This window comes from Oryctolagus cuniculus, chromosome 5 (assembly GCF_051225735.1).
Source record: "Oryctolagus cuniculus isolate XC-2025 breed Fujian yellow rabbit chromosome 5, ASM5122573v1, whole genome shotgun sequence".
Classification (NCBI taxonomy): domain Eukaryota; kingdom Metazoa; phylum Chordata; class Mammalia; order Lagomorpha; family Leporidae; genus Oryctolagus; species Oryctolagus cuniculus.
In genome coordinates, this window is record NC_142871.1 from 72,623,984 (window position 1) to 72,768,162 (window position 144,179).

A 144,179-nucleotide genomic window follows, 5' to 3' on the forward strand; every position below is an offset into this window, starting at 1 on the left:
TCTTTATGGAGCAGTAAAGGGAAGAATTTAGGAGATGCTTCTGAGTACTAGTAATTTTTTTTTATCTCTGGAAAATACATGTTTGTGTTCACTTTTCGTCAAACTCTAACTCACATTTTGTGTCCTTTCCTGAATATATTTATTATTTCAATGAAAAGGTTACTCTAGAGATTATGTTGAGGTAGGTGTTGGGCAGAGTAGTTAAGATGCTGCTTGGGATGCCTACATTCCATATCATGGTGCCTGGGTTCAAGTCCGGCTGTGCTACTATTTCTAGTTTATGCCAGTGTGCACTTTGGGGCGCAGTGGGTGATGGTTCAAGTGCTTGGGTCCTTGCCATTCATATAGGAAACCTGCATTGAGTTCTGAGCTCCTGGCTTCAGCCTGGCTCAGCCCTGGCTATTGTGTGTAAGTTTTATTTACTTTTAATAAATTATTGGAGTGGCACAGTGGTGTAGTGGGCTAAAGCCTCTGCCTGCAGTGCCAGCATCCCATATAGGCACCAGTTCAAGTCCTGGCTGCTCCTCTTCAGATCCAGCTCTCTGCTATGGCCTAGGAGAGCAGTGGAAGATGGCCCAAGTGCTTGGGCCTCTGCACACACATGGGAAACCCAGAAAAAGCACCTGGCTCCTGGCTTCGGATCAGCTCAGCTCTGGCAGCTGCGGCCCTTTGGGGAGTGAACCAGTGGATGGAAGACCTCTCTGTCTCTCCATATCTGTAGCTCTACCTCTCTAAATAAATAAAATATTTAACAAAAAAATTATTATTTGAGGAGCCGGTGCTGTGGTGTAGTAGGTTAAGCCTCCAGTTGTGGTGCTGGTATCTCCTATAGGCACGAGTTCTAGTCCCAGCTGCTCCACTTCCAATCCAGCTCTCTGCTAATAGCCTGAGAAAGCAGTAGAAGATGGCTCAAGTGCTTGGACTCCTGTACCCATGCAAGAGACCTGGAAGAAGCTCCTGGCTCTTGGTTTTGGATCAGCCCAGCTCTGGCCATTGCGGCCATTTGGGGAGTGAACCAGCAAATGGAAGCTCTCTCTCTCTCTCTCTCTCTGTTTCTCCCTCTCTCTGTCTGTAACCCTGCCTCTCAAATAACTAAATAAATCTTAAAATAATAATTATTTGAATCCACTTAGTTTTCTAATAGATTCAGATTTACAGATTTTTAGATATTTAGAAGTGTTGCAATGACAGTACTGTTTCCCCTTGCTGTTAACATATTTTTTTTGTATCCCTTTAATTTCTTTTTCTTGCCTAATAGCTCTGGCTAAAGCTTCCAGAACTATATTGAATAGCAGTGGTGAGAGTGGGCATCCCTGTCTGGTACCAGATCTCAGTGGAAATGCTTCCAACTTTTCCCCATTCAATGGGATGCTGGCCTTGGGTTTTTCATAAATTGCTTTGATTGTATTGAGGAATGTTCCTTCCATACCCAGTTTGCTTAGAGTTTTCATCATGAAAGGGTGTTGTATTTTATCAAATGCTTTCTCTGTGTCTATTGAGATAATCATATGGTTTTTCTTCTGCAGTCTGTTAATGTGGTATATCACATTGATTGTTTTGCGCACATTGAACCATCCCTGCATACCAGGGATAAATCCCACTTGGTCTGGGTGGATGATCTTTCTGATGTGTTGTTGCATTCTATTGGCGAGAATTTTATTGAGGATTTTTGCATCTATGTTCATCAGGGATATTGGTCTGTAATTTTCTTTCAATGCTGCATTTTTTTCCGGCTTAGGAATTAAGGTGATGTGGGCTTCATAGAAAGAATTAACATCTTAAATTACAATAGCACATTTATTACAACTAATATTGGTACATTACTATTAATTAAAATATTCTTACTCTGATTTCACTAAAGTCCTTTTTCTGTTCCAGGATCTCATTCAAAATACCATGTTATATTCAGTCATCTTGTCTCTAGGAGCAATTTGTTTTTCCTCCTTTTCTTTTGTTTCGTTAACCTGAAAGTTTTCAGGTGTTCTGTGGAACACCTGCGTTTTCTGGTGCTTTCTTAAGGTTAGACAGGGTTTATGGGTTTTGAGGAAGAATACTGCAGAGACAAAGTGTTCCTCTCACCACACCACATCAGGGTACACACTGCGGACTTATCACATATGGCCAGAGTAATGCTTTTCCAAAATTTACTTTTCTCTCCTTTCCAATACTCTATTCTTTAGAAGCAAGTCAGAAATTGGTGGTGACATAAACAAGAATAGTGTCTGCAAATACTAGCTGATAGAATAAAAAAGGGAGAGAATGGTCCAACATGGGAAGCGAGATGCACAGCAGACCCATAGAATGGCAAATGTCCTAACAGCACTCTGGCCTCATAATCAGCCCTTAAGGCATGCGGATCCGGCTGAAATGCCCATGAGAGTATTTCAGGCATGGAAAGCCAAGACACTCTGGGGGAAAAAAAAAACCTAAATGAAAGATCTCCATGAGTGAGATCCCAATGGAAAGAACGGGTCATCAAAGAAGGAGGTACCTTTCTCTGAAGGGAGGAGAGAACTTCCACTTTGACCATGGCCTTGTCTAAATATGATCAGAGTCAGTGAACTCAGGGGGCTTCCATAGTCTTGGCAGCTCATGACAAGAGCCTAGGGTGATTACTGATGCCATAAACAAGAGTGTCAAATTGTTAAGTCAACAACAGGAGTCACTGTGCACTTACTCCTCATGTAGGATCTTTGTCCTTAGTGTGCTGTACATTGAGATTGAATGCTATAACTAGTACTCAAACAGTATTTTTCACTTTATGTTTCTGTGTGGGAGCAAACTGTTGAAATCTTTACTTAATGTATGCTAAACTGATCTTCTGTATATAAAGAGAATCGAAAATGAATCCTGATGTGAATGGAAGGGGAGAGGGAGTGGATAAGGGGAGGGTGGCGGGTTGGAGGGACGTTATGGGGGGGAAGCCATTGTAATCAATATTCTGTACTTTGGAAATTTATATTCATTAAATAAAAGTTAAAAAAAAGAAATTGGTGGTGACATTCATGGCTGGGGGTGTGTGGTTTAAGCTTCAATTTATTTTTTAAGCAGCCACTTTTATATATATTTCTTACAACAAATCATACATTGGTTTCTTTCACATATAGAACTTACACATAAATATCCTTAGTATTTTGCCTCTTGAGGAATAATCAGACAGCAGCAAATAATGTGTTCAACATTTCATTATTAAATGTTTTTCCACCTTCATAGAAATCGGCCCAACAAGATAAATATCATATGATATCTACTGAAAATAAATCAAAATGACTAAGGGAGACCACGAGAGCATCTTCTTCATGAGACGTGTGGTCTCGGATTCCAAATATTGGACTGGAAATCAACCTGCAGGAAAGACTTGTATGAGGGGAAGAAGAGGTTTGTAGACTTGATGAATTATGCTTCCAGAGCGCCCATAACAAGTATTCCACTTCCTCTGCGGAACAGCACCTGCTGTCATACCTAGGCATCATCGGGCCCGCAAACTCTGGATTGAACCCTTAGCACCACTGCAGTACACACGGCGGCCGGCTGATGCCCCGAAAGGGACTGTTGTGGCAGAGGACCTGCAACCCTCGTCCTCTGCATAGGAGCTGGGCCATTTATAGGGTACCCCCAGGCCGGGAAACTCCTCCCACGGGCGGTCCGGACTCGCCGAGCACCTCAGGCAGGCGCGGCGCCCCGCCTCCCGGGGCCCCGGGGCCTCCTCCCCGTCCCGCCTCTCGGTCTCCCCTGGGCTCCGCCTCCCCAGGCCCCGCCTCCTCCCCGCCCCTCCTCGTAGCCTGCGCGTCTTCCTTCCGGGTCGCGCTGGGCCGGGCTCGCCGCTGTGTTGCCGCAGCTCCAGAGTCTGGGAGTCGCCCCCGCGCCAGGGCCTTTCCGCGCCGCCTGGTCGCTGCTGAGGCCCGCGGCGCGCGCCTCTCCCGGACCCTACAGGGTACGGCCCTTCCTTTACTTCCCCCTCCTGCGGGTCTTTGGCTTCCTCTTTTCGGCCCTGGGGCGGGGCCCGGGCAGCGCGCCGGGCTTTGGGGAGCCTGGGCGCCGGGCGGAGGCCCCGGCCATCCGCTCCTGCCCGGGCGGCCGTGCTGGCAGAGTTTGCTGGGGACCCTCAAACTGCTAGGTGCCTTGGGCGCTGCTGCTCTGCGCCGGTGTAGCTAAAGGGCGCGCGGGCGTGCGCGCAGCACAGGTTGTTTACGCTGCGGGGTCTGTGGCCACCGCGCCCTGCGCAGTGGCGGCCTGGCCGCCGCCTGTCGGCTACTTGCCCTCCTGTGCCTGCTGCCTTGATTTCCCTCTGACCTCTGATGGGTTTTGCTTTCCTGGGCCCATGTCATCTTTGCTCAGCATTGTACTAGATTCCCAGCTGCAGCCTGCTTCTGTGTGTAGGGGTACCTCTCTAGAAGGTGATGGTGACCATGCACTTGGTCTCCTTGTCAACATGTTTGCAAGTGGGGGTGGTTTGGGGTTTCTTTGGTTTCCCAGTGCTCATTGCCACAAAACGTCGGTATGCATCCATAAGTTGAAATATGCAAATACTTAGAAAGTTATGATGATGGAAACCTGTATCAGGTCGTTGCGTTGGTGGAATACCGCGGCTGGATGGATGCCCCGGAGGGTTCACTACCACCAAGTACAGGGATCTCTGCGTGTTCTGGGCTGTTGGAAGACATAAGTTGCGTTTTCTGCTTCCTGTGTTCACTGGCTGCTTACGTTCAGCATATAGATTCTTTTTTTCCCCCCTCAAGCTCGCCTCAAGCTTCTCTGTTGTGTCCTACATGTTGCACCTGTTGGTTGGGTAGTGAGCTTGCTGGACATATCAAGGCATCAGTCGTCATAGCACATACTTGTAAGTTCTTGGGTGAAAAGGGCCAGTGTACTTGTCTTCCCAGTAGGAACATACATCGCCTTACAGTGCGCACTCCAAGTGTTCGCTGTATTACCGTCTTTCCAGAACTCCTTTCAGAGCACTGCTTCAGAAAGAATTGCTCCACATTTGGGCTTTTCTGAATCTTGAATTTTAATACCCTTCCCTCTGTTGCTGACTTCAAAATCAGAGGCCACCTCTATATAAGGTTGCTGTTTTTTTTTTTTTTTTTTTTTTTTTTTAACTAAATGCAGTGATGCAGTAATGCAATTGTAGTACTTTGCACAGTGCTATCTTAAAGTACCCTCAACTGGTCATCTGTTACTTCCACGGATGAGTAGGGTCAGTTGACAGAAGCTGCTCCTTCTATGCAGTGTTGTTGTTACTGCCTCATCCTCTTATTTTGTTGGGGCCAACATTCTTCATCTTCATGGAGTTAATTTTTAGAAAGGACTCCTGACACATGAATTGTGTATAAACATCCTCTTCTGTTCTAGTTCTTCCAGTGCTATAATAATGCTCTTGTATTGTATTGCTGTGAGACAGGAATTATGGCTCTATTTTTTGTTTTGTTAGCCAGTGGCCCGTCATCATTTGTTGAAGTCTATCCCTAGCCCCAGTGCTATGTGCTCATATATCACAGGCCCTAATTCCTGTATATGCTTGAGAACTCTTTCTGAACTGTTGTGCAGTGATCACTGACTTCCTTGTGATAATGCCCTGCAGCTCTTACTCCTGTAGCTTTATAATGTGTTTTAACGTGTAGTGGTTCAAATAATGGCGAGGATAATGTAGATATCACTAAAATGTCTTTGGAATAAACAGTAGGGACGAGTTGATTCCTTTTGTTTATGCCTTGCCTCTCCCCTCTCCCCATCCTGACCCTTTAAATTTCTTACCTATTGACATTAATATTTTTAGCTGGCTTTGCCAGGGTTAGTTGAATCATCAGCTGTTAAATTAATTCCGTCTGTTACTCATTTTTCTTGAGTTGTGTATAGAGAAACAGCCTGCCTCAAAATCTGCATGTCTTTTGACTTTGCATTTTGCCTTCCAAAGTGTGGTATCTTTCCACTTCAGTTGTGAATCACGACATTCTGTATCTGACTTCAGCAGTCCTGAGATACAAATTCCTAGGAAAGTGATCCCTCAGTCTTGTATTTACTGAATCTATCAAATGTGCATTTTCAAGTTTCGTGTAATAAACACTTTAAAACTTACTAGATCATAAAATAAACGAATACTTTTTTTAAAAAATAAAAAGCAACAGATAGCCAAAGGAGAAAATGAAAGTGTTGTATGCTCACCCACTCAGTAACCCTGTTCCACAAAGATCATCACTCTTTCATGATTTGTTTCTCTCCTTCCAGATATAAAAACATGTAAGTCTACGTTAGTTTCATAAATGGTGATGTATCATTTATAATTTTCTGTTGCTGCCACTTAGTCCTCATTGATGAATGTCTCTCTATAGCTGTGCATGTAGCATCTTTTTAAAAGTCTTTTTAGTATTTCATTGCAGGAATGGCCCAGGATTTATTTAACCAATTCCCAAATTTATTTCTATTACAAATAAATCTATAAGACCATTTTTGTATGTGCCATATCCCCTGCCCCCATCCATGGGTTCACTTTTTATGGTTTGTTACTTGCAATCAATCTTGGTCTAAAAATATTAAACCAAAAAGTCCATAAGTAAACAATTCATAAATTTGAATTATACAGAATTCAGAGTAATGTGATAAAATCTTGTGCTGTCCCCACACGGGACACAAATCATCTCATTGCTCAATGTAAGCAGACGGAATGCTGGTATGGTACTTGCTTGGTAATCACTTGGTAGCTGACTTGGTTATCAGGTCAGCTGTTACAAGGCTTGCATTTAGGTAACTTTTATTTTACTTAATGGCCCCAAAGTGCAAGGTTGCAAATTCTGGCAATTCATGTTTGCTAAAGGAAGTTGTAAAATGTTTCCTTTAAGTAAAAAGGAAAAAAAATATGTAAGTAAACACACACACACCCACACACACACACACTTTATTTTTTTTTTTTTTTTTTTTTTTTGACAGGCAGAGTGGACAGTGAGAGAGAGAGACAGAGAGAAAGGTCTTCCTTTTGCCGTTGGATCACCCTCCAATGGCCGCCGCTGCAGCCGGCGCACCGCGCTGATCCGATGGCAGGAGCCAGGAGCCAGGTGCTTTTCCTGGTCTCCCATGGGGTGCAGGGCCCAAGCACCTGGGCCATCCTCCACTGCACTCCCTGGCCATAGCAGAGAGCTGGCCTGGAAGAGGGGCAACCGGGACAGAATCCGGCGCCCCAACCGGGACTAGAACCCGGTGTGCCGGCGCCGCAAGGTGGAGGATTAGCCTATTGAGCCACGGCGCCGGCTACACACACACACTTTATATAAGTGATTTCATACTCTCAGAAGTAAAAGTATCCAATGGGGGTCTTGGAATGTGTCTCCCATAGCTAAGGGGGACTACTGTATGAGTATGTATTTGCAAGCTTATTTCCTTAGGGTACATACTTGAGATGTGGAATTGGTGGGTTAAAATTTATATGTATATTTTAAGTTGGGAGATCTACCATATTGCTCTTCAGAAAAGGTTGTTTGTAGGAGTAAATATATTCAATTGATAAGAGTGCTGCTTTTGCCATATGATTGCCAAAGATTGTCAAGTGTCAGATTATACCCTATTGCAAGAATGGATATTGCCAGAAGATGGAAAACTCCTGATCAGCGACAGAGCACAGCAATAACTGTAGCTAAAGTATCATCTTCTTGTGTTGATTGTCAGAGCCCCAGTTCCATAGGGTGATGTGGCAAGGACCATAGGACACCAGCACTTGTAATAGGGGATGTTACTGAAGAAGAATCCTGAGTTCAGGGAACCTAAATCTTTTATAGTGGGCCTCAAGTAAACCTGCCTGATCTTTGCCTTACAGGGAGACATTGTGTTTATTTTCCTGTGTAGAAAACAAAACTGCCCTATGCCTTAGAGGGAATCTTGTTTTTGTCTTTGCCATTTGCTATATAAACACGATTGAAAAGATAATTATGAAGAAGACTTCTTAAAAGACATGCAGAATCTGAGTATTGTCTCAAAAATAATCATTGCTAATATGATTAGTCATTTTTATGGGTAAAAAATGCTATTTTAATACTTCATTTCTTTGCATACTGATGGAGTTGGTTATCTGCATATGTCTGTCAGTCATTTGAATTTCTTTTGTTACATGATCATATCCTTTGCTTATTTTCCTTGGCTATTAATGACTTAGTTTGCCATTTGCTAGTACTGTCTCACAGTCTAAATCTTTTAATTTTTTTTTTTGGAAAACTTTTATTATGCAGAACTATTAAATGTTGCCATTTCATTATTTCTCCTTATGGGCTTTGGGTTTCCTCCCCAAAATTATGAAAATGCACAGTTAAGTCAGATGACTAGCTTTTCAATTACCTTTGTATTTGGAGCACTATCTTCATGAAATGTACAGGCATTACATGTTAATCTAAAATTATAAATAATAGAATTATTTTTAAAAGAATAAATGTAAGTGGAAGAATTGTACAAAAAATCTTTTAAAAACTCATCAGATTGTACACATAAATTGGGGTGCCTTTTGTGAATGCAAATTTTACCAAGTGTTAGTTCAACAATGTTATATCATTTTAGTTACTTGTTTTTCTGCTATAATGGTTAGTTGTTGCAGGCTTATGATATTGTTCTTGGATTTTTATTAGGCAGGATAACAATCTGTTTCGGCTCTGAATATCTGTAGGTTCCACATTTGTGGATTCAACTAACCACAGATCCAAAGTAATCTGAAAAAAAATTGCATCTGTGCTGAACATGCACAGATTTTTTTCTTGTCATTATCCCTGAAGAGTACAGTGCAAAAACTATTTACAAAGCATTTACATTGTATTAGGTAGCATAAATAATCCACAGATGATTTAAATAAACAAGTAGATGTGAATTATATGTAAATACTACCCTATATTATACAAGGGACTTCTGCATCATTAGATTTTTGTGTCTACAAAGGGTCCTGGAACCAATCCCGCACACATACCAAGGGACAACGATATATTTTTATCAGATACAATGTTCTTTGGGTTAATCTATAGCTAGTGTTTGACAAAAGTAAGTTCACATGATTAGTGTACATTTATTAGAGATTCCATTTTTTTCTCTCCATTAAAATTTTCCTCAACCAGATAATATTCATTCTGCATTTGCTGAAGGTTTATGGTTATTCTAAATCCACAATTAAATTCCTAATTAAAAGGTTTTAACTGGAGAAGAATTTACTGAGAAGTCTTAAGATAACATGCCTGCTAGTCTTCTTACATTTAAAAAGAATGTTAGTTTTAAGCATATATAGTAAAATTGGAATGTGCTAAGGTTTGGGTGTGCTGGAGGCTTGGTTATCAGTGTAGCAATGCTGTGGTGGTAGGGCATTGTGGGAGGTGGGTGAAGTTATGGGGCGCTGCCCTTGGCGGGGATAAATGCTGGGTTTATGGATTGGATTTGTTCTTGTGCAAATGGGTTGTCTGGCAGCAAGTTGGCCGTCTTGGCGCTCTTCTTGCATGTGCCTCACCATGTGAAACAATCCACCATGAGGCCTCACCAGAGCTGAGCAGGTGTTGATGCCATGCTTTTGAACCACTGCAATTGTGAATTAAATCAACTGTTTCTCTTTATAAAGTACTCAGCCTCAGCTGCTGTGTTATAGCAACACAAAAGAGAGGAAAGATTGAATGAAATTACTACGATGAAGAAAAAGGGGTGTTTGCTAGCACCTGGACTTTATTCTCCATAGCATATCTAATATCAAAGTAATGTTAACCTTTTTATCCTTGCTCTTATGTTATTGACTCAGTGGTCTCTCTGGTTTCTTAGCAGTTTCATTAACTTGTTTAAAAAATTAACAATAATTGTATACATTTGTGGGCTATAGAGTGATATTTCAATACATGTATACAGTGCACATTTCCCCTTTGATATTAATTTATGTTTGGAAGCTTGGAGCTTCTTCCTTCTATTGGTTCAGACGATATATATTAGGTTATCATGACCTGTAATCTCCCCACTATGCTGTATAACATTAGGAATTGACTGCTGCGATCTAAGGTTGATTTGGTACACATTATCCAAACTTCAGTTACCACTCTTAGCCTCTAGCAGTGACTGATCTGGGTTCAGCTTTTTATGTTTTAGCTTCCATATATGAGAAAGAACATGTGACATAGGTCTTTTCTGTGTCAGAGTTACTTTACGTGATCTCTTCCACTTCCATGCATTTTGTTGAAAGTGACAGGATTTCATTCATTTTCATGGCTGACTAGTATTCCATTGTGTATATATAATACATTTTCTATCTATTCATCTGATGATGCACACCTTGGTTAATTTCATATCTTTGCTGTTATGAGCAGTACTGCTATAAAAATGATAGAATGGTTGTCTGATAAACTGAGTTAATACCTTTTGGTTACATTCCCAGTAGTAGAGTTGCTAAATCATACAGCAGCTCTATATCTAGTTTTTAAAGAAATTTCTGAACTGTTTCCCTAGGGGCTACACTAGTTTATACTCCTACCAACAGTGTATATGAGTTCTGCTTTCTCCATATCATTGTCAGCATTTGTTACTGTCTTTTTGGCAGTGGCCATTGTAACAGAGATTGTCAGGAACCACCTGCATGGCCTGAATTCTGCTGAAAGCATGCTTGGCCGAGTTGCAGTGGTGACCGGTCAAATTGTGTTACTGGTAGTGGTCAGTTGACCTGATGCCAAAACAGCTAAGGAAATGTTGTGGGCTCCTCTGCTAAACAGCAAGTGGAACGTTAGCTGCTATTAATAATTTGGTCCCCTCAAGGTTCTTCCACATTGTGATTGTTCTCTTAATCCTAGTTTCTAAGCAAAGGGGTCTTTCAAGGAAACACTGAAACTCTCCATTGTTCCCTGTTTTACTATGTTTGAACTCTCTCATCATAAAACCCTATTTTCATGAAACTGCACATTTTTTATGATTAATCAGTCACATCAGCATTGATAATAAAATCTTGGGGTAACCAGATATTGAGGCCTCTGCTCTGCCTCCACTTTTGGCAGTAGACACTATCTTCTGGTTTCCTCACAACAAAATCTTTAATCAGAGTCTGCTGCTTTTTCTTATGCTAAACTGTTCCTCTTTCAGGTTAACCTGACACCCTGCAGTGCTTGACTCAGCAATAAGGTGATATCTGTGGATTTCATTTGCATTTCCCAGACATCTAGTGATATTAAGAATTTTTTTCACATATTAATTGGCCAATTGTATTCTTTTGAGAACTATCTGTTCAGGTCCTCTACTCATTTGTTAACCAATAATAGTTGGTTTTGTATTGTTAAGTGTTTGAGGTACTGATATATTCTGAATATGTTGGATAAATAGCTCACAGATATTTTCATCATTCTGTTGGGTGACTTCACTGTGTTGTTTCTTTTGCTGTGTGGAAGCTTCTGATTAATAGAATCCCATTTGTCCAATTTTGCCCTATACCAGTGTCTTGTAGTGTTTCCCTGATGGCAATTTCATAGTTTCAGGTCTTACATTTGGGTCTTTGATCCATCTTCAGTTGATTTTTCTATATAGTGAGAGATAGCAATTTAATTTCATTCTTCTACAAACATCTATCCAGTTTTGTCAGCACCATTTATTGAAAAAACTGTTCCTTTCTCCAATGTATGTTCTTGGTACTTTAGTCAAAAATCAGTTGGCTGTATGTATGTGGATTAATTTCTGGATTCTCTATTCTGTCCCATTGATCTATGTGTAGATATTTATGCCAGTACCATTCCATTTTAATTACTATAGCTTTGTAGTCTTTTTTGAAATCTGGTATTGTTATGCCTCCAGTTTGATTTTTCCCCCTCCTCTGGATTACTTTGGCTATTCTGGGTCTTTTGTGGTTCCCTATGAATTTTAAGTTTGGTTTTTCTCATTGTATAAAGAATGTCTTTGATATTTTCATAGGAATTGCACTGAAAACTGTAGATTGGTTCGGAAGTATGGACATTTTAATAATATTCTTCCAATCCATGAACAAGGAACATCTTCCATTCTTTTATGTGTGTCATTGATGATTTCTTTCATCTCTGTTTTATAATTTTCATTATGGAGATATTTCATTTTTTATTAAATTTATTGCTAAGTATTTGATTTTTTATAGCTATTATGAATAGAATTTCTTGATTTCTCTTTCCACATGATCATTATTGTTGTATACAAGTGCTACTGCTTTTTGTATGTTAATTTTGTATCTTGAAACTTTACTGAATTGGTTTATCAATACTAGCAGCTTTATGAAGGTGTGTGTATGTTTTCCATGAACAAAATCATGTCATCTTCCAACGTGGATATTTGTACTTCCTCTGTTCCAATTTCCTTTATTTTTTTTTCTATTTTCTAGTTATTCTTGCTAACACTTCTGAAAGTGGTGAAGGTAGAATCTTTTATTGGTCCTGTTCTGTTCTGATATTCCTTATCAGTTGATACGGTATTGGCTGTGGATTTGTCATATGTAACCTTTATAATTTGAGATGTATTCCTTGTATACCTAATTTGTTGAGCATTTTTATCATGAATCTTATAAAATTTTTTGCATCTATTGAGATGATCATATGCTTTTTGTTCTTCATTGTGTTCATGTGATTTATTATATTTATTGATTTGCAAATGTTGAAACATCATTGCATCCTTGGGATAAATCACATTTGGTTGTGATACGTGATCTTTTTGATGTAATGTTGGATTCAGTTCGCTAATATTTTGTTGAAACATTTTACATCTGTTTTTATCAAGGATATTGTTCCTTGCTTTTCTTTTTGTGTTGCATCTTTGAATTTGGTCTAAGAGTAATGCTAACCTCTTAAAAAGTTTGACAGAGTTCCATTCTTTTCAGTATTTTGGAATACTTTGAAAATACTGGCGTTCCCCTTTAAATGTTTTGTAGAATCCAGTTTTGAAGTTGTTAAGTCCTAAATTTTTGTTTGTTGGGAGACTTTTAATTACGCTTTAATTTGTTACTCGTTACCGGTCTGTTTAGATTTTCTGTATCTTCTGATTTTACATTGGCAAGTCGTGTATGTGCATGAATTTACCCATTTCTTGGAGTTTTTTCAATTTGTTAGAATATAGCTGTTTATGGCAGTTTCAGATAGTCCTTTGTATTTCTCTGATATCAGTTATAATGTCTTCCTTTCCATCTCTAATTTTCTTTGAGTTTTTCTTTTTCTTTGGTGAAAAGTTTGTTTTGCTTATCTTTTCAAAAAAGCAGCTTTTAATTTTTTGATCTTTTGTATGGTTTTAGATTCTATTCTATTTATTTCTGTGCTGAACCTTATTATTTTTGGGCTCCTGCTAATTTGGGGTTAGGTTCTTGTTTATTTAAGTCTATGAGGTGCATCATTAGATTGTTTACTAGAAACTTTTTTACGTTTTTAAAGTATTCAATTATTTGCCATAAACTTACATCTTAATATGGCTTTTGCTGTGTCCCATTTATTTTGATATATTATGTTTTCCTTTTCATTTGTTTCAGAAATTTTTTCTTTTTTAATTTCTTCGGTGATCCATTGGGCACTCAGCAGTATGGTATTTACTTTCAGGTATTTGGCAATTTTCTGTTGTTGTTCTTGTTGATTTCTAGTTTTATTCATTTGTGGTTTGAGAAGACATGTGATATGATTTCCTTTTTTTTTTTTTTTTTTTTTTTAACTTAACAGAGTCTTGATTTTAGCCTGGTATGTGCTCTGTCTTAGAAAATGTTCCATGTGCTGATGATAAGAATGTGTATTGTTCAACTATTGGATGCAATTTTCTGGGGCCAGTGCTGTGGCACAGTAGGTTAATCCTCTGCCTGCAGTGCCAGCATCCCATAGGGGTACTAGTTCTAGTCCTGGCTGTTCCTCTTCCAATCTAGCTCTCTGCTAAGTCCTGGGAAAGCAGTAAAAGCTGGCCCAAGTGCTTGGGCCCCTGCACCCAAATGGGAGACCTGGAAGAAGCTCCTTGCTCCTGGCTACAAATTGGCACAGTTTCAGCCATTGCAACCATTTGGGAAGGGAACCAGTGAATGGAAGACCTTTTTCTCTGTCTCTCCCTCTCACTGTCCGTAACTCTACTTCTTAAATAAACAAATAAAATATTTAAAATAAGTAAATAAATGTTTTATAAATGTCTGTCAGATCCATTTGCTGTTTCCTGTGTTTTAACTCTGATACATCTTTGTCTTTTCTATCTGGATAATTGGTCTATTAATGACTGTGGGTGTTGAGGCTCCCTACTATTATTGTATTGTAGTCTATCTCTCCCCTTAGGTCTACTAATATTAAATTTATATATTTGGGTGGTCTTATGTTATTTGCATATATATTTATGATCATTATATCTTTCTGCTAAATTGATCCTCTTAATGTACAATGTCCTGGGGCCAGCACTGTGGTATAGCAGTTGAAGCCACTGCCCATGGTGTCCGCATCCTATGTGGATGCCTATTCGAGTCCCAGCTGCTCTACTTCCAATCCAGCTCCCTGCTGGTGCACCTGGGAGAGCATCAGAGGATAGACTGAGTGCTTGGGCCCCTGCACCCACATGGGGGACCTGAGAGAAGCTACTGGCTCCTGCCTTTGGATTGGTCCAGCTCCAGCCATTGCAGCCATTTGGGGAGTAAACCAGTGGATGGAAGATCTCTCTATCTCTCCCTTTCTCGCTCTGTGACTCTGTCTTTCAAATAAATAAATCTTTAACAAAAACCCCAGTATTCTTTATCTGCTTTTATAGTTTTGTATTTAAGGTCTGTTTTGTAAGATATGGGTATAGCTACTCTAGCTTCTTTTTGTTGTTATTGCCATTTGTGTGGTATCTCTTTCCAACCTTTTACTTTCGGTCTGTGTGCATTTTTCCTGTGAAGTGAGTTTTTTGTAGGTAACCTAGAGTTGAGTTTTGGTTTTTTGGGGGATAGATAGAACCCTTCGGGTCCCACTTTATAGGCCCCAAATAAGAGCAAGTGCAAGTTATTCAGGGATTATAGGATAAACAGTCATAGTTCCAGAGCTGCAGGATACAGAAGTGACTGTCTTTAGTTCACACAGGGCATTCAAGGGTGATGTCGGGGTTTGTGCCCTGGCCACCCAGCACACTGTGCTAAGAGATGCCAAAGTGGACTTCCTGAGGTCTGATCCTTTGTCTCATATACTGGCTGTGGCTGCAACAGGCACCAGGTCCCAAGAAGCAGAGGGAGACTTCCCGGGATTGTGCAGAGTGAGTAAGTGTGGCTCACAGCTCAAAAATAGCCTACAGCTGCAGAATGCAGAGAGTCCCTTGAAATACCATGGCTCTGACTGTGGGGGCTTCTGATAGCGAAAGTGCTGCTTGCTGTCCCCTAAGACAGAATGGAATTCAGCAGTGGACTGCACTGCAACAGGTTGGGTCTGGGGCTTTGGTGACAAGCAGACAATGTGGGTTCTTTTTTTGGAAAGAAGCCATCACTCAGACCCCAGTTTTCTAAACTGGATTTAAATCCAGTGAAGACTATAGACTAATCCTGTACTTGGGGCTCCTGAGATGTGGTGATGGAGAAGGATGCAGAGTTTTCTGCTTATCTTTCTCAGGGAGCCAGATTAGAAGTTTCAGTGTACTTTGTACCGATCTTTCTGTTGGGTTTCATAGTCACTGTGCTGTGTAGAGCTCCTGGAAACAGTCTTTCCTTCCTTGCTCTGGTTCTTTTTGTTGGAAGTGAGTGCAGGGTTTCCCTACTCAGCCATCTTGGATCTCCAGTTATCTGTTTTTTGTTTGTGTGTGTGTGTGTGTATGTGTTTTTTTAAAGAATTTTTTTATCCAAAGCTTTCTCAGGTCTCCATAATCAGCCTATGGTTTTAACATAGATTTGGAGTGCTACAAAAAGGCATTGTATTTGAGAAAATAGCTTTCTTTTACCTGTCCAATCATCTCTTTCATGAATCTTTCTTTAATGTCAATCAGTTTCTTTGTGGCCAGAGTCAAATCTCTTTTTATGTATTCAGGGGCTGCTTTTGTACTAACAGAAGTTACCACTTTTTATGTTCTCTTTGAACAGTAAAATTTCAATATGTATAATATTCCTTCTTGGATAGCTTCAAAGAAGTTCATACCTTTGAGTCTTACCTATTGTGTTTCATTTTTTAGTATCCATTTCCTCCTCTTTTTCTCTATATCAAGATATGGAATTTTTTGTTTCATTTTGTTATTTACATAATGCTTGGATTGAAGAGCTCCTGGTTTCTTTTCTGTTTATTTTTCAACTTGTTTAATTCTCTCATGCCATCTACTCTGCTGTCATCCATGAAACAACAAATATTTATGAGCATATATTGGCTTGTGGTAGACCCTATGGGTATTATTTTTAAAAGACATGCTCTTTGAACTTGAGAAATTTGTGGTCTGTTGGGAGAGAGAAATATCTCAGGATATAAGAAATAACAAATAATATATACTGTATAAAAGAAAGGAAAGACTTGTGGTGGGTAGTCAGCACTGGACCCTGAATGTAAAAAGGTGCCAAGCAGAGGAAGAGAGAGGCCATTCCGAAACTACCCAGCCTTGGTGGAAGACTCGAGAAGGCTGAGGCGTGAAAGTACATGTGCTGTTGAGGGCATGGTGAGTGTTCTGGTGGATCCACAGCAAGGATGGTGGATGTGTGGACATGAAAGGGAGGAGGGGAAGACAGGTCTCAAGGCAGGTGGAATGTTCTTGTATGACTTGGTGTAAAAGAGACAGTCTTACTTTTATGGTACCTGGATATATCTGTAGAAGAATGAGGTGGGGGAGAAGTTATCAGAGAGGCAAAGAGGATAAAGCAGCAAGTGTTGGCACAGAAGCCTAGAGGGGCAGTCCCAGAAAGAGGACTGATGATGAGTGTTGGATGTGTATCAAATTAAAATATAGTTCCATTCTTTTCTTGGTTGATATTTTCTTTCTTATCTTTAATTTTTTGATTTGTAGATCCAACCAGAAGTCATTTCCTCAAAAAAGTATCTCTTGGTCAGTTTCCTCAGGGTTCAGAAATGGTAAACATTTAAGGTTTGGGCTGCTTCCTTGATTTATGACCACATGATGCATTCTGTTGCATTTTTGGTTCTATGCCACAAAGCTGTCTAAATGCTCTTTTATTTTTTTCTGTCACTTCATCGACATGTCCCTGTGGGCTGTTTCACAAGTAAGTGTTGTGCTGTGGCTTGCCTCAGTAAGCGCCTAGGCCTTACCTGTCATGTTTGTCTTTTTCCATGTCTTTCCACTTTGATGTAAGTTGAGAATCCTCTTTTGAGTTTTAAGCTTCTTTTCCAAGTTCTTTCATCGCACTGTAAACTTAGTTGTGTTACCTGGCTGTAGTTCATTCTAATTGTCTCTTTTTGTTTGCTTATGAAGAATCGTTTTCCTTCTTTTTTTTCTCTCTGCCGAAACACAGGCTTTTCTCTGCAGTTCCTGCCATCCTGTTTCTCTCCGCCTCATCGACTCCCCATCTCACTTCAAATCTCAGTAGTAAACATATGTTCTCTCTTGTCTATACCTCTTAATTTCTCCTTTCCACTGTTAATGCTTTCCCTGTAATTGTATTATTTAACTTCGTTAAGCATTTTATAATATGGAAAATGCTGTTGAAAATAAAGTTGTATTATAATAAAATCATGTTGTATAAAGCAAGTTGTTTCCCAAGGAATATGGAAGTCTCAAGATACAAGTTAAAGTGGCTGCTGTTTTGTATTCTTGATTGTACTAGTATAAAAATTCAGTGCGTTGTAGAGAATTTCTCACTTCATAATCATAGTTGATAAGTGATTTGATTAAACAACAAATGAAGCTGACCCTATTTGTAATTCTGTCTCCTTGTTAAACTTCTCGATAAATGAAAAATAATGTGTTATATGTTGTGAGCCTTTACAATTAAAGTCACTTTTTGGATGAACTAGAAAAGAAAATGTCTTCAACATGTATATTTTGTAATCACTTTTTTGGACAAATTTAGTGTTTCAGACCAATATTTATTTATTTGCCCCAGTTGGGAAAAAAATCACCTGTTTTTGCGTCCCATTTTCCTCATAAAATAGAGTTATCGTATCTTTCATACTTGGTCATTGCCCATTGGGATATGCATCGGTTATTGCAGATTGTCTGTATGCCTTGGCAAAAGTCCAGACAGTACATGGAAAAGCTGGACTTCTGTGCTGGTCTTTGCTACCCACATGAGTCCTCAGACAATGGTTTTCTTTCCTTTTGCAGCTTCATTTCTCAAGGAGAGGTAGTGGGAGATATCTTTTCTTCTTCATCTATTGTTCCCTACTCCTATAACACTGTTATGTGTCGTCTTACTAGATTAGAATGGAGTTCAAAATTAATGAAGAGTGTTAGCAATGGGTTTGCAAATTGTATTTTTATTTGCATTCTTTGTTTATTTTTGAAAACAAGTTTTAACTTCTGTAACATTTTCAGAATAACTTTGCTGAAAAAAAAATGTATTTTCCTTTTCAGTGTGCCATATATTATTTTTCCATCTTTCAGAAATTTCTTTTGTCATTTTTAGCTTTATTTTCCAAAAATCTCTAAAGATTATCCATAGTTGGAAACAAAGCATTCATTTTACTTTTCTATACTAAAAAGTTTGAGCATATAGTACATGTATTTTCAGTTTATAACCCACTTTTTACATATGTTGTGTGAGTGCAAAGTTGCTTAAAAATGATATTGTCCATATGACATTCTTACTAGTTTTGATATTGTCATGTGATCTGCAGTGGTAAAGCTAGCTGGGAAACAGTTGTAAAATCTGTGGCTTGATATGGCAAACAAAATTTGACTTTCCGTCTTCATCTTGCTAAGAATTATTGCATAAGTTCATGTGAATGATGATATTTTATTTTGCAGATATTTCTTTGATTTTATAAAACTGTTTTAACTTCTGATAAGCAGTTTTGTAAAGCAAGTAGAAGGAGCTTATTTAAAGCAATTTATAGACTGTAGTGAGAAGTAATGTCCAAAGATAGTGTGGGGATATTTTTAAAAAGTTCGTTGGAGGTGAGAAGGCAGTGTTGTGGCTTAGCGGGTAAAGCTGCTGCCTGCGATGCTGGCAACCCATATGGGCACCAGTTCAAGTCCCAGCTGCTCTACTTTCAGTCCAGCTCCCTGCTAATGGCCTGGGAAAAGCCGCGGATGATGGCCCAAGTGCTTGGACCCCTGCCATCATGTGGGAGACTGGTCCAGCACTGGCCACTGTGGCCATCTGAGGAGTGAGCCAGCAGATGGAAGATCTCTGTGTCTCCATCTCTTTCTGTAACTGTGACTTTCCAAATAAATAAAAGAAACTTTAAAAAAAAAAACTTGTATTTTTTAAAGCAGTTCATGGAAAGTGGAGTGAAAAGACAAATTTATTTTGATCCAAAAAAATGGATATGAATACATGTGAATATATTAAAAAATTCATAGAAAATGTATACTAACAAAGTAACTATGCATGAATTTCATAGTATATATTAAGGATTTCAGATTTCTGTAGGTGTAAGATTCTTTTTGACAGATTTACACTTGTCCTGCATGAAATGTTTTAATAAAGAAGTAATATGGCTAGGTGGTTATTTCCCACACACACATACGTTTTATTGTATGGCCTGTATTTCATCATCTGCTGTTTTTGTCCTGAGGTGAATCTGATTCATTGACTCATGATACATCCTAGAAATACTATAGAACAGAAGAGAGCCACAGAAACTATTTATTTTAATAAATGCCTTGTTATCTTTCTCCAGAAAAAGTCTTGTTCCAGTTGTTAAAGTCCTTCTTGCTCTTAGGGTTTCCCCCCTTGGCTGAATCTGCTGACTGTCCTTCATTGCGGTTCATTTTCTATTGTGAGCCGATACATCTTTAGTGAGGGTTTAGTCTTTTCAGTGTGAAAATGTCCCACAAAGAGGTTGCAGATTTACACCTGCCAGATGATGAAGTCTGACCAGTTTGGGACTGCTTTTTCTTGTTTTTCTATTTTAGCCTGGGAATGGAGTGGGATTTCATCTATGGAGGTTGGTCTATACTCCATGCATGGTATATTCTTTGAGATTTTTTCTGATTTTTCCACATTGCCTCAGTTAATGTCATACCTACTTGGGTTTCCTGGCCTCTGCTCTATGTTTTAATACTCAAGCTTTTTATTGTTTGTTTGGTTGGTTTTTTTTTTTTTTTTTTTTTTTTTTTTTTTTTTTTTTGACAGGCAGAGTGGATAGTGAGAGAGAGAGAGACAGAGAGAAAGGAAGGTCTTCCTTTTTGCCATTGGTTCACCCTCCAGTGGCCACCATGGCTGGCGCGCTGCGGCCGGTGCACCGTGCTGATCTGAAGGCAGGAGCCAGGTGCTTCTCCTGGTCTCCTATGGGGTGCAGGGCCCAAGTACTTGGGCCGTCCTCCACTGCACTCCCTGGCCACAGCAGAGAGCTGGCCTGGAAGAGGGGCAACCGGGACAGAATCCGGCGCCCCGACCGGGACTAGAACCCGGTGTGCCGGCGCCGCTAGGTGGAGGATTAGCCTATTGAGCCATAGCGCCGGCCCAATACTCAAGCTTTTGTAGATTAGGTGATCCCGTCCAAGTTTTGGCTTTAGGAAGTTTCTTCTGAATGTACAGACAAGAACCTGTCTTTGAACAGCCAAGAGCTTACATCCCTGAGGCCAAGGGGCTGGACCTATGTTGTCAGTGACTGGCAACAAAGGTGGCCATCTAGAGAGTGCTGGACTCTCGATTGTTAGAAAATAAACCAATTTTTTTAAAAACAACACTGTTCAGCTACAGTAAAATGTGTCTACAGGAATAGTTTGAAATGAAAATTAGGGGTTTGTGATTTCTGTGTAGATAAGACTCAATATATTTTTATTGCACTCATAAAATTTTTAGAATATTTTTCAAATATGCACAAAATGTAGACAAATTTAACCTTAATTTTAAAGTTTTGTGTCTAATAAGTGGCTTTTAGCCTATAATAATAATAATCTTTTGGGAGCAGTTCAACTTCTGGAATTAGAAATAAAAAGTATTTTTCCAAAACTGTTCTGTTACAGGTAAAAGGATGTTATGCTTCAGCATTTTCACCTGAAATCGGCCTGTAGATTTCAGGCCACATGGATGGTTGCCAACTTTTGCATTTCCCAAGTGCGTCCTGTGACCATTCTCTCTGGGGTGAGTGATTTCTAAGAGAAGCTGGCAACAAACCAGACGCCAGGCATCCATGGACTTCCCTGACAAATAATGCTAAGGGTTATAAATTAAACACTGTCTGGTGATCTGTGATATGTTAGGCAGTTAATTTACGTGGTCTGGATTATCTGTCAGCTCCAAAAAAACTATATTCCCATAATGTGAAATCTGCACTTAACGTGTTTGGAAGAGTGTTGTAATTGACAATAGGGAATCATATGTTAAAAAATGAAATTACAACAATGCCTGTGTTTTTTTGGGATTTATCTTAGATAATCCATGATTCAACATACGTTTTAAATAATTTAAAAATTTCAAGGACTTATTGTTTCTGGAGTGATGGCTATAATGTATAAAAATGGGTTTTTTGGATCATACATTTTTCATTGCCTTGTATCAGTTTTGTTTTTCATAAAGCATAAAATTCTATACATTTATAATACTTAGATTATTTAAAATAATGTTAAGCAGATTGTTTATACTAGAGGTTTACATTTACAATTTAAAATGTATTTTTTTCTTTCTGGAATATTACATTTGGGGTAAAGCTGTTTGTTATCTTATCCATGCATTTTCTGCTTATTTAAATTATTTCACTTCACCAAGCCATTCATTTTTTAGAACATCCTTCAAAGAGTTCATGCGTCTTACAGAGGACACCTGACCTTTTGAAGCTTCATAATTCACATCTTTGATGTCACCAGTCTTTCCCATGTTAACAGTTCTGACTATGTTTTATTATCTATGCCTTCGGCGCCGAGCCAGGACAGCTACAAGAGGGGAAATGATGAACAGCCATAGAACTATAGCATCAAACAGCCGGACTTCACCTCTCAACGCAGAGGTGGTCCAATATGCCAAAGAAGTAGTGGACTTCAGTTCCCATTATGGAAGTGAGAATAGTATGTCCTATACCATGTGGAATTTGGCAGGCGTTCCAAATGTATTCCCAAGTTCTGGTGACTTTACTCAGACAGCTGTGTTTCGAACATACGGAACTTGGTGGGACCAGTGTCCCAGTGCTTCCTTGCCATTCAAGAGGACACCACCTAATTTTCAGAGCCAGGACTATGTGGAACTAACTTTTGAACAGCAGGTGTATCCTACGGCTGTTCATGTTCTGGAAACCTATCATCCTGGAGCAGTCATTAGAATTCTGGCTTGTTCTGCAAATCCCTATTCCCCAAGTCCACCAGCTGAAGTAAGGTAAGATTCATTTTTTAGTGGACTAAGTTAAATGGCCATAAAGTTTTGGTTGTTGTACTACTGCAGGTTTTTCTTTTTTCTTTTTTAATTGGAAGCATTCTTTCAGATAATTTAAACAAATTTTATTTGAAAATATTCCTTCATTTTCTGAGGAGAAATCACACATGTGTACATGTAATGCATGCTTTAAATTTGTGACACTTCATCCTATCATTATTCATAGATTGTGGTATTTGTCACATAATTTAGCATAAATTAAAAGCACAATTTGAACTAATAAGGACATGGGCTAAACTGAGAAGTTAGTAGGAAATAGGACTTTTAAAATATTTTCATGGAGGCATTATGTTATTGCTCGTATATACTTAGAACAACTCAAAATAGGCTTGCAGACTAAAACTTTAGGGGACATCCTTAGGGGATATGTTAGGTGGGTGTTTTTGTATAAAGTATATTCACTGAAAAGTAAATGATGCTTTAAGTTGTTCCTGCATCTCCCTATAGGCTGATTTACATCATTAATTTGCTTAAAAACTCCTCTCTCTTGCTTTTGTAGTTTGGCCTCCTGACTTTTAAACATATAATGATTTGATTAGGTGATATAATCACATAGGTTAGTAATCTAAAAAGATCAAAATGGTGTATTGCATGTACCCTAATCTCCATGTGCCTACATCTCATCCTTTCCCCTTTGTTAATCAACTTCCTTTGTAGAGTTTTAGAGTGTCTATGCAGATGCAAATAAATATAATACAGGCATTCATTTTATTTACTTCATACTCAAAAGTGACCATAACTTTCACATTTTTCTGCACCTTGCTGGTTTATTTCACTTCATAGTATATATTGGATTTTTTCTTATAATCCCAAGGAGAGCATCTGCCTTCTTTCCTACAACCTGGTTTGTATGTACCCCAACTTATTAGCCAGTTCCCCATTAATGAGAACTTCGTTGTTTCCAGTCTTTTGCTTTTATAAACATGAATGCATGGAGTAACCTTATCGTAAGTTGCTTCACTGTACACACATGTATCTGTGGAATAAGACCTGAGGAAGTGACCCAGCCAAGACCCGAGAGTTGAGTGAGTGGAAAGGCAGGTGGTGTGAGGACCGCATATGTGGAGATGAGATGCTGAGGTGAGAGAATGCTATCTGAAGGAATGGGAGAAGTCCAAGAGGGTAGAGAACAAGTTATTTGAGGGCTGCAAGCATGTCAGTGACATTCCTGAGTTCTAAACTAACTAGTGTTTTTAGACTTTGAGATTTCCTAGATGTCAGGGATGTAATTTCCCAGAGTTCATATAAGCGGAAGTGCTCTAGGAGAAAGCGGTAAGGGAGTGAGAAAGCATGGTAGGGAAGGTAAAGAAGCTATGCAGAGATGAAATTTCTTGTAAATTCCCAGTCTGCTGGGAAGCAGTTGCTAGGGAGCTGGGCTCTTCTACTCCTAAACCCATCTTTGGCTGTTGGCTGGAGGAGTTAGAAAGGGGACTGAAAATATCTTCCAGGCACATGCCAGTGTTTGGGTAGAAGGGCTCAGGGAGCCCAAGGTAGTTCTGTATAGAAGGTTGCAGACATAAGCCTTTAGGAGCCAGGCAAGCCCATTTGGAGGACTGGTCTGCAGATCTAAGTGACACAGGTGGGAGGAGTAAACTGTGTTAACTAGTGAGCAAAATAATGATTATAAACGCTGAGGAACTCCAATGGAGTTATCAGTTTATTTACTTTGCTAAATAAGCATACACTTCGAAAATGTAACACCAACATCATTTATCACTATCTTTTCATAAAAGAACCCCAGTTTATATCAGGAAATTAATAAAATCAGATTCTTGAATAAAGAACTGTTGGGAATTTTGCAGGAACACATAATATGTGTGCATGTGTTTCTATGAACCAGTACACATTCCTTTTCCTGTTTAATTACGGAAGACCACCATGCACCTTTGGGAACCACTGGGCTACCCAGCCTATTGTTTATGTCCACTTAGAAGTTAGGAATACAGAGTACGTTGGAGTAGCTCAAGAATTTGTTTTCAGAAAATGAACTTCCTATAGCACGAGGGTATTCAAAATTATTTTAAAGATTTATTTTATTTATTTGAAAGGCAGAGTTAGAGAGATACATCTTTCGCTGGTACACTCCCCAAAAGCCAGGAGCCAGGAGCTTCTTCTGGGTCTTCCATGTGGGTGCAGGGACCCAAGGACTTGGACTATCTTCTGCTGCTTTCCCAGGCACATTTGCAGGTAACTGGGTTGGAAGTGTAGCAGCCAGGGCTTGATGCCGCATCGCAGGCTGTGGCTTTACCCACTACTCAACAACGTTGGCCCCAATATTCTGAATTTAAAAGCTATTTTTTATTGTTTCATTAGCTTGCATTTCTTTGTTCAGTAAATGAAGTAGAAAAGATACAGGTAATTCTACCAGATGTCAAAGTCTTTTGGCTTCTTGCCTGGTGCTTTGTGTGTAGTAGAAAAAGGCAATAATGGAGTGTCCTGATCCTGAAAATAAGATCTTAATGGATGCCTCTGTGGGCGTTAGAAAATAGGCTAATTCAGTGTTACAATTTGGAATAGAGAGGATAAAATGACAAATTGAGATCACAGTAAAAAAAAAAACAAACCTGATTGTTGTGGTTTTTTTGGTTTTATTTATTTATTTATTTTGATTGTTGAAAGCACTTTAACTATATTGAACTTGAGGAAGCAGGGAATAAGAAAGGCTGTCACAGAAAATTTGCTGCCAAAGGGAGTTGGGTAGGCAGTGACTACACAAATTTGTCATTGATGTTGTGGCCAAGAAACATAGTTTTGGAGTTTTAAGTCAGAATTGAACAGCTCCTTCATAGGCTAATTTTTTAAAAAGCAGATTGCCAGTTTGTATCTGATTTTGGATGGGCTGGGAAATAAGGAGGAGCAGGTACATCTGTCGGCAGACTTGTTTCTTGTACTCGTATTTGTTTTCCTGTACTATCCCTTCAATTTCAGCTAGTGAGATTGAGCAGGTTGGAAGGGGAACTTTCTTTGTGCTGGCTACTAGATTTGATTATCAATCAGGAGAAATTTGGTTTACAGGAATGCTTTTTGCACCTTGGTACCTGGCTTGAAACCTGAATACAAGTTAAGATATTTGTTTCCCCCGGTTTCCATTAATGAAACATTTCTCTTCCTCTCTTGTCTTCCTGTTGCTTCCTGGTTGCCTAGAGAGTTTCTCAGTGGTAGAACAGCAAGTCAACAATCACAGAAAGAGGAAGAGAGTGATTTGTTGATTATTTTCAGGCACAGGACACATAGTAAGCACTCGGGACCATCAACTGAAAGATCATTAAGTTAGGTTTAGGAAGAGAGTGCTGTTGGTTACCATCCCAGAATTGAATGCTCCACAGGTGGACTCAAACATAGTCTGAGAAGGACTCCAGGCACACGTGGTACCCTAGACTTCAGAGCCTTAAATAGATTTGTCCAGAAGATAAGAATGATAATAAACGCGTAAATGTACAGAATACAGAGGTTGTTACTTAAAGCAGTTCAATCACAGCGTCACTGCCTGGGTCCAGATGAGGATGGAAAGAGTTGGGGCTCTCTCCAGAAGTGTGTGTGGATGTGTTTCTGAATGCATGGTCAGGTACACATGTTTCCATTTAGTTGCTTGTTTTCACTGGTCAGTTTTTAAGATTCTGGCTTTAGTTGTATGGAATAAAAGAAACTGGTATAGTCTCTTCTTGGGTATAATAGGTACTTTTCTAACTTTGAAATGATACATTCTGATTTTAAAAAGGAATTTGACACAAAAATTCACTTTAAAGTAGGTACCAGAAAATCAATTTATGTTAGTCTCCTAGTTAATGTTAAGTATTCATATACCCGTAATATTTTAGTACTTTTTCTTAAGAAAAAATTTAAAATATGTGAATAAACTAATGATTCCCTTGGAAAATATTTTATATTTAGACATTTTAAAACCTTTCGATTAATATAATAGAGGAGATTCCAGTATTTCATAGGTATAGTTCTAAGAAGGTAACCATACTTAATTTAAAAAAAAATTAAAAATAAATTTAAAAAAGAATTTCAGGTGTAAAAATGATAGGTGTTATAAGTATACACACTAATATGGAATTCTGTATTAATAGAAAAATCATAAATCCAAAGTAACCTTTTGTGGTGTAAATTTTAGCAATCACATGATGTTTATCTCTTTGGTAATCTCATTTATTTGAACAATCACCCTTAAATTTTATTTTTATAACACTTTTTACAGAATTCACAGAAAATATTTTTATTAATGCCCCAAAAAATCTTTCTAAAAACTATTAAGATCCTGTTTTTTCTGCTTTAAGTATGCTATCATTTTTATATCATCTGATGTATGTTTGACTAGATACGTAATGTTCATTCTTCATAGAAGTCTTGAGCAAAAATGATGTTAAAATACCATTAATCCTGATATGTTTAAGCGTGTAGAAATGTTAAGGGAGTCAGTTTAGAGCATCATCTTCACCTTGTCTCTTTTGCATATTCTGCAAAGGAAATGGAGAGGTCTTTGGTAGATTAATGCATTATTAAAATAGAATATTTATTCTCTAATCAGTGCCTTTCTTTAAGCTTATATTTGTAATTTTATAATTTAATTTACATTATAATGTATTTCAAATTATACATGAGGAACATGTATTGTCTGCATATTTATTTATTGCAAAGTCTCTGGTGGAGGTGATTTCTGTATTACATTCTCAAGGTTTCTCTTAAGTATCACAAAACTCTTCCTTGAAGCCAAACAATAAAAATAAGCTGGTTTATTCCACATGTGTTGTGAACTCCATAGGCAGTTATTTCACAGGATCCTGAGTAGTCCATTTTTCTTGGGCATGAGGAATTCCTCCAATATCATCTGGTAATGTCATTTTGCAATAGCAACAAGAGGAGGAATAAAATCAAGGTTTGAATTTTTTTTTATACATTCTACAGTTTACTCCATGATTCTTGGAAATAGGTGTTCCAAAATCAGGCATGCATTTGCCCACCAACATCAATCCATCCATTCCTACTTTTATGCTGTCAAGGATGCAAATACTCAAAAACTGTTTATGTTTGGTGGCTTTTGTTCCTAATTTTCAGGAGAGAATCAGTAGAAACATCAATTATGTGGAGATTATAAAAGTACTAGAAACTGTAAAAGTTCCTACTGTTACAGTTTCCTGTTCTGTGGTTCCAGATTCCATTGATGATATGTTGGCTGGAATCCCCTCTGTGTTTTTTGCCTTGATGCTTTTGTTCCTAAAGGTAGAAAGTTTCATACTTTCCTTCTCCATTCTTCTGAAATTAGCGCTACCTACCTTCTTGGCCCCCAGACTATTAGGATGTCTGTTTATTGATGGCCTCTATAGTTTTGGCTCAGATTTCTCCCTCATGTTTCACACTCTTGCATATTTTAGCTTTCTATGCATCTTGGCATAGTTAATCAGTTTTTACTTAGATCTCAGTAGGTCAAGGGGCCAAAGAAATGAAACAATAGTTTATTGACAAGGAGTAGGGGAAGCCTCATGATGAATGAACATACAGAAACATCTTAAGTGTTATTAGTAACTAGTGAATTATAAATTACATCATAAGGAGATGTGACTGCCTGTGAAATTAGGAGGTAATTTGAAAAATAGATGACGTTTTCAGTGCTTCATTTTGTATACTATAGACATAAATTTTTTAAAGCAGTTTGTAAAAATTTGGAAGCATACCAGGGGATTCCAATTCAATCCCATCGAGGTGGCATGTACCAATGCCATCTCACTGTTCCAGGTGATCAGTTTCAGTTCACAGTTGGTCATGGTGAAAGGACTGGGAGTCAAAGGGAGCACATAGACAAGTCTAGTACCTGCTAATGCTAACTGATGGAGTAAATAAAGGGGAGAGTGATCCAACATGGGAAGTGAGATACTCAGCAGACTCATAGAATGGCAGATGTCCTAAATAGCACTCTGGCCTCAGAATCAGCCCTAAAGGCATTCGGAGCTGGCTGAAAAGCTCATGAGAGTATTTCAGGCATGGAAAGCCAAGACACTCTGGCAAAAGATCTCTGCGAGTGAGATCCCAGTGGAAAGAACAGGTCATCAAAGAAGGAGGTACCTTTCTCTGAAGGGAGGAGAGAACCTCCACTTTGACTATGACCTTGTCTAAACAAGATAAGAGTCGGTGAACTCAAAAGGCTTCCATAGCCTTGGAAACTCATGACTGGTGCATAGGGAGATTACTGATGCCATAGACAGGAGTGTCAATTTGTAAAGTCAACAACAGGAGTCGCTGTGCACTTACTCCTCATGTAGGATCTCTATCCTTAATGTGCTGTACATTGAGATTTAATGCTATAACGAGTACTCAAACAATATATTTCACTTTGTGTTTCTATGGGGGTGCAAACTGTTGAAATCCTTACTTAATGCATACTAAACGGATCCTCTGTAAAAAAAAAAAAAAAAAAAGAAATTATCAATTCCCAACTTGACTCTCACTGGGATTAAACATGACAATAGGTCTGATCTGATTTCATCATCATTTAAAAAAATCATCTATTATTTTTCACTTTATGTTTCTGTGTGGGAGCAAACTGTTGAAATCCATACTTAATGTATACTAAGCTGATCTTCTGTATATTAAGATAATCGAAAATGAATCTTGATGTGAATGGAAGGGGAGAGGGAGTGGGAAAGGGGAGGGTTGTGGGTGGGAGGGACGGTATGGGGGGGAAGCCATTGTAATCCATAAGTCGTACTTTGGAAAATTATATGCATTAAATAAAAGTTTAAAAAAAAATTTATCTTTTGACATAAAATATTTACTTAAAAATCCCAATAGTAGAATAAATTATGAGAAATAGAAGAAAGACGTTTATTGAAGGATTTTTATCTGTTTCTAATTTTTTGTTTATTAGGAAATAATATTAGAAAAATAGTAATTATGACATACATGAGAGTGTTAGCTATCTAATGATACCATATTGTAAAGAATCTTTAATCTTGAGAAACAGTTTTATAAGAACACTTACATAGAGTTGGGACTGGAAAAATTAGATGGGCAGGTCTTAGTAGGTTGGCCATTTCATTGTGAGAGGACAACATGAACAAAGACACAAAAGTGGAATTGAGTTTATTGTATGATTAATGATTAAAGTGATGATTAATCTGGCTGGGGAGTGAGGGTTCATTTGGAGAGACAGGGAGAGTGCTATTCACCTGTTACTAGGTACTGGGGACATAAGGATGACTAAAAGATGACAAAAATGAAAATTCAGGAGAAGTCAGATATGAGGCAGTCTCCTGAAAAATCTGACAAAACTTAATGATATGATGAAAGAGAAAGTTAAAAAGAATATATGGAAGTTTTGAGTTTGTATGAAGCCAGTAACAGTCATAGAAAAACTTGAGAAGGAAACCTTCATGAGGCAAGATGATGGGTTTTGTTCTACAGTTGGTTTAGGATGCACACACAGAAAAGACGTTTGTCTTGTGTTCTGTCTTTTTAAGGTTAACTTATTCTATAAAACTGGATGTTTTTCAGATCTCTCTGACCAGCTATTCTAGTATTTAAACTGACCATTGTGAAGTCTGCAAAAACCAACCAACACACCAAATAAACACACAAACAAACAAACAAAAAAACAGGGTTTTGGGAGGGCTTGTTAAAAATAACAATAAATTCAGTAACTAGGCCTACGTGGTTTTATTTATAAAAATTTCCTATGTCCTGTAAGCAGTATGTATATTTGATTCTATTCCCTTTTTTTGATGCCTTTGTTTCACACTGTAACATATTGGGGATGGGGCCATAACCTTAAGGAACCAATAGATCTCATTCTAAACTGTATTATAGGGAAGTTTCTTTCTTTGGCAGATGGGAGATTCTTTGGTCAGAGAAACCTACGAAGGTGAATGCTTCCCAGGCTCGCCAGTTTAAACCTTGTATTAAGCAGATAAATTTTCCCACAAATCTTATCCGACTGGAAGTAAATAGTTCTCTTCTGGATTATTACACTGAATTAGATGCAGTTGTGCTACATGGTCTGAAGGACAAGCCAATGCTGTCTCTCAAGACTTCACTTATTGACATGAATGATCTAGAGGATGAAGACTATCCTGAAGAGGCTGGTTGTGGAATGGACAATCTTAACAAAAAATTTAGCAGTGTTGCCCTCAAGGAAGGGCCAAATAATGGATATTTTGATAAACTACCATATGAGGTAAGCCAAAAATATACAGTAGTAATATTGGATATATCAGTGTAGACTTTTCAGTGTTTTGATATTTATGTTTATTTTGCTAGATATCAGAGGAATAAAGGCATTGATAAGGTTTACATAATTTGATATGTTGTGTATTTTGATTTTGGAAAAAGTATACAAAATTATGTTAAGTAATTTCATTGCTTTTGTTTTAGATTAACTTTAGTGATTCTAGATAAATAAATTATATCACTGTTTAACAGGAACCAAATACATAAGCTAATAATAAATTTCAGCCTACTTTAATTCATAATTATACTATGTAAGTATGGGCAATATGTGATTATAAAGTCATGTCAAATATAATTTGCTGTTAATTATAAAAGAGTAAAAAGATTGTGAGATGAATGCTTATTTCATTTAGAAGTCCACAGTTTCTCTGAGTGTTATTTCTTCTTCTTTTCAAATTCTATTCTGTGTTCTTCAACCTACAATTTTAGGCCTAGGTAGGTTCAGAGAGACCACCAGGAAATACTTTTTTATGTGTCTAGACTGATCCTGTATTCAGGATGTGTGGTTGTACAGGAACACCCCTGCAGTATATTTCACATTCTTGGCTATCAGGCATCAAGTGCCAGTAGCATTCTAAAGCCATGTGACACCAAAACCTCTCCTCACTTATTTCCAGATATCACGTGGGGTGGGAGCAGTGCTAGACGTTTCTGTCTCCTGCTGAAAACTACTGTGCGCAGTTAAAAATAGCACCAGCTTTCTTTTTAAGAAAAATTTATACTCCTTTCTTTTCTTTCTGTTTTTTTTTTTTTTTTTTTTTTTTTGTTTGTTTGATTTATTTATTTGACAGAATTACAGACAGTGAAAGAGACAGAGAAAGGTCTTCCTTCCATTGGTTCACTCCCCAACTGGCCGCTACGGCCGGCGCCAGGTGCTTCTTCCTGGTCTCCCATGTGGTTGCAGGGGTCCAAGCACTTGGGCCATCTTCCACTGCTATCCCAGGCCAAACCAGAAAGCTGGACTTCTAGAAGAGGAGCAGCCGGGACTAGAACTGGCACCCATATGGGATGCCGATGCTGCAGACAGAGGATTAACCCACTGTGCCATGGCACTGGCCCCGATACACCTTTCTTTAGAGATTTATTTATTTATTTTGAAAGTCAGAGTTACAGAGAGAGAGGGAGAGACAGAGACAGAGAGAGAGGGATCTTCCATCTACTGGTTCACTCAGATGCCACCATGGCTGGGACTGGGCCAGGCTGAAGCCAGGAGCTTCTAGGTCTCCCACATGGGAGCAAGGGTCCAAGCATTTGGGCCATCCTCCACTGTTTTCCCCAAGCCATTAGCAGGGAGCTGGATTGGAAGTGGAGCAGTTGAGACAGAAGCAGGTTCCCATATGAGAAGATGGCGGCTTTACCTGTTATGCCACAGTGTCGACCCCAATGCTCAACTTTAAACAAACTTAAATTACCCTCCTTTCAAACTGGTGGTTATTTCCAGTTTCATTGTAATAACTAATTTAACGTACAGGGAACAATATGACAGCCTCTTAAATGCCTGATAGTGACTATAATACCTGGTCATCATTTTACAGCTAAAATGCTGTGGTTTATCCTGTGAATAGCTAAAGTTGCCACATAAAGATGAATTGAAGGAATATATGGTAGGTGGTTTACTCAGAAAGGCATGGGACCAGGACCCCACCCAGGCCTTCTGAATCAGTTCCTGAGGTATGAAGAGGAAGCATCATTGACAGAATGGACAAATCGTCTGTTCTTAATGGGATGAGGGATAAGTTGGTGAGAGACGAGCAGGAGACAGTGACACAGTGGCTCCTTGGTGCTTTAAGGAGGGTATGTTCTCACAGTCGTGAGTGGGGGCACTGCCTTAGGACAGTGGGTCACTTCTTGGATTCATACCCATTCTCACAACTAGAAATTTAACTTCAGTGAACATATTTTAAACAATTTATAGAATTTTAACCATACCTATTAAAAATGCTTGACACATAAAATTCAAGTGAATAACTGAGGGGAATCTAGGCAAAGGAAAGAGAGTGTACAGAGGCAAAAGTAAATGAAACCGTGTCTGCCTCTAGTATTTCAGTATGGCTGAAATAATAAAGTTATCTTTTAATCCCATTTCACCGCAAAAGTTAAAAAAAATCAACTTACTCTTTTATCCATTCAAGGTAGAGTATAAAATTATTACAGGTATGATGTCTTATAACTTACCTTCTAAAGGATAAAAAGATAAGGGTAGTGCTAGAGGATGCCACAGAGTGGAAAAGTTTCTGTTTGTGATGAAGGTTGGGAGAGATTTCAGCATGTTTATATGCTGAAGGGGAGAAACCTGTCGAGACAAAAACCTTCAAGTACATGCAAGCAGTTTAGTCAGTACAACAAAGTCCTGTAGAAGAAACCAGGAGTTGGGATCAGTTCTGGAGGGACGTTCGTTGGCCTTGGTGAAAGAAGTGTACCATGTAAGGAGTAATACTGTGAAACATTGAATGATCTCACAGTGAGTAAAAAGAGAAATACTTAAAAAGTGTTATTTTGAAAGTAACACATTATTTCAAGGGGAAATTAAACCATATTTAAATATGTCCAATGATACCGTGTTCTCATAGTTTAAATCATTGTATTGAATAGAATTAATTTTGAGGATAGATAGATCAGGGTATCTCTTTGTACTAACTGCTTAGAAATTATATTGAAATAACTGAATATTAAACAAAATTTTAATTCTGAAAATAGTTGGAGAAGTGCCCCAACTATTGCCAAGTTCAGATGATTCATGGATTCTTGCTAGTATCTAAACTTTCATAGAATAAAAAAGTTTTTAATTTCTTGTGAAACTAGTGTTATGCTGATTAAGATAGTATGCCAAAAACTACAGAACAGTTTTATATATGTAAACAATTTAAATATAGCATATTGGATGATTTTAAAAGGGTATTATAAGAAATCATTCAGCATTTCTGGAATTCAAGGGTGTTTGCATATCAGAGAATGTACACAATAATAACGGTACAGGCCAACAAGAAGAAAATCCTGTGATCATCTCAGCAGGTGGCAAAACTGCTTAACAAGTGATAGCTATATAGATATCAAATTGTATTCAGTTCTTTTAAAAAGGAAATACTTTATTAATCTACTAATTGGCTGTTTTCAGATATAATAGCCAAGTTATCATATTTAATTATCAAACACTAGGAGTACATTGTTGGATATGATAATCACAAGTCATATATATTGTTAAGCACCTGAAACATGGCTAGTCTGAACTGAGATATGCTGAAAAAGCAAAATATACACAAGATTTCAAAGACATTTCAAAAAATGTAAAATATCTCAGTAATTTTATACTGATTACATGTTGAAATGATCACTTTTAATTGCATATGCTAAAAACTAACTCCATCTGTTTCTTTTTGCTTTTAGAAATGTAGTTACTAAAAATTTTGAAATTACATATATATGTTTTCTCCTGTTTATGGGACACATTGGAATTAAAAGCAAGAATAAGACAACAATGTTATTTTGAATTGTTCTGGATGTGTAAACCAATGCTAGTAAACACAAGAAAGAAGGAGAATGCATAATTTTTGGATAGGAGGCTGTAAAAGTTATCATTTGCAGACAATATCATTATAGCTGAGAATTCTTAGGAACATAAACCAAAAACAATAAGTAAATTGGCAGGTTACAAAGTTAATAGACAAAATCATAGTTTTAGAAACGTAAAAGATCATTAAATGATAAATCCTACCATACCTTTGAGAAGGAGCACAGAATATAGTGTCAGTTTTCCCCAATCTATTAACTTCAAAAAGTTCATGGAAAATGTGTTATGAAAAAAAATCTATGCATAGATTTAAAATATTTTTGAACCAGAATAAGCATTGTTTAATTCCAGTTTTCCATGAAAACTTTCTGGTACCCATGCATTCAATGAAGTCCCAATTAAAATGCAACCAGAATTTTTTTACTGAAAAGTTCACCTTAAGAAGAAATGAAAATACCAGGAAAATTTTGGAAGAGTGATGGGTGGGCATTTAGCTTTATTCTCATTTGTAACCAAACCAGTGCATTCCAACACATATACCTTAAAAATTTTTAAAAAACTTATTTTACCTAGCGGGCTATTAATATCAGAGAAATTATGGTAAGATGTAACAAAAAGAATTCAGGAGCAGAGCAAATGGGAAGAAAACATTGGCAGCTTTATTAGCAAAGGGTTAAATTTCTGTAATTAAAAGACATAGAGAACTGCAAATAAAAGCAGTCCCATACTTTTTTCTTTTTAATTTTTTCCCCTTCTGAATGACAAAATTTAAAACTTTGATGCCAGTTCTGTTTAGGATACAGGTGAATTGGTGCTTTTATACACTATGGATATATAATTTGACATGAATATTCTTCAGGGCAATTCAGCACTATATCAAAACTTTTAAATGCATATAATTAACTCCAAGGATATATTTGCAAAGTTTGCCAGAATGAACGTACATATATATTACATCCACATGATACTGCGGTATTATTTCTAGTAGGAAATAAAATGGAGATACATCAGTGGGAAACTAGTTGGATTATTATGCTATGTCTTTGAAATGCAATGAGATGGATTTATATTAACAGATATAGAGAGACCTACAGTATACTATCAGTAAGAACAGCAAGTTGCTGAATAGTGTATATAGTAGTAATATTTTAAGAATATTAAAAGAAAAGTATTTCATAAACATTTATTTAGTAGAGGTAAGAAAACCTGTTAAGAGTGCTTATCTCCATGGAGAAGGATTATTAGAATTGAGGGTAGAGAGTAAGAAAATTCTCTTTTTTCTACCTTTATTTAGTGTTTGGGTTTTCTAAATTTTTATCTAATTTTTTTTTGTTTGTATATTTTATATGCCAACAGATTTGTCTGGATGATGGAACTTGTTTTAAAAATTATTAAATTGCAGTATGTATCAGGACTGCTGCAATGAGATTTTTTTTAAAGATTCATTTTATGTATTTGAAATACAGAGTTACAGAGGTAGGTAGAGACAGAGAGAGAGAGGTCTTCCATCTGCTGGCTCACTCCCCAGATGGCTGCAACGGCAGGAACTGCGCCGATCCAAAGGCACGAGCCAGGAGCTTCCTCTGGGTCTCCCACGTGGGTACAGGGGCCCAAGGATTTGGGCCATCTTCCGCTGTTCTCCCAGGCCATAGCAGAGAGCTGGATTGGAAGAGGAATAACCAGGACTAGAACCGGCGCTCATATGGGATGCTGGCGCATCAGGCCAGGTCTTTAACCTGCTGTGCCACAGCGTCGGCCCCTGCAATGAGATTTTGCAGTAGGGGAGAGATATTGGGCTTGACTCTGAACATAGTGTGGGCAAGTAGAAATTTGTAGCCAAGGAGAACACTGAGGTTAAGTGGGTGGAAAATTACTGAAAGGAAGCATCGAGAGTAAGTAAGATTCTGGTGAAATCTAACCAACAGGATTCTTACTTACATGATTGGACATCACATGGGTGGCCCCCACTGGAGGGTTTGTAGAGGATTTGCTAAACTGACTTTTACAAGAAGATGCATAGATGAGCCTAGACGAAGAAAGTTCAGGTTGACTGTTTTGGTCAAGCAGAAAACCTTTGTCAGATTTGAGACTTTTAATTTCCTTGTTTTCAAAACACATACCTGATGTTAGTTTTTTTTAAAGATTTATTTATTTGAAAGGCAGAGTGACAGAGAGAGGGAGAGTCAAGAGAGATGTCTTCCATTTGCTGGTTTGCTCCCTCCCCAAATGGCTGCAACAACCAGATCTGGGCCAGGCCAAAGCCAGGAGCAAGGAACTCCCTCTAGGTCTCCCACATGTGTGCCCGGGGGCCCAAATACTTGGGACATGTTCTTCTTCTTTCAAGGTCCATTCACAGGGAGCTGGATCAGAAGAGGTGCAATGCCAGCCTCACAATGTTTACCAGTAAGAAAAATAAGGGGCCAGCATTGTGGCATAAAGAATCAAGCCGCCCCCTGCAATGCCAGCATCTCATATTGGCACAGATTAGAGTCCTAACTGCTGCAAGTTTAATCCAGCTTCCTGCTAATGCACCTGGGAAAGCAGCTGAAGATGGCCCAAGTGGTTGGGCCCCTGCATACACAGGGGAGACCTGGATGATGCCCCTGGCTCCTGGCTTTGGCTGTTAAGGGAGTGAACCAGTGGATGAAAGATCTTTTTCTGTCTCTCCCTCTGTATAACCATGACTCTTAAATAAATAAATAAATAAATAAATAAATAAATAAATAAATAAATGTTTAAAAAGAAGGAAGAATAAGTGGACTAGGGAGACAGCTTTAAATAGAGGTAAGCATCTTTTTGATGTCACCTTCTTAATTTTTGAATCTGTTAACTACTCTGTCATCACTGCCAGCTGCCTTAAGCAGGCCCCTTCTCTCTTCTGGAATTCTGCACTAACCCCTGTCTAGTTTCCATTCTTGCCCCCTTCAGTAGCACCACCTGCAGTGATCTTCCTAAAACACAAATCCAGACCATGTCTCTGGGCAGTTTAAATCCCTTTGATATTCCTCATTGCTTTCAGGATGAATCCAAATTCCTTGTGAGGGTCTTTGTTACCCAGTCCTCACCATTAGACTCTGTTCACTTACTTTACCCTTTATCTTTTAAAGATGTCTTCCTGGCATGAGCACATTTTGGCCTTGGAGTTAGACTTGTATGTTGTGTTAGACTCTAGTGTCATCCTATGCTGCTTCTGTTCAGGCTTTTAAAATATATCTCCGTACTTATTGATTATCCCCACTGCACTGTAAGCACTCTGTGAGGAGGAACTGTTTCTAGAGTTTGGCAGGTAATAGGTATTCAGTAAGTGTTGAGTCTATGAAAAATTGTTTTATTAACAGATTATCAAAGTATACCAATGTATCCTAAGAAAGTGAGTAGTCAACATGAGCTGAGTATACTTTTGAACAGTTTTGAAATATAATGTAGCCTCAAATAGGTTTTCTCCCCAATTTGGATAATTCTGTTGGTTTATTTGCTATATGAAAATACTGTTATAAAATATGTAACACTATTGTTCTTTACTAGGCCACATGCTTAATAAAGTGATACTGGTTTTCACTTTTAATGATCTTGGTTTCTCTGTTTTATGTAGCTCATTCAACTGATTCTGAATCATCTTACCCTACCAGACCTGTGTAGATTAGCACAGACTTGCAAACTACTGAACCAGCATTGCTGTGATCCTCTGCAGTACATCCACCTCAATCTGCAACCATACTGGGCAAAAGTAAATGACACCTCTTTAGAATTTCTACAGGCTCGTTGCACTCTCGTCCAGTGGCTTAATTTATCTTGGACTGGCAATAGAGGCTTCATTTCTGTTGCAGGATTTAGCAGGTTAGTGCAAAGCCTTGTTGAGGTTTTTTTTTTTTTTTTTTATCAGCATGCTGTACTTACTCTTCAGTAGTTTTTATAATAAAAGTTCGAAATTACGTATCATGAATCTCACAGAAATATAAAAGAGATACATTTAGTATATTATATCATCATATGTTCAGAATGCTGCTGCTTATAAAAATATTTGAGTTTTACTATTCTCTTCAGCTAAAGTTCCTAATAATATGGAAGTGAACTATACCTTTATTTTATATTTTTAAAATCCCAAGTGACTTTCAACAGTGCTCCTTTTTTTCTTTCTCATATTTTCTCATACTTTCAGCACAGATGATTAACACATTTTGAAAACTATTTCCAAATCAAAATCTACCTCTTTAATGTGATTTGTCATAAATGGAAAACAATTTATTATAGAACATTTTTAATTAAATCTTAATTACATGTGCAATACATCACCCGGATTTAGAAGCTCATTTAAACTAATTATGTTGAAAATGCAATTGCAAGCTAAATAGACGACCACACTTGCAGACCTGCCCAGGTGTTTCTGCTCCTTTCTATTTCAGCATTTAGTTTTCTTGCTATTAAATGTCACCTGTTAAACATTTGAAAGCTTGCACAAGTGCATGTTTATTTAGTAATGCCAAAGTAATTTTTTCTTATGATACAAACAGGTGTTTTATCTTAACTTTGATGATGATTGTTTTCATTATATGTTACATATAATCCCATTATTTCCACGAAGTTAAATAATGAAGGAGTAGAAACTTTGGTGAAATTACCTATTCTTTTTAATTTTCTTGCTTTTAAAGACCAAAAATAAATGCTGGCTACCTTTATACATATCCGCAGTGGATATATTTTTGAACAGTAGTTTATGAATTAGAGATGTGTATATGGAGCCTTGTTCCCTTGTTATAAAAATATGCAATTCCAGAAGTAAGTGTTTGATATTTGGTATTAGATTTGGATGAAGTCATGTTTGAAACAGTAACAGTGTATTCAGAATGCCAACACTGGTAGTTTATGCATCAAGGTAAAAAATAAACAAGCATTAATGGCCCACAGCACATGTTGAAATTGTATATGCACTGAGTTTTTTTTCTGCCAGAAATTGAGTCAGGGGAAGGGGTTCACTGCTAGACATTTGACAGCTGTCCAGTGGAACACAGTGTAGGAGCACAAAGGGCATGATTCCTTTCTTCCCATCATAAAGGTCATGGCTGATACCCCTATAATTAAAGACAAATTAACAAGAGATGAGTGTAAGAAATTTATTTAATCACAGTTTTATATGACACAGCAGACCTAAGAACGAAGGTTCAAAGATACTGGAAAACTGTTGGAGTTTATACTGTAGTTCAGTGAAGCAGGGACAGCAGTTCAGAAATGCAATTGGATAAAAAAGAGTGTGCTCTATTAGTAATAGGCAAAGTGGGAAAACAAGACCTCCTTGTTGAGACTCTTGTCTCTGTAGTAGCATATTTTGCTCCTGGGTATGGTTCAAGACACTTCTGGAATGAAAGTCTTAGGAAGATCTTATGATGTCCTTTTGGACAAGGGTTGGTCAAGGAACTTCTTTTTGGGCAGCTCCTAGACAGATAGATAAAGGAAAGTTAGAGTAAATGCTGTATGACTTGTTTGGAGGTAAAGGGGTTCTAGTACCCCTTACCTGACTTGGAGAAGCAGAATTCTGGCTTCTGTAGCTCACTTCAGAGAAGAATGAGGGCCAAGAGCCAGGAAGGCAGAAGATTGTCTGAGAGACATTGGTTCTGCTTCTGCTTCCACCATCTAGTTCAGTGTCCTCAGCATGCCAAAGTGCCTTATGTGGGGCCTTGTTTATTTTTTTTCAACATATTTATTTTGTTTATTTGAAAGAGTAACAGAGAGGAGGAGAGACAAAAGAGAAAGACATCTTCCATCTGCTGGTTCATTCCCCTAATGGCTGCAACAGCCAGGACTGGGTCAGGCTGATGCTGGGAGCCTGAAACTACATCTGGTTCTTCTATGTGGGTGGCAGGAATCCAAGGACTTGGCTATCCTCTACGGCTTTTCCAGGAGCAATTGCAGGGAGTTTGATTGGAAGCGGAGTATCTGGGACTCGAACTGGCACTTTGACATGGGATGCTGATACCTCAAGTGGTGGTTTAACTTGCTGCACACCAAGCTGGCACCTGGGTATTGTTTTCTGAGCCCCAACCACAACTTAGTCCTCCCTATTGCTCCTTGCCCCAGACATACCCATTTCATCTGCAAATTTTATTCTCTGCTGATAGGATCAAGAACAGAAGCTAATGATCACTATTTAGAGCATATACTATCAATCAGGAACAAAGCTAACTGAATTTGAGAGCAGATTGAATGAGTGGTGTCGATAAGCATTATTTTACATTGCAAGGACCTTTAGGATGTTTTAGTTACCCTCATAGCTATTTCCCTAATGTTTTCCACTATTAGGAATGCATTGTTTTCACCTTTTGTATGCAAGAAATCATAGTGAGTGTTGTTGACAACTTCAAATAATAAAGTTCCTACTTTCAGCTATATAGAGAGAAGATAATGATATAAGGGTATATATTAACATATCCTTTTTATATAATTTTATATATTTTAAGACTTATTTATTTGAAAGTCAGCGTTAAGAGGGAGAGGGAGAAAGAGGGTATGTGTGTGTGTGTGTGTGTATGAGAGAGAGAGAGAGAGAGAGAGATCTTCTATTCACTGTTTCATTTCCCAAGTGGCCAAAATGGCCAGGGCTGGGGCCAAATCAAAGTCAGGAGCCAGGAGCCTTATCCAGGTCTCCCACATGGGTGGAAGGGGCCCAAAAGGCCATCTTCTACTGCTCTTCCCAGGCCATTAGCAGGGAGCTGGATCAGAAGTAGAGCATCCAGGACATGAACCAGTGCTGATATGGGATGCCATTGTCACAGGTGGCTGGTTTAGCCACTATGCCACAATACCAGTCCTATCTTTTATGTATTTTTATAAATAAAATAACTGAATAGCAATACTTTTATACATTGAAGAAAACATTGGAAATAAACAGCGGAAATCTAATTTCTTCTTAGTCCTTCAAACGACTATGGTAATGATGAGTATTTTAAAAGATTTTTTATTTGAAAGACCAAGTGTCTGCCAATAGTAGTAGAATTAAAAAAGAGACAATGATCCAACATGGGAAGCAGGCCACATAGCAGACTCATAGAATGACAAATGCCCTAAACAGCACTCCGACCTCAGAATCAACCCTTAAGGCATTCGGATCTGGCTAAAAAGCCCATGAGAGTTTTTCAGGCATAGAAAGCCAAGACATTGTGGCAAAAAATGGCCTACGTGAAAGATCTCTGTGAGTGAGATCTGGTGGAAAGAAGGGGCCATCAAAGAAGGAGGTAACTTTCTCAGAAAGGGAGAAAAGAACTTCTACTTTGATTATGGCCTTGTCTAAATAATGTCAGAGTTTGTGGACTCAAAAGGCTTCCATAGCCTTGGCAGCTCATGGCAAGAGCCATGGCTGATCACTGACATCATAAATAAGAGTGTCAATTGTGTTATACTATGTTATACTATGAGAATTAATGGTAAAAACTAGTCTCCAAACAGTACTTTATACTTTGTGTGTCTGTGTAGGTGCAAACTGTTGAAATCATTACTTAGTATAGAGTTGATCTTCTGTATATAAAGATAATTAAAAGTGAATCTTAGTGAAGAATGGGATGGGAGAGGGAGTAGGAGGTGGGATGGTTTGGGGATGATAGGATGAGTGTGGGGGGAAGAACTGCTCTAATCCAAAAGTTGTGCTTATGAAATTTATATTTATTAAATAAAAGCTTTCTATAAAATTGTTTTTTATTTGAAAGTCAGAGTTACAGAGAAAGAGGGAGAGAACAGAAAGAGATCTTCCATCCTCTGGTTCACTCCCCAAGTGGCTGCAACAGCAACCACTGGGTCAGACCAAAGACAGGAGCCAGGAGCTTCCTCCAAGTCTCCCATGTAGGTGCACAGGCCCAAACACTTGGGCCATCTTCTGGTGCTTTTCCAAGGCCATTATCAGGGAGCTGGATCAGAAGTAGAGCAACCAAGACACGAACTGGCAACCATATGAGATGCTGGCTTTTCAGGCAGTGGCTTAATGTGCTAATACTCAGCACTGGCCTCTAAATCAGTGTTTAAAAACTCTATGACTTATTCTGGTACATGAGGAAAGAACTTAGCAATGATAATTTTAAATTTTAGACTGGTAATGAATAAGGATCTGCTTTTGCAAAACTCTAATCTACTTTCTCACCAGCAGTTTCTCTTCTATTTTCAGTTTACCCAGGTTAGTTGCTGTGGGGATGTTTGAATAATCACAGACGTGCATACATAATTTTCAATTCTCCATATTCTACTTCAGTATTTGAGCCAGTGAAACCATAAATCTTGATAGCATACCTTTAAGCATAGTCACTGTTCCTGTTGAGAAAATAAAAAGTTTTAAGTCACAGGGAGAGAGAATCTCTTTGAGCAGGAGCATGTTGGAGTTTTGCCTGCTGATTGCTGTTGGCCCCCTTGACTTGACTGCTGAATTGATAGTCATTATGGCTTGTAGGCAGCCTTCCCAGAATAAACAATAAATATTCATGGCTTGATTATTAATGAATAATCTATGAATAACTAGGGTCTATTTATGCTCATTACTGTGAAGAAGACTTATTTATAATACTTTAAAGAAGAAAAGTTTATTTTAAAACTAGACACCAATGATATGAGCTGCTTTTTGAGCAAGTTCATGGGGAAGTTTGATGTAGCTTAATTTTTTTCCCTTAAAATCCTTATTCTTCCAAGTAAGAACTGTTTAACTGGATTTTAAATAACTTTTTTGAATTTGTATTACTTAGAGAGGATGAGAAATAGGTTAGATGGGAATAAAGAGAACTTAAAACTTTTAATCAGTTATTAAAAATCCCACTCTAGCTACAGATTTGTGATTTGCAACTTTGAGTACTGTTCATGCATATCATTACTCATTAAAATCACATCTAATACAATTATGCTTTTATGACACAGTTCCCTAAAGTCTTGGATATTCTTTGGCCTCCCTTTTCCTATTTGTGCTTCAGAGCTTAATCAGATCTCTCCTTTCAAACAGCCTTAAGTTCATTTTTCTACACCCATTTTTCTTCAATTATTTAGTGACTCACCCTGACCTCTCCCTCATATAAGGGTGGGTTTTTACCCCATCCCTTCTACTTGTTTTAAGTAGTGTATAGTCATTCCTTCAGGGAGTGTTACTGCATAGTTTCTAGATTCGAAAACTTTATTAGATATTGTGACACAGAGCTACAAATTTATGAAATAAAAAGCTTATTGCCCATTCAGATATTTATCCAGTTGCTGGGATAGATTTTATATAGCTGTCTATTTTAGACTGTCAAATCCTAGAGAGCAGAGACAGCTTTAAGACTTTCCTTTTCCCTCTTTGTACTGTTGGTGGATAGTACCATACACAGCTTAGTGGAAAGTTTGTTTTTATTGTTTTATTTTGGATCACATACATTAAGTAATGTTCCAAGTTACTTGAGGTTAAAAATATCTTATATTAATATACTGCTTTGTAAAACTTGAGGATCAGCTAACAAAATGTAAGATTAGGGATCATATGCTATTGATATTATATCTAATGCTCCCCATACCTTTATACTTCAGGGAGGTTGTGAGGATTATTGCCTGTTATTTTGTGATGAGTAAACTTAGAATAAATTGTTCATTCGTGTGATTTTAATTATTTAGGGTACTAGTTACCACTTAGTAAATTACTTCTTATGTATTAGTATTACTTTGGACAAATTAATTCACCTCATAAGGATAAGCAATTTATTTCTCTCTCCAGAGATGGCTTTCCTCATAGCAGGGGACCTAGTTCAGGATTGTTTATATGAACTTAGGTTTTTTCAGAAAACTCTCAGTATAAAGCATGAATAGGCTACAGGAAGCAAATGAACTGTAGTTCTTCTTTCAGGGGACCAGTGTCATAGTTATGAGGAATAAATAGTTGATCAAGATAAAAACATGTATGTAATTATGTGTTAAAAAAATTTACATGAGGAGCATCAGGGAAAGAAGTAAGTGGTGTTCAGCTAATTAAGTCTGTTGCTATTTTCACCTCTTGGGAAGGAGATATTATGAAATGGTAGATGGTACAGACCTTGTCAACTGGAAAAAGAGAATATGGCAGTATTGTCCAAATATTCGGCCCAAGTAAAAATATGCAGTATTGGAATCTTAGAGAATAAGGAAGAAAGTATATATATGTGTGTATGTATATATATATATATATATATATAGAGAGAGAGAGAGAGAGAGAGAGAGTCATTTTCTTTATTTTGCTTTTAAATTATTTCATTCATTAAGTCAACTTGGAAAGTTCGTCTGCTGTTTATGAACAGTTGGATTCCTAATCTGCTTGATAGCATTCTGTAGATTCTTTGGAGGGGAAGTGTTGAGTCATGGGAGTGAAAAGAACAAGGAAATCAAACCATTCTAAATCAAATAAGTAAAAGAAGTGTAGAACTAAGGACTTTGTCAAATGATGAACTTTAAGAAATAAGATGCCTAAAACTTAATTCTGATTTAATATGCCCACTACGTTTTGTAATCTGCAAATAATTTTAGACTTATACAATCAAAATAGGGTATTCTTTTTTTTCTTTCTTTTTCTTTTTTTTTTTTTTTTGACAGGCAGAGTGGACAGTGAGAGAGAGAGACAGAGAGAAAGGTCTTCCTTTGCCGTTGGTTCACCCTCCAATGGCCACCGCAGCCAGCACGCTGTGGCCTGTGCACTGCGCTGATCCAAAGGCAGGAGCCAGGTGCTTCTGGTCTCCCATGGGGTGCAGGGCCCAAGCACTTGGGCCATCCTTCACTGCCTTCCTGGGCCACAGCAGAGAGCTGGCCTGGAAGAGGGGCAACCAGGACAGAATCCAGCGCCCCGACAGAGACTAGAACCTGGTGTGCCGGCACCGCAGGCAGAGGATTAGCCTATTGAGCTGCAGCGCCAGCCAAAATAGGGTATTCTTTACTTCTCTTATATTTCACATATATTTCTAGATTGTTAGTTTATGAATAATGAAAAAATTTCCCATAACTATGGTATATACTTAAAGTAAAATTTAATTTCATTATATTTCTTGGGAATAGTCTGACCCTATTAAGAGAAAAATATCTTTAGTCACTAGAAATTATTTTTATTTTTTTTTATTTTTTTTTTTATTTTTTATTTTTTTTTTTTATTTTTTTGACAGGCAGAGTGGACAGTGAGAGAGAGAGACAGAGAGAAAGGTCTTCCTTTGCCGTTGGTTCACCCTCCAATGGCCGCCGCGGCTGGCGCGCTGCGGCCGGCGCACCGCGCTGATCCGATGGCAGGAGCCAGGAGCCAGGTGCTTTTCCTGGTCTCCCATGGGGTGCAGGGCCCAAGCACCTGGGCCATCCTCCACTGCACTCTCTGGCCACAGCAGAGAGCTGGCCTGGAAGAGGGGCAACCGGGACAGAATCCGGAGCCCCGACCGGGACTAGAACCCGGTGTGCCGGCGCTGCTAGGTGGAGGATTAGCCTAGTGAGCCGCGGCGCCGGCCCTAGTCACTAGAAATTAGTTTGTTCATGACTAGAGGAGTATTAAACTTATCAGGTGAGTTTTCAAACCCAAGAGATTCACGCAACTAATTCACATCACAGGTTTTTTTATGTACCTGACATGTGCTAAGTGCTGGGTTCACCAAGGATCTGTTTTGATTGCCAAAGAATTTGAAACGGGTTATGAAAATCAGTATAAAAATTAGTGAGGAAGGAAATTGTGATTAACAGACATGATGAGTGGGACATAGATGATAGCAGAGTTTGATTCTATATATAGGAGGTATCATAATTTAGTATATGTTGTCTACCTTTGGAGTAGATGCAGAATCTGAGGGTGTATCACAACATCAACACTATTACCTGGAGCCAGGTATTCTCTGAATGCTACAAGATGTGGGAGTGGTCCCCCTGTTTGTGGTCCATTCATCTTCAGTCTGTTCCTCCACACAAAAACCAGAGTGATCCAAGCAAAATACGAGTAGGTTGTGGGGAATTCCATCTCCCTCAAAAGCCAAGGTCTTTGTCATAGCACTGTCATATGAACTGTTCTCTCACTGCATTGCCTTCTTCTCCCTCCCTGACTTTGTGCCTCCTGAATTAGCTTCCAAACTGTGCCCTGCTCTGCCTGTTATCCTGCCTTAGAGCCATTGTACATGCCCTTCCCTTTGCCTGGAACACTTTTCCTCCAGATGAGTGTTTGCTCACCCTCTCCCTTCCTTTAGTTCGTTCTTACCACCTCATTAGGCCTTCTCTGACCACTCTCTCCATCCTTGACACCTCCTATTGCCCTTTCCTGCTTTGTAAGGGTAATTTTAAAATGTCATGGAAAAGGAGAATTGAAAGTTATGTTGTTGAGGTTCATCCCTGGCCCATCACTGGCCATTGAGGACATGTGGAGAGTGAACCTGTGGATAGAGATTGTCTCCCTCTCTCTCTCTCTCTCTCTCTGTGTGTGTGTGTGTGTCTGACACTTAAATAAATATTTTTTTAAAAAAATAGCTAATATGGGGTAGGCATTTGGTATAGCACTTAAGACCCTGTCTGGAATGCCTGCATCCCCCACCAGAGGGCCTGGTTGAATGCTTAACTTATGATCCAACTTCCTGCTAATGTGCCTCGGTGGGCAGTGGGAGATTTGAGTTGGATTCCTAGCTCCTGGCTTCAGCCTGACCTAACCTTGACTTTTGAGAGCATTTGGGAGGGGAACCAGCATGCGGAAGACCTCCCTTCTCTCCCTCCTTCCCTCCCTCCCTCTCTGCTTCTCCCCCCCCCCCCCGCCTTTCAAATAAAATGAAAAATAAAATCAGCTAACTCAACTAGCAAAGGAAACTAATGAGATGGGCTGGAAGACATCCCAAAGAGGGATTCACATGAGGAGCTTCCCTTTTAAAGGAAGAGTGGACGGTTGTGTGAAATGTCACAAATAAGTGACATGATACAAGTACTGAGAGGGCATTGAATCTAGCACTTGAAAAGGAAGGATGCTGTTAGAAAGCGGAACACCTGCTGCAATGGACTAGGGACAAATGGATGTTCAGCTATAAATCAGATGTGTAGGTTACTGGGTTATTTGCAACAAGAAGATACTTCAGAAACTTTGTACAAAATGGAATTGAGAGATAGGTTTGGATGCAAAAATTTTTTGAAATCCATACATAGTTTTTTTATAATATGGAATTTCCCATAACTTTGTGAAGACCCCTTTTATGCATGGATTTCAAAAATGTTGCACTAAAATAAACATCTTTTAATTCCATTTTCCACAAACTTTTTGAGATATCTATGTATTTAAAGTAAATTTGCAGCAACCAAATTCTGTTGTTTAAGTGTGAATTGGCCAATATTCAATTCACATGTTAATATTGGTGGGGATGCTCTGAGCTTTACAAACTGCCTTCATGTATTATTTGGTGTTCAGAACGGCAAGGCAGTGTGGTAAGTACTGTTATGTATTCAAGTCCGCCTGCTATTGCTGAGGAAATGCTGCGATTTGAGTGAATGCCTCTTCCTAGGTCACTGCTAGGAAGCATCAGAACAGGGTAAAAATTCATCTTTTGACTGGTACTACAGTGTTACTTCCTTCATTTACACATGTGGTTCAATTTTGTTTTGTATATTGATTTGTAAGCTTGTAAAATCATTTTGGAAAAAAAAACTGGCATAAATTAACTAACTATATTACTGATAAGAACAGATACTACACTTGATCTTAGCCAAAAGGCCGAGAAGCGGTAACTAACTATATTACTAATGGGACCCTGATGGTCAAAATTTTGAAAAGAGACTTGGACAAAATTAATTGATGTAATATTTAAGGATTCCATTTGCTTAGTTGTTAAAATTCCAGATTGAAACACTCCTAGATGCACATTTCCTTGTAGATTATTTTGTGACTAAGATAAACACAATGATTTCTACTCTCATAAAGCATTTTGTATCTTTCCCCTTGGATTATCTTCATGTTTTTATATTAGGCTGTGGTGAATATTTTCTAATAATTTCCGTATCAAGCAGTCAGCCTTCTAAATAGTAACAGCTACAAGGACTATATCACAAAAATGCAGTTAAACCAACCTAACATTTTTTCTTAGAGGAATCTTGTCTAATTTCTGAGGTCACTTAATAAAAGCTGTCCTTTTGTGTGTAGTGTTCAAGATATATTATCCAGCTACTTGGGAGCATAATATATTATTCAGCTACTTGCACAAAGAGTTTAGAGCTTTGCTATGTTTTGTTTATTGATTTTATCAACTCATATGTGAATTAACAGGTAAGGAGAAAAGTACTCTCTGCTTTGTTTGTTTTTCACTTCGATTAGCTGATATTTTATATGATGTCAATCTATTCTATTAGGTTAATTTATTTTACCCAAACTGTGCATATTTCAGTATGCAGTAGATGAGAATTTAAGCAAAACAAATTTTGTATATTCTGTAATAGAAATCTATTCTTCTGAGTGTGTTTACTTAGAGTTGATATAATTCCAAAGTTCTAATGGAAAATATCCTATAATTTTATAAAATTCACATTGAATTTTTTTTTTGTTTTTACAGGTTTCTGAAGGTTTGTGGATCTGAATTAGTACGCCTTGAATTATCTTGTAGTCACTTCCTGAATGAAACTTGCTTGGAGGTTATTTCTGAGATGTGTCCAAATCTGCAGGAATTAAACCTCTCATCCTGTGATAAACTACCACCTCAAGCTTTCAACCACATTGCCAAATTATGCAGCCTTAAACGACTCATTCTTTATCGAACAAAGGTGGAGGTAAGAATAACTCATTTGCATATCTGCTACTGTAGTAGCCAATGGAATATTTAGTTGCCTATTAATTACTCAATATAATGTGATTTCTAACTTTTAAACAAAGTCTATGATGCCATCTGATTATGTAATGTATATGAGTGAAATTGACATTTTGAGATTTGGTTCTTGTTTATAACCCTGTCTATTCTCTTGAGGAGCAGTGGTTTCTCTTTTTTTTTTTTTTTAACTTTTATTTAATGAATATAAATTTCCAAAGTACAGCTTATGGATTACAATGGCTTCCCCCCATAACGTCCTTCCCACCCGCAACCCTCCCCTTTCCCACTCCCTCTCCCCTTCCATTCACATCAAGATTCATTTTCGATTCTCTTTATATACAGAAGATCAGTTTAGCATACATTAAGTAAAGATTTCAACAGTTTGCTCCCACACAGAAACATAAAGTGAAAAATACTGTTTGAGTACCTGTTATAGCATTAAATCTCAATGTACAGCACACTAAGGACAAAGATCCTACATGAGGAGTAAGTGCACAGTGACTCCTGTTGTTGACTTAACAAATTGACACTCTTGTTTATGGCATCAGTAATCACCCTAGGCTCTACTTACTATTTGTTGAATTATTTATTTAGTGGAGGGTTAAGCTTGGGATTATAAAATAAAGCAAAAATTTGTCATTGCATATATTAAAAGAAAAATATGATCACTTTAACACTTAATCCTATCTGTAAGTTCTAATATGATCACTTTAACAATTAAGGTGGCATTTTTACCATCAAACTTAATGGAATTTGGAGTTCCATGGTAAGTTTTTAAACTGTACTCTAAGAAGGAAGTCCATAGGAATGTATGCAGAACTATACAGTTACAAAGTTACAGCTTTACAGTTACAAAATTCCTCCTCCCTCTCTTATTCTCACTCTTATTTTTTAACTAAGATCTATTTTCCATTGACTTTATACACATACTATTAACTCTATGTTAAGTAAAGAGTTCAAAAATAGTATCAAGAAAAAAAAACAAAACAAAAAAAAAAGAAACTGTTCCTTGAGAGTCAATACAAGGGCAGCTCAAGTCATCCCTTCTCAAAGTGACAATTTCATTTCTACAGATTTCATTTTAGGTGTTCTGTAAGTTCTCATTGATCAGGGAGAACATATGGTATTTGTCCCTTTGGGACTGGCTTATTTCACTAAGTGTTGTGTTTTCCAGATTCATCCATTTTGTTGCAAAAGCCTGGATTTCTTTTTTTTAACTGCTGTGTAGTATTCCATAGTGTACATATCCAATAATTTCTTTATCCAGTCCTAAATTTATAGGCATTTTTAAGCTTTTATTTAATGAATGCAAATTTAGGTACAACTTTAGGAATATAGTGGCTCTTTCCCCCTACCTACCCTCTCACCCCAACTCGCATCCCACTTCCTACTCCCTCTCTCATTCCCTTCTTAATTATGGTTCATTTTTAGTTTAATTTTATATAAAGAGGACCAAATCTATGTTAAGTACAGATTTAAATGGTTTGCACCCACACACACACACACAACATATAGAGTACAGTTTGAGAACAAGTTTTGCAGTTAATTCTCATAGTACAACTCAATAAGGACAGAGGTTCTACATGGGGAGTAAGTGCACAGTGACTTCTGTTGTTCCTTTAACAATTAACACTCTTATTTATGATGTCAATGATCACCCGAGGTTCTTGCCATGGGCTGCCAAGGCTATGGAAGCCTTTTGTGACCATAGATTTCATCAGTATTTGGATACAGCCATAAGCAAAGTAGAAATTCTCTCCTCCCTTCAGAGAAAAGTACATCCTTCTGTGATGGCCCCTGCTTTCCACTGAGATCTCACAGAGCTTCTTTGTATAGGATATTTTTTGCCACAGGGTCTTGGCTTTCCCAGTTGATGGGCATTTAGGTTGATTCTGTTTCTTAGCTACTGTGATTTGAGTTGCAATAAACATGGACATGCAGGTAACTCTTTTGCTTACTGATTTAAATGTTAAAGTGATCATGTAAATAGAATCAAGTGCCTGGTAATAATAATAGATAGAATTAAAAAGGAGAGAATGTTCCAATATGGGAAACAGTCCACACAGCAGACTTATAAAATGATAATCATTTTAAATAACACTCTGACCTCAGAATCAGCCCTCAAGTTTTCCTGGTCTGGCTGAAAACCCATGAGAGCATTTCAGGCATGGAAAGCCAAGACACTGTGGCAAAAAAATGTTTTATATGAAGGTTCTCTCTGAGTAAGACCCCAGCAGAAAGAAGTGGCCATCAAAAAAAGGATGTATTCTTTTTTTTAAAGGGAGGAGAGAACTTCCACTTTGCTATGGCCTTGTCCAAATATTGATGGAGTTCGTGGTCACAAAAGACTTCCATAGCTTTTGACAGCTCATGACAAGAACCTCGGGTGATCACTGACATCATAAATGTGGGGAACAATCCGGACTAGACTGAGTTACTGGAATTAAGACTTATTCTATGCATCTGCTCTCCCACAATATGGCGCTGGGAGAGGAGAAAACAGCTTCTACGCAGCTGCCTCCAGTTCAGCCAATAAACTGTAGGACTTGCTCCTGATTGGAGAGCAGCGTACTCGGCGTGTGGGCAGCCGAGTTAGGATTGGCAGAGGAGGACTATAAAGGAGGAGAGAGACGGCATGCACCAGGAACATCTAAGGGGAACATCTAGCTGAAGGAACACCTGTGCAGCCCCCGAGAAGAGCCGGCCGGCGGTGTGCCGCTCCCCTGTGGAAGTGGGGAATGTGGCCAGGGGGAACTGCCCTTCCACGGAGGTGGAAGGGATAGTAGCCAACCCGGGAAGAACCAGCAGCAAACCCGGGGAGGGCCGAGCAGACGAAAGAACAGCGCAGGGTCCTGTGTCGTTCCTCCACGAAGAGGGGGAGCGACAATAAATAATAGTGTTAATTGTTAAATTAACAACAGAAGTCACTGTGCACTTACTCCCCATGTAGGACCTTGGTTCTTATTGAATTGTATTATGAGAATTAACTGCAATACTTGTTCTCAAGCAATACTGTATACATTGTGTGTGTGTATGTGTGTGTGTGTATGTGTGGGTAGGTGCAAACTGTTGAAATCTTTTCTTAGTATAGAGTTGGTCTTCTGTATATAAAGTTAAGTTTGTGGACTCAAAAGGCTTCCATAGCCTAGGCAGCTCATGTCAAGAACCCCAGGTTGCCAGCGCCGCAGCTCACTAGGCTAATCCTCTGCCTTGCGGCGCTGGCACACCAGGTTCTAGTCCTGGTCGGGGCACCGGATTCCGTCCCGGTTGCCCCTCTTCCAGGCCAGCTCTCTGCTGTGGCCAGGGAGTGCAGTGGAGGATGGCCCAGGTGCTTGGGCCCTGCACCCCATGGGAGACCAGGATAAGTACCTGGCTCCTGCCATTGGATCAGCTCGGTGCGCCGGCCGCAGCGCACTGGCCGCGGCGGCCATTGGAGGGTGAACCAATGGCAAAGGAAGACCTTTCTCTCTGTCTCTCTCTCTCTCACTGTTCACTCTGCCTGTCAAAAACAAACAAAAAAGAACCCCAGGTGGTCACTGACATAAGAATGTTAATTGTTAAATTAACAACAGGAGTCACTTGCATGAACTCCCCATGCAAGATCTTTGTCCTCCATGAGTTTTATTATGAGAGTTTACTGTAAAACTAGTTCTCAGTTTGTGTGTATGTGTGTGTGTGTGTACACAAATTGTTGAATTCTTGACTTAGTATAGAGTTGGTCTTCTGTGTACAATGTTAATTCAAAATGAATCTTAATGGAAAATGGGACTGGCAAGAGGAGAGGGAGGAGGAGGTGGGGTGAGTGTGTGGGTGGGAGGGTGGGTATTCTGGGAAGAATAACTATATTCCTAAAGTAGTACTCATGAAATTTGTATTCCTTAAAAATAAATTTAAAAAAATAAAAACAAAGCAGTGATACCTGGAACACAGCCCAGGCTGGCCCACATCCGGACCAAAAAAAAAAAAAAAAAAAAAAAAGAAAAAGAAAGGGAGAGAATCATTATGTTCTTAAAACTGTATATATGAAATACATGAAATTTTTCCCTTAATATAAATAAATTTTTTAAAGATTGATTTATTTGAAAGGCAGAGTACAGGGAGAGAGAAATCCATCTGCTAGTTCACTCCCCAAATGACTGTAACAGCCAGGGCTGAGCCAGACTGAAGCCAGGAACCAAGAACTTCTGGGTCTCCCAGAAGTGTGCAGGGGTTCAAGACTTAGGCCATCCCCTGCTGCATTTCCAGGTGCATTAGCAGGGAGCTAGATTGGAAGTGGAGCAGCGGATGTCGAACTGGCGCCCATATGGGATGCAGAGTCAGAGGCAGCAGCTTTTACCTGCTACACTACAGTGCTGGCCCCTAAAAAAGATTTTTTTTTTAAATGAAAGAGTAGGCATCGTTGCACAGTGGGTTAAGCTGTAGTGTGGGACACCCACATCCCATATCTAGAGTACTGCTACTAGTCCCGGCTATTCCTTTTCCAAAACAGCCAATGCAGGTGGGAGGCAGTAGATGATGGCTCAAGTTCTTGAGTTCCTACCATAACATGGGAGACGTAGATGATGTTCCTAGCTCCTGGCTTCAGCTCCAGCCTTATCCTGCCAGTCACAAGCATTCAGAGAGTGAACCAACAGAAGGGAGTGTGCTCTTTTTCTCTTTGTCTTTCAACAAATAAAATTTTTTAAAAATTATTAGAGCTGTTGCAATCATTTCAAAGTTATTTGGAGTATATAATTTTTTATATTTTAAAGACTTATTTTTCTCTGAGCTCTTAAAACTTTCGTAATGCTCTACTGTTCATGTTCCCAGGTAAAGAAACAAAGTGAATTGAAACATTGGGAGGAATGAACTAGAAAGAAGCAGGAGGGTATTTCCTAGCAGGAGAAGGGAGCAGAGTAGAATTTACTGAGGACCAGGCTTAAGGGCTAAAATTACTTTAACATAGGTCATAAATCTCATTTTAAAGTAATAATAATAATAGCAATAAATACAAAAAATTCAGAACCATGTCGTATATATTAGTCTACTTTTTTTCATGTAATTCCATGATGAGGAGCATCCGTTTTAAAGACAGAGTGGGCAGCTGTGTCAAGTGTCACAAATAAATTAAATGATACAAGTACTGAGAGGCCATTGAATTTAGCAGTTTGTAAATGTCAAAGCACCTCCCACAAACATTAAAATGTAAGTTAAATCTTGGCCAACTCACTTTTAAACATCCCTTCCCTGGGATGTCTATAAGATATCTTTCCAAGTCAGTATGCAGTTGATCTAATTTAACTGGGTAGTCTAAGTTAAACTGCACATGATGAGCATTTAGTTTTTCCAGCCATTTTCCTTTTACAAACTGTGTAGCATTAACATGTTTCTGCACATGGCTTTACTTATGTGTTCTTAAAACGGTATATATGAAATACATGAAATTTTTTCCTTAATTTAAATAAATTTTTTAAAGATTGATTTATTTGAAAGGCAGAGTACAGGGAGAGAGAAATCTATCTGCTAGTTCACTCCCCAAATGACTGTAACAGCCAGGGCTGAGCCAGACTGAAGCCAGGAACCATCAGTGTGCCATCAGTGCTGTAGGGTGGAGTCTGGGTTGGAGAGTATGTGCCTGGGCCCCTGTAGTAAGCACCCACGTTTCTCTTTTACATGTTTCCCTCCCTATTCCAGCATTTTGGATTTTTTTTTCTTTTCCTTGAACATTCTGACCTGGCCTCAGCCTGGATGGTTTGCTCTTCTGCCTGTCTCAAATGTTTTTAATGTTTTATTTTTTTATTATTAAATATATCCTTAGAAGTTACTTCTTGGAAAAATAACCCCCTTTCTAGTTTGTTTCTGTCACAGAACCTGTTTTCTTTCCTTTTTAGTATCTGTATCACTCTCTGAAAGGTTATTTGTTTTCTTGCTCATATTCTCTCTCCTCACATGTAGGATATAATGTTAGCAGCTGTGTCTTTTTTATTGCCATGTTTGCAGCATCTAGAATATTACATTAAAATACTGGCCAGTTAGTAGATACTTCTTAAGAATGAATAAAGAGGAGCCAGCACTGTGGTTTAGCAGGTAAAACTACTGCCTGCAATGCCAGCATCCCGTATGGGCACCAGTTCATATCTGGCTGCTCCACTTCTATCCAGCTCCTTGCTAAATGCACCTGAGAAAAGCACATGAAGATGGTCCGAGTGTTTGGGCCTCTGCCACCCATGTGCGAGACCTAGATGAAGTTCCTGGCTTCTGGTTTCAGCATGGGTCAGGGCTGACTGTTGTGATCATCTGCGGAATGAAATTGTGGGTGGAAGATCTCTCTCTCTCTCTCTCTCTCTCTTTCTCTTTCTCTCTCTCTCTCTCTCTCTTTCTCTCTCTTTCTCTCTTTCTCTCTTTCTCTTTTTCTCTCTCTCTTTCTCTCTTTTTCTCTCTCTCTCTTTTTCTCTCTCTCTTTCTCTCTTTTTCTCTCTTTCTCTTTTTCTCTCTTTTCTCTCTCTCTTTTTCTCTCTTTCTCTTTCTCTCTTTTTCTCTCTCTTTCTCTTTCTCTCTCTCTCTTTCTCTCTTTCTCTCTCTCTCTCTTTCTCTCTCTCTCTCTTTCTCTCTTTCTCTCTCTCTCCCTGTCTCCCTCCTTGTCTCTCCCTATCACTCTGATGTTAAAAATAAATAAATAAATCTTTTTTTAAAAAAAGAGTGAAAAAAAAGCAACCAGATTACTTTTATATAATATTATACTGGTGATTTTCCCACTGATAGACCTGTGCCTATCTTGACTGTTACCTTGGTCAAGATATTCAACCTGTTAATATTTCAGTTTCTTCACATTTAGAATGGGACTAATAAAAAATATGGATCTCATAGGGTCATTGTGAGGATTAAATTACATATAAAACACTAGGACAGTACCTGGCACATAGTAAACACTTCATACTTAGCAGTAGCAGCAGCAGCAGCAGCAGCAGTAGTAGTAGTAGTAGTAGTAGTAATATCCTGGCCATTTTATAGTATGCTTTACTGTCTGGTAGGGGAAGACTGTCCTCAGAATTCCTTTTAAGCACTTTTTTGGGTGAATACTTATATATTTATTCTTCTAACCATATCTTTCAGCAAAGATTTTATTAGAAGTGCATTCATTATATTTCATTTTGCTTTCTTATAAAAGGCTTCCCATCTGTTTATGTGGGTCTTGTTTTATATTTAAGAATATGTTATAGTTTTCTTAGGTCCTATATCTTTTTTGGTTCAATTTGTCGATTGCATGTTATATTTTCTGGTGCTGTTTTCCGTTCCATTGAATTTTAACCGGCTATTGTTACTATAAAGGAAAGAGGGGGTGTATATTATGTTTGCTGACCTTACTGAATGCTTAAAATTGTTCTAATAGTTTTTTACTTGTCTCTTTTTGAATTTTCTAATCATTTTAGTATATATTCTAGAAGTTAATATACTTATTTATTTTTTAACATTTGAAGTGTTAACTGCATTAGGTGGAATTCTGTAAACGATGTGGAATATTAGATTTACAGCAGGTTTGCCAGTGTCATTCCTAATATAATGGGAAAGATTTTAATTTCTTCTATTACTTAGAAAATAACAAAAATTTGAGTACCTATTAGCTACCCAGTCAGGTGGTAGGTACTGTTCTAGGCATGAGGGCTTTAGTAGCAAACTAGATGGACAACTCTTCATGCATATTTTACTATTTTTATGTATTATTTGATGTCACTTTCTGATAAATAAGTCATTTATCATTCTTACTAGATAAAGGCTATTTTATAAAAATCTATATTAAGTGTTTAAGACTGCATTAACACACTCATCTTTTTTCTTTTATTACTATGATGACATATATTGAATACTGCTTGCATTGCTGGGTAAATATAGTTTTCAACCTAATATATAACTGGGTTGAGTTTCTGAAATTTTGGAGTCAGATTAATTGAGTTTGGATACTTTGTCTTACTAGTTATTATCTTAAGGAAGTTTCTCAAGTCCATGTGTTTTCTCTTCTATTTAGTGGAGAGATTTAGTAGCGCCCATCTCAGAGGGTTGCTGTGAAATTTTTGTAAAGGGGCTACAACAGCACCTGGCTCATAGTAAATGTTTACACTTACAATTATTTTTATATCTGCTTCCTTAATTTTTGAGACAGAGATATATTTTTCTTTTTACTCTATTTTATCATGTTTGGGTCTAGGATTATGACAGCTTAGCAAAATGAATTGAGAAACTTCCAATCTTTTTATTGATCTGTAATAATTTGAATAAATGGCAATAATATAGATAGAATTTACCTATTAAAGCTTCTGGAATAAGGCTTTTGGGTGGTAGATTGGAATAAATAATTTTTCTCTAGCACATAGTTTTTTCCCAATTTATGGAAACCTGAAAACATGAAGGATTATATTTAATGCAATAGTGTCAATTTGAGGCAAAATATTTAGCTACAATTTGATGGATGGCCTGGTATGAAGGAAGAGGAATGTGATTCTAATTCTGCTGCCTGTGAAACTTAGTGATCTAGGTTAAGACTGGACTTAAATTTTAGATTTTTAGTTTGTAAAATGAAAAGACTGCTGTCCTTGAATGCCAATTTAAAGATGGTGTTAGTCTATGTTTTCACTGGTAACTTGGTGAAGTGGCTCACCATTGTGTGGGTGTAAAATTGTCAGCTATCTTTTCTTGGGGAGGAATGTCCATTCTGGTGTTATATAATTTCTGGTTTTTAGTGTTATATTTATTGTTTTTTGGCCTGTACACTGTGGGTTCTGAGATCTCTGGGCAAGATAGTATCTCATTTTAAAGTATTCTATTATTTGAGACAAAATATGCATACTTAATTATTAAATAAGCCTAGGAAGAGAATATTAGGATAAAAACTTGATAGGGATATTAGATCTGTGATGATTTGTGAAAATATATTCCATGAGAGGCTTTGAAATGTCTATGTCAACATGGTCCAAGTTTCAGAGACTCATTAAATAGTGTAGTTTTCCTAAATTTGCCTCAAGAGACTGGTAGAATACACACACACACACACATGCACACATATATATTATATATCTTATATGTTTTTATCTTATATGTTTATATATGTGTGTATAAATATATAAATATATGTATATATATATCTGCAATTTATGAAGATTGAGAGTTCATTTCTCAGGTGTAAAAGATATTTACACCTATGTATGAACCTTGGAAAGCAGCAATGTTGGCTCAAGCACTTGGGTCCCTGACAACCACATGGGAGACCTGGAGTTTCAGTCCCTCGCTTGAGCCTGGCTTAGACCCAGGTGTTGCTAGTATTTGAGGAGTGACCCAGTGGATTGAAGATCTGTCTCTGTCTCTCTCTGCTTTTCAAATAAGATGAAAATAAAGAAAGAAAAATTAAAATAAATACAGACTTTGTATTTAAAAATGTAACTATTATGGCATATTAACTACAGAGTGGTCAGATTTATGAAGTAAGCATACAATTTATGAGTCTGTCTAAAATTTAATAAGTAATACATTTATGCCATTTTATAAGACTTATTTAAATCTATGTATATATAATACAAAGTTCTAGGAGATTTTGGGAAAACTTATTGACTACCATATTCTTTCAGTGTCCTAGATATTTTGCCTTACTGAATGGTGGTATTCCCTTCTTATAGATGATGACATTAAGATCTCCAAATATTAATAAATTGTCCTGGGCCCAGAGCAAAATTTGAATCAGGATTTGAACCCAGATCTGGTCGTCTCGATGTTGTAGATAAAGTAGCAAAATAGGTAAAAAGCATCAGGTAAAAGCATCAAATAATGGTTATCTTAATAGCTTGGCTGCCTTTATCTAAAGCGGGATTTTCTTGATTTGTTACTCCTTTTCTAATTTGCAGTTGAAAAGGCAATACAATATTGCCACTCATATACACAACATTATAGTCTAGTGTAAAAATAAACTAAACCATATTTTTTTTAAAAAATTTATGTATTTATTTGAAAGTCAGAGTTACACACAGAGAGAAGGAGAGGCAGACAGAGAGGGAGAGAGAAAGACAAAGGCCTTCCATCCCATGGTTCACTCCCCACTTGGCTGAAATGGCTGGAGCTGCACCGGTCCGGAGCCAGGAGCCAGGTGCTTTTTCCAGATCTCCCACGTGGGTACAGAGGCCCAAGGACTTGGGCCATCTTCTACTGCTTTCCCAGGCCATAGCAGAGAGCTGGACTGGAAGTGGATCAGCTGTAACTTGAACCAGTACCCATAAAGGATGTTGGCACTGTAGGCAGCGGCTTTACCCCCTATACCACAGTGCCAATTCCAACTAAACTATCTTTTCAAAGTACCTTTTAGTTTCAGATATCTTCAGGAAATGGAATTATTATCTTTCGTTTCTATTATGAACAAGTATTTTGAAATCTTAGTTGTTTTGAATTAATAAATCACAATTCATTATTCAAATTATATTTAGAAACATGTAAGTGAAACTTTGTAGAATAAATAGTGTACTAAGTATAAATAGTATAAGTGTACTAAGAATAAATAGTGTACTAAGTCAAGCAATTATATTATAAAGGCCTAACCTCAATTTTGCTGCATTGGAACAGAAAATCCTCAAAGATTTTGGCTCATAAAACGATGTGTTGTTTATGTCTGAGTGACATGTTCTTATGGTCTGTTCTTAGTGATTAGCCATAGCCTGGCATGCTACAGTCTTGATGACTCAGTAAGAACCAGATCTCAGGATGATCAGAATGGCCCTATATGCTGGCAGGTAGATCCCGGGATGCTGATTTACCCCTCCCTGCAAAAATAGTTGTTCAGACATAATGCTTAGCCTCATAGGGTACTAAAATACAGTTCAGTTTGTTTACTTGGTTTACTTCATGAGACCTTTTTTTTTTTCTTTTTTTAGATGTGTTTTGAATTTCAATGAAAAGTCACATCAACAGAGAAATAACTAATGTCTTTTAATCAGCCAAAAAAAAAAAAAAAAAAAAAGAAAAAGAAAAACCCCACTATGTAAGCCATTTGTAGAATTGGTAGTGTTTATTTGTTGGATTTCAGTAGGTGTAGAGAAGTAAATACATAGTAAAGAGGCAGAAGCTGTTACATTAATGAGACAGAGTGCATTGGTACAAGGTGATCCCAAATGAGTGCTAACAATGTTACAGGTCTGTGCTGGACTGAAGGATGCTGTGTGTTAGGAACACTTTTTAGGGTAAGTGATCTTTGAGCTGAGATTTATTAGGCCGTGTTGATTGTGTGATCCCAAAATAGCTAGTAATATGGGTTTGTAGAAAGGGTAATTTTTTTAAAAAACTGAATTTAGCAGATCTTTTAGAGTTATTTTGATACTTTAGGCAAAAAAATATGGGCATATAAAATGAACAAGAAATTTTAGTTGTGCTTAGTTCTACTATGTGTGGCAAGGAGGTAATTATTGTAGATTCAGCTATAATAATAACCAAGGATTTTGTTTCAATTCCTTTGTCCTTTTTTCCCTATTCTTATTTTGTATGATAAACATTCACTGCAAGCATGTCTTTAGCTATACAGGTAAATGATGATTTATCTTCATGAGAATAGTAAACTTTTAAATAAATTCAGACTTTCAGGAAAATTTAATTTGGACATTGAAGAAATGATTTCCCATATACTTTCACCAGTATTCCCGCTACTATCTGCATAATTGTTTTTCTGATCCCTTTGAAAGAAAGTGGAAATCTAATGACCCTTTACCTCTATTAGAATATTAAAGTAGAAAGCAGACACTAGTCTTCTTTGTGTGATCCCTTTGATTCTTAGACCTATCAGTGTGATCAATTGTGAACTGAAGTTGATCACTTGGACTAGTGAGATGGCATTGGTACATGCCACCATGATGGGATTGTATTGGAATCCCCTGGCACGTTTCTAACTCCACCATTTGGGGCAAGTCCAATTGAGCATGTCCCAAATTGTACATCTCATCCCTCTTTTATTCCCACTCTTATATTTAACAGGGATCACTTTTCAGTTAAAATTTAAACACCTAAGAATAATTGTGTGTTAATTACAGAGTTCAACCAATAGTACTAGAACAAAAAAAAATACTAAAAGGGATAAAGTATTACATTGTACTTCAGCAGTCAGGACAAGGGCTGATCAAGTCACTGTTTCTCATAGTGTCCATTTCACTTCAACAGGTTTCCCCTTTGGTGCTCAGTTAGTTGTTGCCGATCAGGGAGAACATATGATATTTTTCCCTTTGGGACTGGCTTAATTAACTCAACATAATGTTTTCCAGATTCCTCCATCTTGTTGCAAATGACCGGGTTTCATTGTTTTTGACTGGGATCACACAAACATGACTAGCATCTGCTAATACTAACTGATAGAATCAAAAAGGGAGAGAACGATCCATCATGGGAAGTGGGATACACAGCAGACTCATAGAATGGCAGATGTCCTAAATAGCACTCTGGCCTCAGAATCAGCCCTTAAGGCATTCGGATATGGCTGAAGAGCCCATGAGAGTATTTTAGGCATGGAAAGCCAAGACACTCTGGAAAAAAAAAAAAGAAGAAGAAGACGACGACCCAAATGAAAGATCTCTGCTAGTGAGATCCCAGTGGAAAGAACAGGGCCATCAAAGAAGGAGGTACTTTTCTCTGAAGGGAGGAGAGTACTTCCACTTTGACTATGACCCTGTCGGAATAAGATCGAAGTCGGTGAACTCAAAAAAGACTTCCATAGCCTTGGCAACTCATGACTAGAGCCTAGGGAGATTACTGACGCCATAAACAAGAGTGTCAAATTGTTAAGTCAACAACAGGAGTCACTGTGTACTTACTCCTCATGTGGGATCTGTCCTTAATGTGTTGTCCAATGTGAAGTAATGCTATAACTAGTACTGAAACAGTATTTTACACTTTGTGTTTCTGTGTGGGTGCCAACTGATGAAATCTTTACTTAATATATACTGAATCGATCTTCTGTATATAAAGATAATTGAAAAAGAATCTTGATGTGAATGGAATGGGAAAAGGAGCGGGATATGGGAGGCGTGCGAGTGGGAGGGAAATTATGTGTGGGGGAAGCCAATGTAATCCATAAACTGTACTTTGGAAATTTATATTTACTAAATAAAAAAAAAGAAAAAAGAAAAAAAAAAGTAGAAAGCGTAGTTTACCCCTGGAGGGGCATAGGCCTGGAGTTTTTAGATGCTGTGTTATGGACTGCATTATATCTCCCCAAAAATTCCTTTTTTTTTTTTTTGACAGGCAGAGTTAGTGAGAGAGAGAGAGAAAAAGGTCTTCCTTCCGTTGGTTCACCCCCCAGATGGCCGCCACAGCTGGCGCGCTGTGCGAATCCGAAGCCAGGAACCAGGTGCTTCCTCCTAGTCTCCCATGCAGGTGCAGGGCCCAAGGACTTTGGCCATCCTCCACTGTACTCCCAGGCCACAGCAGAGAGCTGGACTGGAAGAGGGGCAACTGGGACAGAATCCGGCGCCCCAACCAGGACTAGAACCCGGGGTACTGACACCACAGGTGGAGGATTAGCCTAGTGAGCCGCAGCGCTGGCCCAAAATTTCCTTTTTTCTTAAAAAAAGATTTTATTTATTTATTCGAAAGTCAGAGAGTTACACAGAGAGAAGAGAGGCAGAGAGAGAGAGAGAGGTCTTCCATCTGATGGTTCACTCCCCAATTAGCTGCAATGGCCAGAGCTGCGCAATCTGAAGCCAGGAGCCAGGAGCTTCTTCCGGGTCTCCCACATGGGTGCAGGGGCCTAAGGACTTGGGCCATCTTCTACTGCTTTCCCAGGCCATAGCAGAGAGCTGGATTCGAAGAGGAGCAGCCGAAACTAGAACCAGCACCTATATGGGATGCCAGCGCTTCAGACCGGGGCATTAACCTGCTGCGCCGTAACGCCGCCCCCCCCCCCCCAAATTTCTTACATTGATGTCTCTCACCTCTAGTATCTCAGAATGTGACTTTATGTGGAGATAAGAGTTTTTAAAGAGGCAATTAAGGTTAAATAAAGTCATTAGCATGGGCCCTATTGCTATCTGACTGGTGTCCAAATGAGTGTAGATGAGGAGATTACAACACAAGTACATAGGGAAGACCATGGAAAGACATCAGAACTTGACCTTCTACTAGCCAAGAAGAAAGAAATCAAACTGTACCAACATCTTGATCTTGGGCTTCCAGCCTCTGAATTGTAAGATAAGTTCATGTTAGTTAAGCTGCCTTGGCTGGTACTTTTTTATGGGAACCCTAACAAACCAATACGGTTTGAATGGATTTTATAAGAATAACTTTTTAATATAAAAGACAAGAGGTCTTTAAGGTAAGTCTTGTGTATTACAGAAAACAATCTAGGTCAGTGTTAGAAGTTTGAGCTTGTTTACCTTTCCTTTGTTGGGGAAAAAAAATCCAGAGTGGGGAATGAGAGTGGGGCTTGATGGGTAGCTCAGTAAGAATGTTATTCTGTTGCTTAGCAGCAGACAAGAAAACCAAGAGTGTTTTTTAAAAGTTGGAGTTATAAATGGAACACCTGCATCCAGTTTTGATTGCCTCACTTCAAGAATGATAGAGCATAAATTGAAAGAATCTGAAGAAGTGAAAAAACTGATTATAGGTATTGTGGGGAAGTAGTATATGACAGTAATCCATAAGTATGGTTCAGCAACTGTTTACTTGGCCTACTAGGCTGTGTCGACAGTTTCAAGGACCCCCTGTGCCTTCATCTTCATGAACTAGAAGACAACAAAAGTAGTTGAACTTTGTTTGTATATGAAGACTCCTATTTTCTTTTTTCTGTGCCTGTTTATTTGAAAGTAAAAATTCACCCTGTCAATGAAAGTGCCTGGGTTTTCCCACAAAAGAACATATAAACTTGTCTCTTGAAAAGAATTTGATTTGATTTAGTGCCATGAATTGGCTTTCTAACATGTAAATATGGTGGTCTTCTTACTGCTTTCATTTAAGAAATCGTTATTATACGTTAGTAAGTAGAAGCAGTGATGCCCTCTCCTTTAATGGAGCCAGTGCAACTAGCAAACTCAGACTCTAAGACCAAACAGTATGGCAAGTGAGGTAGGCCCCTCATTTGTTGGAGCATCATTGTTAGTAGACCTAGAGGAGAAATTGAAATAAGAAGGATCTGTTTTGGTCTCTGAAGTTGACAGTGTCAGTCATTCTGAACTCTGACTTGTCACTGCTGTCTGAGGGGAGGTAATCTCTTGGCAGGTAGACACATCTCATAAGGTGCAGGCAATCATGACAGTAACCAGTAAAGAAATCTACCTAGAAGGGACACCATTCATTAGAGATGGATGGTTAGCCCCTTCTCTTGATGTTGGCATGTCCCAAAAGAAGCCAGAGTTAGAAGACTTATCTGTTGAGCTTAGAAGAACATCGAAAATTACATGCTTACAGATATCAACACAGAAAAGGTTGATACCTTAATCTTAACAGAAAGAGAAGTGCTTTGAGAAGACAGATAAAGACTTTAGACCAAAGCAGTCCCTTAACTGGACATCATTGAGATGATCAGTGTCAAGCATTATATGCCTTCAGTTCCTCTTACATGCTTCCATGCAGGTCCAAATGTTACCCCCTTTGATGAGGACATTGTTTTGATGGGAATATTCAACAAAGTTACTGCCAAGTTCAGCTCTGCAAATCCCTATCATCCATTATGGTCACTATGGAACTTGATCAGTTTATTCATCTGTGAGGAAAGATGTATTCACTTATATTGTGGTAGGAGAGATCCACTTGCAGTCAGAGAAAGAGGCTGTGAAATGAGACTACAGGGTGAGGCAAAGGGGCATGAATATTTACTCTTAGATTTTGTTCCAAGCACACATGTATTATTGGAATTTGATAACTAAGATTCTGTCTGTGGTCTAGGCTAACTATAAAATATCTACAGTCAGATTTAAGGAACTTTTCTTTTCTTAAAAGCCTGTATAAGAAGCTTTATTAATTTATGTCACCTTTTCTTTTTAGAGATGAATCTGAATTCTAACTTTTATACCATAATTTTGATCCTTTAGGCAGAGTGACATAGAAAAGAGAAAGAAAGATCTTCCATGCTCTGGTTCACTCCCCAAAGGGCCACAATGGGAGTGGGCCAGCCTGAAGCCAGGAGCCTGGAACTCCAGGTCTCCCATGTAGGTGGTAGGATCTCAAGTACTTGAGTCATCTTCCTCTGCTTTTGCAGGCACATTAGCAGGTAGTTGGATCAGAAGTAGAGCAGCTCATATAGGATACTAGGCAGCTCATATAGAATCTTAGGCAGCAGCTTAACCCTGTGTGCCACAATGCTGGCCCCCACAGTGTTGATTTTAAAGTTTAACATGCGGAATATTATTTTCAAGCTGTGATTATATATCAGTGTATAGTCTTCCCATACTGTATATTTAAACTATATAAAAGAGAACAATTAGTAATAGATGATTCATAAAAAAAATCTCCATAAAGTAATTGAATTTAAATATTCTGGAATGATTATTTATTCCTATGTATGATTGGTTTTAATACTTTAATAATTCTCAGAATATTTCAGCTTCCCCTTCCACAAATTTATTGAAATTGGAATAGTGGGGGAAAAAACACTCCAAAGCTAAAATTAGAGAAAGACACACACATACACACACAAATATATATATACATATATTTTATATATAATGTATAAAATATAATATAAATATTATATATTATAATAATATATATCGTTCCAGTAATTGAATGATTATGTTTTTAGGATTTCTTTCAAGATAAGTATTATACAAATTTATGAGTTTTCTTTTAATGGCTATACTTTTAAAAATCCCATATTACTCCTTGAGAAATTGCTCTGCTGTGTTTTGAAGTGTATTTTGCCCAATGGATGTGTTTTTGTTTGTGATCACATGATATCTGGTCTGTATTTTAGCTGTTCTGTCTGTAACATGTAAACTTACCATTTGTCCCTTTTTCAATATGCTTTCTAGAAATCATGTTTTTAAGTAGAGAATATGAAGTTTTAGTCCTACCTTCTATAGTTAGAGTTTGTAAATAAGGGCTATACTCTTTATTAAAAATAAGAAATAGTTAATTTTTAACATCGAATGTAAGTCATAAACTAATAATAATAACCATAAATCTCTATTAGTGTAAAATAGAGACATAGTGCTTCATTCATTGATTACATAGTCTCGATATATTGTAAAATGTGCATGGATGCAGAAATATAACCCTACTTAATCATAAATTTAGACTGTCAAGAAGTTACATGTGAATATAATATACCTCAGTTATCCTTTTATGAAGTATTTTTCTTAGTACATTAGAAGTCTAGGAGATGGGAAGTTATAAAATTTATGGGGTAGCATTTCTTAAAAAGCTGTCATGCCTTTTACCTATTAATACTTTCCTTGTAACAAATGAAGATCTTAATAACAGTTACAGGTACATGACACTTTGTGTCTGTTTACACTAGACTTTCACATCTATTATCAGTCATTTCCCTAATGAAAAGGTTTCTGAAGTTGAAGTCTTGTTTTTAGAAGTAAACATTGTTGCATCTGAATATTGGGAGGCTTCACGAAGGACACAGTGAGGAATACAACTGCTAAAGCAACAGGAAAGCAGTTGTGACAGGAGGGACAGACAGCCTTTCTCCTGTTCTTTAAAATCCTGTCCTGATTTGTAGTGAATGGTTAAGGACCTTGATCCTTTATAAGAATGCCCTTCAATTGTTTTTGACTAATTGCATTTGTGAATGGTTCCTACTGAGCTTGTGTCTTGCTTTTCTCTTCATTAATGAAGTTATAATATTTGGTAGTTTTCTTCTGTACTTTGAGGTTTCACTATCTGAAATGGCTGAATATCCTGTGTTCAACCTGAATATTTATCTGTTTATTCTTCCAGTTTGGTCTTAGGTTGCTAAGTTATTAATACTTTATTCTGGCCAGCGCCACGGCTCACTAGGCTAATCTTCCACCTGCGGCACTGGCACCCTGGGTTCTAGTCCCAGTCGGGACGCTGGATTCTGTCCCGGTTGCTCCTCTTCCAGTCCAGCTCTCTGCTGTGGCCCAGGAAGGCAGTGGAGGATGGCCCAAGTGCTTGGGCCCTGCACCCGTATGGGAGAACAGGAGGAGGCTCCTGGCTCCTGGCTTCGGATTGGTGTAGCGCGCCGGCCATAGCCGCCATTTGGGGGGTGAACCAACGGAACAGGAAGACCTTTCTCTCTCTCTCTCTCTCTCTCTCTCTCTCTCTCTCTCTCTCTAACTCTACCTGTCAAAAAATAAAAAAAAAATACTTTATTTTAGTGTGGGGAGTTATTGAATTTATTGCTCATAGTTATCTACTGGGCTTTGAAGCTGCTGAACAGTATTATTAGGGAAACTGTAGGTGGGATGTAACAGAATTCTTTCTTTGTGAATGTATATTCTGCCAGATGATTGCGTTCACCTAGAAAATGTTTTGAAATTTCTGTAGAAGAAATGATCATGGATCCAGTCATTCCATAGTGAATTCCTTTCCAAAATGATTTACATAAGGTTTGCCTTTGTTTGAAAATTATAAATTCATTTGAAAATGAATCTGCTGTTTTGCATTAAAACTGCTATTTAATTATGTTTAATTTTAATAGAACCAGTCGTGCCTCTATTAAGTTGACTTTTACAGAACTAACGAGTAAAATTTGTGAATTTGTGGGTTGGGAAATACCTTAAGTCTTAAATGGGACATTCATAAAGTCTTTTACTTTTTATTTCTGAATGTCTTTTCATGGTACACTTAATAACGTAGCCTTGGTCCATCCATTTGTGTGTTCTTGATGTGTAGAATTACTACAAGTACTCATTGTGGTATTACTGTTTTTGTCCTTGTGGGTAGGAGTCTGCAAACTTCCTGTGAGGGACCAGATGATAGTAAATATATTTATTTGTCTTAAAGATTTATTTGTTTATTTGAAAAGCAGAGTTACCGGTGGGAGAAGAGAAAGAGAGAGAGAGAGAGAGATCATTCATCTATTTGTTCACTGTCTGAATGGCCAAGGCCAGGTCAAGGCAAAGCCAGGAGCCTGGAACTCCAACCAGGTTGGAGTGTGTGGCAAGGGCACTTGCTCTATCTTCTGCTGCTTTCCCAGGTGAATTAGCAGGAAACTGGTTTGGAAGTAAAGCAGCCAGGACTCCAACCAGTGCTCATGTGGGATGTCAGCATCACAGGTTGTGGGACTTCCACAATGCACTCCCCAGATAGTAAACATCTTAAGCACATAAGCTATGCAGTCTTTGTCACAACTACTCCTCTCAGCTTCTGTAGTGCAAAACAGTCCTGTAGAGTAATACATTAGTGAATGAGTGTGCTTGTGTACCAGGAAAACTTCATTAAAAAAAAACAAAAACAAAAAACAACAGTGACCTAGGTGAAAACCATGGGCAGTAGTTTGTCAACTCCTGCTCTGAACTCATTTCTGCAAAACAAGGCCCTAACTTAAGAGGCAGTGAGAGAGAGACAAAGAAGGCTCCTGTCTGCTGGTTCATGCCTGTCATCTTAGTATTTTAAGCCTCAATCACTGATGATTGAAGTAATTTTAAAAATCAAGCAAGGTATTTAATTTTATGTGAGTCAGATTCCTCATCTATAAATGGAAATAATATATATTTATATCATATATATACATACATGTGTTTTATATGTATATTTATAAACATACTTGTTTAATCCTACAAGCAACCCTATTTCTTTAATAACTATATAAATTGTGCAAAATATGTGCTAGTCTCTGTATTATTTACCAATTTGCTGTATGTCAGTCACCCCAAAACTTAGTAGCAAAACACCCTACATCTGTTCCCTCACATGCTTTCTTTTTTAAAAAAAAAAATTATTTGTTTATTTGAGAAGTAGAGTTACAGAGAGAGGGAGAGACATAGAGAAAGGTCTTCCATCTGCTGGTTTATTCCCCAAATGGCCACAACAGCTGAAGCTAGGCTGATCCAAAACCAGGAGCCAGAATCTCCCACTGGGTCTTCCCATTTGGTCTTCCGTGTTTCCAAGCACTTGGGCCATCTTCTACAGCTTTTCCAGGCCACAGCAGAGCTAGACTGGAAGTGGAGCAGCTGGGATACAAACCAGCGGCCGTATGAGTTGCCAGTGCTGCAGGCGGAAGCTTAGCCCACTATACCACAGCACTGGCCCCCTCACATACTTTCTGGGGATCAGGTTTATCAGAGGAGTTTTGACTTTAAAGAGCCTGAAGGAAGCTTTAAGGGAATTTGCAGCCAGGTGGTTATCTGGGGCTCCAGTCACCACCAGGCTTGACTGTGATGGGTGATCAGCCACTAAACACACCGGTGTAGCTATTGGCAGTTTTGTTTTTTTTTTTTTCAGCTGTTTGGAGGCCTCTGCTTCTTTTCACGTGGGTTTCTCCATAATCTGCCTTTAAATCACATATGTATTCAGAGTGTCAGACAAAATAAATCTTTATCTAGACACATTGTGGTGACATTACAGAACATCAAAAATAAAGGAGTAAGAGCTGTGAGAGAGAAGAGACATACTGCCCACAAAGGAGTACAACTAGACTGACAATAGATGTCTTATCAAATAATAGAGGCTTATAAGCTGTGCAGTTCTACTTTCAAAGTGCTGAAAGAAGATGATTGCCATCATAAAATTTTAAACCTGGCTAATTCATTCAAGATTGAGGTAAATACCTAAGACATTATTTAACTTTCTCTGACTCCAATTCCTCCTCTATAAATGGTAGTAATGATATTTACTCTGTAGGTTATTATCTGTTCCATTCACTGATACATATACGTGGTCGTATCCCATCCATATTGGAGAACTGGTTCAAGTTTCAGCTGCTGCTGTTCCAGTTCCCTGCTATTGCACCTACTAAAGTTAGCAGATGATGGCACAAGAGCTTGAGCCCTTGCCAACCATGTGGGAGACCCAGATGGAGTTCCAGGATCCTGGCCTCAGTCTGGCCCAGCCTGGTTGTTGTGGCCATTTGTGGAGTAAACAAATGTAAGATAGCTCTGTCTTGTCTCCCTCTCCTTCTCTCTCTCTCTCTCTTTCTCCCTTTCTCCTTCTCTCCCTCCCTCTGTCCATCTCTCTCCCTTTCTCCCCATCACTCTACCTTTCCAAAAAAAAATAATTGTCATCTGGAGTACTAGGCCCTGTGCACAGTTTAGACAGTGATGGGAAGCCACAACCATAGCTCTGTGCTACTGTATGTCTGTGGGCCTCAACACAGGCCTCAAGTGAGCCACAGTCACACTGCAGGCACCTCACCAAGAGATACCGAGTTCCTGGCAGACATGATTTAGGAGGTGTGTGGTTTTGCCACATATTAGTGCCCTGCGGGAGAACTGCGGAAGTTCTTTAAGGGCAAACAGGCCCTCAAGTTCATCAAGAAAATAGGAGCCAAGAACAAGTGGGAGAAGCCGAGCAGAATCCTGGCTGCTATGAGGAAAAGGGCAGCCAAGAAGGAGTGAGCTCCTCTTGCGTAATAAACATTTCCAGTCCTTCACATGGGAGAGAGGATGATGGGGGTAGGAGGGAGAAAAAGAAAAAGAAAAACTTTGCTTAAATAAATCTGTAAAGAAAAAAACTCAGTCGGGACACCGGATTCTGTCCCGGTTGCCCCTCTTCCAGGCCAGCTCTCTGCTGTGGCCAGGGAAGGCAGTGGAGGATGGCCCAGATGCTTGGGCCCTGCACCCCATGGGAGACCAGGATAAGTACCTGGCTCCTGCCATCGGATCAGCACGGTACGCCAGCCGCAGCGCGCCGGCCGCGGCGGCCATTGGAGGGTGAACCAATGGCAAAGGAAGACCTTTCTCTCTGTCTCTCTCACTATCCACTCTGCCTGTCAAAAAAATTTTTAAAAAGTTAAAATTAAAAAAAAATAAAAAGAAAAAAACTCAACAACAAAAAAGAGCAAAAGACCAACAACAGCTAAGAGAGTTTCAGGAAGGAGGGAGAGGTACTTGCCCTACTGGATTGTAAGGCTTACTGTAAACTGTAGTAAGTGTTATACAGGTAGAGAAAGGCAAGCAAATAGCAAAACCAAATGTTGGAGAAATGGATTCACAATATATGAGAACTTGATAAATGACAGGAAGCACCACAAATCAATGGATCAAGTAGAGTCAACAATAAATTGAATTGGAACAAGGGAGCAAGGGAGGAGAATACAATTTTGACATCCTCTGGATATTTCAGAAAGTTCATGGAGCAATGGAATTAAAGCAGAAGTTTATTTTGGTGCAAAAGTTTTGAAATCCATACATATTTTTCATAGTACATACTTTCCATGAACTTTTTGAAGACCCCCTCATATGCATGGATATCAATTTTTTTGTTGCACCAAAACAGCCTTACCTTTTAATTCCATTTTCCTGTGGATGTTTTGGATTACCATCATGTAAAAATTCTAGTTGTATTAAAAATCTAACTAGGCCGGTGCCGCGGCTCAATAGGCTAATCCTCCACCTAGCGGCACTGGCACACCGGATTCTAGTCCCGGTCGGGGCACCGGATTCTGTCCCGGTTGCCCCTCTTCCAGGCCAGCTCTCTGCTGTGGCCAGGGAGTGCAGTGGAGGATGGCCCAAGTACTTGGGCCCTGCACCCCATGGGAGACCAGGAGAAGTACCTGGCTCCTGCTTTTGGATCAGCGCGGTGCGCAGGCCGCAGCGCACCAGCCGTGGCGGCCATTGGAGGGTGAACCAATGGCAAAAAGGAAGACCTTTCTCTCTGTCTTTCTCACTATCCACTCTGCCTGTCAAAAAAAAAAAAAAAAGCTAACTAAAGACTTTAAAGCTGCCATTTAGAATAAAGAAGAATATTCTTGGTTAAAAAAGGACTTTTCAGGAAAGAAAACAGAATACAAACATAAAAAATATTAGTGGTGACTTTATTAAAATTTAAAATGTTCACATCTCAAAAGACCCTATAAATAAAGTGAAAAGACAAATATCAGATTTAGAGAAGATATTTGTAATGAATGTAACTGAAAACATTTTGGTTTGCAACATAAAATATTCCCTACAAGTCATGAAGGAAGAAACATAACCACAGGAAAAATCAACAAAATATGTTAAGCCATTTACAGAGCAGAATATTACAAATGGCTAAGAAACATGAAAAGTTCTTCAGCCTCACAAGTAATTGTGGTAATGCAAATTATACCATCACATACTCAAAATAGGTAAGCATGTAAAGAAAATGTGGTGTATATATACAGTGTGGAATACTACTCAGCCATAAAAAGAATGAAATCCTGGCTTGGCAACAAAATGGATACAACTGGAAACAAGCAGTGTTGTTTCACAACAGTGAAACAAGACGTCTCAGAAAAACAAATACATGATTTCTCTGATATTGAGCAGTTAATATAGAATACAAAAAATGTATAGGAATGAAATGGACATTTTGTGATACAATTGTCATTTTTAGCCTTGTTTATACTCCTGTGGAACTGTAGTCTCCCTAATTTTTTTTAAAGATTTGTTTGTTTATTATTTGAAAGGCACAGTTACAGAGAGGCAGAGGAAGAGAGAGAGAGAGAGAGAGATCCTCCATCTGCTCGTCCACTCCCCAAATAGCTGCAAAGGCTGGAGCTGGGCCCTTGTGAAGCCAGGAGCCCACGTGGGTGCAGGTGCCCACGTGGGTGCAGGTGCCCAAGCACTTTCTACTTTTTACTTGTTGAATATTATGGTTAGTGGTGGATTAAACATGTGATTGTAGAGTGGATTAAAATTATGTCTTTATGGGGGTCAGCGCTGAAGCATAGCAGGTAAATCCAGGTAAACCTGCAGTGCCAGCATCCCATATGGATGCTGGTTCTAGTCCCTGCTGCTCTACTTCCAGTCCAGCTCTCTGCTATGGCCTGGGAAAGCAGTAGAAGATGGCCCAAGTCCTTGAGCCCCTGCATCCATGTGGGAGACCTGGAAGAAGCTCCTGGCTCCTGGCTTCGGATTGGCCCGGCTCCAGCTGTTGTGGCCATTTGGAGAGTGAGCCAGTGGATGGAAGACCTATTTTTCTCTTCCTCTGCCTCTGCCTCTCTGTAACCTTGCCTTTCAAATAAATAAATAAATCCTTAAAAAATTATGTCTTTGCAAAAACTGGTGAAAGAAGAAGGGAGAGCGAGGGAGATTGGGGGACAGGGGAAGATAGGGAATTGTGGTTGTCTTCTTGGAACTGTACCTATGGAATGCATAAAATCTGTTCTCTTTATGTTAATAATAAATAAATAATGAAATGACTATATGATGTCAAAGATGTCAGACTGTGACCCTCTTACATTCCTGGTGGAAGAATAAATTGATTCAAGAACTCAGGAGAGCTATTTTTTAAAATCTAATAAAGTTGAAGCACACCCAAACACCTGGAAATTCTTCCTCTAGTATGGGCTTAAGAGAAATACACTCCTGTAAATGCATAAGGAAGCATGCAGAACAGTCCTTCTGACACCATTTGTAATAGTGAAATTTTAAACAACTATCCCTTTAATGAGCTGGCATGTTGTAGTGTATTTGCGTAACAGAATACTATACAACAGTTAAAAATCAGTGAACTAGAATTGTACATAAAACATAGACAAATCCATCACTAATACTGATGAGGAAGATGCATAAGATATATGTGTCGTAATGTTATTTATATAAAAACCACATTGAACAATCAGTCTTTTATGCTACTTATGGATCTATAGTAAAATTGTATAATATTAAGCATGTTTCTAAATACCTGTTATGATAAGCATTACTTCTAAGGAAGCATGTGAATGGATGAGAGATATACAAATAAAGAAGGCAAAATATTAAGAGTTGATAAGTCTGAGTGGTGGCTACATGGTTTATTTTGGATCTTATAATTTTTTATATACTTGAGATTGTTTGTAGTAAATAATTTAAATTATGAAAGAAATTCCATAATTATATATGTATGTATTTTTTAATTTAAGAACAAAAAAATGTATAGGAATGAAATAGACATCTTGTGAGATGATTGTTGTTTTTAGCCCTTGTTTATACTCCTGTGGAACTGTGGTCTTCCTGCTTTTAACTTGTTGAATTTTATGGTTAGTGGTCAGTTAAGCCTCTAATTATAGGGTATATTAAAATTATGTCTTTGCAAAAATTAATGAAAAGAAGGAAAGGAAGGAGGAGGATTGGGGAAGAAGGGAAGTATGGTTATCTTCTTAGAACTGTACCTATGCAATACATTAAATCTGTCCTCTTTATATTAATACAATTTTTTTAATTTAAAAGGACAAAAACAGATTTAATAATAAGAATATGTGAGAACCTCTCAAAAATTCTGATATGCTCTGGATCTTGTTAATGGAAAAATCTTATAAAATGATCTTGTTATAAAGATCTGATACTTTAATAAAAAAATATGTCATATTCCTCTCTGTTAGTAAGTTAACATGACTATTGTGGAGAACCTTAAATTGATTTATCTTCACACATGCTTTCTAAAGTTAACATTCTGAGAGCTACATTTACATGTCTCATAAATGCTATTTTGAAACTTAAGTGTAAGATCCATGTGAACTTTTTTTGGCTTGAATTTAAAGAAATGCCCAAAAGTGAAAGAGAGTTAATTCTAATATTGCTCTAAAGTCTCTTAAAAATATTATTTTGATTTTTGCTTTAAGTGATTTTCTGTAAATATTTTATTCTTCATTTCCTCAGTAAGAGTGTTATCTGGGATTTGAGCAAATGGTTTGTATTATCACTGGCACATTCTTTACCTGCCCTCAAATGATAATTTTAGGTTGCTTAATACTTGGATCAGATTTAACAGAAATTGTAATATATCTTAATTTTGTTAGATTTGGTTTATTTCAAATATTTACAAAGAAACTTAACCACAGGAATTGAGTAGTTTTTTCCTTGATTTATAAAAGAAAAGGTAGAAGTATGAATATTTTGTACTGTTTCATTATTTATAGTTTTTCACAGCAGACATGAAAAAGTGAAATGACAACTTTTAAAGATATTTTAGATGCTGTTGTTATGTAGCAGTCTAGCATACTTTTGGATTTCTTTGGTGGTGAGGCCATTTCCATTGTGTTGGATAGATGGGCTTAAATGGCAGGAACATGACCAGAAAGTGCACTTTATATATGTTTCAGTCAGCATGTTGCTGCTGACAGGTGCTCAGTGGTTGTTGGTATCGTTGTCAGCAAAGAGAATCCTTTGACATTAAAGTCACCAGCGAAGTCTGATTTGGGTGACTCTATTGGCAGTTCCATCAAGCTGCAGCTGATCAGTGAATGTCACAGCTGCTGCTAGTGTCACCAGCCTCCTGTGGTTTTTTTTTTTTTTTTTTTTTTTAAGGAGGGGCTGTTTAACTTGTCTTGTTGTTTATTCTTAACTGAACTTCCAAATTGCTTACCTCTGGGAAATGAACTGAGAGTTCAGAAGGAATATATGTGTCTTTAGGCCATACAAAACCATATACAAGTGATGACTTACATGAAGACTAGTAATGATTACCTTGACTCCAAGCCAATCCATGGCGCACCACCTGGGGACTCATTAAATGGCATTTGTGGTATCTGTAACTGGGATTTCGAGCTGTATTTCAGGAAAAGCAGTGACAGCCTTTAATGTCTACTTGACCTCTTCTCTTTGTTTCACTTTCCATATTTGCCTCTGATGTGGTCCCTGATGGCAGCAAACGGCACTGCTCAGCATTTTGAACTTCTGTTCAGAGCTTCAGCACCTCAGTTTGGGCAGTTGTATAATGGTAAGTATTTAAACATTCTTTTTGCTCAGTTGCTTGCTCTCTCTTTCCATGGGTGACTTTTATTCTGAGTCATCCACCTCACACTCACCCACAATTTCTCAGATTTATGATGAGCTATTTTATGCCCCACTTTCAAATAGTTTTCTTAGATTGGAGTATGTCATTGAAACAACACCAATATTTATCTATGAGAGCAAGGGAAGAAAGTTAGTATGGTAGAAAGAGTTCAGTTCTGCCCCAAGCCAGATGTTATCTCAAGATGAGCTATGTACCTCTCTGGGTTTCTTTGCAAAATAAGGTAAACAAATTTTCCATGTAGCTAACTTTAGTCTTTAAATTCTGAGATTGTTTTCCAGAAATGTTGCTGATGGTAAATGGCTGTATTTTATTTTACTTTCCTTACTGGAAAAAAATAAAAATTGGACACCCTGTGTAGGAATTCAGATTTTTCTGAAATTTTACTGACTTCTGAAATCCAAAGACCTAGGACTAGACAATCTCTAAACTCCTTACAGATTTAAAATTATGATTTTTATATTCCACAGAAAGAGCTCAAGGGAATAGTTGAATCTTTTTTATGTAAGCTACATCATTCTATATAGCTTATAAATAAAACTAACGCTGAAGGGGCAATTCATATGAGAGGGGTGTGTTTGCATTTATACATGCATGCTCATTAGAAATGAGTCTTCTGGGGTAAATGTGGTACAGCAGGTTAGGTCACCACCACCTTCAATACCTGCATCCCGTGTCCTGGCTGCTGCACTTCTGATCCAGCTCCCTGCTAATGAGTCTGGGAAAGCATGAGCTGATGGCCCAAATCCTTGGTCCCCTGCATGCATGTGGGAGATGCAGAGGAGGCTTCTGACTTCTGCCGGTTGTGGCCATTTGGGGAGTAAACCAATGGATGGGAGAGTCAGTCTCTCTCTCTCTCTCTCTCTCTCTCTCTCTCTCTCTCTCTCTCTCTCTCTCTCCTTCTGCCTTTAAAGAAGAAGAGGAAGAAGTGAGTCTTCCTATCTGTGAAGCACTCCATTCTTGTTCACTTCTTTCCTTGCCCATATGCTAACATTATCTACCAAGGCAGATTTAGGAGGTCCTCCCAAACCATTCCAGTTTTGCTTCCACTTAGTAGGAAGGCTTGAATAAGCAGAATGGCTGCAATATTCCAGGAAAGTTCTGGTATCCTGGCCTTGGAATCAACAGTCGGTATCCCTGAGCTAAAGTAGATCTCGGTGGCTTCAGAGATGCCCCAAGATGGGTCATGTAGGCCAGCTGGAACTCTTAGAATGACGTATTTCTATCTCCAGTCCCCATAGTCTTTAATCTTACTAATTAGGTCTTATTAAACCCCAAGAATGCTCATAGATCTATCCCGATATCTGGGCTCAGGCCATCCCATTTTCTAGAAAACGTCTTGGGTACTCATTACGTTCTCCTTACTTCTGGTCAAATTCTCACCTTAATGAGCCATTTGATCAGCTTCTATGGATCCCCCTAGTGGTTTTTCTGGGTGGGCCCAGTAACATTTAATGGCAATTTCTATAACAACAAATTAGGCAGTTACTTCCGCTTAGATCTATGCTTTATTGCTGGCCTGCCCTCATTAGATTGGTAAGGCTGCTGCTTGAGTTTGGCACGTTATTTACCTCCTCTTATACTGGAACAATGTCTGTCCCTAGTTATATACATTTTAAGTCAGCATTTTCTAAATTGATCCATGGAAAATTGGTCCTGAAGGATATAACAACTTATAAACAGTTTTTAAAGGTGTTTATATAGGAGTGTAACAAGTAGATTGGGGATTCCTAATTAAGAAGTGATGTTGCAGTTCCATTCCCTCCCCCTCACCCAGAGGTTTTTTTTTTTTAAGATTTTATTTATTTATTTGAGAGGTAGAGATACAGACAGTGAGAGGGAGAGACAGAGAAAAATGTCTTCCTTTCGTTGGTTCACTCCCCAAATGGCCGCAATGGCCAGAGCTATGCCAATCCGAAGCCAGGAGCCTGGTGCTTCTTCTTGGTCTCCCATGCGAATGCAGGGGCCCAAGCACTTGGGCCGTCTTCTACTGCTTTCCCAGGCCAGAGCAGAGAGCTGGATTGGAAGAGGAGCAGCCAGGACTAGAACTGGTGCCCATATGGCATGCTGGTGCCGCAGGGAGAGGATTAACCTACTGTGCCACGGCACCCGTCCCTCACCCAGAGTTTTGCTATGATATGTCCTACAACAAAGAAACTGTTTTTATCCTTCTTTAAAGCACTGTACTTTCCAGTCTTACCTGGCCATGAACCTGTTTGTCCATGCCACATTTATTAGTACGTAAAACAGTAAAGGACATGCTGCTTTAGATAAACAGGCTATTTTAAAGTATGTAGTTATCAGTAAGATATTGTTTGCTCAGAAATAAAGTTTTCAGTACTTGACAGAGAAGTTCAGAAATAATTCTAATATTGCAGATACTACTGCTAGTATTGTAATTGGGATATTCTGTAATTGTCTTAGAAAATCTGTTCTTATTTTACAACCAGGAAAGTGACACAAACAGTTCATGTTTGATTGTCTTGGTTTCTTTTCTATCAGTTGACCAGATGTCAGGATGGTATACTTGATCATTTATCTTTGACTATCAAAAAGGTAGCAATTTTCAGTTTTGTATTATTTGTGGCATTTTGTCCACATAAATATAGCACTGTTAACTTTGCACAGTGATCATGGTCTATTATATGTCTTCTCTGAGTCTTCTTCTAATGCCATTTTTTTTTATATTTAACTTAACATCAAATTAGTTGTATAGCTCTTTTTTCTCTGAAAATAATCTTTGTGCCACAGTTGCCAGTTTCATACATTTTCAGTGGTGAGAACTTATGAAGAGTAGTATCTCACCAGTAATAGTCAAGTCAGTACCATAAACATTTTTGGTAGGACTCTTTGGACATTTTTATTATTCCTGTAATTGGAAAGAATTTTCTAAAAAAATTAATAAATGATCATCTCTGTTTTAAAGTTTTGTCATCTAGGACTGCTTTAGTGAAAAGCAGTGAAAAAACTGATTTTTAAAAATCTCAAAACAAGCCGGCGCCGCGGCTCACTAGGCTAATCCTCCACCTTGCGGCGCCGGCACACCGGGTTCTAGTCCCGGTCGGGGCGCCGGATTCTGTCCCGGTTGCCCCTCTTCCAGGCCAGCCCTCTGCTGTGGCCAGGGAGTGCAGTGGAGGATGGCCCAAGTGCTTGGGCCCTGCACCCCATGGGAGACCAGGAAAAGCACCTGGCTCCTGACTCCTGCCATCGGATCAGCGCGGTGCGCCAGTCGCAGCGCAGCGGCCGCGGCGGCCATTGGAGGGTGAACCAACGGCAAAGGAAGACCTTTCTCTCTGTCTCTCTCTCTCACTGTCCACTCTGCCTGTCAAAAAAAAAAAATTAAAAAAAATTAAAAAAATAAAAATAAAAAAAATCTCAAAACAGTCGTAAGTTTGTTTTATCTATTAGCTCCAGCCCTCCCTTCTATGAAATCTTTGAGCAAGTATATGAGTTAGAGTTAGGTTCAACTGCCAGTGAGAAAACCTCCAGCTGACTCTGCTTAAACAAGATGGTGTATTTCTCTTTCATGCAGATAAAGTCTTGGAGGTGGGTGGTATGGTAAAGCTACTCCTCAGACTTCTGAGAGGCCAGACTTCTAGCTCACTGCTCTGCAGTCCCCATGGCCTCGTCTGACCTCATGACTCACAGTGGCACTCCAGCTGTAACATCCCCATGACACACAGCCTGGAAGAGAAAGGGGCCTACACCTCTCCCGAAGTATACTTTCTAGATGTTGCATAGCTTTCAAAGCTAACTTCCTGTTATCTAGAACTTCACTATGTGACATACTTTGTAGCACAGAAAGCTTCAAAGTACAGTTTTCATTCTGGGGAGTCATGCTCAAGGAAAATTCAGAATAGAAGTTAACATTAATAATGTGTTTAGTTTTATATTTGTTTTCTACTAAATTCATCTCAGGAAGAGGTAAGAAACAATGAAATGACCCACTGGTGGATGGTGAGAAAGAGAAGTCAATAAAGAATGTATATAATATGCCAGATAGCCTTACTTGATACTTAGTTTTTAGCTTGTGCTATTCCATCTGGTGATGATACCCACATGTAGATAGTGAGCACTTGAAATGTAGCCAGTCCAAACTGAGAAGTGATATAAATGTAAAATATACCAGATTTTGAAAGCGTAGTACCAACAAATGTTAACCATCTCAATTTGTTATATTCATGTTCAAATGCTAGTGTTATAGATAAAAAAATATATTGTTAAAAGTAATTTTATCTGTTTCTTTTTCATTTTATAAAATGTGATGAAGGAAAGTTAAAATTCCACATGTGGTTGAAGTAATTTAAAGTTGGCCAAATTAACAATTTTAAGACCTAGCTCACGTTTTCTCAGACTTCCATCTAATTGTATGATACTGGCCAAGTCACCTAACTTTTTAATGATCGTTCTGTGGCATATGTCAAATTTTTAAAAATTATATAATGAGAATATCAATGTGTCTGGTCTTTTAGAAACAACTGTTCTATGTAATTTCTGTAATTCACAGTGAGTTATAATTATTAAGGAAAGGATAGGTCACTTCCAGTCTAATAAGAAGTATTTGATTCTTATTTTTCCAGTTGAATCTCTTTGTGATTTGTATTTTTAAGAATGTTGTGAAATTTTCACACACACATGAAAACTCTTGAAAGAATTTCACACGGAATAGTATGCTGGTAGAGAATTTAGTCTGTACGCCATGGAGATTGCCGTGGTACAAGTCCAGCACAATCAGAATCATGGGTTTCGGAAAGTTTTTCAATTTCTGTTCTCAAACAATGCTAATTGGCTGCACTAATTAACAAAGCTATAGTTAATTTGTGCATGTACACTTAGGGAAAGAATTGTGTTCCCAACCTGTTTCTGATAGACTTTTGCATGATTCTACCAGACACAGATGCTGCAGAGCAGAGCCTTAGAAAGCATCACCATTACATCTAATCTGTCAGCCCTGCATCCTCTCTCAAGCATAGCCCCGCTTCTGCCCAATTTCTCCCAGTACCATTTACCACCTTAAAATTCAAGACCTTGTTGTCTCTCCACAATAGCATTACTGGCCTCTTCACTGGCAATTCACTGTGCCATTCCTTTGCTTAGAACTTATCATTGACTTCCATAGTCCTTAAAATAAAATGCCCTGGTCTCTGCCTAACTTTGCTCCATGAGTCTGTCCACTCCCTCACCTCTCATGGGCCACCCCATCTCATTTCTGACTCTTGAATGCAACAAGCTATGTTGTCGGAAGCCAAACAACCACTGTCTTCCCACTCAACTCCTGAGACTCGACTACTCTGACCTTTTTTTGTTGTTTTACACCTTTTATCACTCTCTGAATTTCTTTTGCTCATTTGTGTGTGTTTCCCCAATATGTAAACAAAATCTTTGTTTTCTTGTTTATTGCTATATTAACATCTAGAGTGGTGGTGGCCCATAGTAGGGATATAAATATTTGTTGAAAGTAAGAATAGACAGGGGCCGGCGCTCTGGCGCAACTGGTTAACACCCTGGCCTAAAGCACCGGCATCCCATATGGGCGCCAGTTCGAGTCCCGGCTGCTTCACTTCCAATCCAGCTCTCTGCTGTGGCCTGGGAAAGCAGTAAGAAGATGGCCTAAGTCCTTGGGCCCCTGCACCCGAGTGGGAGGCCCGGAGGAAGCTCCTAGCTCCTGGCTTCGGATCGGCGCAGCTCCGGCTGTTACGGCCAATTGGGGAGTAAACCATTGGATGGAAGACTTCTCTCTTTCTTTCTCTCTCTCTCTCTCTGCTTCTCCTCTCTCTGTGTAACTCTAAAATAAATAAATTTTTTTAAAAAGAAAATAAGAATATATATATGAACAAAAGCGAATGACCATTGTAGTCATTTACTATTTTATTTCCTTTTGGTTTCTCATGATAATTTTGATACATGCTATAAATCAAATGAACCTACTGAATGAACCTATATAAAGACACATTGTTAAAGCTTTTAAAGCCCAAGAACTGAAATGTTTAACCCTTGATTTGTAAGGATTTATCCTGTAATCATGAGATAAGATTTGAACACCTCCAATAACTTGGCAGTGATTAACATCTCGTAATCTAAATTATTTTCATGTTGAATGTCAACCCCCAAATGCCTCATGTTCACCCCAAACTAGTATCCTTATTATTTTTTTTTATTTTTTTTTATTTTATTTTTTTTTTTATTTTTGACAGGCAGAGTGGACAGTGAGAGAGAGAGACAGAGAGAGAAAGGTCTTCCTTTTGCCGTTGGTTCACCCTCCAATGGCCGCCGCTGCAGCCGGCGCACCGCGCTGATCCGATGGCAGGAGCCAGGATCCAGGTGCTTTTCCTGGTCTCCCATGGGGTGCAGGGCCCAAGCACCTGGGCCATCCTCCACTGCACTCCCTGGCCATAGCAGAGAGCTGGCCTGGAAGAGGGGCAACCGGGACAGAATCCGGCGCCCCAACCGGGACTAGAACCCGGTGTGCCGGCGCCGCAAGGTGGAGGATTAGCCTATTGAGCCACGGCGCCGGCCCCCAAACTAGTATCCTTATTAGTACTGTCATCATTTCCACATGATTTAGAACTTAGCAAGTGCACATCTGTATCAGGCAGATTATTTGTACCTACCAAAGTATATTAATCATATATATAGAAGAGACTGGGGCCAGAATTGTGCTGCTGCAGGGTAAGTCACTGCTCTCAATGCCAGCATCCCATATCAGTGCAGATTCAAGCCCTGGCTATTCTGCTTCTACTACTGCACCTGGGAAGGCAGTGAATGATGGTCCAAGTACTTGGGTCCCTGCCACTTATGTGGAAGACGCAGATGGAGTTCCTGGCATTGGACTGGCCCATTCCTGGCTGTTGCATGCATTTGGGGAATGAACAGAAAATGGAAGAATGATCTCTCTCTCGCTCGCTCGCTTTCAACTAAATTATTTCAACTAAATAAATAAAATCTTAGAAAAAATACAAGAGACTGAGCCTTGTCAACAAGTAGTTGCAAGGTCAAAAAAGATAACACATAATCTTCAAATTCTTCATGGGAGACAGAACTTCAGACTGCCTTGGGACTCAATTCTTTACCATCTAACTGGGGTTCTGTTAAATGGATTGTTGAGTAAGTGATTGCTACCCGTGCTGTTCTAGGATGCACAGAGATCCGTGAGATGAGTGGGCAGATCTGTATTAAGTGGGTGTGTTTATGTGGAGGAGGTGGTTAAGAATGTTTTAACTTGTTCTAAACAGTCTGCATTTCTGAGCACTACATGTACAAGACTGGAATTGTTTGATTTCCAGATTGAAGACTATGATGTGGTAGCTAGTATGATTGGAGCTAAGTGTAAGAAGCTCCGGACCCTGGATCTCTGGAGATGTAAAAATATCACCGAGAATGGAATAGCAGAACTGGCTTCTGGGTGTCTGCTTCTGGAGGAACTCGACCTGGGCTGGTGCCCCACTCTGCAGAGCAGCACCGGCTGCTTCGCCAGACTGGCACGTCAGCTCCCAAACTTGCAAAAACTCTTTCTTACAGCCAACAGGTCTGTGTGTGACACAGACATTGAAGAACTGGCAGGTAATTGTACCAGATTACGGCAACTGGACATATTAGGTAAGGATACAATGCTCCTATATACATTTATTTTAAAGCCCCATTAAAGTCCCATTCCTTGACATAAAGGCCAGTCTTGGTCTTTTTGCACAACTTATTGGTACAATGAAAATTTTGTCCTGATATGACTAGTTTGCTTGATGGGAAGCGTAAGACTAACTGGTATCAAATGGTGTAAAGTAAAATAGAAGGATAATAACGTAATTTTGTAACTGAACCTGTCAAAACCACTCAATAACCACAAATTCTTGATCTAGTTAGAAGAATTTGGATCTAAATGCGTCCTGATCTCTTATTTTTTTAAGGCTAGAAAAGAAAAAAAATGAATCCATTTGTATAATGAATTCATGTTAGATTTTTTTTTGGGGGAAAGATTCTTAATGTTAAACTCCTGATTGAGGAATACTATGAAGTCTCCATCTCTGATAATTCTAGTTTTTTGGAGCAGTTTGACCCCAGGATAGATCTGTTGTGTGTCCTTACTGTATTCATCAGCAAGGAAGCCTGTGAGGTTTCGTTACACGCCTCTTCTATTAGCCAGAGGTACTAGTTGTGCCATTTAGTTATAATTTCCCACAAAATTGATATGCTTGGAACTCTCAATAGCACTTGAATTGAATTTTCTAGTAATCTATTTGTATTTATTTTTCCTTGTTTATTTAACTTTCAGCAAAACAGAAAACCTGAAGCTTTTCAACACCTGAATTTGTGGTTTCAGTTAAACTCTCCCACAGTCCAGGTTTACAATACATTTGTAGATGTTGCTTATATAGTTGGATATTAACTTATTCAAACTACTTTTACAAAGAAATTCTGACCTAAAAATGTACACTGAAACTCTTGCCTTTACATGCACACTTTGGACAGAATACTTCATCAGTGTGTTTTACTGGATCTTCACAGCTCAAGGAATTGCATATCATTGTCTTTTCATACTTGAGGGTACCAGTGCTCAGCAGTTAATAAGTAGAGGGGCAGCAGGTCAAACCCATGTTTTTTGGTGGCCAGACTCTAAGTACTTTTTTTTTTTTGCAACATTACACCTACTTGCCTTATTTACATCCTTTACTTCCTACCCACCTTCCCTCTTGAATTATTGTAGACCTTTTATAAAAGAAATAGTGTAAGAAATTTTAGAGAAAGTCATGACTTCACAATGAGAACAAGGAAACGTGGCCAGTGGCTTTTAAAATGAATATGAAGGCAGATGTTGTGACACAGTGGGTTAAGCCACCATTTAGAATACCTGGATCTCCTATCAGAGTATTGTTTTGAGTCCTTGCTGCTCTGTTTCAGACCCAGCTTCCTGCTAATGCACCTGGGAAGGCATGTGTGAGACTTGGATAGAGTTTTCAGGCTTTTGGCTTTGACCTGGACCATTTGGGGAATTAACCAGTGGATGGAAAGTCAATATTTCTCTCCCTCTCTCTCTCTCTCTCTCTCTCTGTCACTATGCCTTTCAAATAAATAAATTTTTAAAATTTGTAAAAAATAAAATGAATATAAACTTCACTTCAGAGTATAGTGCTAATTATTATAGATCCTAATAGATCCTGATAAATTAATATAGATCCTGCTAAATATTATAGATCCTAGCCATGATGCTATATATTCTTTTTTGTTGTTGCTTTTTAGTTTTCTTTGATTTATAAATATTAGAAACCTTTTTAAAAAAGGATTGTTAATTAGATCAAGTTGATAAAAGTTATTTTGTCATTTTGTGACCAGAACATACGGGTGTTAAGAGGATTAACTTCATCAGACTGAAAATACTGATCCTCAGTACAAAGCGGAGTGAGACACACAGTTGCTACCTTCACAGAGTTCATAACCTAGCAAGAAGTAAGACAAATATATAAATAAATATTATGCAAGCCAGAGACGAGTCCATTTGATGGGACTCAGAAAAGAGAAAGCATGTATTACTGGGAGAATTAGGGGAGAGTGTCATTAAAGATATTCTTGAAAAGTGACTAGGAAACAAGGGAAAGGGAAGGCATGCTAGGCAGAGGGCATCACATGAAACAAGGTTGCAGACAATCCCTTATGCGTGACAGTTTCATTTATTTATATTTTACTTTGTGATGGTTTGAGTTATTTATTTATTTATTTATTACTTTACAATGGTGCAGCAGCTACACACATTCAATAAAAACTGCACTTTGAATTTTTATCTTTTCCTAGCTAGTGACACATGGTATGAGCCTCGCTTTCAGTGCTGGACAGCGCCAGTAGCCACAGCTGCAGCCCTGTCAGCAATCATGAGGGGAAACAGCTGATACTCTACTATGTAGTGTCTCACTAAGCTATGGTGTTCAATAGGTTAGGCGACTTAAATACATTTTCAGCTTGCAGTACTTTAAATTCAAAATGGGTTTATTGGGATATCACCCCACAGTACATTGAGAAGCATCTCTACAGAAGCCAGAAATACAGAATACCTTCAGAGAACAGTGTCATTTGAATGGCAGTGTGCTGGAGGCTCTCATGCAGAGTTTTGAACACTGGGATAAAGAATCTGCACACAATTAAACAAGGAAGAGCTACTTCAGGGCTTTAATTAGAGGAAAGAATGATATTTGCATCACTGTGTTTTAGTAATATTTATATAGAATCTAGTAAGAGTTGGATTGGAGAAAGAAGAGATCAAAATCAGATTTGCTACAGTAATGCATTTAATGTGAGGGTCCAGGGAGATTATATTGGAAAATTAACCACCATCCCATCATTCTTTGATTCATTACAAATTTATTGAGCACGTAGTATGTCAAGCATTGTCTTAAGCACTGGAGATATGACAATGCACAGCATGGATATGGCCCCTGCCCTGACAGAGCAAGCTGATTGAACACATAACCATGTTATAAATAGGCAACAAGACAGAAGAAGTGCAAAGTACTTTGGAAACAGAGTACAGAGGACCCTAGCCTAGTTAAGTTTTAAATCTGACTTCCTTCCTAGGCATTCTCTTGGCTTTAAGGAACTTCTAGTTCTGATTCTAATGGGCAAGACTAGCAAAACGAGAAATGATTACAACAGTAGGTAGAAAATCCCACATAGGTGGCTGTTCCTGGGTTGAAGTTCTCTGATCTTACTTTGCAGAAACCCACTTGAGATAATTTAAGCATAAGAAAGAAAGAAAATTATTATAAAGATACGTGTGTGTCAGATTCCATGTATAGGAACTACAGTCATCCCTCAGAAGGGACTGGAAACCATTCTCCCCTTTTCCTTCCTTTTCCTATCTTGCATGCTTAGGTACCTTTCCTCACTCACACGCTTTCCCGCTGCATACACACCAAGACTTTTCTTTCTGCTTCTCCCTTTGGTTTTGCATTGTTCTTTCCTCATCTGGCAAGCTATTTTTGCTTTTCTGTATACACATGGCCAGTGTAACAGCCCCAAGCCAGCTTTACATATTGACATTGAAACTTTTCCAATTTAAAAGTCCCAGGAGAATCTACATTGATTTGTCTTAGAGCCAACCAGGCCAGGTGGCAGTACACTTAAAATTTATGTAGTCCATGACAGCAAGAAGAGTAGAAAGGAGGTCCCAGAGAATAAGGCTAGGTTAACATTTCAGAAATTGTAAAGCCCCTCCCATTAGATGTGTGGTATGTCATGTGATTGTGATTGTTTCTCCCCAGAAATGCTGCATTAAAGCAAAGTATTGTGTATTACACAAACAATCTCATAGTCAGCTGGTACTTGATACTTATTAAGTTGCCTGCCATGTGCAGGTAGGTGCTTTATATAATTTAGTGAACAGTTAACTATCCCATAATCACTGAAATTTAACATGTGCTAAATAGACTTTATCATGCATCATCTTCCAGAAGAACCATTTTATTCTCACCACTGACTATAAAGCCAACCAAATTGTGCTGTTTCTTTGCTTCAACTTGGATCAACATGTCTTTTAATGAAAATACATGTCACATTCATCTTTGTACCTCCAGTAGCTAAAGGGATGCTCAGCACTGTTAGCAGAGTAGTTAGTTGCTTAGTTATAGTGTTGTGTGGAACTAAAGGTTTAATTATTATGAGTGCTGTTGCCTGATTTGACCTATGTATTAAGAAAAATGAGATATGGAAAACACTTTTGACTGGGGTGACAAAAATAAGAATGGAGGAGCTGATATGAAGGGGCCAGGAGGTAGGAATGGAAGGTGGTGACTACAGTATTGATAGCATTTGGGACCTAGATGCCAGATTGGCTGGAAAAATTCAGTGTTTTGCTTTTAACCAGATTGATTCACTATGAAGTCTTTTCTTTAAAAAAAAAATACATCTTTCTGGGGTCCTATTGCATAATGCTAGGGTTACTATAAATAATAAAGTATAGGCTTATCTATTAAGATAAAACCTGGAAGATAGGATTTTGTATGCTTTCATTTCAAAGAAATGTTAAATGCTTGAAAGGGTAAACTATTTCACCATAATTGTATATTGTATAATGTATACATATAATAAATATTACATAGTATCCCATACATGTGCATAATTTTTATCTTAACTTTTTAATTAAAAAATAAAATATTATGCATAATAAAATACTTTACAGTGGTCATTTATCGTAATTTTATTTCAAACAGTAAATAATAAAGAGACTCATTATTAGGAGACTTTATAAATGATGTATTTAACATGTTTTGTGTTGTTTGTTCAAACAGGAACAAGAATGGTGAGTCCAGCATCCCTAAGAAAACTCCTGGAATCTTGTAGAGAACTCGCGCTACTTGATGTGTCCTTCTGTTCGCAGATTGACAACAGAGCTGTGCTGGAACTGAATGCTAGCTTTCCGAAAGTGTTCATAAAAAAGAGCTTTACTCAGTGATTGAATCTAGGTTCTGTAATAAAATTAATGTGCTTTTGTAGGGCTTTATTTGGGGGGGCTTTATTTTTTGTTTAATTTTTATAATGGTAAGAATTAAGACATTTGTAGATTCTAAAGAAAAATACCAAGTTGCACATTAAATCAAATAAAAATGTAAACAAATGTTCAGATGTTTTCGCTAATGTTACAAGCACTTTTCTTCAAGAAAATGTAAATGGCTGATATTATTTTTACCTTATGTTAATCAGTGACTGTATGCTTTAGTCAATGATTGTATGATTAATGAATAATATGGAAAAATTTAACTTATTTTTAAAGGAATACTTTGAACAGAAAAGTATCATGATAATATGCAAAAATAAAGTTAATTTTTCACACCTCCATGTGAAGATGCCTTATTAAGCCTTATGACCTGGCAAGTTTTTTATTTGGTATGCACAAAATTGTCAGAGCTAGTTGGAGAAAAGGACTTGTTTTCTATCTATGAGGAACTCTTTAAGATGATATATTAACTGTTCAACTGGAAAATTTGCAGTTTGTCCACTTCTCTTTTGGTTATCTATTTTACTTCTAGATAATTCCAACATAAAAATATGTATCTAATTAAGAACAAGTAGAAGTTGAATGAATTTGCTTTCTGATAAGTGGATGCCTTACAGTGTTGCCAAAGAAAAGGTTTAAGGCTTCTGAATTATATGTAATTTTTATGTATAGAAAATATTATCGGTTTTGTTTATATATATATATATATATATACATATGTGATTTTCCACTGTGTTCTAGCACCTTAAGTAGTTAGAATTCAGCCATAGTGTGGGTGGGAGGAGTGGGATATGGGACAAAAAACAAGAGGCAAACTTTGTTTTCTTAAGTAATGAATTGATTTAGTTCTGCTATTAAGGAAATACACTAATATTAACTATGTAGTATAACAAAATTCACTTTTTCATTCAAGGCCAAATTATATTCCAACATTCACCTGCCATAGACTGGTCCTGTAGGGCAGTGCTGTTGACAAGAGCCCCTAGCCATGTGTGGCCGTTTGACTTTGCTGAATTTATTAGCTTGGGTTGTCTTTCTCCTTTTTTTTTTTTTTTTTTTTTTTTGGTTAGTTGGGCCAATGGTGTGTTAATTTTGTTGATTTTTTCAAAAAACCAGCTCTTTGTTTTGCTGATCTTTTGTATTTTTTTGTTTCAATTTTGTTTAATTTTAATTTTTTTCTCCTACTAGTTTTGGGTTTGGTTTGCTGTTTTTCTATATCCTTTTTTAAAACTTTTACTTAATAAATACAAATTTCCAAAGTACAGCTTCTGGATTACAGTGGCTTTTTCCCCCCTATAGCTTCCCTCCCACCTGCAACCCTCCCATCTCCTGCTCCCTCTCCCATTCCATTCACGTCAAGATTCATTTTCAATTATCTTTATATACAGAAGATCAATTTAGTATAAAGATTTCAACAGTTTGCACCCACACAGAAACACAAAGTGTAAAGTACTTTTTGATTACTAGTTATAGCATTAATTCACATTGTACAATACATTAAGGACAGAGATCCTACATGAGGAGTAAGTGCACCGTGACTCCTTTTGTTGACTTAATAAATTGACACTTTTATTTATGGCATCAGTAATCACCCTAGGATCTTGTCATGAGTTGCCAAGGCTATGGAAGCCTTTTGTGTTCGCCAACTCCGATCTTATTTAGACAAGGTCATAGTCAAAGTGGAAGTTCTCTCCTCCCTTCAGAAAAAGGTACCTCCTTCTTTGATGGCCCATTCTTTCTATTGGGATCTCACTTGCAGAGATCTTCCATTTAGGTTGTTGTTGTGTGTGGTTTTTTTTTTTTTTTTTTTTTTTTTTTTTTGCCAGAGTGTCTTGGCTTTCCATGCCTAAGATACTCTCATGTGTTCTTCAGCCAGATCAGAATGCCTTAAGGGCTGATTCTGAGGCCAGAGTGCTGTTTAGGACATCTGCCATTCTATGAGTCTTCTGTGTATCCCACTTCCCATGTTGGATTGTTCTCTCCTTTTTAACTCTATCAGTTAATATTAGCAGACACTAGTCTTGTTTATGTGATCCCTTTGACTCTTAGTCCTATAATTATGCATTGATAGCTTGTTTATTTGGTGCCTTTCCAATTTCTTAATGTAGGCACCAATTGCTATGAACTTTCCTCTTAACACTGCTTTTATTGTATCCCATAAGTTATTTTTAAAGATTTATTTATTTATTTGAAAGGTATAGTTACAGAGAGGTAGAGGCAGAAACAGAGAGAGAGAGAGGTTTTCCATCTGCTGGTTCACTCCCCAATTGGCTGCAATGGCCGAAGCTGCACTGATCCAAAGCCAGGAGCCAGGAGCTTCCTCTGGTCTTCCTACACAGGTGCAGGGGCCCAAGGACTTGGGCCATCTTCTGCTTTCCTAGGCCATAGCAGAGAACTGGATCAGAAGTGGAGCAGCTGGGACTCAAACCAGCGCCCATATGGGATGCTGGCACTGCAGGTAGCAGCTTTACTTGCTATGCCACAGCACTGGCCCTGTCCCATAAGTTTTGATATGTTATATTGTCACCTCTATTTATTTCCAGAAATGTTTTGATTTCTCCTATGATCTGCTGTTCATTCAGGAGCATGTTGTTCATTCTCCACATGTTTGCATATGTTTTATAGAGAATCCTGGGTTGCTGATGTCCAGCTTCATTCCATTGTGGTTCGAGAATATGCATGGTATGATTTTTATTTTTTTGAATTTGCTTTATGGCTTTGCATAAATGAGTTTTTTAAAATTCAATCAGCCAGTCTGTGTCTTTTAACTGGAGAGTTGAGGCCATTTACATTCAAGGTGACTATTGATAAGTAATGACTTTGCCCTGCCATTTTTCCATAAATATTCCTATTTTTTTGCTTTGGCTATCAGCTTGTTACAGGAAACCACTGCAGGGTGATTGGGGAGAGAGAAACGTGTCCCCATTTTTTTTCTCCTCTAGTTTGGCAAGTACACTATCCCCCACAGGGCTCCAAGCTGGAGTCCTCCATGCTTTTTCTGCAGCTTTATCACCAGTGGCTTGGGCTGTTGCAGTCTGGTCTCACCTCACTCTCCAAAACTGGTACGGAGGCTCTCAGCTGCTGAGATTTGTGTGTCCAGACCCTCCACGTACGTCTGCTGTGTCCCTCTAATTTGCATGGAGTTTCTTCTGCCATTTTCTCCCTCTTTCCTGAGAGTGTCTTTAACTATCTTTTCCCAGACTAGAGCATTAAGTTCCCCCACTGCTCCACCATCTTCCTTACAAACCGTTTGCTGAACTTAAATTTAATTAAAAATTCATTCTCTCATTTCGTACCAGCCATGCTTCAGTTGTTCAGTAGTCACATGAATCTAGTAGTTATGTTGAACAGTAGGAACGGAAAACATTTCCATCATCACAGAAAGTTTTATTAGATAGCAGTACTCTAAAGTTTCTCATGTTGTGGGGCTGCTCCTGTGGTATTGCAGCCTAAGCTGCACTTGCAGTGCCAACATCTCATCAGTTACAGTCCCTGCTTTTCCACTTCAATCCAGCTCCCTGCTAATGCAGCTGGGAAAGCAGTGGATGATGGCCCAAGTGCTTGTGCCCCTGCACCCATTGGGAGACCTGGATGAAGCTCCTGGCTCCTGGCTTTGGCCTGACCCAGTCTCAGCCATTGTGGCCATTTGGAAGGTAAACCAGTGATTGGAAGATCTCTCTCTCTCTCTCTCTCTCTCCCTCTCTCTCTCTCTCTCTTTCCCTCTCTCTAATTCTAACTTACAAAATAAATCTTTAAAAGTTTTTCTCATATTGTAAGATTTATTCATTTAAGAAAAGCACATTTATTTCAAAAAAGTAGCACAGTTTGTGTATGTGTGTGTGTGTGTGTGTGTAGGCAAATTTTGCAGGTACTCTGAATAGTACATATATGAGAAGCACTGCTCTGCCCAAAGTTCTTAAGCTAGTACATTTATACATATAGCAAATAGTAGGCACTCAGTAAATATCTGTTGAATGAATAAGAATATATTCTCATATTCATTCATATGTCAACTTTTAAAATATAAATGTTATAAATTACTTTATTTCAGAGAAATTTCAATGTAAAATCTGAATTCAAAAACTCACAATAGAGGAAGGGTAGGGTGGGAAGTATCACTATGTTCCTGAAGCTGTATATATGAAATACATGGAATTTGTATACCTTAAGTAAAATTTTAGAAAACCTCACAATAGGGGCTGTGGTTGTGGCATTGCAGGATAAGCTACCACCTGCAGCACTGGCATCCCATATGGGCACCAGTTTGAGTCTCAGATGCTTCTCTTCCAATCTGGCTCCCTGCCAATGTGCCTAGAAAAGCAGCAGAAGATGGCCAAGTACTTGGGCTCCTGGCTCCCAGCTTCAGCCTGGTCTAGTCCTGACTGTTGAGGCCATTTGGGGAGTGAATCAGCAGATGAAAGGTGGATCTCTCTCTCTGCTTCTGCCTCTTTCTCTAACTCTGCCTTTCAAAGAAATAATCTTAAAAAAAAAAAAAAAAACACAATGAAACTACCACTGCTGAGCCGATGAACTTCCATGTGGCAGGGAAAATCAGGCTTTTCAGCTTCTATATCTGATGAAAGATAACAGACTGTTGATGGTTAAATCAATAAGAGCAAATGAAGTTCACCATTAACTCTACTAGTGCAATAAAATAAGATTAAATCAGATATATTCTACATAGTAACTGATGGTGAATAATTTAGTAAATAAACATAGGTTTTTAACATCTCTCATTTTCAAAATTTTTGTAAAGTTAACCAACTAAATCTTTGCTGGAAACATATTTTTACCAGTTGTAGCTCATCTTAGATTCCTCTTAAGGTTGTTGTTTTAGGTGGCACAATATTCATGTTTTATTCTTAGAATTATTTTTGCCTGTAATTGTTCCATGTGGATAATTCATAGAGACTAATGCTTCAGTCACTTCAACCTGGCATTGACTCATTAAATAAACAGTAAGTGGACAGTATCAATAACAGCTATTGACTGAAAGGAGTGAAGAAAAACAGCTCAGGATCATTTACCTTTATTATTATTATTATTATTAGTCCTTACTACGGATGTTTTTCCCAATGTTCTTGATTCTTTGAGCAACTATATTTTAAGATTATTTATTTGAAAGGCAGAGCAGAGAGAGAGGGAGAGGGAGGAAGAGGTGTCTTTCATCCCCTGGTTCACTCCCCAGATGACTGCAATGGCCGGAGCTGCACTGATCTGAAGCCAGAAGCTGGGAGCTTCTTCCGGGTCTCCCACATAGGTGCAGGGGCCCAAGGACTTATTGCTTTCCCAGGCCATAGCAGAGACCTGGATCGGAAGTGTAGCAGCCAAGACTTGAACCAGTGCCCATATGGGAAGCTGGAACTGCAGGTTGTGGCTTTACCCACTACACCATAGTGCCAGCCCCGAGCAACTATTCTTGCTGAAAGATAATTTAACAAAATTTACTCTTGGGACTCTTGGGACTGACACTGTGACACACCAGGTTAAGCTGCCATTTGTGATGCCGGCATCCCATGAATGCTGGTTCGAGTCCCAGCACTTCTGACACAGCTCCCTGCTAATGCTCCTGGGAGAAGTTTCTGAAGACATGCAAAGTGCTTGGTCTCTGCCTCCCACCTTGGAGACCTGGATGGGGTTCCAGACTTCTGGCTTTGGCTTGGCCCAGCCCCAACCACTGTATACATTTGGGGATTGAACAAGCAGATGGAAGATTTTCTCTCTTTCTCTCTCTCTCTTTCTCTCCCCCATCCCCCAGCCCTGTCACTTCCTCCCTCTATTTGACTCTGCCTTTCAATAAATAAATAAATATTTTTGTAAAAAGGGAACTTTAGACACATTTTTCAGCATTTGCAAACAATTTAAATCACCACTAGTAAAAGGTTTTCCTCCCTTTGTTATGGAGTCATTTATTTTGGCTACAGCTTAACTGTTTTCACTTTTATTTATTTGAGACATTCAGAAAGACAGAATAGAGACAGAACCCTATCTGCTAGTTCGCTGGATAATGGCTGGATTGGGCCAGGCTAGGGTGAGGCCACAGCCAGAGCCAGGAGCCATGAATGCAATCCAGGTCTCCCACGTGAGTGACAGGACCCAACTGAGCCATTACCATTACATTACTTTTTTTTATTTGTATGTATCTCATAAATACAACATTAGAAACATGGTAATTCCCTCTGTACCACCCTCCTACCCACTTTCCCACCGCTCTTCCTCCTGCCTCTCTTGTTTAGTCCAAGGAAGGAGGAGGAGGGGAAGGAGGAGGGAGAGGGGGAGGGGAAGGGAGAGGAAGGGGAGGAGGGGGAGGGGGAAGAAAAAAAGCTAAGAAATTCTTCCTCAACAGTCTAGACAAGGGCTATTCAATGTCATTACATTATTTTTATAAATTAATTCTGAGACTGGGGTTTTGGTGTAGCAGGTAAAGCTGCTGCCTGCATCCTATATGGGCTCCGGTTTGAGTCCTGGCTTCTCCGCTTCTGATCCAACTCCCTGCTAATGACCTGGAAAATCAGCAGAGGATGGCACAAGGGCTTGGTCCCCTGAACCCACATAAGAGACCTGAAATGAGTCTTCTAGCTCCTGGCTTTGGCCTGGCCTACCCCTGGCCATTGTGGCCATTTGGGAAGTAAACCAGTGAATGGAACATCTCTCTGTCTCTCCTCCTCTCTCTGTAACTCTACCTTTCAATTGACTAAACCGTTAATTAGTTAATTAATTAATTCTGTGATAAAATACTGTGTGCTAAATATTCAGTGGGGCCCACATTGCAATGCCAGCATCCATCTCAGAGTGCTGATTCAAGTCCCAGCTGCTTCATTTCTGATCCAGCTTCCCGTTGATGTGCCTGGGAAGGCAGCAAATGATGCCCCAAGCATATGGGCCCTGCCACTCATGTGGGACACTGGGTTGAGTTTCCTGGCTTCAACCTGGGTCAGACCCAGCTGTTGTGGCCATCTGGAAGGTGAACCAGCTGATGGACTATGTGTGTGTGTGTGTGTGTGTGTGTGTGTGTTGCTCTGCCTTTCAAATAAGTAAATAAATAAATATTAATAAATTTTAAAATTTTCCCATCACTTATTCCTGTGAATTGAGAATATTGTGATGAGTAATTAATCTGGCAATCCCAACACATATAATATTCTTTTAGAGTAACTGTAATATCTGTTGCATGTTAAATACCATACCTTGCCACCTCATTTGATAACAGAATCATCCGTATTCTATTGTGCCTTAAAAACATCACTTGAGGTCCATATTTCTGGTTTTTTCTTCTAATGACCAACTTGCTTTCACTACTGAGAATATAAAATTATTGTGGTATGACAATCAATGCGGCACTCAATGCACTGGTAATTACAACTGCATGACTACTTTGTAGGGTGTCCTGCTGCAGAGCAAAGGAGGAGAGTAGCCCGACAGTCTCAGTTGCCACCACCTGGCTGTGCCACTGTGGTGTGAAAATAATCGCAGACAATATATGGATGAGTGGATGAGGCCATTTTCCAAGAAAATTTTATTTATGGACAGCAAATTCCACGTTGTTTTCATGTGGTACTATTCTTTTAATTTTTTTCTAGCAATTAGGAAACACAAAAGCGATTCCTAAGGAGCAGGCTGGATTTGGCTAGTCAAACAAATTTTCAACCCGTATTCCAGGGCTTTCTCATGTCAGTTAATAAATCCAGGCTTGCCTATTCCTGATTTTGTAAACCACACTGGAATCTGCTCTCAGCTGTTACCTTTCTTATTTTACCATTTAGATTTAAGAATGAAAAAACAGTATTTTATTGTCTTAGAGAAGACAAAAATGTTTACTACAATAGAGAGAATTTATGTCAACTCTGTGTTTATTGAAATGCAAACCCAAATGACTCATTGGTAGCTTTGAAAACTGACTTAAATTTTTGTGTAATTATTTAGTATTTTACTAAGGTACATATGATTTTCCCAGAGGCTAGCAGTAGATTAGATACATCATTGACCCTCTTTAGAGAGATCCCAGTGGAAAGAATGGGCCATCAAAGAAGGAGGTACCTTTCTCTGAAGGGAAGAGAGAACTTCCAATTTACTATGACCTTGTCTAAATAAGATCGGAGTCGGCGAACACAAAAGGCTTCCGTAGCCTTGGCAACTCATGATAAGACCCTAGGGAGATTACTAACGCCATAAACAAGAGTGTCAATTTGTTAAGTCAACAACAGGAGTCACTGTGCACTTACTCCCCATGTAGAATCTCTGTCCTTAATGTATTGTGCAATGTGAATTAATGCTATAACTATAACTAGTACTCAAAAAGTACTTTACACTTTGTGTTTCTGTGTGGGTGCAAACTGTTGAAATCTTTACTTAATATATACTAAATTGATCTTCTGTATATAAAGATAATTGAAAATGAATCTTGATGTGAATGGAATGGGAGAGGGAGCAGGAAATAGGAGGATTGCAGGTGGGAGGGAAGTCATGAGGGGGGAAAAAAGCCACTGTAATCCAAAAGCTGTACTTTGGAAATTTATATTTGTTAAATAAAAGTTAAAAAAGAAAGTGTAATTAGATTATCTTTTCAGTGTGCATCTCTCTGAAATAAGTTCTTAATAATATGTAACTTGCCGGCGCCGTGGCTCACTAGGCTAATCCTCCGCCTTGCGGTGCCGGCACACCGGGTTCTAGTCCCGGTCGGGGCGCCGGATTCTGTCCCGGTTGCCCCTCTTCCAGGCCAGCTCTCTGCTGTGGCCAGGGAGTGCAGTGGAGGATGGCCCAAGTGCTTGGGCCCTGCACCCCATGGGAGATCAGGAAAAGCACCTGGCTCCTGCCATCGGATCAGCGCAGTGCGCCTGCTGCGGCGGCCATTGGAGGGTGAACCAATGGCAAAGGAAGACCTTTCTCTCTGTCTCTCTCTCTCACTGTCCACTCTGCCTGTCAAAAAAATAATAATAATAATAATATGTAACTTTTCAGTCACTTCAACGTTCAACAATATTCTTCAAGAATATACAGTTTCTTTAAAAAAAAGATTTATTTTATTTATTTGAAAGACAGAGTTACAGAGAGAGGTAGAGCCAGAGAGAGAGAGAGAGAGAGAGAGGCCTTCCATTCCACTGGTTCACTCCCCAAATTACCACAATAGCCAGAACTGTGCCGATCTGAAGCCAGGAGCCAGGTGCTTCTTCCTGGTCTCCCACATGGATGCAGGGGCCCAAGCACTCGGGCCATCTTCTACTGCTTTCCCAGGCCACAGCAGAGATCTGGATCGAAAGAGGAGCAGGGAGTACATGAACCAGCATTCATATGGGATGCCAATGCTGCAGGTGGAGGCTTAGCCCACTACACCACAATCATAGCAATTTTAAGGAAAAGTTTGAAAGCAAAGTAATCATGTGAGCAGATAAATTGAGTAGAATATACCAAAAGTGAAGCAACTCTGTTACAAATTAAGACCCATATAGAGAAATGGCTGAGATGGTTTAAATTTTATTTACATTATGCTTCTCCATGTCTGATGATTTCTGTTGTTTGTGTTAGTTTGTACTCTAGAATAATAAGGTAAGCTTGAGTATCTCATTAGCTGACTTTCAAAATTGATTATTTGAGGACACTGCTGGATATAATGGAAGGTTTGAATAATGGGGTTTTTGTTGCTGTTCCCATGAAATGAGACAAGGATAAGCCTACAAAATGAGCCATCACCTGTGTGAGAACACCAACAGTGTCCTCATTCTGTGAAATGACATTAGCTTGGGTGCATATTGAATCGAAAATGAGTCTGCAATTAAATATGCTATAAAATACAACTTCACACTGTTCTTTATTTCTTTCTACCATCTCAGTCATTTTCCCAATTATGATGTGATTACTGAAAAGTTTGTTACTTAATCCAATGTGTGTTGCAGTGTTTTCCTCCTTTCCTTCTAAGGTATCATATATTTCTTTAGATAAATGTCAGTCCATTCATGTCTAATTAGCTCGTTCTTAAAAAAGCATTTTATTTATTTATTTGAGAGATACAGTTACAGAGAGAGAGTGAGAGACTGAGAGAGAGAGAGAAAGGTCTTCCATCTGCTAGTTTACTCCCCAAAATGGCCACAACAGCCAGAGCTGAGCCAAAACAAAGCCAGGAGCCAGGAGCTTCTTCTGGATCTCATGTGGGTGCGAGGGCCTAAGCACTTGGACCAACCTCTACTGCTTTCCCAGGCCATCAGCAGAGAACTGGATTGGAAGAGGAGTAGCTGGGACAAGAACTGGCACCCATATGGGATACTGGCGCCACAATAGGAGGCTTAGCCTTCTGTGCCAAAGCACTGGCCTCTAATTAGCTTTTCAGTTGATCATGCCAAAAGTACTCTGGTGAGCCAGGATGAATGACAGTCATACGTATCCAGTATTCAAGTGGTCTTCAAAAAAAGTACACGAAAAATGCGTACTATGGAGAAACTGCATGCATTTCAAAATTTTTTACACCAAAACATCTTTTAATTCCACTTTTCCTTGAACTTTTTGAAGTCTCTCCTATATATTGACAACAGAGATATAGCAACACCTCTGTGCTAGCCACAGATCGGGAGGTAGGAGAGTCAAATATACAGAATGCATAAAAATAGTCACACTGGGCCGGCGCCGCGGCTCACTAGGCTAATCCTCCGCCTAGCGGCGCCGGCACACCGGGTTCTAGTCCCGGTTGGGGTGCCGGATTCTGTCCCGGTTGCCCCTCTTCCAGGCCAGCCCTCTGCTGTGGCCCGGGAGTGCAGTGGAGGATGGCCCAGGTGCTTGGGCCCTGCACCCCATGGGAGACCAGGAAAAGCACCTGGCTCCTGGCTCCTGCCATCGGATCAGCGCGGTGCGCCGGCCACATCGCGCTGGCAGCGGCAGCCATTGGAGGGTGAACCAACGGCAAAGGAAGACCTTTCTCTCTGTCTCTCTCTCTCACTGTCCACTCTGCCTGTCAAAAAAAAAAAAATAGTCACACTGAAGTTTTTAAGAATTGTTACATACCAAGAAAATAAACTGTGGTGACTAAGTGTGGGCTGTAGGTTGGTCACATAGGTTCCTTTACGGCTGAAGATGCAATGGACTCTGTGAATGAGGCATGAGTTAAGGCTTGTAGATTCTCAGTTTTCTGTGGAACACCTTCGGCATGTCGTGGGAATTTCAGTTTCTCAGAGCACAGTTTGGAAAAATGCCACCAGCAGCATTCTGTGGTGTATTTGCAAAGGTATGGAGTACAGTAACTTTTAGCACATTTGCTATAGATAATACCTTGGAACTTGTTCAAAAATATATTTTGGGGGCACAGTGGATTGAGCTGTTCCATAATGCCAGCATCCCATATGAGGGCCAGTTTGGCTCCCCTCTGAACCAGCAACCTGCTAATGAGCCTGAGAAGTCAGCAGAAGATGGCCCAAGTGCTTGGGCCCCTGCCTCCCACCTGGGAGACCTGGATGGAGCTGTAGGCTCCTGACTTTCATCTGGCCCATCCCCCGCTGTTGTAGCCATAGGGAATGAACCAATAGATGGAAATTATGTGTGTATGTTGTTTGCACACGTGTGTGTGTGTGTAACTCTGCCTTTCAAATAAATAAAGAAATCTTTAAACAAATAATAACATTTTACATAAGAAGATTTGGAATTTGACTAATAGTTTGGTGATATGATTAAAAATATTTTGAGAATGATTAATTCTTTTTTTGATGCATAATTTCTAAATTCAATTTTTATCCATTTATTCAATTTTTAGGATGTTTCTTTTTGGTATTCTAAAATTCTGTGAAATATGAATTCTAGTTTAGTAACTGAATACCTAAAGGAAGTGCTGGTTTTTTTTTTAACATTTGTATGTAGGACTTCATTGTGCTTTAATTAATATTTGTAAGTTGTGCTAGTCCATAAAATATTTTAATCATCAAATGTATTGTAATAAAAATAAAATTTAGACTAATTTCTGATCAGTGACTATTTAAAAATGTTTAATTCATAATATGGTTTTCTTTCTATTTGACAGAGATATAGACAGTGAGAGAGAGAGACAGAGAGAGTTTTCCTTCCGTTGGTTCACCCCCCAAATGGCCACTATGGCCAGAACTGTGCCAATCCAAAGCCAGGAGCCAGGTGTTTCCTTCTGGTCTCCCATGCGGGTGCAGGGGCCCAAGCACTTGGGCCACCCTCCACTGCCTTCCCTGGCCACAGCAGAGAGCTGGACTGGAAGAGGAGCAGCCGGGACTAGAACCTCGCACCTATATGGGATGCCGGCGCTGCAGGCAGAAGATTGACCAAGTGAGCCACGACGCCAGCCCCCCATAATATGTTTTTTAAAGTATAATAATAACAGTTCACTACTACTAGTGTCTATTTTACTAAAGTCTAAGAATAAAGGAATATGATAATTAAGAGAATTATTTCCTCCCCAGTGGATACTGTCATGTAAACCCTATTATTTGTGCAGTCACATACGCATATATATTCAGCCTCTTCAGGAAATATGTGTTTATTTTGTTAAACTTTTTCAGTGGTAAGTTAAATTCCTGCAGTGCTTTCTAAAGAATATTTTTAAATTGCTGCCTACGATTACATTAACAGAGGCCAAAAAGATTGTTAACACTAATGCAAGTTCTGGCACACCATTTTTCTTACTTGAGAGGTTTACTCCAAACAACGAATTGATATTGAAATTCTGATAACTTCTCTTAAAAGTCCTAAAAGCAAAACCTAAAATAAATGTTCCTAAATCTTTATAATCAGAAATATTTGTAAAATTAAAAAACCTTGTAAAATGTGTACCTAACATGTTATTCTCACTTTCAGTAGTGTATGTCTGACCATGCGCATATGCACAGAAGAGAGAAGAAACACTACTGAATTGTTAGAAGACGGTTCTGAGGCCTGCGCTGTGGCACAGTGGGTTAAGGCCCTGGCCTGAGGCACTGTCATCCTACGTGGGCGCCGGTTCTGGTCCTGGCTGCTCCACTTCCCATCCAACTCTCTGCTATGGCCTGGGAAAGCAGTAGAAGATGGCCCAAGTCCTTGGACTCCTGCACCCGCATGGGAGACCCAGAAGAGACTGCTGGCTCCTGGCTTCGGATCAGCTCAGCTCTGGCCGTTGCAGCTATGTGGGGAGTGAACCAGTGGAGGGAAGACCTCTCTGCCTCTACGTCTGTCTGTAACTCTGTCTTTCAAATAAATAAAATAAATCTTGAAAAAAGAAGACGGTTCTGCCTCTCTCACAGTGTCTTCTATTTTCCAGTCTACACCCACTCTTCACCAGAATCCAGGGTCTCGTTTCCTGCTGCCCGCGCCATAGTGTCACAGGACTTAGAGCATGAATAGACAGTGATTCTGGGGCGTCCCCTGTCTGCATTCCTTCATGCCGTCAGAACTTCTAAACCTCTAGTAAGTCTCTAGCTTTAGTGATAACTTGGTAGCCTTGTATCTGCCTTCAAAAAACAAAACATTGTTTTTTTAAAAATACTCCAAACATTATAGTACCAAACGTGCAGCCTAGGGATGCAGTGATAAATGCTTAACCATCAATTAACTGGTGAGAGGGAAAGCAATAATTTTTATTTTCATCCTATAAATTTTCCAGTTTTTGTCATATAAATATTCCCACCAGGACTGATTTCAGATTGTCAGCATAAGCTCAGTTAAAGCTGGATTGAGGGGATGGTGCTGTGGTGTAACAGGTAAAGCCACTGCCTATAGCACTCTCATCCCACATGGGTGCTAGTTCGAGTCCTGGCTACTCCACTTCTGATCTAGCTCCCTGCTGGTGCACCTGCGAAAGCTGGAGGATGGTCCAGGGACTTGGGCCCCTGTACCCATGTGGGAGACCCGGATGAAGCTTCTCGCTCCTGGCTTCATCCTGGCCCAACCTTGGCCATTGCAGCCACTTAGGGAATGAACCACTGAATGGAAGATATCTCTCTCTCTGTCTCTGCCTCACCCTATCTGTAATTCTGACTTTAAAATAAATAAATAAATCTTAAAAAAAAGCTGTAAATTAAAAAAAAAAAAAGCTGGATTGGGATGAGTTGCACATATGACTGGCTTCCAAGTCACCATTGCCAGATTATTCAACACGGATCTTAAAATTTCTGACTATCAGGCATAATAAGATATAGCTAGCTTCCTTTCAGAAATGGTATTATCTGTAAAGTGCTCCTTCAAAATATATGAATTTTTTTCTATGCCATTAGATACAGTGCAAGAATAAATTAAAACTTCTAAACAAATATCCAATTAAAAGCTTTTTAAAAAGTTTATGAGAGGCAAATTATTTTTGCTAATGTGAATCTGACAAAGTTACGTAAATTGACAGAGCATTCTGTTTGCGGGCTTATGATTTTTCAAAAATTCCTTTATATTTCCATGGAATTTGAAAATCATATCCCCAGATAAATTGTGACATTTCCTTCCTGCATGTTTGTGCAATTTTACATTATGAAATTGTCATATAGATTCATTACACCTATTTTCCAAGCACAAATGACCATAATTCAAATATGTCCCTATCACATACCAAGCTCTAAACCATGTAAAAGTATTCTATCACTAACGTATTTGTAGGCACAATGATAAGATATTTTTATAAGAAAGATTTTGGTATAGGAACCTCAGAAGTTTTAGTTTTGATATCTTCCTGCTTTGGATACTGGATTTTTTGTCAGATATGGACATATTCATGTATTGTCTTTTTTTTTTTTTTTTCCCGAAAGGCAGAAGGGGTCAGGGAGAGATCTTGTCTGCTGGTTCACTCCCAAATGCCCATAACAGCCAGGCCTGGGTCAACCTGAAGCCAGGGGCCAGGAACAAAATTCAGGCCTCCCATGTGGGTGGCAGGGTCTCAACTACTTGAGCCTTCATTGCTGCCTCCCACAAATGCATTAGTAGGAAGCTGGATTGGAAGTTGAGGAGAGACCACTCCCAGATACTCTGATATGTAATGCGGGGATCCAAAGCAATACTTTTACTGTTACCCCAAAGGCCCACCATATGGAATAGCTTTTATTAGACTACAGTAAGTAACAAACCCAAATATTTTGATGACTCCCAATAACATATTTCTCACTCATGTCGCATGTTGGCCATGGTGGGTTGGTTTCCATGGCTGTGGGAAGATGTGGTTCAGGCTCAGGTTTACTCCTTCCTGGGTCTGAGCTGAGAAAGCCCTACCTGGGATATGCTCTTCCAGTAACAGAGGGAGCTAGCAGCAATGTGAAATGCTTCAAAAACCTGTAAGTGCCAACAGTGTTAACTGGGTCTGCTCACACTCTGTTGGTCAAAGAAAGTCATGTAGCCAAACCCAGGCAGGCCCTGGACAGCAAGGCTACTCTGCCTAAGGGAGTTGTTATGTTACATCCAAAGGTTTTGGGAACCAATAATTTTGAACAAGACTCCATGTATCACGATGTACCATAAATATTTGAGCTTACTATAAGAAGTCAAAATACATCAAAGTAATATGAAAGAAAATAACATTAATTTTTTAAAAAGAAATTACGATTGATTACATTGACTAAGGTTAAAAATGTTAAGGATTCTCATTGTTTCTCTATCTTATTACTTGGAAAAATAGAGATTTTCCCAAATATCACTATCAAATAATTATGTATGAAATAAAAATTCTATAACAGAACTATTCCTAGATCAATGATGATGTAGCAATGGAAAAAAATAGAGGGGGAACTTTTAGTCTCAACTCCCTCATCTGTAAAATACGCAAGTTCCACAAGCTTTTCGAGGTCATTCTGACTACAAAGCTGTTATGCTAATACTGTTTCGTTGTCATCTAATCAACAATGTATATCCTTCTCCAGTTTTTATTGCAGCTTAACTCATTGTTTTTCTAAGAATTATGACAGGGCAATTGAATTTAATTTTTGTTTATTCATATCACACCTTATTCAAAAATGGTTTTGAGATAAAGTAATAGAATATGATCCTCCTTGTTTTTAATTTAATAGTCAAATTAACCAGGCTTTGAAACATTGAAACCACTAAAATATTCTTCTGTTACTCTGAGATTTGTTTATCAGGGGTATGGATTCTTTTTTTCTACCAAGGGCCATTTGGATATTTATAACCTCATTTTCAGACCATACAAAATTATCAACTTAAAAATTGGCCTGCTATATACATTTACTGAATTTCAATTCCTCCCTGCAGTTGCCTTGACAGAACCAGACAAAATGATTGCACAGGCCTCAAACAGCCTGGGTCCAGACGTTCCCCACACCTCATATGTCATCATATGTAAGAGTCACTTGGAGGGGCCGGCACACCCCATATGGGCGTTGGTTCAAGACATGGTTGCTCCACTTCTGATCCAGCTCTCTACTATGGTCTGGGAAAGTAGTAGAAGACGGTCCAAGTGCTTGGAGACAATTACACCTATTTTCCACCTATTTCCACTATTCTTCACTGCACCAGCATGGGAGACCTGGAAGAAGCTCCTGGCTCCTGGCTTCCGGTCAGCCCAGTTTCAGCCATTGCGGCCATTTGGGAAGTGAACTAGCAGATGAAGATCTCTCTCTCTCTCTCTCTCCGTGCCTCTGCCTCTCTGTAACTCTGCCTATCAAATAAAGACATAAATCTTAAAAAACAAACTTAAAAAGAATCACCTGGAAGAGTGTTTAAAATGTAAAGAGGTCCCCAAACTCTTGGAGCATCTGATACCAGATGCAAACTAGAGAACTAACCCCAGGTGTGCAAAGTAATTTTGATACTAATATTTTTAAAAGCTTAGATACTGGGATCCTACATATTTAGGATAATAATTAAAATTGTTGTTAATACTGTGCTCCTGAGGCTGGCGCCTTGGCTCACTAGGCTAATCCTCTGCCTGCAGCACAGGCACCCCTGGTTCTAGTGCCGGTTGGGGTGCCGGATCCTCCCTCGGTTGCTCCTCTTCCAGTCCAGCTCTCTGCTGTGGCCCAGGAAGGCAGTTGAGGATGGCCCAAGTGCTTGGGCCCCTGCACCCGCATGGGAGACCAGGAGAAGCACCTGGCTCCTGGCTTCGGATTCGCACAGCGCGCCGGCCATAGTGGCCATTTGGGGGGTGAACCAACGGAACAGGAAGACCTTTCTCTCTGTCTCTCTCTCTCTCACTGTCTAACTCTGCCTGTCAAAAAAAAAAAAAAAAATACTGTGTTCCTAGAGCTGGCATTGTGGAACAGTGGGTAACTCTGCTGCCCACCATGGAGACATCTCATATGGGCACTGGTTCATGTCCCAGCTGCTCTACTTCCAATTCAGCTTCTTGCTAATATGGCTGGGAAAGCAGTAGACGATGGCTCAAGTGCTTGGGCCCCTGCCACCCACGTGGGAGATCCAAATGAAGCTCATTACTCCTGGCTTCATACTCCTGGCTTCAGCCTGGCTCAGCCTTGGCCATTGCAGCCATCTGCAGAGTGAATCAGGGAATGGAAGATCTCTCTGTCTCTCCCTGTTTTTCTGTAACTCTGACTTTCAAAGAAAACAAATAATTCTTAAAAAAAAAGTGCTTCCCAACTATGCTCATTTTGTGTCTTTGTATTTTGTTTTAATATATTTATTTTTATTACCACATTTAGTGTATTAGACCTCTGTAAGTGATAGAATTAGGTTCATATATAAACTTCAGAAATGTGGAAACTGAAATATCTCATTATTCCTTCGAACGAAAGTGCTTTGATTACTTTAGCATTCTCCAGATGCATACAGGGTAGGTCAACCTCAGAATGAAATACTACAAAATTTGAACTAAATTATTATCCAATCTCTGTGTTTCTTCCCCTTCCTTACAATCTAATCTCTACAGCTATAGTACTCTTTTAGAAATATCAGAAGATCATATCATTTCCATGCCTTTCTAAAACAGTTCATGTTAAAAACCAAAGCCCTTATGCTGGCTACCTGTAGGATCTGATCTTCTCAACTCCTCTGCCAGCTCTCTGCACCATGTTCCTCGCTGAAATGTTCTGCTGAGGCTGCTCTTCCCCATGTACTACCGTCCTCGCCAAGCTCTCACTTTCTTCACATCTCTGCTCAAAGACTGCCTATGCAGAGAGACCTTCATTGGCCATCCAAAATAAAATAGCATATTCCATTCTACCGATCACTCATAAGCTGCTATATTTTTATTTATGTCACTTACGACTATTAGATATGTATTCTTTTCTATCTACTCCTCTATAATGTTAAGCACAAAGGTTTTTGTTTGTTCACTGTTACATTACCAGGGCCTAGAATAGTACCTAGCATATATAAGATTCTCAATCAATATTTGTTGAGAGTATTTATATATTGGTCTGTCTCCTGCATCAGGTAAACCTATTAAGGTCCTTTTTTTATAATGTAGATGATATGGTCTTTTTTCATTTCTTTCATCCCTCCTCCCCCCCACCTTTCTTTTTTGAGAGGCGGAGACACAGAGGGCTCCCATCTGCTAGTTCATTCCCCAAATGCCAGGCCACGGCACGAACTTAACCAAGTCTCCACACGGGTGACAGGAAGTCAACTACTTGAGCCATCACCACTGTCTCCCAGGGTCCACATTCTCAGGAAGTAGGAATCAAGAAATGGAGCTAAGAATCAAACCCAGGTACTCCGATATGGGAAACTGGCAGTTTAACCTCTGGCCAAATGCCTGCCCTAGGAAGGCAATGTTTTTAAAGGTGGTTTCTTCTTAATGTCTCATCTGTTTTTAAAGTCATTTTGATTTATTGCTTTCAGATTTATCATCCATTTTGCAAAATCTGTTCTGTCTTTGCTTTTCAGTTGTGTTTGATACTTTATTTGGAGTTATGGCAATTTAAAGTCGATACTTTATTTCAACATGTTTTAATTATTTAATGAAGCAGGAAATTTCTACTATGAATTCAATGTTAGTGAAAGGCACCAGATTTTCACATACATACACACATATTCCAAATTTCCTCTGAAATCTAGAAATATTTGTGATTAAAACAAGCTGGTGGCAGGTGTTTGACCTAGCAGCTTAGCCTCTGGTTAAGACACCTGTGTGCCACATCAGAGTACCTGGATTTGATGCCCTAGCTCCAGCACCTGACTTAACCTTCCTGTCCATGTAGTCCCTGGGAGACCGTGGTGATGCCTTAATTAACTATGTTCCAGCCATTCACAAGGCAGATCCTGGTTGTGTTCCCAGCTCCCAGTTTTGGTGGTGGCCTCTTCCCAGCTGTTGGTGGGCATTTGGGAAATGAACCAGTGGATGGGAGCCGTGTGTGTGTGTGTGTGTGTGTGTGTGTTTGTCTCCCTGACTTTTTAATAAATAAATAAGTAAACAAGTAATTATTTTAAACTAAGAGGATAATTTATTCCTCTGTGTTCTCTGATACATGTTCTTTAAAACCAACACATGTACTATGTACTGGTACAGGTTTTCATGCCACAAAAATATGCCTGCATGAAATACAACTGAGGTTATTTAGGCAATCAGTCCAGAACACTTTGAAAGTTGTAGACAAAAAAACAGGTATTGCAATGTATAAAATATTTTTTTAAAAATAAGATTGAGTCACATTAAAACAGTTCAATCCTTTGGACATCCCGCCTCCCCACCGACCCGAGTTAGACTTCCCTGCTTATTTCTTATGGCCTGCTCTACTGCCTGAAAGGGCCCCATGTACCAGTAATTGTTTGATGACCTACAGATATTACCAGCATAGGCATATTTGAGCAGAGACATGAAGAAGTAAGAGCTGGAGTGGTGAGGAGACTGGTACACTCAAGTTATACCTGTCCTAAAACCTTAAGCTAACCACCAAACACTTGGGTAGTGGACTTAAAAGTTTCTCCGAATGATATGTAACTTTAGAATCAAATGAAGCCAAAAATTGGAATATCCTGTATTTAGAAAATAGAAAAGTCAATTACCCCCAAAATCTGATTGGTTCTTTTACAATTTTATAGCCAGTAGACATATCCTAAATTATCATACATCCCAGTTGGTATGCAACCGTAGTTGCTGGAGGTTGCTTGCATCAGGCTACTTCCACCATGGAAGAGACAGCATTTTGTTCCTTCTGAAATAGCATTTACTGTGGACACTGATTTGCCTTCCCTGCATGGAATGCATCTACCAAAACCACCATCTGTGGACTTACAGAAGGGCCTTTTTACTCACCATCTTAGTTTTTTTCTTGGCATTGCTCCTCATCAAGAAACTCACTTCATAGAAAATGAAGCCAGGTTCATGAAACTCCCTCATCTTACCATGTTCCCCGCTGTTCCGAAGCTGCTGGCTTCATAGAATGATGATGTAGCTTTTTTTTTTTTTTTTTTTTTTTTTTTTTTTTTTTTTTTGACAGGCAGAGTGGACAGTGAGAGAGAGAGACAGAGAGAGAAAGGTCTTCCCTTGCCGTTGGTTCACCCTCCAATGGCCGCCGCTGCAGCCGGCGCACCGCGCTGATCCTGGCAGGAGCCAGGAGCCAGGTGCTTTTCCTGGTCTCCCATGGGGTGCAGGGCCCAAGCACCTGGGCCATCCTCCACTGCACTCCCTGGCCATAGCAGAGAGCTGGCCTGGAAGAGGGGCAACTGGGACAGAATCCGGCGCCCCAACCGGGACTAGAACCCGGTGTGCCGGCGCCGCAAGGTGGAGGATTAGCCTATTGAGCCACGGCGCCGGCTGATGTAGCTTTTTGAAGACTAAATTCCAGTGCCAACTTGGTGAAAGTACATTGAAGGACTTGGGACAAGGATCTCCAAGGTAAATATATGCTCTGAGTCCCCATCCAATGTATGGTATTATTTCTCCCATAGCCAGGACTCACAGATCTAAGAATCAAAGGGTGGGCACAAGAGTGGAACCACTAGCCATTATCCCTGGTAATCCACTGACAAAATTTTTGCTTCTTATTCCTGCAACTTTGTGTTCTGCTGGCCTAAAGGCCTTAGGCCTGTAAAGAGGCTTTCACCAGGATACACAAAACTAATTCCATTGAAAAAGAACTTTAGACTGCCTTCCACCCAGGAACTTTGTGCTTCTCATGATTCTGAATGAACAAGCAAAGAAAGGAATTTATTGTGCTGGCTACAATGATTGATCCTGACTACAAGAGGAAATTAGACTCTTACTTTGCAGTGGAGGAAAGGAAGGGAATATCTGGAATATGAAAGATATCTTAGAGTGGACATCTCTTGTTATTACCACACTTGTAATTAAGTCAATGGATATAACTCAATGTTGGAAGTTCTGCTAGTAGCCCAAACCTTTCAAGAGGGAAGGTTTGGAGCACTTAGTAAGAAAAGAACTATGACCACCTGAGGTGCTTGGTGAAGGCAATGGGAATACAGACTGGCTTGTGGAGGAAGGCAGTCGTGAAGACCACCTCTACCCAGATGACAAGTTACACAAATGAAGACTGTGATTGTCATCAATAATTCCTCCTTATTTTGTTATCATTGTGTGTGTGTGTGTGTGTGTGTGTGTGTAGCAAATATGTTTGTTTCCTTCCCTCTCTCATTCCCTTATCATGTAACATGAGATATTTTAACTTTACATCATAGTATTTAAATATCAACTTTACATCCTAATACTTAAGTTATGCAATATCAAGGAAAGGATACCATGCAAGGGCTTTACACCCTTTTATGAGGAAAGAGAGTTTTTGGTTGTATCAGGTTAAATGGACGTATAACCTTGCTATTATCTTTATATGGCACTTAAGTATGGTTTTAGGGGCCAGCATTGTGTTGCATCAGGTTAAGCAGCTTGACTGTGATGACAACATCCCATATGAGCACTGGTTGATGTCCTGGCTGCTCCACTTCCAATCCAGCATCCTGCTAATGTGCCTGGGAAGCCAGAAGAAGATGGCCCACTGGTAATAATAATAGACAGAATTAAAAAGGAGGGAATGTCCAACAATAGAATCAGTCCACACAGCAGACTTATAGAATGACAATCACTTTAAGTAACACTCTGACCTCAGAATCAGCTCTTAAGGCATTCGAATGTGACTAAAAAGCCCATGAGAGCATTTCAGGCATGGAAAGCCAAGACACTGCAGCAAAAAAAATATTCTATATGAAGGATCTCTGTGAGTGACACCCCAGCAGAAAGAAGTGGCCATCAAAAAAGGATGTAATCTTTTTTTAAAGGGAGGAGAGAACTTCCACTTTGATTATGGCCTTTTCCAAATACTGACAGAGTTTGTGGTCACAAAATGCTTCCATAGTCTTGGCAGCTCATGACAAGAGCCTCGGTTGATCACTGATGTCATAAATAAGAGTGTTAACCATTAAATTAACAACAGAAGCCACTATGCAGTTACTCCCAATATAGGACCTCAGTCCTTATTGAGTTGTATTACAAGAAATGACTGCAATTTTTGTTCTCAAGCAGTACTTTATACAGTGTGCATGTGTATGTGGGTGAAAACTGTTGAAATCTTTACTTAGTGTACAGTTGGTCTTCTGTATATAAAGTTAAATTAAAAATGAATCTTGGCCGGAGCCGTGGCTCACTAGGCTAATCCTCCGCCTGCAGCACTGACACCCCACTTTCTAGTCCCGTTCGGGGCGCCGGATTCTGTCCTGGTTGCTCCTCTTCCAGTCCAGCTCCCTGCTGTGGCCCGGGAGTGCAGTGGAGGATGGCCCAGGTCCTTGGGCCCACACCCGCATGGGAGACCAGGAGGAAACACCTGGCTCCTGGCTTTGGATTCGCACAGCACGCCAGCCGTAGCGGCCACTTGGGGGGTGAACCAACGGAAAAAGGAAGACCTTTCTCTCTGTCTCTCTCTCAAACTGTCTAACTCTGCCTGTCAAAAAAATAAAACAAAAAAATGAATCTTAATGAAGAAAGGGATGGGAGAGGGAGGAGGAGGTGGGATAGAAGTGCAGGTGGGAGGGTGGGTATGAGGGGAAAAACCATTGTATTCCTAAAGTTGTATCCATGAAATTTGTATTCATTTAATAAAAGATTTTTTTTTTAAAAAAAGAAGATGGCACAAATGCTTGGGCCCCTGACACCCACCTGGGAGACCTGAATGGAATTCCATGCTCCTGGGTTTGGCCTGGATCAGCCCCGGTCAGGAGGATCATTTGGAGAGTGAACAAGAAGATGGAAGATATCTCTCCCTCTCTCTGGCTCCCTCCTTCTCTGTAATTCTGCCTTTCTAATAAAACGAATCTTCTTTTTTAAAAAAGCAAGGTTTAAAAAGATGAGGATGGATGCCAGCTTGACAAGAAGTAGACTTGTGATGGTGAATTTCATGTGTCATGTTGGCTGAATCACATGATGCTCAGATATTTGGTTAACCATTTTTCTGGATGCCTATTTCCAAGGATGGTGATGAGATTAACATCTAAATTTGTGGACATTGAGTAAAAGCAATTGCCCTCCATATTGTGGGTGAGCCTCATACAATTATTTGTGGACCTATAGGGAATAAATATACTGGCCTCCCCAGCACAAAACAGAACTCCATCATGCAGCGTTGGGGCTTCATGTCAACATGGACTCATGGTAAGCAGATGGCCTTAGGACTCAGAACTCCAGATCTCCAAGCTGAATTGCTATGTCAGCTCTCTTGGATCTCCAGTCTGTCAGTCTACCTTGCAGGTTTTGGACGTGTCCACCTCCATAACCATGAGCCAGTTCCTTATAATAAACCTCTTTCTTTACATATACACATCCTATTGGTTCTGTTTCTCTGGAGAACCTCACCCAATACGCTCTTCAAAACAGCTTATATATACAAATTATATACAGAACAGCTTGGGATATACAAATTATACACAGGATAATAAAGGTATTTTATTGCCGGAGCCGTGGCTCAATAGGCTAATCCTCCACCTTGCGGCGCCAGCACACCGGGTTCTAGTCCCGGTCGGGGCTCCGGATTCTGTCCCGGTTGCCCCTCTTCCAGGCCAGCTCTCTGCTATGGCCAGGGAGTGCAGTGGAGGATGGCCCAGGTGCTTGGGCCCTGCACCCCATGGGAGACCAGGGGAAGCACCTGGATCCTGGCTCCTGCCATCGGATCAGCGCGGTGCGCCGGCTGCAGCGGCGGCCATTGGAGGGTGAACCAACGGCAAGGGAAGACCTTTCTCTCTCTGTCTCTCTCTCTCACTGTCCACTCTGCCTGTCAAAAAAAAAAAAAAAAAAGGTATTTTATTAACTGGATTCAAAACATACAGTAACTCAAATCTAACAGCAGTTTGCATTATATATATGTATGTTTGTATAAATATATAATATATGTACTTTTTTCTGAGAGATATACTCATTACTTGAGTTGTGAATGTGTGGATTTTTCTAACATCCTGCTCTCTCCTACCTTACAAATAGCTGCTTTATAAGTATCACTTTTGTAGGACTATTTCCTTAAGTTGAGACCCAGACTATTTCAACTAAATACTTTATTGCTGCAGATTTTTTAAAATTCTTTTTTTTAGATTATTGAAAATACTATAAGGTAACATAACATGGATGAACAATTAAATCTGTTTTCATTTTTATGTATTTCCAATAAGTAACAATTTTTTAAAGAAAATATTGTTGTTGCATATGGTATTACCTAATATCTGGGGACTGAATAAAATAGGAAAAAATAAAAATCAAATTTAAATGTCTTGACTACCATATTCGTTAGATCAATCATATATGAAATTGGGCCATAGGAAAAATTACAAAATTACAGGATATATTTTTAGAATCATTTGAGAAACTTTGTAAGATATTGTGGAGCAGTTTACAAAACAAAAAATACAATATATTATAATATTAATAGGCTTTCTACAAGAAAAAAAGCAATTTTTGAAGTTACTTCAAGGACAAAAGATAATGGATGTTTTATAGTTTGCATCTGGACTAACGCTATTAGCATCATTAGTGGTAATGTATTCCAGAACCCATTTAATGTAATTATGCAGATAATATTTTTTTCATTAAGAATGTTGTGGAATTTCAAATAAGTACATTTTAAGACAGGATCTTTTAATTGTCTATAAGAGAGTTTCCTAGAATGGTCTATTACCTCTACAGTAAAACAGAGGGAGCTGTAGCTTTGTAACTCAGTTACATATTGGTACAATCAATTTCTTTAAGTTGCTAGGTTAAGACAGAAAAGAAATCTCCAAATTCCTTTACTTTTAAATCTTAGCCTAGAGGTTCAAATTGAAAGTACAGTCACTATAGTATAGTTTTTCCCCCTTTTAAATTCCCTGTTCAGCACCTTTTAATTCTGCTTGAAACACTTTTATTTTCTTTGGCAAAATACACCCCTCAGCCCTTTGGAACAAGGCTGATTCCTTGGTTTTAGAGGGTGGCAGTGTGAACTGACCACCTAGAGTCTTAGCATGTGCATGCCACACACAAATAGACACATGCACTCTCAGTAATTATTTAAAGGGATGAGCAGTGAGTAAGATCATTATAGGCCTCAGGTGGAGCTCTTCAATGTGGAGTTTCTGGATGATAGAAAAGAGAATGATGATATAAAAAATCTACACATTTACAGCTCAAGTAATGAGTAGATCTTTCAGATAAACTATACGGAATGCAACCTCGGTTAGCTTTTAGTGACTGTATGTCATGGACATTAGTACACATAAAATCTTTTGAGGCTAGTTAATAAACTACCTTGAGTGTCCAGAATATCAGCCTATCATATCATCAAGCATTGTAGTCATGAGAATGAGCTCACTTACCAGGAGATGATGAGGGCAGTCTCAGTTCTGGTGGTCCCATTAGTCCCCATGGCTCAAGTCACTTCAGGAGTTCTATACTGCATGAGCCAATAAATTCTCTCTCTCTCTCTCCCTACCGTGTGCGTGTGTGTGTGTGTGTGTGTGTGTGTGTGTGAGAGAGAGAGAGAGAGAGAGAGAGAGCGCGAGCGAGCGAGCCTGGTTGATTTAGTTTCAGCTACTTGCAAATGGTAAGGGCCCTAATTGTCATTCATTACTATTTTGATGAAAATACATTTTAATAAACTCTTGCATACTTAAAATGTAACGTATTGGAGTGAAATTGACATTTTGAGGTTTAATGATTGTTTACAGCCCTTGTCTCTTCTGTTGAGGAACAGTGTGTTTTTTTCTTCATACTATTTGTTGAACTCTTTTACTTAGTGTTGGCTTAACTTTACTATCATTAAGTAAACTGGAAAGAAATCTGTGTTGAGTGGAAATGGGAGAGGGAGGAGAAAGAAGGGGTGGAGTGTGGGCAGGAGGGAGGGACATATCACTATGTTCCTAAATCTGTATATATGAAATACATGAAACTTTTATAACAAAATTTTTAAAAACCTTCAAAAAAATAAAATTGCACATACTAAAAAAAAAAAAAAAGAAAAGGAAACAAAAGAATCTCTTGCTTCCATGCATTTTCTATAAAGGACAAGCTTCCACTGTACTTTCCTGCTTTTCCCTACACAAAGTACCATTCCACTTCTTGCCAGATCACACCTTTTCATTTTATTAAACACTACTAAATCATGTTCTTATATTAGTCCTAGCTTTGAATTCTCCTCCAAAAAAGAATTGTAACTGAATCAGCTTACACATAACTTTCATTTGCTTCTGTTCTGGAAATTGGTATGAATTTGTGTTTTTGGATTAAAAACTCCTTGTGGTGATGACTAATGCTATCAATATCAGAGTAATTAAGATTTTCCCACACACCAAGCAGTAAGTGTCAAACAATGTCATTTAGACTGGGTGTTTGAAATTTTTCATCTCATGTAAAGACTACATTGATTTTAATTCTTTTTTAAAAATGTATTTATTGGCCGGCACCATGACTCACTTGGCTAATCCTCTGCCTGCGGTGTCGGCACCCCAGGTTCTAGTCCTGGTTGGGGCATGAGATGCTGTCCCGGTTGCTCCTCTTCCAGTCCACTGCTGTGGCCCGGGAAGGCAGTGGAGGATGGCCCAAGTGCTTGGGCCCTGCACCTGCATGGGAGACTAGGAGGAAGCACCTGGCTTCTGGCTTCGGATTGGCGCAGCGCGCCAGCCGTAGTGGCCATTTGGGGGGGGGGTGTGAACCAACGGAAAGGAAGACCATTCTCTCTGTCTCTCTCTCTCTCTCTCTCACACTGTCTAATTCTGCCTGTTAAAAAAATTATTTATTTATTTGAAAAGCAGAGTTACAGAGGGAGAGAGACAGAGAGATCATCTACCTGCTGCTTCGCTCTCCAATGGACTCAACATTTGGGGCTGGGCCAAACCAAAGCCAAGAGCCAGGAGTTAGGAACCTCACCTGGGCCTCCCACATTGGTGGCAGGGGCCCAAGGACTTGCGCCATCTTCCCCTGCCTTACCGGGTGCATTGTCAGGAAGCTGGATCCACAGCAGTGCAACCAGAGCTTGAACCAACACCTGTATATGGGATGCCAGTGACGCAAGTGGTAGCTTAACCCATTTCATTCTCTTTTAACATACCTCAGAGGACTATGAGTTGGCTAGGAATAGCACCCTAAAAAACTTTTATTTTTTAAGCTTTATTTTATTTATTTGAAAGACAGAGTTACAGAGATAAATAGAGACTGAGAGAGAGGTCTTCCATCTGCTGGTTCACTCCCCAGATGGCTGCAACGGTCGGAGTTGCGCCAATCCGAAGCCAGGAGCCAGGAGCTTCTTCTGGGTCTCTCACATGGGTGCAGGGGCCCAAGGACTTGGGCCATCCTGCACTGCTTTCCCAGGCCACAGCAGAGAGCTGGATCGGAATAGGAGCAGCAGAGACTAGAACTGGCACCCATATAGGATGCCGGTGCTTCAGGCTAGCACTTTAACCCGCTGCGCCACAGCACCTGCCCTAGAACATTTTTTTTTTAACATCTTCTGAACATCAGCTTTTTTCTTTTTGCTTTATTTTGTTTATTTGAAAGGTGGAGTAACAGAGAGAGAGAGAGAGAGAGAGGTCTTCTGTCCACTGGTTCACTCCCCAAATGGCCACAATGGCTGGAGCTGGGCCATTCCTAAGCCAGGAGCCAGGAGCTTTTTTGGGTCTCCCACATGGGTGCAGGGACCCAATGGCTTGGGCCATCTTCTACTGCTTTCCATTTAAATGTTGAGTTTTACTACGATACAGAACTGATAAGATGTCCTTTTGTCAATTTTAGTATCACTAATATAAATATGACAAACCTATAGCACAAACCCATTCTTACTCTTTCTTCTAGTTATTTATTACTGCATGATAACCACCTCAAAATGTGGAACTTAAAGTAGTAATAATTTGTTGTCTTTTTTTTTTTTTGACAGGCAGAGTGGACAGTGAGAGAGACAGAGAGAAAGGTCTTCCTTTGCTGTTGGTTCACCCTCCCTCCAATGGCCACCGCGGCCAGCGCGCTGTGGCCAGCGCACCGCGCTGATCCGATGGCAGGAGCCAGGTACTTATCCTGGTCTCTCATGGGGTGCAGGGCCCAAGTACTTGGGCCATCCTCCACTGCCTTCCCGGGCCACAGCAGAGAGCTGGCCTGGAAGAGGGGCAACCGGGACAGAATCCGGCGCCCTGACCAGGACTAGAACCTGGTGTGCCAGTGCCACTAGGCGGAGGATTAGCCTAGTGAGCCGCGGCACCGGCCTGTAATAATTTGTTGTCTTTAATCATTCTATGGGTTCCATAGGTAATTCTTTTTTTAAACATTTTTATTTATTTATTTGAAAGAGTTACACAGAGAGAAGGACAGACAGAGAGGGAGGGAGGGAGGGAGGGAGGGAGGGAGGGGGAGAGAGAGAGAGAGAAAGAGGTCTTCCATCTGCTGGTTCACTTCCTAATTGGCTGCAACGGCTGGAGCCACACTGATCTGAAGCCAGGAGCCAGGAGTTTCTTTCATATCTCCCATGTGGGTACTGCTTTCCCAGGCCCTAGAAGAGAGCTGTATCAGAAGTGGAGCAGCCAGGACTCGACCTGGCACCCATACAGGATGCAGGCACTGCAGGCAGCAGCTTTACCCTCTACGCCACAGCTCTGCCCTCCATAGGTAATTCTGTTCTTGCCTAAGCTTATTTATGACTGCATTAGCTAAGTGATTGACTAATCTTGGGTTCAGCTAGACTATTGGTGGGCACGCCATTTCTTTCTCCTCTTAGGGCTTCCAAGAATTAAAAAATAAGAGTTAAATGATCTTTTGAATCTTAGCCCTTTGAACAACATGAAATCAATTTAATGACTGCTTTTTTTTTAATAAAATAAAAAACCAGGGTCAGCCATTTGGCGAAGCAGATAAGATAGTACTTGAGATTACTGCAGCCAAATCAGGGTGCCTGGTTCAGTCCTGGCTCTACCTCTGATTCTAGCTTCCTGCTAATATGCACCCTGGGAAGCAGCAACCCAAGTGGTTGGGCCCCTGCTATCCAAATGGCAGACCTACCTGGCTTGACTCGCAGGCTCCTGACTTTGGCTTAGCCCAGCCTTAGTTTCTGTTGCTGGCAACTGGATAGTGAACCAGTATTAGAAGATTTTCCCTCTATCTCTCTCTCTTTCAAATAAGTAAAAATAAACAAATTAAAAAAAAAAAACAAGGGAATATTCAGGAGAATGAGAAGAAAAGCCATAGGTTGGCTGGCGCCGTGGCTCACTAGGCTAATCATCTGCCTGCGGCGCCGGTACCCCAGGTTCTAGTCCTGGTTGGGGCACTGAATTCTGTCCCGGTTGCTCCTCTTCCAGTTCAGCTCTCTGCCGTGGCCCAGGAGAGCAGAGGAGGATGGCCCAAGTGCTTGGGTCCTGCACCCGCATGGAAGACCAGGAGGAAGCACCTGGCTCCTGGCTTCAGATCAGTGTGGCGCGCCGGCCGTAACAGCCATCTAGGGGTGAACCAATGGAAGGAAGACCTTTCTCTCTGTCTCTCACTGTCTAACTCTGCCTGTCAAAAAAAAAAAAAAAAAAAAGCCATAGGTTGGAAGAAAAATATACAAAACAACTCTCCCTCAAAACAAATAAAAACTACCAGCCCAAGTTAAATAAGGTTGTTGGTGATGGGCATAATTTTACCATTTGATGAGAGAGGTAACAAAGTCTCATAGCAGAAACCAAGCAGGATGGGGAATTTTATGTAAGCATCATTGGAACAACCTAGCACCCTGTTGTTATTCATTATTGGAGAAAGTAGTTCATGTTTTTATTTCCAAATTCCTTTGAGCATGCGGTAGAATTCTTCCCAAACCATTTGATACTCATAAAAGTACTCAGAATAAAAAATAATACTTTCCTTTGGGAAATAAGTATTTCTGAAGTGGCAACTATTAGGACATGAAGCTATTTCTAAGTACACGCATATGCTAGTCTGTTTTCTTTGGCAAATATATATTTAAATCTAAGCTGATAATTTGTAAAATACATAGGCTTTGCTCTTATTGAAAAAGTCAAAACATAAATATTGTTATCCATTTTGCCTTGAGCTCTACTCTGTACAGTTTCAATGTTTTGATAACTGGTTTGGAAGGCCTTGAGCCAAAATATTGCATTATGTAAGTTTGAAGAGTGAAACAGTATACCCAAGATGCCTGTCTTTTTCATTGAGAATTTTAAATATTTCTATGAAATGTGACTTATTCAATAGTTTTGTATCATTTATTTAAAGTTTTAAAATGTGAAAAACTTTTTTAATAAAAAATATTTATTTTATTGAAAGGCAGAATGATAGACCAAGAGGAAGAGTCAGATTCTTCAATGTCTACAACACCCCAGGCTCAGTCAGGCTGAAGCCAGGATCCAAGAACTCCATCTGGGTCTCCTACATGGGTGGCAGGAACTCAAGTACTTGGGCCATCATGGGCTGCCTCCAGGTACATTAGCAGGGAGCAGGATGGGAATGGCCAGGACTTAAACCAGGTACTCCAATATGGGATGCAGGCATCCCATGCAAAAGCTTACCCCATTGTTCCACGATGCTTGCCCTGTGGGGGAAAAATATGCCTTAAGAATACAAATATGAGGGCAGGTATTGTGGTGCAGTGAATCAGATCAGCCCTTGGAGCGTCCAGCTCCAATAACAGACTGCCATTTTGAGTACTGGTTGGGCAGCTCTGTGTCCAGTTCGGTTCCCTGCTAATGCACTTGGGAAACAGCAAATGACAGTCAAGTACTTGAGTACCTGGCACCCATGTGGGAGACTCAGATGAAGTTACTGGGTCCTGGCTCCCTCTTGGCCCAGCCCTGGCTGTTGTGGTCATTTAGGGAATGAACCAACAGATCCAAAGCCCTCTATCTCTCCCTCTACATTTCAAGTAAGTAAATAAATTAATCTCTTTTTAAAACTACAAATATGTGTGGTGCAGGCATTCTGGTGCAGCAGCATCCCATGTTGGAGAGCCTGTCTGAGTCTCAGTTCCTTTGTGTTCACTCCAGCTACTGTACCTGGGAAGGCAGCAGATGATGAATCAAGTACTGGAGTCTTCACCACCTACATAGGAGGCCTTCATGGAGTTACTTACTCCTGGCTTTGGCATGGCCCAGCTTCTGCTGTTGAGAGCATCTGAGGTCACCAGTGGATGGAAGATCTCTGTCTTTGTGTCCCTCTCTGTCACTCTACCTTTCAATGGCATAAATAAATTATTTTTTTAAGATCTACTTAATTATTACAGAATTACAGAGAGGGAGAGACAGAGAGAAAGAGTTCTTCCATCCACTGATTCATTCTGCAAATGGCCACAACAGCTGGGGGCATGGCCTAGCCAAAGCCAGGAACCAGGAGTTTCATATGGGTCTCCCACATATGTGCAGGGGCCCAAGCACTTGGCCCATCTTACACTGCTTTTTCTAGGCCATTAGCAGGCAGCTGTACCAGAAGTAGAGCAGACAGGATGTGTACTGGCACCCATAAGGGATGCCAGCATCACAGGCAGTGCCTTTACCTCCTACACCACAATGTTGGCCTCAGTAAATGAAAAATTTTCAAAAAAGAGTACAAGTAAGTGGCTAAAGTATAAGCAATTCACAAAAATGTTAAATATCACATTCAAGATGGTGGGAAGAAAGGAAGATGGTGGTCAGGGAGCTGCAGTGCAGGGCAATACCAGGTGGGCAACATTTTCCTTCCTAAACTGTGTGGGAAGGGTGCAGACGATTGTTTTCTTTGTCCTTCTCTTCCCAAGTCCAAAGTGTCCAAACCGTAAAGAGAATGTTATATTTTATATTTGCTATCTGATTAAGATATTATTCATATCTATGATACTTGAAACTCTTTCAGAAACAAACTTGTTTATTGATTTCTGAAATGTGTCCTCATTATGCAGGTAATTCTGATAGTTCAGCCCTCAGTGCAGTGCCACTCATTGTTTTCTTGTTGTTCAAAATGGGAGAGTATCATAGAATGGCAGATGTCCTAAACAGCACTCTGGCCTCAGAATCAGCCCTAAAGGCATTCCAATCTGGCTGAAAAGCCCATGAGAGTATTTCAGGCATGGAAAGCCAAGACACTCTGGCAAAAAACAAACAAACAAGCCGGCGCCGTGGCTCAATAGGCTAATCCTCCACCTTGCGGCGCCGGCACACCGGGTTCTAGTCCCGGTTGGGGCACCGGATTCTGTCCCGGTTGCCCCTCTTCCAGGCCAGCTCTCTGCTATGGCCAGGGAGTGCAGTGGAGGATGGCCCAGGTGCTTGGGCCCTGCACCCCATGGGAGACCAGGAAAAGCACCTGGCTCCTGGCTCCTGCCAGGATCAGCGCGGTGCGCCGGCTGCAGCGGCGGCCATTGGAGAGTGAACCAACGGCAAAAGGAAGACCTTTCTCTCTCTGTCTCTCTCTCTCACTGTCCACTCTGCCTGTCAAAACAAACAAACAAACAAACAAACAAACAAACAAAAAAACCAACAACCTAAATGAAAGATCTCTGTGAGTGAGATCCCAGTGGAAAGAACAGGTCTTCAAAGAAGGAGGTACCTTTCTCTGAAGGGAGGAGAGAACTTCCACTTTGACTATGACCTTCTCTAAATAAGATAAGAGTCGGAGAACTCAAAGGGCTTCCATAGCCTTGGAAACTCATGACTGGAGCATACAGAGATTACTGATGCCATAAACAGGAGTGTCAATTTGTAAAGTTAACAACAGGAGTCACTGTGCACTTACTCCTCATGTAGGATCTCTGTCCTTAATGTGCTGTACATGGAGATTTAATGCTATAACGAGTACTCAAACAGTATTTTTCACTTTGTGTTTCTATGTGGGTGCAAACTGTTGAAATCTTTACTTAATGTATACTAAACTGATCTTCTGTATATATAGAAAATTGAAAATGAATCTTTATGTGAATGGAAGGGGAGAGGGAGCGGGAAAGGGGAGGGTTGCGGGTGGGAGGGAAGTCATGGGGTGGGGGGAAGCCATTGTAATCCATAAGCTGTACTTTGGAAATCTATATTCATTAAATAAAAGTTAAAAAAAAAAAAAGAAAAAGAAACAAAATGGGAGAGTATGTTAACGGCACAGAGGTGGGCAGCAGCAGTTCCTCCACCGTGCCCATATACCTCCTGGCTCACAGCCATGGCCTCTCCAGTTCATTTAGTTGCACCTGAGAGGCCTTTTTAAATATGGCACAGTTTGTGAAACTTGCAGGAGTATGTGTGGGAGTAGTTTTAATACGGTTTAAAAAAATGCTTGCAAAATGACTCCAGAGGCCGGCACTGTGGCATAGCAGGTAAAGCCAACGCCTGCAGTGCTGTCGTCCCATATGGGCGCTGGTTTCAGTCCCGGCTGCTTTACTTCTGATACAGCTCTCTGCTAAGGCCTGGGATAGCAGTAGAAGATGGTTCAAGTTCTTGGGCACCCACACCCATGTGGGAGACCTGGAAGAAGCTCCTGGCTCCTGGCTTCTGATCTGCGCAGCTCCAGCCATTGTGGCCAGTTGGGGAGTGAACCAGCAGATGAAAGATCTCTCTCTCTCTCTCTCTCTCTCTCTCTCTGCCTCTCCTTTCTCTGTGTATCTCTGACTTTCAAGCACTTGGGCCATCCTCCACTGCCTTCCCGGGCCACAGCAGAGAGCTGGACTGGAAGAGGAGCAACTGGGACAGAACCAGTGCCCCAACCGGGACTAGAACCTGGGTGCCGGCACCGCAGGCAGAGGATTATCCTAGTGAGCCATGGCACCGGCCTGATTATTTTTTTTTTTAAAGATAAGAAGTGGATAATAGAACCAATTTAGGTTAACTATCTGGTGAACAGATAAGAGAAGGAGGAATTATATGGAAGTCAGTTCATGCTCTGCCTTCATTTCCTCCTCAATTTTATTAAGATATAATTGGGAAATAAAAATTGTATGTATTTATGGTGTACAGAAATGATGCTTATATATATATATATATATAGTGTGTGTGTGTGTGTAAAATACATACATGTAGTGTTGTGCATGTGACTAAATCTTGTTAATATATCCATCACTTCACATACTTTTTTGTGGTGACAATATTTCAGACACAATCTCTTAGCAAATTTTAAATATGCAAAACCTTGTTACTAACTGGTCATCGTACTGTACAGTAGATGGATTCCAGAATGTATTCACCCTGTCCAACTAAAGTTGTGTACTCTTCAACTATCACTTCTCAATCTTATGTCACATTCCAACCCCTGGCAAGCAGCATTCTGCTCTCTGTTCTGTGACTTCATATGTTTTTAGCTTCCACATGTAACTGAGACCGTGCAGTATTTGTCTTTTTGTGCCTGGCTTATTTTACTTAGCATAAAGTCCTCCAGATTCATTCACATTGGCACAAATGACAGGATTTCCTTCTTTTTTGAAAGCTGAATTGTATTCCATTGTGCGTATCCATATTTATCCTTATCCAACTATTCATTGATTGACAATTAAGTTGGTTGCCCATGTTGGCTATTCTGGATAATGCTGCAATGAACATAGGAGTGCAAGGAAGTATCTTTGACTTACCAATTTCATTTCCTTTTCATAAATACCCCAAAACGGTTTGCTGGATGATATAGTATTTCCCTGGTGATTAATGATGTTGAGTGTTTTCATGATAGTTTGCATGTCTTTTTGAGAAATTTTCCAAATTTTAATTGGATGTTTTTCTTGCTATTTATATTTTCAATGTTAATCCCTTATCAAATATATGGTTTTTTGAAAACATGACAATTCTTCAAAAAGATCATGGAAAAACTACTTAAAAATAAGTTGATTTTGATGTAAAAATTTTTGAAATCCATACAAGATTTTCTGTGATATACATTTTTCACAAACTTCCTGAAGTCACCTTGTATTTTCTTCTACTCTGTATGTTGTCTCTTCACTCTCAGAATTGTTTCCTTTTCTGTGAATTGCTTGATGCAATCCCATTTGTCTATTTTTGCTTTTTGTTTTTTTAAAAGATGTATTTATTTATTTGAAAGTCAGAGTTACACAGAGAGAGGTGAGGCAGAGAGAGAGAGAGAGTGGTCTTCCATCTGCTGGTTCACTCCCCAGTTGGCTGCAACAGCTGGAGCTGTGCTGATCCGAAGCCAGGAGCCAGGAGCCTCTCCCATGTCTCCCACGCAGGTGCAGGGACCCAAGCACTTGGGCCATCTTCTACTGCTTTCCCAGGACATAGCAGAGAGCTGGATTGGAAGTGGAACAGCTGGGACTTGAACTGGCACCCATATGGGATGCCAGAACTGGAGGGAGCAGCTTTACCCACTATATCACAGCGCCGACCCCTTGAATTTATTTCTTGACTCTATTTTTTGCCATGGTCTACATGTCTATTTTTGTGTCAGTACTATTCTATTCTGAACAGCTTTGTGATATATTTTGAGGTCAAGTAGTGTGAGGCCTCTGGTCTTTTTGCTCAAGATTACTTTGGCAATTTAGGGGTTTTTTGTGTTCCATGTGGATTCTAGGATTTTAAAAACTTTTCTGTGAAAAATATCATTAGTTTTTTTGGTGGAATCTTTAGGGTTTTCTGTATGTAACATTCATGTTATCTGCAAACAGAGACAACTTAACTTCTTCTCCTTTTCAAATGTGGGTGCCTTCTATTTCTTTTTCTTACCTAACTGCTCTGGTGAGGACTTCTAGTACTGTGCTGAATGGAAGTAGTGAGAGTAGGCATCCTCATCTTATTCCTGTTCTTGGAGGAAAAGCTTTCATTTCCCCTTCATACTCTGTATTTAAAAGTAAGCAGCCTTGGGGGGTGGGCAGCATTGTGGCATACAGGTAAAGCCACTGCCTGCGATACTGGCATCCCATATTGGTGCCGGTTTGTGTCCTAGCTGCTCCACTTCTGATCCAGCTCCCTGCTAGTGCACCTGGGAAAACAGCAGAGGATGGTCCAAGTGCTTCAGCATCTTCACTCACATGGGAGACCTGGAAGAAACTCCTGGCTCTTGACTTTGGCCTGGCCCAGCCCCTTCCATTGTGGCCATTTGGCGAGTGAACCAGGGGATGGAGGATCTCTCTCTCTCTCTCTCTCTCTCTCTCTCTCTCTCTATCTCTGTGTGTGTGTGTGTGTGTGTGTGTCTGTCTGTCTGTCTCTCTTTCTCTGTAACTCTGCCTTTCAAATAAATATAAATCTGTAAAAAAACAATAGGCAGTCAGTCTCACTTTCCACTACATCCAGGAGAATACTGATATCCTTGTATTCTGTGGGTCTCTATTCAAACTGCCTTCCTCGGGACTGGCGCCATGGCACACTTGGTTAATCCTCCGCCTGCGGCACTGGCATCCCATGTGGGTGCCAGGTTCCAGTCCTGGTTGCTCCCCTTCCAGTCCAGCTCTCTGCTGTGGCCCACAAGGGCAGTGGAGGATGGCCCAAGTGCTTGGGCCCCTGCACCCATGTGGGAGACCAGGAGGAAGCACCTGGCTCCTGGCTTCAGATCGGTGTAGCTCAGGCCATGGCGGCCATTTTGGGGGTTAACCAATGGAAGGAAGACTTTTTTCTCTGTGTCTCTCACTTTCTAACTCTATCTGTCAATAAGTAAATAAATAAATAAATAAATGCCTTCTTTTTCCCTGACTCAAAGTAATCCAGTGTATCATTCTTATCTTTTAAAGGCTAGGAAATCATAGGGAGTGTTTTTGTTCTTTAATTGGACAGTAGTATTAAGTATAAGCAAATGTATTCTCTCCAAACCTAACCCCTCATAGTTTTAGCTGGCAGGACATGTTAAGCAAGGAAAGTTTAATGTGTGTCTAAAGCTCTTAAAAATAGATTCCTTTATTTTGAGGATTTTATTTATTTATTTGACAGGGTTACAGATAGGGAGATACAGAGAGAGTGAGATCTTTCATCCCCCGGTTCACACCCCAAATGGCTGCAGTGGGCCCATCTGAAGCCAGGAGCCAGGAGCTTCTTTCAGGTCTCCCACACGGGTGCAGGGGTCCAAGCACTTGAGCCACCCTCCACTGCTTTCCCAGGCCATAGCAGAAAGCTGGACTGGAAGAGGAGCGGGGGAACTAGAACCGGCACCCATATGGGATGTGGGTGCAGCAGGTGGAGAATTAACTCACAAGTCACAGCTGGCCCCTAGACTCCTTGCTTAAAGCATCTTGGAAACAAAGACTGGGTGAAAACAGGGCAGAATATACATGGGAAAAAACAAGAAGTGGTGTGACTCAAGTAGTTTTCCTGGGAAGTTAGTAAGAACCTGGCTGTGGCCCCTGTGTGTAGGTTTCTCCATAGCAAGGATGGTGCCTACCATGTATGAAAAATGCGTGTCCTCCGATTCATGTTCATTTTCTCTTCCTTTATATTCTGTCATTTACAGAGACACCATTTAGCACAGAGCCAGCATGTGGTAGATCGCTAGTAAGTTTCCTGAGTTGAATTTTTGTTTTCCCTTGGGTTGGTCTCAGAGGTAAGTTCAATTGATAAATGTTTCTGGATAGCCTGCTATGCTGATGACTTTATGATGTGTGTGTGTGTGTGTGTGTGTGTGTGTGAGAGAGAGAGAGAGAGAGAGAGACTAATGAAAGCAGCACATTGAAAACTTGTGAACAGAATTTCTACCATTCTCCTTGTTCTCATCCCTATCCTGGTTCATTTCATTCCCAAAATAGAACCATGGCCTCACCATGATTTCTCTCTCCTGGCTTGCCCCTAGAGCCCTTCAGGCACCTCATCTGCCTGTGCTTTTCAGATTTCCTGGAGCCACTTTGAGTCAGGGCGGCACCAGCAGCCTCTTTCGTGGTTAAACTCCCATGGTCCTCCTTACCCCCTGTCATCCTGTCTGCTACACTGTGCCAACTCTTTTTTCCTCCTCTGCAATGGCTCTTACTAAAACTTCTTCAGGAGCCTCCGCAAGTTAACTCTAAGGCAGCCTCCCTGAGCGGCCGCCGTCTGCGGGGAGCCTGACCGTCTGACCCAAGCTGTGCAGCCTGCGCCTTCCGCTGGGTTCCTGCCGCAGGTCGTGTCCCTTGCCTCCTACCTCGAGTACCCACTCCATTTCCCTCTGCCACTGCAGTCTTTCACCTTTTTAACGTTAGGATTGCCTAATTACCTTTTTCTCCTGGCTTTGATTACTCCACCTAAGAATCCCACTGTCCTTTTGTAAAAGCGTATGGGTGTCTGTACCTGCATCGCAATACCTTATCGCAGGATGTAGGGTCCACACACCTGGTTCGGGAACCTCCACATGCGCTTGGCGGTGCGATCCGCCCTTCCCTGGGGCTAGTGGTTCGGCCTTTCCCCTAACAGGGTCAGATAACAGGGTCAGAATGCCCCTCGTGCCAAGTCCCTACCTACATGCTCCCAGTCCTGGCTCCTGCTGGGTTTCCCCAGCCCCTCCCAACTCCTGCAGGGCTGCCGACCCTGGGGTCTAAGGTAGCCACAGCTGCCCCTCTCCCCAGCCCCATGCAGTGGGAAGCGGGAGGCCTCGGGAGTCTCAGGAGCCGTGGGCACGCAGTTGGGATCCCATGGGAGGGGGAGATCACAGGCCGCAGGTCACGTCCTCGCCGGCCACTTCCAGGTCTTCTCCTGGGCGCTTTGCTGGGGGCCCCGGGAGTGAGGACCCCAGGCTCCCCCCGATGCAGCGGCCCCGAGCCTCGGTTGCTGTGGTCGCCTCACGAGAGCTCAAGGAGGAGACAACGTGTTTGTGAGTCTTGACCCCAGCACAGCCCAGCGGCCCCACGTGCCTGGAGTAGAGGCCTGGCAGCTTGCAGGAGAGGCAGGGCGGGCCCAGCTCTGGAGCGGCCCGGGACACCCCCTCTCGCTCCTCTACTCGTTTCGGTAGCTCGCACTCACGCCGCTCTCACGCCGCCCGGGCGGCTCCGGACACGCACAGAAGACGCCAGCCTCTGCGCCGGCAGCCAGGCGCTGAGAACCTCTCGTCTTTGGGTGCCTCCGCACGCAGGCAAAGGGGACACACACACACACACACACACACACACACACACACACACACGCCGGCGGGAGGGACCTCCGGGAGTAGAAGGGGACCCTTGAATAGCCAGGAGACCCCAGAGTGGGGTCGGCTGCCTCCACAGCGCCCCTCTCGGAGACCCCGGGGTGTTGCAGGTGGGATCTGAGTATTTCCAAACCCTCCACCGCTGCAGCTCTCCGCAGGCTGTGTGGTTCACCAGAAGCCGCGCAGGTAGGTGCTGCTGCTGCTGCTGCTTCGTGTGTGGGCCAGGTCCTAAGCGTGTGACCTCAGTGCTCTCTTCTTGAGGAACGCAGGCTGCTATAAATGACACCTAGAGAAGGACGCACGCTGTAAACGTCAAGCGGCTGGAAGGTGGTAAGGAAGTGGAGTGGTTTGCTGGAGTACCCGACTAGCCCCCGCATCACAGCGGAACTTCAAACGCTGCCAATACTGGTGGGTGGCGCTGGCTTTAGCTACGAGCCCAGTGGCAGCTTTAGCTACGAGCCAGGTCCTAAGCGCACTACACAGGAAAAGTGCAATCCTGATTTAAAGCTCATCAGCCTCGGCGGTGCCTCCTTGGATAATGCAATCGAGATGGCGATCCCTGCACGTCTCTTGCCCCACACGCAGAGACAGAAGGCTGTATCATGAGTTCTAAGTTAAAAACGCGCCTTGTTCGAGTATCACAGCAGATGCTGCCCCTGGCCCTGAGTTCGTAACAACAGCACTTCGTGTTGGCCCTGCACTACATATAATACTTTTATGTACATCATTTCACTTGAGCCTTACTTCAACGCTGTTGGAACGACTGAAAAGTGGTACCTGCCACATTCTGCACATGCAATCACCAAGCCTGGGAGATGTCAGCCAATTGCCCCTCTCCCTGGTTGCTGGCTGCTAAGTGCAGAGCTGGCACACAAGTGCACCTGTTCTGCCTGCATGGGTCTGGACACTTGTCTGTAGCCATCATCCTTTTTCTTCCCCTTGTCATTTAACCTGGAATAAAAGCAGATCGAAGAAAACGGCCGACCGCGTGGGAGAAGACCAATTCACCGACTTCCTAAGGAAGCAAAGGGCAGCTCCATAGGCTGAAATGACACTTCGGTAGGAGTTTCGGGGAGAGGGGGCAGGAATGTTTTTCCCTTATTCAAGAAAATTCTTCCTAGGATGGATCTCTGTTCAAGAGACCCAGTTGGAAAGTAACTCACTTTTGAACCCTGACACTAACGGAGGAAATGTGGGGTGAAACTAGGGCTGGGTTAACAGAACATGTGCTGGAATGGTGGAAGCCTCTTCTGCTATTGGCCACAGCTGCTAACCTCCCAGTATGGCCTCACTGCCTGGGGCTTCTCTGGGAGACTGGTGCCTTGCCCACTACAGTCCCCACATGAAGGGACCAAGGGTCAGGGAGCGGCTGTTCCTTCTTGCTTCTCTGAGGGAACTCTTCTAATAGAGATGCCTGGTCTCCTCTGATGAAACTTTTCAAATCCCTACTCAGGAATTACCCAGCACTGAATGTTCGGAAACCTTCGTATGGGTCATACAGCACACAACGACCTTCCTAAGTATCTGGGTAGAAGGGGTTGAGGGAAGGCATGTAGACTGAGGACAGAGAGGAAGAGAAAGAGATGAGAAAGGCACTGGATCCTAAACCAAACATTTGCACCGATCCGGAGACTGTACAATCAAGAGTTGTTCAGAGCCACCGCCACTGTGGGGCGCCAAAGTTCTACTCGGCTAAGGCCTGCCGCCTGCTTGGGTGCGAGGGCCGACGTCCCGCAGGCCAGATGCAGTGGGGACGAGAGCCTGGAGGAAGGAGGGAAGGGCGAGGAAAGCAGGGGTGGGGCTCGGGTGTCCTTTATTCTCCAGTTAAACCCGCCAGGGAGACTTTGTTACATAACAAGTCTGTGCGTGGGGGAAGAAAAGTTTGTTGGAGGAGAAAAAGGAGGGTGAGGGGGTGTGTGTGTGTGTGTGGCGCTTAGAAAAGAAGACAATCCCGCGGTCCCGAGAGTGCGAACAGTCGGTCCTCTTTGCTTCAGTCTCAAACTTGGGGCCCTTAGAGACTGGGACTGGGTCCGCTCCCCCCGCCCCGCCCCCTGCACACACACGGTAGCAGCAGCTCCGCGCAGCCTCTCCGCCTCCCACCCCCACGCTCCACCGCCCGCCATGGCCCCGGGGCTCTTTCTCCTCCTGGGCGCCGCGGGGCGGCCCGGCTCCATCTGCAGCACCCCCTCCCCGAGGACTCCGCGGCCGGGATCAAGGGCGGCCTCCCCCGCCTGCCAGCGCCCTGGATGCTCACCGTCAGCTGCCGGGAGGCGCTGCTGGCGTTGCGCGCCGCTCGGGCTGCGGGCGGCCAGGGGCAGGAGGGGCAGGGGCCCGCGGGGCGGGGCGCGGCGTGGGCGGGGGCGGCGGTTGCGGCCGCGTCCAGGGGACCCGGAGCGCCGCGGCCCCGCCAGGATTTATTGCAACCCGGCCACTGGCAAAGGTTAGGAACGCGCGTTTAGAGACAGGATAATCCGAGTTTAAATATTAAAAGTAAAAGCAGACCCGGTCGAATATTTACCTAGAGACTGAGCGGATCTCCCCGTGAACCGTGTCTCCCGGCTCGGAGCCGGGCCGCCCGCTCTGCGCCTCCCCAGCGGCCTGGTGGGGCCGACCAGGAATCCACCGCCTAGGCTGCCTCGGGAGTGTGCGTAAGGGGGGGAGCCCCTCGGAGCCCCTCGCTCTCCGGAGCCGATCGCAGCCTGAGGGACCCAGTCCAGCTCTTAACGCTATGTTGCATTCTCCTTTTTAAGGGCCTCCCGGGCCAACACAAAAGGTAGCGAAAAGTACGTTGGATCAATAGCAGAGATTGTTATTTAGATAACGAATTAATCTCCCTGTTATAATACTTTTTATAGTGAACTTTGTACCCCTTCCATAAGAAAAAGGAATTTCCAGGGAAAAAAGTCTCAAACAGGATTAAGGTTTTAATTACAATTCCCTATCGAAATAGTATGTTTGATGAGCTGATCTTATCAATTAATAGTAACATTAAAGCTCGAGAACCAGATTCACGGGAAATATGCTTAAGGGACTCTTTTGTAAAAGTGGTCGCACCCGGGAACTGGCGGGGCAGCGGGGCAGCCACGCGGCCCAAGCAGGTGCGGCAGCGGCGCACGTTCTGACTCGGCGGGAGCGGGGCGCTCAACTGGGGCGCAGGATGGGGCGGGGGCAGCCGGCCGGCCGCCGCCGGGAGACCAGGCTGCGCCGGTGGGAGGGAAATAATAAATAGCAGACGCCTCTTCCAAGCCGAGGCCCACATCAAAGTTGGGGCCCCCGCAAGGGCCGTGCAGTTCACTGCGTTTGGGTCAGCGGTATATTCCAGGGGCAAATAAAGTAATTTGAACATGCACCAACAGTTTTCCATAAAATACGAGTTAAAAGAAGTAATAGAACTAATCACTGTCTCCTCAAATCAAGTAGAAAACATTTCAATGCACTAATTAGAGTAATTAGAATAATAAGCCTCTGCCTATATGTGGTAAGACAATGTGTACAAACAACTTTATTTAATGTATACTGGTAATCAGCGATGCGTGCCTGCTTGAATGCTTAGCGCAATAAAACTACCCTCCGTCCGCCCAAACAATCAAATACAAATTAGTTTAATGATTGTGCCTGCTGAATGTCTTCGAAATCCACAGGCAGAGGCGAGTAAATAGAAGCATCCTTGTTTGCGCGCGACCCCGCCCGGGCTGGCGGCTGGGCCCGGTGAGTGGCCGCGGGCGGGCGCGGCAGGAGCAAGCAGGAGGCCCTGGCGCGCGGGGCCGAGGCCAGGCCAGCCGCCCGGCGCAGACCCGCGCCCCGCAGGAGCCCCCTGCTTTGGCACCCAGGTCGCCTTCCGGCCCCTCCGCAGCCAACAACCCTCGGCTGCGGCCCTGCTGCGCAGCTCGGCTACCCCCCCCCCCTCCCCGGACCTCTGTCCCCCACCCGGCCTCACCTCCTCCAGGATGGAAAAGGTCGACTTAGAATTCCCGGCTCCCTTCTCCGAGACTTTTAAGAGCTGCGGGATTTCCTCCCACAGAGCTGCTCCCCTCGGGGGCCTCGCAGTGCGCAGTGGGGGCGTCCGCCGGCCCTGCGAGTGCCCAGTGTGCGAAGATGGGCTCCCGGCCTCCAGCTCTGCTGCGCGGCCTCTCGCTTTCCTAGGACCTCCGCGTCGGGTGGGGTCACAGGGTAACCCACAGGGGCTCCTGACTTCCATTCTTCTGGAAACCGACTTGAGGCCCAGCAGGGGAGTGACCGGGTTCTGGAGGGTCGTTTTCGTTCACGCTTTGCGCGTGGGGAGTAGGTTCCTCTCCGCTGGAGGCCAGAAGTTTGCTGGGCAGTAGCTGAAAGGAACCGGCTCAGAAGTTCGCTGTCTGGCCCTCCTTGGCAGTCCCCTTCGCCACCCTGGGAAATCCCCTAACCGCCCGGCATCCCGGGCAGTGGTCCTTTTCCCTCCCTAGATCTTCTGCAATTGACTCTTCTCTCCTGCTGCCTTGGGACGCCTTTTCCCAGCGTCTTGGGCCTGACTTTGCAGAGTCAAGCGGAAAAACTGGGCAGACAGAAAGCTAGGAGATTCTCTTGCGTCTGAGCCCCCTTCTCCAGTTCCTGCCCCACCGCCGCTGCCCCTGCCGCGCGCCGCTTGGAGAGGCCGCGCCAACCCGGCACCAGGTTCCCACCCCGGGGAGTAATGGGCACACCCCAAGACTTCTGCACTTTCAACCCCCACCTCCATCCTCAGCTTCGGGCAGACGAGCGACCCCACCCGTCCTCCATCTCCCCGGTCCCCTTACACACACGCACCCACACGGGTCTCCCTGGAAAGGGACAGAGTAGGGGTGGCCCAGGACGCCGGAGCTGTGGACCCTTCCCACGAGGTCTGGGCAGCCCTGGAGAATCCCGAGTTCCAGGCGAGCACCCAAGGGCCCCGGAGTAGCGAAGGCCAAGCCTGGGAGTCCTGCCAGTGCTCGGCTCCTCTGGCATGGGTGCCCTCCCTGCGCGGCGACTCGGGTCAGCTGCCGGGGTGCCCGAGCTGCGGGGCGCCTCTTTGGAGTCTGAGCGCCCAGAAGAGGCCGGCCAGCAGCACCCTCGACCGCCTTGCCCAGGCGCTGACCAACTTGGAAGGAATATTTGTTAGAAGGACAACAGCAACCAAAAGTTATTAATGTCAAATAATTCTCCTCGGGATCATGTGCTGTGGTACATGAAAGGTCACCTAAAAATTCTTGTGACGGAATGAGATTTCCTAAGAGGAGGAGGGAAACGCTCCCAACACGCTCCACAAGGATTTGTCCGGATCTTAACGGCCAGTGATTCACAATGGTGAATTTGTGTTGCAAACCCAAAAGAAACTTTCTTCTTCTCATTCTACTGCCAAACTCCGTGCCTGTAGTTTTTTTTTTTTCTTTTTAAACAACAAACCCAGAGGAAACACTGGTGGAAGGCAAAATAGATGGCTCAAATGAAAAAGGACGCAAATTCAAATTTACATCACAGCGAGGTGTCCTGTTGGCATCGTTGCGTTTGGCACATTGAGAGTTAATCGTATACAATTCATAACAATCAAAATCCCCTCCATATCGCTCAGACGGGGTCCTGATGCTCCCCAGTCTTTCTAAAACCAATGACAACTACGGCCTTGTGGGGGCATTTATTTTCTTCTGTTTTCTAAATGACAGTTCCCCATTCCGAGAGCGGAGAGCTGTTTGCCGCCAACTACAGACCACGCCAAAGCCTATGCTCTTCCCGCACAAACGCAGATGGAAGGCCCCCCGCCCCCCAAGTCCTAGACAAAGAGCTATAAAAACTCAGAAAGACGTGGAAGGAATAAACTTTAAGACACAGATGCATGTCGACTAGTGTATTAAATAACATTGCAGACCTATCTTTCTTTCTTTCTTTCTTTCTTTCTTTCTTTCTTTCTTTCTTTCTTTCTTTCTTTCTTTTTCTTTGGGAAATCCATCTTAATGTTACCATCCGAATTCAAGAACAATGAGAGAGACCAGGGTTATTTTGATGGAAGGTGGTATTGTTTCTGAGACCTCTAACTGCTAACCTAAGTGGAGGTGTTATTAAGGTAAAGGAAGGGTCCTACAGATAAAGTTAATTAACTTTTTTTTTTCTTCTAGAAATAGAAAATGAAGGAACAAATTTCCTAGCTTCCTCCCCAAGACCAGAACAATTCGGAAAATATCCTGGTTGTTTCTTTATCTTCACAACCAGGCAAAGCCTTTAAGAATAATAAAAATAAAACAAAACAAAACAAAAAAACCATTCTCTGGTACTCCTACATGGCCTCCCCGGCTCTGCCTAAGAGGAAACTGAAACAACAGAGGCCCTCATTCTGCCACCATGGGCCAGGGAAGTTCATGATTTGCTAGTTGGGTGGCAGGCCCCTGCCACTTTTGCATTGTTTCCTATCTTGAATCAAGTGGTGGACTAGGTATCAGAAGCCCTGGTTCTCTCTGCCCCCTGTTAAGAGTCTATGCATCGTTAAAAAAGTAAACTTTCCTAAACAGAGAGAATGTTTACATGAAACTTAGCTGTACATCACACCCAGCCAAACTGTCAGGATTCACAGTACTTTTTAAGATGCTTCTTTTCCTTTCATTTTAAATAAACACTGTCCCTTTACCTTACTCGTTGAGATACACAAGCATACCTGGAGAAACACTTGCTTTGACCCTCACTTCTCCATCCTTCCTTCCTTTTCTGTACAAGCTGTTCTTTACCTCGTTCTTAAACTTGCGTAGGAATCCAGTAGAACATAGAACTGAGTTTTATAGACTGATTTAAATAATCAACAGACAAATCACAGAGAGGTGTGATAAAAAGACAATTTCACCTCACTCCCCAGCACTGTCCAAGCTGCTTCTATATTAAGGAAAATAAAAGGCAAACAATTGCAGCACACAGACATATGCATACAGGTACCAAGGCACCCAAATTCCATTTCTCCCTCATTGTTGCTGTTGCATTCTCTTTATTAGCTGTTTTTGGACAAAGAAGAAGATAGAAAGATGAGTGCCTTTATCAAGTCATTTCACCAGAAAATTTTGCCAACCACTGTGTGTCCTCCACAGGAAGGAACAGGAAGGGAAAGGAAGCAAAGAGTATTTTTGTTGCTGCCATCTGAAATACAAAGGAGGTTACTTCGTGGGAACAGAGAATGTTCAGAAATGACAAGCATCATGTTATTTGCAGCCATTGCCTCTGTCTGACCTTCGCATGACTATCACATGATCGGTTCTCCCCCATGTTACATCATAAATTTTACAAGTGACATATTTTGAGGAAATACAAGAGCTCTATCAGGATGATGACATTTTGCTTTGTTGTCTTCAGGAGGGAAAAAGGGTTTGTCCTTGTGGCCAGCCAATATCTAGTGATGACAGATTTCTCACAGCCTTAGTGATGGAGTTTTTCCATGTTAGTGTGTGATATACTCTCCAAAGGGGTGTGGAAACTAGTCAAGTAGTAAGGATCTGAAGGGCGGTGAGCGGGGGTCAAAACTATGGTGTGTTCATTTAACATGTGAAGGTTTCCATTCGGTAGCCCCTGTGGTTAAGAACAAAAATGCCTTCTCAAGGTCCGCTAAAATGCCCTGCAGAGGGCAGATGCTGCTTGCTTTCTGCCTACAGCAAAGAGATATTGACCCAGAACTCAAATCCATACCCGGCTTAAACATTTTACCCATCAGCATGTCTGTGGTCACAAAACACTTCTTCTTTCTGTCACTTCTTGTTCAGTCTATTGATAAGATCATTTGGCTGAATCTGTTTGGGACCCTTGCAATATTGACTAGGAGTTAGAAAAGATGATGAGATGTAATAAGCCCAGAACTACCTTTCAAAACAGACATTTAAACTTAAACCAGTGTTCCGAGAAGGACTTTAATTTCATCAGTGAACCTGCAAAGTAACCCAACACCATTTGGAATTCTCATTAACCTTAAGACTGATTTTGGCAAATGTAAGCTTCCATCTAAGAACGCCTGGAATATCTGATAGGAGCATCTTGACTTGAGTCTTTCCCGTAGGTTCCTATTTATCCACCTTTCTTCTGTGAGAGCCTGTTTGTTTGCTCTACAAATCATTACAAAATCTATCTTTTTCTGTAATCCTAGCAGATAATATGTCATTTCTATTTCTAAGCATTTGATAAACACATACACGGCATATTGTCTGGATTACTCTTTGTTGGATGATATCTGTTAATTGTTAAGAAGAAAAAGCCCCCTATAAAAAGCCCTACTTTTCTATGGATCTCAAAATATGTGAAGACCTATGGGTGAAGATCAAAGTTTAAGTTTACCTCCTTCCCTTGATCCTCTCCAACACAGCACAACTGAATAAGGTTCAGCTAACCTGGGAAGAAGATGCAGAAATGGCTGCATACAGTTAAAGGGGACAAATGTCTCTTTGTGGAACCATGGAAAGGCAAACAAATTGAAGCTCAAATCCAGGAACTATTTTGATTTAATGCTACAGGCATAGTGACTGAAAGATTTGAGACTGATAGTTTTTGCAAAGAAAAATGAATCAGAAGAAAGAAGAAGAAGAAGAAGAAAGCCTCTGAAAGTTATAAACATGAAACCTGGCAATATACGCATAAAATTTATTCCAAAACTTTATGAAGTATAAAGGAAGGGAAGTGTTTTACACACAACTCAACTCAGTCAGTATAAGGTCTAGGGTCCCCCCCTCCCTTAAAACTTGGTACTATCTTTAAAAATAAAATAAAGATATTTCAATAATTAGAACAAACTATGAAGGTATTGTGCATTTCTGTTTTATGTAGATAATAAAATATTACTTTAACATAAATATATAAGGATCTCTGCGTTTTTATTTTCCCCACAAGCACAACCAAATGTACCAAAACAAAGTATTTTTTAAAAGAGACTGAACAAAAAAAATTACATCCCATATAGATTTTGCTCACCTACTCATTTAAAGCTACAGAAAAACAGTTTCCAGAACCTTTTTGCTTCAAAAGAAATAAATATACATTGAGGCAGGCCACTTAAAAATGATATGAAAATATTTCCCTGGGTAGCATTAAAAAAAAGAAAAATAGACAAAGGAACATTTAAACTATTTCTGCATTTCAAAAGACAGATATTAAACATATATACATAGTGGTAAGGTTCAGAGGTAACTTTCATCTGAGTAAACCTAGGAGAGTTTTAGAGGAGCCATAGACACATCCCCTAAACTCAGCTTCTGACCTTACCTACTTGGTACTAAGTATCTGAAAATTCATTTCCTCCCTTTCCCATTGGCTCTTTGCCCTGCTCTGGATTGCTTCACTAAAGCCTACTTCCCCTACTCAGGAACAAGCTGTGTGATGCCCCCCAAGCAGCTCAGTGCCCATCTCCTAGTGACATTCATTGGGGGAAATGAAATACAGGCAAATAAATATGCCCATTATAAGTCACCATTTATCTTGCAAAAACATTAGAAATGAAACAATCACAGGTGTTTGAAAAGACAATACTGTATAAAGCATATTTCCTAAAACCTTAACTACTGAGTGCAATGCTAATCTGATGCTGAACCATAATTTTATGGTAGTGAAAATTCAACCTTTAAAATAAAATTTTGTCTAATACCTAACCAGAAAAAAAAAACACAAACTTTTAAGGTTAATAAAAAGTGTTTTCCCTTTTTAGTGCCCTTTTGTGCTGATAATTTTTTAATATTAACTGATCACAGTTTAATGGTATTTATATTCAATACAGTTACAAGTTTTTTTCACAGACACTTCTCAGTGGAGTCTTTTGTGTTGGGAGTTAACCACTTTCCATCAAGGTAAGGTCAAAAATGCACTTAAAACTACTAACAAAGGGGAGAAAGGAAGGATTGAAAATGGTATTTCCCCCCTACTTCATTTGGCTTCCTTAGTGAAAGAAGGGAGGAGAAAGCTCTGTCCAAGTCAAACCGGTATTTCTGTAATAAAGTACCGGAGAAGACAGTGTGGGACCTTGGCTATGACTTGACAAACAAATGAGCCAGTGAAGACAAAATTGAGTGGAGATATTCTATGTATGCATATAGGTATTTGTGTGCTAAGAAACACACTCTCTGCATACCCTATTAAGTTCCTGGGTTATTTTCTTTTTGCTTTTTTTTAAAAAAACTTATTAGAGGAACAAAGTTTAATTTGCTGTTGTCAGCATAAATAATTGCTCATAATTAAGTTATTAAAACTGAAAGCAGAGAACTATTCAGGGACATCCAAAGATATATATATATATTTCCCCAGTTCTCTTCAAAGTGCCACTTTCTTTCTATTGGACAACTCTGGAAATATATTTAACCTCCACATTTCCTCTGAGCTCTTTCACAATGGGCCCGCCTGATAAAATGAAGCAATCAGTCACTCACTATCGATTTTTCTTGATTCCCCCTTCCATAACCTACCCCAGAAACACTGCCTGAAAATGAAGTTTACTTTGTGGCTGGTAACAAAAACCAATACTTGACTGTTATTTTTATATTCCAAAGTGGATTCTTGCCTTGGATGAAGCGGGCAAACCATGGGCATGTCCTGAAAGCAGATAACTGCTCATGTTGCACGAAGCCAACCGTGTTGCTTTGGTAAAAGGAACAATACATCTTACACAAATATAAGAGGGATCTGAAGATAACCATAGTTCACAGACAGTAAGAACAAGGAGCAACACAAGAGCACTGGAAATGGAGAGTGGTCAGGAGCTGGCTTCAACTCTGTCCGCTGAATAAAGCAAAGCAAAACAAAATCCAAAACGGCAACTTTCTACAATGAATGGTGGGGAGAAAAAGAAAAATATGTTCACGAATTTGTTCATGTAAACTTCAATTTTCTTGCAGTGCAAATTTATGTGGTTAAATCTTGCCTGTATAAAAAAAAATGGATATTTCTCTTCCCTCCTCCCTGATGGGGATCCACAGAAATAAACACAGCAGCATGTGCCAACTCAGAGCATGAGGAAGCCGCATTTTGTGTTTATCATGGTTTGCTGGATTTTCTTCCTTTTTGGTAAGTGATTTAGTTTTGCCAGGTATTTATCTCAGTGCTTGCCATCTCTCTCTCTCTCTCTCTCTCTCGCTCTCGCTCTCGCTCTCTTTCTCTATCACACACTCCTCACTCTAAGAGACACTCCATTCACTCCATTGCCTGGGTATTCGCCTGCAATGGTCAAAACACATCATTACACCTGCTACCGCTCATAGGATAGTCCAGTGTTTCAGTTGCTTTCCATTTTTCCTTATTATTTTTCTTTTGGAGGGACGGGGGAATAATAATTAAAAATAAAAGAACAATCAGAAGTTAGAGAGGGAACAACGGGGTGGGGGTGGAGGGCCCCCCTGGAAAGGGCCACAGACAGAAGGGGAGGGGGAGCCCCGCGCTCTGCTCCTCCCCCAGCGCGAGTTCACTGGACGGGCGTCTGCACCCCGTGGTGTGGTGGCGTGTCCCTACTCCCCCCGTACACATCCTCGGCGCCCGGCAGAGTCCCTCCGGGAGGGGTCATCCTTTTCTCTTTCTGTCTCCTGTTACAAAACCAAACTCTCACCACCTCCTTCTCCAGCTGTAAGCTGTCCGCGAGGGAGGTGATCTCCTGGGCCGAGGGCTTGGGGCATTTGAGGAAATGGCTCTCCAGAGCCCCCTTGACGCTCACCTCGATGGAGGTCCGCTTTTTCCGCTTGCGCCCCTGCGCTGCGATCTTGTCTATGCTCGTGGGGCTGCCCGAGGACGAGTCTGCCTCCTCCAACCACTTGTTCAACAAAGGCTTCAGCTTGCACATGTTCTTGAAGCTCAGCTGCAGGGCCTCAAACCTGCAGATGGTGGTCTGCGAGAACACGTTGCCGTACAGGGTGCCCAGCGCCAGCCCCACGTCCGCTTGGGTAAATCCCAGTTTGATCCGCCGCTGCTTGAACTGCTTGGCGAACTGCTCCAGGTCGTCCGAGGTCGGCGTGTCCTCGTCCGAGTGCGGGTCGTGGTGCGCGCCCGGGTGGCCCGGCGGGCCCTGCGGGGGCGGCGGCGGCGGCGGCTGCTGGTGCGGGTGCGAGTGCGGGTGCGGGTGGTGGTCGGCGTGGTGCGGCTCGTCGTGTGCGTCCCGCAGGCCATGGTGGTGCAGCCCGGCCGGCTGCCCGCCGGCGCCCAGCATGCCGTTGACGGTGAAGCTGGGCTGCGAGTAGAGCAAGCCGCCGTTGGACGCGCCCATGGAGGGCGGGAGGTGCGCCGCGGCCGCCGCGCTCCGCCATGCCCCGGGCCCCGGGTGGTGGTTGGCGGCGTGGTGCACCAGATGCGGCGGCCGCTGTTGCTGCTGCTGCTGCTGCTGCTGTTGCTGCTGCTGTTGCTGCTGCTGCTGCTGCTGGTGCTGCTGCTGCAGGGCGCCCGGCCCGTGCAGCTCATCGCCGCGGCCGCCCTGCTGCACCACCACCGAGGGCTTGATGTCCGGCTGGCCCAGGGGGCTGGTGGACCAAGGGGAGCCGTCGCCGCCGCCCCCGCCACCGCCCCCGCCCCCGCCGCCGCCGCCGCCCCCGCCGCCGCCGCCGCCGCCGTGGGACAGCGCGGTGATCCACTGGTGAGCGTGGCTGAGCGGGTGCCCGTTGCTCTGCAGCGCGCCGTAGTCGCCCTGCACCAGGCTCTGCGCCTCGCGGTAGCCCCCCGCGCCCTGCTGCATGCCGCCGGGCGGCTCGGCGTGCACGATGGAGGCGCTGGAGGTGAGCAGGCTGTAGTGGTTAGACGCTGCGGTCGCCATGACTCTCGGAGCCGGACTGAGCGCTCCGGTTAAAGGAGCCGCGCATTTGACAGTTACTTTTTCGCCTCGGGCTCCCTCTCCTCGCTCGCTCTCTTTCTCTCTCCTCTCTCTCTCTCTCTCTCCCCCAGCGGGCAGCTCCGACGCCCGCTCCGACGCCTTCTGTTGCTGCTCCTGCTATTACTGCCGCCGCCGCCGCCGCCTCCCGCCCGCCCGCCCTCGCTCTTTCTCCTCCTCTCCCTCCTTCTCGCTCTCGTTCACTCTCTGACTCGCTCGGCACTCCCCCCTCTCCCTGCTCTCTCCAGCTCTCTCCCGCTCTCTTGGCAGCGCCGGCTCGCAGCGGCACGCGCCTGGGCCCCGCCCCCTCCGCCCCCTCCCATTGGCTCCGCGCCCTTTGATTTACGTGGATACCGCTAGCAACCTCCCAGGCCGGCGACACTGATTGGTGCAGAGCTGCCCCCTCCTCCTCCCCCCGGGCGCAGAGTCCTCCCGGCCCTCCTTCGGGTGCCCCCTCGCCTACCGATTCAGAGTCTCTCAGTTCTCACCCCCCCTCTTTTCTTACCCACCCTGGGCCTCCTCCGCCCCTTCTAGGATGGGCCCCGCCCCCCATCTGTCTCCCAGGCTGAGAAGCCGGGCTGGGGGGCGGTCCCAGCGCTCTTATCGACCGCAGCCACTTGGAATACTTGGATGGGGGCCGGGGAGGGGTGAGGTGTGTGTGTTGGGGGGGGGGTTCCATTTTCTTTCCCCAGTAGGGCTGGGGTGGTGGTGATGTGGAGGAGAAAGGTTGGGTCGCACCGAGTCAGCAGGAGTCCTATTTTTATTCACCTAGGGACACACACGCACACCAGCGAGGAGCTAGACTTCTCCCCTTGTTGAAGCTCCCTTTACCCCCCAAGGTTAGAATTTCAGGGCGCGGGCGCCTCTTGCTCTAAGGTGTGCGGATACTTTGGCCCCCAAATCATAAAGGTGCTCTCCTTCCCTCTCCGGTCCGCCGCTGCAGCTGACTCTTCCTCTTTGGGTTTCAGGCCCAATTGTCTCCCAGTCCCCCGGCGAAGGGACTCCGCGAGCGGCAGGCTCAGTCGGTGCGGCGGCGAGTGAGCCGCTTCTGCCCAGGCGCTCAGAGTCTGCCCTGAAAACACAGCAAAAACTCCAGAAGTCTCCGCGCCAGACGCACGCTCGGGCGCGCGCGTAGTTTCGGAGCCCGCTTGGGCCGAGCTCTGCGGGGCGGGAGGCTGCAGGAGAGCTGGAGAGGGGTGCTCCGGGGTCGGGAAGGGCGGCTCCCGGAAGCCGCGCGGAGGGGCCTGCGACCGCTCGCGGTCCCCCTGACACCCGGCGCTCGTCGACACAACTTTTCCGTTAGTCGCTTCAAAAGCCGGCATGGGGGTGGGGGGGGGGGTGAGTGTGTGCGCGCACTGGGGCTGAGGCGAGGGGAACCTGCTGGGTCCGTAACTATTACGGGCACGAGCGCCGGGTTGTTGTAACCGACTTCTCACTCGCCCGCCCAGCTCCCGTGATCAGCATCCAGCAGTGCACTCGGGATCCTGGCTGCTGACAGGGTTCCCGCAGCGCCGCCCTGCCCAGCGCGAGCGCCCCGCGCCGCGCGGTCAGGTCCGGAGCCGCCGGAGCAGGTGTCCTGCGGCCAGTTTCGGAGCCTGCAGAGCCGGGAAGCAAGCAGCGGGGCGCGCGTTCGGGCCGGAGCGGCATAGAGACCGCCCGCTAGGCAGGGCCAGGCGTGCGGCTCCGGTCTTACGGAGCGAACCAAAAGTTACTGCTGGGGAGGGAAAGAGACCCCAGTGGATGCGACTCTTTCCGCACCTCCTCTGACCCCGCACTTTGGGGGCGCTGGCTCTGGCTCTGCCGGCGGTCGCGCGCTTGTGAGAGAAACCAAAACAAATCAAGGCTCAGAGGAAGCATTCTGGGACCGCCAAGCATCTTGGTCGAGACAGCAGAGTGGAGCGGGCCAGAAAATTCATCATGACTAATGAGGAGCGGTGCTCTTTGGGGAGTGGCTGAGCTGTTTATAAATCACCACGTTGAGCACCCGCCCGGGCAAGGCGCTTGGGCTGAGGATTTCCACGTGTCCTGTGTTTATGAGCGTGTGTGTGTGTGTGTGTGTGTGTATGAGAGAGAGAGAGAGAGAGAGAGAGAGAGAGGTTAGGGGAGGGGCCAGCCCACAGGCCGCCAGCGGGACGGACCCGCATCCCCGCCACGCGCGCACCCGCGCCGCGAGGCAAGGACACCCTCGGCGTGGCGCTCGGTCCCAGCGCAAGCGCGGCGGCACTCTGGCCGTGCGCCTGGGGGCCGCTAGGACTCCTCTAACTTGCTTCGCTAAGAAACAATTTCCAGCCCGAGCGTCTGAGCGCGCAGACTCCGCGGCTGGAGCCCGCGGCTCCTCGACAGCGAGCGAAAGGGCTGGGTGGCAGACAGGACAGCTTCTTCCCACCTCGGGCCTGGCGTCCCCAGCGCTGGACGCGCGGCTCCCCGCCCCCTGCCCTCAGCCTTGAGGAGCGCGCAGGCCATCGCCGCCGCGTGTTTCTTTCCCTTCTTCCTGGGAGCGCCCGGATAAGGAAGAATCCTGGCATTTGAAAGGGCTGCGTCTGGGTGCTAAGCACCTCGGCCCCCACCCTTTAGCACCTTCTCAGCGAACGCGCCTACTTTTGTCTGGATTTAATTTCACGCATCCGCGAGGGGCAAGGCCCTTGGCAGCCTGTAGAGATGACACACTCGAGGGAAGAATGAAGTATACGGGCGCATCTCCGAGGGAGATGAGGCGGCCAGGCTCCGAGTCTGTTAAAAAGTCCCTTCTCTTCGTCTCTCCTTCTGTGTCCCTAACCCCGCACCCGGTACACAGCGCTAGTGTGGAAGGGCGAGAATAGGCTGCACGTGTACATCAAAACTTCCTGTCTGGCGATTCATGCTCTGACATCCTTCCCGCTTTGACGTCCCAGGTCTCCACTCACTCCCACCCCTACCCCTACCCCTACCCCACAACCCTGCGTTATTTTGCTGGCTGGTGCACGGGCCAAAGCGTTCCCAACAGCGCGAGCTCGGGTGGTTCTACGGTTTAATATAGCCAATAAATACCCAGGAGTCCACAAAGCCCTACCTCCCCCACTCTGCCATCGCCCGGTACCTCAGCCTCTGCCTCTCACCACCCACCCCCGGAGCGGGGCCAATCGCGGTGCTGACCGAGCTGGGCGCGCACCGCGGCTCGGAGACCCACCTCCCCTGGAGCCACCAGCGCCTCCCCGCCTGTCGCCTGGGGCCCGGTTGGCGCGAACGCCGAGTCCTGAGCAGCCTCGGCTTGTTTGCCAGTCTCCCGGGCTCGAAGCCTCCCGGGAGGGTGGGGTAGGATGGGGTGGGGGCTCTGGGAACTCGGGCCCTCGCAGGATTTAGCTCTAGATGGAGACCTCGCCACCCTTTCCTCCCCGCGCCGTTCTTTGGGCTGACCCAGCCAGGGCAGAGTCCACCCGTCTGCCTGCCTTTCTCCGCCCGCATAAAAGCACGTTGAAGGTGTCTGGCACAGACACCTCCAGGTTTTGATTCAGCTCATTCCCTTTCACTGTTCAAAGCAGCTGTTCAAATACAGAGGCTGCTTACGTTGACGTGGAGAGGATTTCAAACAACCCTAAACGCTTTGAACTGACAAGGTGTCTTGATATCTTCCCTCACTCCAGCACAGTTCTCAAGAACACTCGTTAGGACCTTGCCTGAACAGGCGTTACAGGCAGTTCGTGCGGGCCTGGCCGCCTCTGGCGCAGAACTTCGGGTCCGGGTGGGGGGGGGGGGGCTTCGGCGGGGACAGGAGGGAGGGACCCTGTGAGCTGGCCCTGGTGCCCAAGCCAGCCCAGTTTATCTTCCTAGTTTCTGAAGGAGGGGTCTACGACGTAGACATTCTCAGCTGGACTGATCTGAAGAAGTGGTGCCAACTGCCTCCTGCTGGGATGTGCCGCGCTACCAGCACGAAGACACGCACCCTGCACACTTTCACACTTTTGAGACAGTGAGCCGGGCCTGGGTCTCGGTCTCAAGTCTTCGCCTGGGTGATCAGTGCAGGCCTTGTAAT

The 144,179-nt window shown here is 41.2% G+C and overlaps 2 protein-coding genes, 1 long non-coding RNA gene and 1 pseudogene across 28 annotated transcripts; 2 read left to right on the forward strand and 2 right to left on the reverse strand.

Annotated features, from left to right (window-relative positions):
- Positions 1-3,756: 3,756 nt before the first annotated feature.
- Positions 3,757-88,471, forward strand: FBXL4 (F-box and leucine rich repeat protein 4). Of its 25 annotated transcripts, none has more exons than XM_089332842.1 (10): positions 3,778-3,934; positions 13,454-13,520; positions 20,977-21,094; positions 21,734-22,318; positions 30,200-30,545; positions 37,699-37,943; positions 48,605-48,818; positions 75,509-75,580; positions 82,939-83,251; positions 87,925-88,471. In XM_089332842.1, exons 4-10 carry the CDS (start codon positions 21,807-21,809, stop codon positions 88,086-88,088), a joined length of 1,866 nt encoding a protein of 621 aa, XP_089188968.1. In that variant the 5' UTR covers positions 3,778-3,934; positions 13,454-13,520; positions 20,977-21,094; positions 21,734-21,806; the 3' UTR covers positions 88,089-88,471. The 25 variants fall into 25 exon arrangements, with proteins under 25 accessions (XP_051710432.2, XP_089188985.1, XP_089188980.1 ...); XM_089332848.1 differs by having other exon boundaries at positions 83,174-83,251; XM_089332864.1 differs by having other exon boundaries at positions 3,789-3,934; positions 30,349-30,545.
- Positions 47,623-47,784, reverse strand: LOC127493389 (U2 spliceosomal RNA; annotated as a pseudogene).
- A 1,450-nt stretch (positions 88,472-89,921) lies between the features above and the next one.
- LOC138849630 (uncharacterized) lies at positions 89,922-101,325 on the forward strand. Of its 2 annotated transcripts, none has more exons than XR_011388607.2 (2): positions 89,922-90,812; positions 100,926-101,325. It is a non-coding gene; the product is annotated as an uncharacterized LOC138849630 (long non-coding RNA). The 2 variants fall into 2 exon arrangements; XR_016233836.1 differs by lacking the exon at positions 89,922-90,812 and adding an exon at positions 100,259-100,397.
- A 33,008-nt stretch (positions 101,326-134,333) lies between these two features.
- On the reverse strand, positions 134,334-140,391 carry POU3F2 (POU class 3 homeobox 2). The gene has a single exon (XM_008263291.4). It carries the CDS (start codon positions 140,114-140,116, stop codon positions 138,785-138,787), a length of 1,332 nt encoding a protein of 443 aa, XP_008261513.3. The 5' UTR covers positions 140,117-140,391; the 3' UTR covers positions 134,334-138,784.
- Positions 140,392-144,179: the final 3,788 nt, after the last annotated feature.

Bases quoted from the DNA above. Each gene is read 5' to 3' on its own strand.
- FBXL4 (XM_051854472.3), top strand. From the start codon at position 21,807: ATGTCACCAGTCTTTCCCATGTTAACAGTTCTGACTATGTTTTATTAT. The intron at 30,546-37,698 runs GTAAGCCAAAAA...TGTTTTATGTAG, and splicing joins TTGATAAACTACCATATGAG to CTCATTCAACTGATTCTGAA. The intron at 48,819-75,508 runs GTAAGAATAACT...CCCTGATGGCAG, and splicing joins TTTATCGAACAAAGGTGGAG to CAAACGGCACTGCTCAGCAT.
- POU3F2 (XM_008263291.4), bottom strand. From the start codon at position 140,116: ATGGCGACCGCAGCGTCTAACCACTACAGCCTGCTCACCTCCAGCGCC.